Raw genomic sequence first — 141,802 nt, 5'->3', positions numbered from 1 at the left:
TGAGCACAACATCACATCCAAATAACATTTCAGTTTCCCAGAGCAACATAACAACCTCTTCAAGTCCCCCAAAATCCAAGGGCATTCACCACACGGGCCACCACGGGAGTGGGATCGTGCTCTGAAGATGGCAAATTCTGTGTTTTATTAAAAATTCCTGTGCAACTGTTTGTTGCAGTATCTCTCCTGCCTTTTTAGCTTTTCTCAAGCTGACGTCTGCACGATTGACGTTGCTCCGTGAGCAGCAGAACTGATAAAGCCTGGCTTCACGTGGATTCACCTCCCTACTTGAGCCATTCTGCAGACTTCCTAGAGGGTCCGTGCCAGGGTGCGAGGCAGACGCCGATATGGTGCTTTCCTCCAGAGCGAGCCTGTGCGGGATACTGAGCTTTGTTCACGGGATTTTTTTTTTTCCCTTAGAAATATTTCACAACTGTGAAAGGGGGAAAAATCGCTCATGCCATCAATTCTGTCTGCAAACTCTCTCCCACTTCTTGGCAGTGGAATTTATTAGTGGTGCTTTGGCACCATCATGCACTCCCAGGATGAAAAGATCAGTTGTTTTAGTTGTTTCTAATTAATATACAATTTTAAATAAGTTTTCCACATAAATTAGACTCTTACACTCTTCAGAGTGCCAGATGGACAGAGCCATCTGTCAGAGATTAACATTCATTAAAGGACTACTTAGTATTAAAAAAAAATAACAATAATGTAGCATTCCAAAAAAATTTTTGCTTTGTACATTGGTGGAACTAAACAATTGCATGTGAAGCTGCTCTTGTTTTCAAAGATCAGCATTTATGACTGCTTGTATAATACTTTGCTGAATTGGAAATAAGAGGCTGTTGGATGATTAACCCATTTTTACAGCCTGGGGACATTTCTGAGGGTCTCTGATCTGGGATGATGCTGCAAACGCTGCAAAAAAAAAAAAAAAAAAAATTGTGAGAGCGAGAGACAGCATCGCCATCCACGGACAAGTCACAAAAGAATCAGGGGTCATTGCAGGAGAGGGCGAAGCCCTGAATTAAGTGTCTTACCCCTTGAACGGAGAACAAGAATCTGTATAAAAGTTAGCAATAACCCTGTTTAGCTGGTGAGCGTTGCCGTTATCCTGCAGGCTCCCTCCCGGAGAGCTCATTTGTATTTTCCACCATCAGCCCAAAGCCTGGCGCCTCTCCCCCCTCGCACCAAGGGCTGGGGGAAGAGGCCCTTTGGCCGCGACGGCCCACGCTGGGGGGTCACTCCTCAGGCCACCAAAGCCACCTCCAGCCTGGGGGACTGTGTGTCCCCCCCCCCGGCCTCCCTTTCCAGCCGTGGCCCCTGTGGCGCCTGGAGGCGTGTCGGTGAGTAGGAGCACGGTCCTGGGTCACAACGGCGGGCAGAAGGTCTCCAAAAGCTCAGCCTGTTTCCGTGTTAGCAGTGCAGGGCAACAGCTTCCTGGTGGGAACACGTTACGGGGGGTTTGGCTTGTTAGGTGGAAAGATTTGCCTGGTCTCCGCGTCATGTTCTGCTTGACGGCCACTGGAGATGGGGCTTACTGAACCAGGTAGTCCCTTCCCTTCTTGCGCTTCTGTCACTTAAATCTATCAATGCCAATAATGACAGTGTTTAATGTATCTTTTTCTGTTTCCACTGAAAGGATCGAGTGTGATCAGAGAGCTGACAGAACTGCCATCAAAAGACTAAGATTTTAGGGTACTAAAAGAAAAAAAAAAAAAAAGAGAAAGCTATCAAAATTGATCTAAAAAGGCAGTTTAGGTAAATATTTGCTAACGAAGTTCCCTCGTAGGTATTTCCACCACTGGCAGAAGTTGTCTCAGAGCTGGCTGAGGTCACCTGAGAACGCGGGGAGGGTGACCAAGGTCACGCAAGACTCACCAAGGGCAAATGGAGTCCCTGGCTTCACAGAGAGGGGATAGACGGGCAAGACAACGGGAGACCAGCTGGCTTAACTTCAGTGCCCAGAAAAACATCCTAAGAACAAACCAGGCTACTTGCAAATACATGAAAGCTGCCAAGCAGATGAGTGATGACAAAGGCAGATTAACGAGGAACCAATATGAAACCCATTTCAGGTTCCTCCTGTGAGATGATAAAGGTGGAAGCCCTCACTCCACGTAAGCAGCAGATGTGCTTTGGCTACAGTAAAGCCATGGCATTTTCTTACGTGGCGTGTTTATTAGCGGAGGTGACTTGAGTCAGTGTGACCCTGTTGTAAGGGAAGTGAGAATTGGTTAGAAAACTTGTTTCAAAGAATCATTGTCAGTAAATCCCTGGTCAAACTGGAAGGGTGCATCAAGCATGGATTTCACTGAAGCCAGCCTGTGGTACTATACCATATCTTCATTAATGCTTTGGATACCCAGAGCCTGGAGTCCGATTATTAAATTTGCAGATGACAACTAGCGTGAAAGGAATTCCAGTACACAGGAGACAGCCTCGAAATTCAAAGCAATCTAGCCAAACTGGAGAAACTATCTAAAAACCAGAAGACAGTTTGATAAGGACAAGAGAAAGTGCAAACCTGGCATGGGTTTCTGGCTGAGCAGACCTTTGACGAGGCAACACCTGGCCACACAGCTGCTCTGCTGAATTTAGGCGTCGGCGTGTGTCACAGCCCCTTGCTGCTGCAGGGGAGGTTGAGCATCACAGCGGGTCACACCGTGCAGTGGGGAGATGTGTGAAAACACGAAGTGATACTTCCCACCGTTTGGCACCGGCCTGGCCTCAGCAGAAATGAGTCATTTGGGATGCTGCAGTTTGAGGAAGTGTTGACCGGCAACCTGGAGGAAAGCAGCAAGAACAACTAGTCGTAGCAGAGGAAAGGATGGAGAGAATTAGGGCTGCTCCTGCCAGGGAAAACTGAGAAGAGACGCTGTAAGGTTTTCACAATAAAAACCAGTATCTGTGAAGGAGATGGGAGAGTTTAACATGACTGCTGGGGACAGGAAGAGAAATAGGATTGAATTGCAGAGAGGAAATCCCAAGCCAAGTGCCCCCCAGGAAGGGCAGCAAAGCCCTGGCAGGACCACGCTGGGGGGCTGTGGGTCACGACACCAGATGTTTTTTGTGGACACATGGGGGAAACATCTGCCAAGGGCAATTTAAGTGTGTGTGCTCTGAACGAGAGACAGCGTGGCCGGCCTCCCAAGGGTCACACGATGCAACACTGCTATCTCTCCAAATGCCTGCACGCAAGAAAAAGATCCTGGTAGCTGTGGTGGAGGTCACTAACGTTTCTCTCTTGCTGCTACCAAAAGAAAGGCGAGTACCATGGCTGCTGTTTTAAACATGAGGAAACTGAGGCACAGATCGCTGCTCGGATGAAAGTTTGGCATTTGGTCAAGCACAGAGCTGGGCAAGAAGGCCACTGCTCTCTCCTCCAGAAGGTACAACCCTTGTCACCAGGGATCTGGTAGAGCAGTTGCCCAGCTGGAATATGGTTTTTGATAAAACTACCAAGATTAGAGCCAGGGCTCATTTTTCTGCCTATGTTGTGTTGCTGAGAGAGATAGTTAAGCAAAAACATTGCATTTCATTTATAGAAGAGGTTAGAAAAAGTTTAATCCCTTTCACGAGGTGTATTCATAAGAGAAACCTGAAGATTTCATGGCATTTCATTTATCTGTAAAATTGATGCCTCCCCCTTACTCTCCTAGGGGGTCTTTTCTCCTCTGTAAATTTCTTTCTAGAGTTGCTCATTGCAGAAGGTAAGGTATTTGTCTGTTATGCCAAAAGGAAGAAGGCAGTTAAAATAATAGACAGTTTTTCTGATCTCTACATGGAAGGGCTGAAGAAGCTTTGACCTCCTTTGAAAAATCTCAGGAGGGCTGAAACTGACAGCTATTCCTAAAACATCCTTACAAAGCACTTTGAAATCCCTTTATGAAAAATACCCCCTGGCAGTGACTATATCAGTACCTGTGCTGTATCAGCAAGATTGAAGCCAGCAGATCAGGGGATGCAACTATCCCACATCACACCTGGGCGCCGTGTTTGGTTTTAGTCCCCCCCAAGGTCAAGAGGGACATTGAAAAACTGGGGAGAGCCCAGCAGGGCTGGGGAGGATGGTTGTAGGGTTAAAGACCTTGCCACATGAAGAAAGGCTGAAGGGGTTGGGTTCATTCAGCCTAGAGAAGCAAGGGCTCAGGAGGATTTCATCCCAGTCGTTCAGTGCTGGAAATATAGAAATGGTGAAGGCACCCTCTTCATGAGGATGCGCTGTGGACAGTCAGGTCGCTTCAGGCCAAACTTTGTCTCCAGACCCAAGTAAAACTTCTCCACTGTGAGACCAACTAAAGGCTCGGATCGGCTGCCTGGAGGCGTTGCAAAATTTCCCTAGATGGAAATACGCAGGACTTGGCTTGGCAACGCCCTAGATCACCTCAGGTCCTGCGTCCAACATGCCTCAGCCTAGCTGCTCTTTCTGGCCCAGGCCAAGCTGGGCTTTACCCCAGTTTTTGTTTCTCTCAGTAGAGCAAGTTGCTGGAGAGTCAGAGAGGCAGCATCTTCACAAGACTGTCTCCGACCTCTGCCACATCTTTCCTCCTACGCAGATACTGCTCCGCGGCAGCAGCAGCCAGCAGCAAAAGGGCACCTTTAGCATCCCGTCAGCTACGCCCATACAAAGCAGCTGTATACAACACAGACACAGCAGTTACACCACCCCCTTCAGCTCACATCTCCCTGCTGCTGGAGGTAGAGCTACACCAGTGCTAGGTCTGCAGTGGCATGTCCCTGGAAAGGACTAGTGATGGCACACAACAGCCAAAGAAGGTGCCAGGGCCTGGCCCCTGGATGCTTGCCGGTGGCAAGAGCAACTCAGCAACGGGAAGTGAAGAATATGAATTTCAAAATGTCTTTACAATGGCCCAACTCTGTTCCAGCTGGTATCAGTCAGAAAAAAAAAAAAAAAGTGGGAAGTAGATATTGTCTTTTTTTTTTTTTTTTTTTTTGGTCTTCTCCAGCCTGACTTTTTAGTCCTTCACCTTCTGACTTCATTTTGGAACACTGCTTAGTTATAAAATAAGCTGGATCCAGCCTGAGATTTCTCTCTCAGATAAGATGAGTTCAGCTAAAAGAAACTCTAGTCATGGAAAAGCTCATATGTCAAGAAAAGGGAATCTAGCAGTATTTAAGAAGAAAAAAAGGGGGGCGGGGAAAGCAGCAGCCTGGCTCCTATTCCTTTTTTAGTGAACAAAATAACCTTGTAAATTCAACTGGCAGATCAGATAAAGGAAACTTCTGCTTGGAGTTAGAAAGCATGGACATTTGTCTCCAGATACAATTGGAGAGCATCTTCTTCATCTCTAGTTTTGTTCCACTGCACGAGCTGCCAGCAGCATCCTTCCATAGCCTCTCCCTCCCGGTTACAATGGCTGAGATCTGGCTCCCTCTCTGCCTTCTTGAGCGGCTCCATACCTCCTTAAGAATGTCAAGTTTGATCCATCTCTTACTGACTTCAGTGAGAGCTCGGATAGATGCCAAGGTAATTTTTGAAGCTTTGAAAATGTCGGTATCTGTGCAGAAGTAGGACGCCCCGGCATGCACGGCCCACTGGGTGCCCCCTGGGGTGGCCACTCTCCACTTGCCAGCCCAAACCAAAGCGGATGGACCGCAGGACCGTCCCGTCCCTGGGTGGGAGATGCCACGGAGGATGCTCACACCCATCCTGCCGCCCTCAACGTGGGCAGGGCGATGGCTCCAGCCGCGGTCTCGGGCCCACCCTGCTGAAACCCCTTGGACCTTCGCCACCAACTTTTACACAAGCGGGAACGCATCCTGAACAGCTTACCTGCAACGTCGCTTGGGAAAAACCTTTCTCTTTCCTCACGCAACTCGTAGCCCAAGCTCCTACCTCACCCCCTAACTGAAAAACAGCCTTCTCGAAATCCCAAGCAAACCTTGTGAAGTCATTTTCGCACAACTTGCGAAACGCAGAGAGATTACAAGAGAGCAAGATGGTCCATGTCTGGAGACCCAGCTGGAAGTACCCCATCGCTTTACTTTGAATGTTTGCTTGTGAGCTCTGTCAACAAAAATATTAGTATGTAGCAGATGCTGTTGATATTTTTTACTGCAGCTTGTGACAGAGACCACTTAGTAGGTGATCTCCGATGTAATTTTTTCTTAAGGATTTTTTTTTTTTTTTTTTTTTAAAGAGAGTATTGGAAAAGAGGCTTTTGAATACATCCACAAAGCTCAGGATAAACTGGAAAACGAAAGGCTCTAACGGGTATTTTAAAAACAACAGCAACTTAGTGCTTGGAGCTAGGAGGACTGGGGCCTCCCGCCGGGTCCCGGGGCGGGCTGCGGGCAGGCCTGTGCTCCGCGGGCCAGGCGGGAGCCGAGGGAAGCCCGACACTGACACCTAGTGTCGGCCAGCCCTCCCCCTCCCCGAAACACCTCGGTTCAGAAACAAACAAACAAAAAAAAAAATCCCTGAGGTAAAACAAAACCTCTCCTTTCCGGAGCACCTGGCGCCGGGCGCTGCTGAAAAGGGCGGTCGGAGGCCGCCGAGGTCGGCAGGCCGAGGGCAGGCCTGCCCCGCTCGCTCCCACAAGGCTGGCCGCGGGTGAGGGCCGCGCCTGGCCGACGGTCGCAGCCATGGCGGAGGTACACCCGGCCTACATGGCAGAGGTACACCCGGCCTACATGGCGGAGGTACACCCAGCCTACCTGAGGAGGTGACGGCGGCAGGGAACTCCCATTTTTCCAGTCAACTCCTGGGCAGCGATGGGAAGGCGCCCCTCGCCCCCTGCGCCTTCACCCGTACAAGGCCGCTGGCAGGAAAGCGGACCCTTCAAGAGGCTCTCGCTAAAGTCCCTTCTCTAGAAGGAGCAAAGGCAGTTTTGCGAAAGGCTTGATGATGGGAAGAGATTTCACCTGTGTTTAGCCCAAAAGGCCCTTCCCTCTGAATCAGGAACCCCGAGCCCGCCTGCTCCAGCGAGCCCCACCGAGGGCACCCACCTCTGCTGCAGAGGCGGCACAGGCAGCCTCCCAGCCCAGGCCTGTCCCAGCCCTCACAAAGAGGTTAATCTCCTGGTTAAAGCTTGCCCTACTCCTTCTACAAATACACTTACGTATTTTTTGAGTTTTAGGGGGTTGTTTGGTTTCTTGGGGTTTGGTTTTGTTTTTGGTTTTTTGTTTTTTTTTTTTTTTTTTAAAGTGAACATGAGAATACTCGGGTAGTTTCCATGAAGTACAGGTTTACACCTGCCACGGCGTACCTGCTATCCACTTTGCTGGAATTATTTTCCCACACAACCCCAGTGCTTTGGAGTTGGCTTGGAAAGACGTGGGGCACGCATCAGGAATGTATCCCATCGCCCTGACACCCAGGCAACTTCTCTGATGGATGAAATGCTGAGTACATACCGGAGCTAAGTGCTTACATACAATAATCAAGGCAGTTTATTTCAGAATGGCGTGAAAGCAGCATTTGGTTACATCTAAGCCCTGCAAACAGGAAACCATTTCTTACAGTGCAGAAAATGTGATTTCTCCCTGAAAGTAGTTGTGACACCAGTCAGCATTTCCAGACCAGCCATTTATAGCAGGCATCTTACTGCCAGGTTGTTTGTAAAACTGGCTCTTTGGACTGTGATCGTAAAGGAAAATAGATTTTTATCATAAAAAGAATATGCATGAGCTCAACAGTGATTGGTCACAGATGAGCTTAAAGGCTCACTCTTCAAATCTTTGTAACAGGTCTTGGAGACAAACGGAAAGTCATTGAAGCATATAAGTATCAGCCGACACATCCCAGGGGACGCCTTTCCCCCCCTGCCCCACACAGCCCAGCAGCTCAGTCAAGCCTCTGCAGCCCAGGCACTAAGATGCTAATATTCCACTTTGTGCTCCAGGTGTTGAGCAGAAAAATACAAAACCACCTTTTACCAAACAAGGGACTTCACCCAAGAGCACTGCTGTTTTCAGTCTTGTGAAGCTGCAGTCACAGGGCTCAGGAAAGTCACTTCTCATTGTTTTAAAATTCACTAGAGGAAAAAAAGAAATCCAAGAAGTTTAGGTTCAAGAGAGTTCCTAAGTTTAATGCTTAACACAATGCTTTATTCCCCTTGTCATTTAAGTCTTTGTTATATACAGAGCAGATACTATATCACTTAAGTCTAAAGTTTCATTACCAGCTTCACTCACAGCGGATTTGAGGCCCTGGATAATTCTTTAATGTGATTTAAATACACCTACTAGAATCAGGATATGTTTTTGTTTGAAAACAGTAATTAAATAACTTTGGTTTCACTAGCTTTAAAAAAGGTATACAGAAGTGTTTGTGGGGAACACATCTTTACTTGTATGTGCCAATGAAGATCACAGGGCTGAGATAATTATTTACTTCTCTTAAATCCACCGAGAACCAAACACATCACCTTAGAAACCTTGGGGTGTACGGGGGTCCATCTGTCACCTTTGCGTAAAGGCCAAGGCACCTTTATTTACCTGTAACTTAAAGATATCAGCAAATTCTTACCCTTAAGCTTCAACAAATTGAGCTACACTTGACAAAATACCTCCAATATTTCTTCCCTCTGATGTAGCAGTTAACAGGCTGCTCACCATCGCATCCAGTCCACAGCTTCACCGGGCATTATTTTGCAGCACGTCAGCTTGCAAACAGGATACCTTAACAGTTGCTGACATTGAACTGGAAAAGCAATCACTTTCTTCCCCACCTATGCCCAATCTCCTCATTTTCTGCCCTTTCCAAAAAGATCCAAGCCTCAACCAAACCCACAAAAACACAAGCAAACAAACTGACATAATCTCTTTCTTAATTGAGAGATATCATTACCACAGCATGCTTGTTTCTGGGGTATAAGCAATGGGAGAGACGTTTCAGACCCTGGCACATACACTAAATAGGTACCAGACAAGATAGGAAGAAGGCAATGCTGAGTTTCCAGCCAATGCTGGAAATAAGATAACCCCCCAGACGACACCAGGCATCTGGAAGTTGTCTGCAGTATGCATGGACAAATTGTTGCCAGTATTAGACAAAAATCAAATAAGAAAAAAAAAAAAAAAAAGAGATTAAAAAAAAAGCTCTAGAGACAATTAGAATAGAGGCAATAGATTTTGCGTTACGGAAAGAATAAAGTCAGTTCATCCCTACAGACCAATTCCAAATCATGCTTTGCAACCATCTATTGAAAAGGCCATCTGGCTGCACTGTGCGCCCCAAACCAAAACATCGATCTTTGGGGTGCACTAAACTGGATCTTGAAATTCAGTTTTTCTTCATGCTGAAGATTTTTTCGTAGGCTATCATCAAGGATTAATTTCAGAAAGTTTCTCACGGTAGGAATGCAAAAGGTCACCTGTCCAAGGGACTTTAAACATTTCTCAATGAACGTAATAGTTTAGGGGATTTTTGAGAGTGGATCGGATGCTAGTTAGCATGCTGAACTGAGCCCAAGGAAATAACAACTGAAAATCATGGTGGCTGATGTCGTTTGAAAGCAAAGCCTCATTTGATGCAGAGGAGAGCGTTTTTCCTGAGGGAACATGGGGAAAAGGACAAGCATGAAATGGAAAAACTCCACACCAACCACTGAAACAACATGCTAAAGTAGCAGGAGACTCCCTGGTGCAGGCATCAAATGGAAAAAACAAACAAACAAACAAACATTTCAGCACTTGAAATGTCAATTTGAAATTCCCGAGTAAAGCCTACAGCAACATCCAGCACCCCGGGGACACAGCAACGGGCCCCTAACTGCGAAACAGCAAAAGCACAAGTGAGGCCTAAAAATGCCCGGGCAAACTCAGCATTTCCCAAGGGTCCAAGGAAGGAGACCGCACCGGTGTGAGTCCAGATCCAATAACCACGTTGGCTCAACGCCACTCAACTCGTGATTTTTCAAATAAAGCCGAACAGTCGCTATGACCTGGCGAAGGCCGAGGCCCCCGGCGCGGGATGTGGCTCACGCCTGCACAGTCTCCTCCCGCCGATCTCAGCCCGAGGCAGTGGCACACCTACTGCTCCGTGTCACAAATGCTAAGCTGAAGAATTAAGAATTCAGTAGACGGTACTTTAAAAAAGCGCCTTTTTTTTTTTTTTACTCCCTTTAAAAAGAAAAAAAAACAACCCATAAAACTCTTTTGTGAACAACTCGAGAACAGAAAAACAAAGGTAGATTTTAATCAGCACTTTCACACATTGAACATTTCTTTAAAATGCCAAAATTTAAACATGAGAATCACATCCCTATCTGGATTTATTGCACTAGTAGAGTGGTCAAAGCTCAGTCATCCTACGCACGTAAGAAACCTCCACAAAAGTGAACAGGACTGTGAATATTCAATATTGTCTAAATCAGGCACTCTTTGTCCCAAAATGCTGTAGTCAAATGTATATTTAAGCGTGAATAAAACGTGTGATAAAGGTAAAATAATTAAACTATAGTCTTGAGCGAAGATCTTTTCAGGACATTATTTGCTTTTCCTTCTGACACATTTTAAACTGACACAACAGGAAACTGAGCACTGAAGTCAACTCCCTCCAATCCCACCAAAAGAGGAAAAAAATTTGAGTTCTCTCAAGTCAGGTATTTTCTGCTTTCAACAAACAGGGTATGTACAACAAATCCTTCTAAGTTAGAGCAGATTTCAGAAAGCTTTAAATTTCTCTGAGTGGGCTTCTGAACTGTCATTGCTGGTTATTATTAGTAGGCACAGAAATTCCCATTTTAATTAGAAACTTTATTTTGAAATACATTACATGGTTTACATGTGAAGTGCTTTCACTGTAAGATATTTCATAACATTGTGCAGAGCAAAATGGCTGACCAATTTCCTTGAAGCTCTTCCAGTTATGTTTTGTTTTTATTAAAACTGTCTTACAGAACTAGGATGCAACTTAGGCATTTGTATTCAAAAGCTACTTATTATGTTTACCTTAGGGAGAAAGTATATACTTAACAGTTCCAATTAACTATGTGTTTCAATAATGAAGTTAAGCATTTGGCATAAGACTGAAAGAAACCCGAGTCCTAATTAAACTTGTATTCACCAAAATTTTTTTTTTAATTAATTTTCATGATCAAACTACTTTTTTATTAAGGCACAGTCAGACAAGAATTTATAACGACTGGTTACCAATGCAGTTTTACCTGCACAGCCTTCCTGCTGGTCTGCCAAAAGTAATCTGGAAGTTGTTTTCCCTGTCTGCTGCTGAGACTGTTCAAGAACAAGGCAGAGGAATAAGGCAACTAAAAGAACAAATATGCAAAGGAGTTCGGCATTTGGGATGGATTCTGAACATCTGCAAAGTAGTTCATTTTGTAAATGGAGCATTCACTTACTCAAATGGTGGCCATCTGTGATAAGGAAAATAGAAGTGGTACGAGCATTAACTGCTTGCAAAAGGATATTTTACCAGGAATAACCAAGATGTCTGGTATGCTTTCAGGTGAAGACTCTGCATGCAGCAACTCCCACAACTTTCAGAGATAATCTAAATTGAATTCTGAAATTCCCCTCTGCCACTCAGAAAAGCCGAATGTACCAGGAGGCTGCTTGACAGCAGGTGAAATATTGGGGAATGAAATCTCCATTTAGATAATGAGCCAGGACTGCCATCCTACTTTGCATTTCTTATTAGAATGAAAGGAAGTCTTCAGGAATGATAACTCAAATAATTACACCATTATTTTGGCTGGAAGAAAGTTTAAGAACTCCTAAGATGTAATGATGTTTGAAGAACATGAAACAATTCTACCCATAGTCAAAGACTAAAGAGAAATAAACATTAAAAAGAGAGAAGCCTTACCCTCCCCTCCCAATTAAATCTTTGAGGAATAATTGCTCGAGCTTAGCACTGTATGGCTTCTGTGGCCTGTGAATGCTCGACAGATACTCTTAAGAATTATAATTTTCAAGCTACTGTTTGTTTTCAGTTTTAAGTAATATCAAATAAAAATACTGCATCTATTTCACTTTAATAACCAAACTGAGCATAAAAATCATTAAAAGTGTATTTCTGATACAAATTTGTATCACATACCAAAAGATACTATTTTATAGATAATTGTAAAACAAAAAATTAGAATATACAAAAGGTTTTTTAAATTCTTTTGCATGGCTGAACTCATAGTGCAGGTTTAAGATAAAAAAAAAATCTGTAAATGAAGTAGTCATAACAAATGTTGAATATAAAATACATTCTAAAGTATTTTACAGAATGGCTGAATTATCAAGCATAAGAACAGAAGATAAAAGATGTTAATGACAAGCAGCCACATACAGAACACAAAGCAAGAAGTTTAAATCAGACTATTTTGGTTTGTGTAGCCCTTTATTAGCAACTAAAATAGAAGATATCTGTTGTACATCACGGGTAGTAACTGACTATACTGGAGTTTTATTATATTCTAATACAGGATCATTTATAAATGCATTGTTTTCCTTTTTTTTTTTTCTTTTATTAAAAAGCTTCCACCCCTTTTTCCATTTACAACTTGCAAAACTATTCTGAAAGCTGAGTACATGTGCACAGGTCTGCAAAGAGTGCAAATTTAGGATACGGTAAATGCTTTACATGTTGTATTTGTAAGGACTGTCTGCCATCATGCCTTCACAGCCATTATCTTTTCAAAAAAAATAAAAAAAAAATAAAAAAAAAAAAAAGAAGTCACAAAGTGTTTCAATACCAGCCTTCCTTCCATTGTCCTAAACAAGAAAGCATTTTTAAATGAGTTGAAACTAAGGAAGGACTACACCTACTAGAAAAGAAGAGAGTTCTATTAGTTTGAGGTTTCAGTATACCCAAAGACCAGGGACTGTATCTTTGTAAGGGCTAGGCTGGGACCCCGTGTACAGAGTGTGTGCAGGTGCCATCCCTGAGCATTCAGCAGTTCAGTGGACCATAAGTGCTCCAGCTGCATAACTCACTGAGCTGTCTTGCCAGTTTCGACACTGGCTTGACTGAGCATAATTCAAAAATGAAAAGCTCATATTCATTCCATTCTTCTGGAGCTCGTTGATAGCCTGAAGAAATAAAAAAAAAAAAAAAAAAAAAAAAAAAAGCTGTTTAAAAAAGGGTACCAGTGGAATTCTGACATTTTCTAGAGCTCAGTCCTCTCCCCTCACCCCAGGGGTCTCTGCACCATCTCTTGTTAAAATATAAGCACCTCTAAGTATTGGGGACCTAACCCATTTCTGTGCTCTTTCATTCACTGACGCTCCCCGCACTGCACTATGCACATCTGTACAATTCTATAAAGCAATACGGAACAACCTTTCAAAATAGATCCTTTAGAAACAATGCTTTTAGTTCCATCGGGAATTTATACAGAAACACAGGTGTGACAGAAAAAAAACCCCAACACTATTAACGCTTTTTAGACTGTGTTTCTTCCATTACAGAAAAAGAACGTACCAAGATAATCTATTAAATGTGACAACTGGCAAAAGTGAAGGAACAGAATTTAGCTCAGATTCACTGCAAAATTAATCATTATCGGAGGTTAAGAGGTGGGTATTTTTACATTGTCATAGTGCTGACTTTTACCACACGTATCCCCAACATTGATATCGCTCACACAAACTTCTATAGACTCCACTTTAAAAGGTTCCTCTGTATGTTCTCCATACAGACTATATTTCAAGTGAATTAAGTTTTCCCTTTTAAAAAGATTAACAGGCTTCCTGTTTCAGCTTTGAATTACAGTAAAAATACAGTGATTCACTCAAGCAATATGACAAATCCGCAGCACTCCAGCAGTGCTGTAAAGCAGCTGTGACCCAATTTAGACAACTAAGTTAAGCCAGGTTTATGTCTCCACTGCATCACCAAAGCATAATACAGTAACTAGAAAGTACCTGTTAATCTAATTGCCATTAATTTATGAGTTAACGGTGCACTGCACTAATACTTAGAGGCAATCTCTCACCGTATTTGCAAGGCTTGGAAATGCTGCCAGACGTCACAAGGCACTGACAATAGCTAGCTAATAGCAATACAGAAAAAAATATACACGTTTGTCAGTACCGATTCGAAAGGAGTAAGTATGTAGTTATTCAAGGAGATTGACTTCTTTGTTTGTTCATTTAGGGCCAAGAGAAAGTGAATGATTGAATTTCATTGCAATTCAAAAGAAACATGGTACCTCATCTCCCTTAAGAAACTGAAAACCCTCAGGCCCTCTAAGAGCTTACATTTGTCTATATGCAAGACACAGAAATTGGAGACCAAATTGAGAACACTTGGAAAAATAAATTAATTCAAGACTCGCCATTTTAGAACTACGGAATATTCCAACAATACCGTGTTTAAAACAAAGGTAAGCAGTTTGCTGAAAGTTACATTTTTCAACAAATCAGAAGTTACTTACGTTTAATAATACACCAATAGGATGTCTTCCACATATTGTATTATGGTATTTCTTCAAGTAATTGCTAAAAGATACAGGATCTAGCTGCTCTATAATGCTCATACCCTGAAAAAGAATTGATAGCAATGATTACTTCACACATTCCTATGCGTTTATACATCACCTATTTATGACAACACAGGATACTTCGGGAGGAAAAAACCTCTCCTATGCATCAAGGGTATCAAGGGAATCTCAGCATGTCAGCTCTAGCTCGTAGTCATCTTGTTGCCATCCCTTGCCAAACTAAAAGTGCAGGAGCTCTTCCAAAGCTGTCAGTGATCCACAGATCTGTGAAGCTATCTTTGCAGATACCAGTGAAGCTCAAGTTAGAAAAGCTCCTCCTGCAGACTAGCTGACCCCCACCTCCAAGGGTGCCCTACTTCCATAGGATTTTGTACAGCAATAACGAGACAAGTTTACTAAAAGGCCAAAGCAGGAAGAAGTTTTGCCTCCAGCACCTCTCCTTGGTAACAGAGCTCAGGGCTGAGCACTTGCCTGGGACTTCTGCACGTCCAAAAACCCTAGACAAATCATCAGTATACACACATGCATTTCGAGCGTGTAGCGAGTGCAGTGTATCCTAGACCCATCAGGCATGCAAGGCAGTTGATCTGGGCACAGGCTGGCCATCTGCTCAGAGCATAAAAAGCAGATCCAGAACATCTCTAAAGCACTAGAAAGTTTGGGGCATGACAGAAGCGTAAATGCCAGGAGATGATGCTTCCACTTCACGCGAGGCAGTCACATATATACGTCCTTTCCTCCATCCACAGTGAGACCCACGATCCTATGGAGTCATACCCTGAAAACCAGCACATGTATGGAAAACAAAACCTTCCACATATACAAACATTTGCATTCTTAAAAGCAAAGAGAGTCCTGCAACTCCAGGTAACAGCCTACTCTCGCCCCATCCCACAGAGCAGATCAAATACCATGAAAGTAGTTTAAACAAATTATTGCCTGGATTTTATCACGGCTTAGCTATTTTGCCTGTATTAGACCCCATCCCCTTGTGTTTTTCCTTCCTCTGAAAATGATTAATTCCCTTCACCAGGTAAATGAGCTCCAGGCACTCGCTAATTAAGTAAGACACATAGCTGTGCTTCTTACATGGAGCTGATGAAACAGGAAGGTTTTCCTTAGAGACTGGAAAAAAACATACGCTTTGCATGGGAACAATGAGGGGTTGATATTGGAAAGGGAGAAAATTTCTCCTAAGGTCTCTGCAATTGTTCCAGACCCTTCCCCTGCTCTGGGGAAAGTGTGGGTGATAAAAGGAGAAATCATGATGCAGGAAGCAGTCTGTCTGAAGCCTCCACCTCAAGAGTGAAACCTCTCGAATAGTCTGCAAGGGCGCTGGCTGATCTGGCAGATACGCTAATTATTCAGCCTGGATCACAGCTTACAGTGGAGGAGCTGGAGATTCCCAAGAGAGTCAGAGAGGATTAGAAAACAGCAACCATAACCACCACCTTTGTGTACTTTTAATTAAAAACAGATGTAAGATGAATTCATAGAGAGATAAATTTTATGGAAAAATAAAACCAAACTATGCTGACCAATTGCTGGCAAGAGCTCAGTTCTTCCAGGGTCACGGAGAGGGTGTTTGGACCCCTGGCCGGTAATTACATCTGTTACTCACTCCAGATCTACAGAACCTAAATGAGTGCCAAAAAAATAAAGGTAGCTATTCTCTAACTAGCAGTGATTACATAGATACCATTGCATTTCTAAAGTTTAAGCAGTGTGTCTCTGAACCATCCATTTACTTGTAAATTGTACGTGTCAATACACAGCTAAAGAAAGCAGAATCAAACTTAACTATATACTCAAGTGAAACTAAACATGCATACAGCACTTACTCAGATACTGAACAGCTCATAAGAATGTATTTTATCCATTTATAAACCCTTTCATGACTTCTTAAAAAATGAAAATGGCTCCTTAATTGGGAGACTCATTTTATAGCTGTAAGTCACTGGAACATACTGGGCAGAGGCATTTGAGCATTTGTCTCAAATGAATGGACATGGATTTATTAGAATGCCTAGTAAGCGTATTCAAATGCATAGTTCAGCACTGCAAAACATTTAGAGCTACGCAGTTCATCCCAGCAAATGCTAACAGAGCTCCATACATCACAGATTGGAGAAAATCCATAGGCAATGGTTATTAACACATATCCTACAAGCATTCAGCTGTACTGAACTTTTCAGTCTTTTGGATTTAAAAATCATTGTGGCAGAGGAGCAAAGACTATCAAGCTTGCTTCTCAGTCTAAAATGGTGTTGAGGAATAAAGGAAACATTTTTCTCAGGTTGTATTTTATTTTTCTAAAGAGCAGAAGTATGAAGCTAATAATTCTCAGCATTCAAAATCACTCAGCCAGGCATGGTTTGGAATAGAATTAAAATACACGACAAAACCCACATGATAAAAATGCAAACCATCACATAGTTCTGCAGTTTATCACATGGTTATTATGGCAACACACAGAAATTGCATATCTCAGTTTACTAGACACTGTAAATGGCATCTGCAATATCCTGGCACAATGCACTTAATATGATTAAAAGCAGTTACATTCTTAAATATCATCCCCTACAGGATCAAGTATCTACAACCTTACAGGAAAACAAAACCAAAACAACCCACAGGATCATTTCATACTATACTCCTAGAATCCTTTGGCCCTTCAGGTTGAAATTTGCAATCAGTTACTCCAGCTGCTTCTTCACGCTTTAAAAAAGAGATACCAACTGGGAGCGTGTTTATGAAAGTAGAAAGAAACCGGGTCTTAGCACTGGCCAGTCCAACTATCTTTGCAGGTGTGAGTCACTCGGGCTAGAAGATAAACAACGAACAGGGAAATTACTGATGGAGCAGAGCAGGGCAGGGCAGGGCACCCGGGCAGAGCACCGTGGTCTCGCAGGGTGCCCACGCGAACCGAGCCGCTGTCCCCGGCTGGAGCACGGCGGGCCGGCGGCACGCCGCAGCGGCACTGCAGAAGCCACCGGCACTTCACCCAGCCACCCGTGCCCTGCACGGCTCCTGCACAACTCTAACTCTCCTCAGCGCCTGCGTTCTCCTCCCCCCTTCAGCATTCGGGGTAACAGAATCCTCCTATCCACTCAAGCGAGGCATACCGTTTCACAAATAGATATAAAAATGAGCAATCTGGCAGGGAAGATCGAAGCAAGCAGTCTGCGTTTTCTGGCTGGCCGTAATCAAAAAAATAATTACTCTTCAAGAACGTCTTACAGAATACTCCCCCACTTTTGTTTGAAAAGATGGCAGTCGGCAGGTTAGGAGATACAAAGAAGTTATCGCACATCAGCTGCTCAGCTGTAGCCCTCCACTCGAGGATTCTCCCCTACGGCATCCCCGTTAACCGTGGGGCTGTTCACCCCTTCCACTGCCACTTCACAGGGCGCGCTGTGGTACCCCCGGTTCCCCTGGAGAACCCCATGTCTGCCCAGCAAGATTTACTACTCTGCAATTTTTATGCTGGAATCTAAGGGCTCTAACTTAAAAATCACCGCAAATGAGATTTCTCGCAGCCGTTACCAGGTCAGTAAATCTTCAATGCCTGAAGCATTTAGCGTCGTTTGTGCACTCGCCAGGAAAACCATCAGGCATCTGTACTTAAGGTCCAGCCTAAATAATGAAGAGACCCTTGTCCTCCCACGAGGGCATTTTTAAGGAAAAGTAATTTCATCTTAACGCAGAATATCTTCCTGCTTACAAAGTGCTCAGTGCTTTCCTAGTTAGGTCCAATAAAATTATTGGGCCAGTAATAGCAGAGGTTAAAACCCCTGATGGTTTTAGTACAGTTTTGTTTCCATCTTAATGCTGTTTCCTCTGTGGAGAGGCCTAGTGGTTACAACAATACCAAGTTTCTTTTAGCATGCCAAATGACATTAAAAAAAATACAATACTTATCTAAGGAAACAAGAAGTAGCTGAGTGAGGCATACAAAATTGAATAAACTCCTTCCAAAAGCTGGAGAAACGTGACAAGGAGATCTTTGTGGCATTGTGGATAGCGTCCCAAGAGTACCCACAGTGCTGCTAAAAAGAAATTTCTGAAATTCACTGAAAGCAAAACCTACTCTGTACAGAGTTTGAATACGGAGTCATGTCTTCACATATGGCATGATATAAACAGGCAAAAAATAACCACAGTATACTGCTACACAGCATGTTTAATTCTCCAGTTAAATTTAAGATTGAAAAAAGTGTTTTCATGGTTATTAAACGGTAGGCATCATTTTCAACGTTACAAGAAATGTCATTTAATTTTGGCTATGTAACTACCAAAAGAAAGAGTTGGTGCAGCAACGCATTCACTAAAAGTAATTGAATGACAAAGTCCAGTCTTTCTGCAAGCTTTCACCACAGAAATTAGCAAGGGGAAACTACTGTTTGCTAATGCACCTTAATCTGCTCTCTGGCAAAAACACCCCAAGCTGCAAATTCTGGGACTCTGTAGAAAAACATCTGCCTCCATTCTATTTATCCCATTTTTAATAATTCTTGTTGTCGGTTGAGAGATTTCTCTATAATGACAAATTATTTACTGTTTCCATTCCACTGATGAATTGTGGAAAAACAAAGAGGTTTATATGGATACACAAGGAAAAAAAATCAAGAGATCTCTCCAGCAGATTGGATTTATTTCTTCAAGACAAGGGAAAAAAAAAAAAAAAAAAAAAAACGACGTGCCCCAAATAACACGAGTTTTCTCTTCTAACAGATCTTACAGAAGTTACATAAATGATCCAAACAGCTTTAAAACAAATTTTAAGGTTACATATTTCCAGAATTACTTCTATTCTGTGCCTTAAGTATAGCCTTAAATGTTAATGCAATTTTTCGTTTAAAAAGAAATACTTGGCTCCTGTGACTGCAAAGAAAATGCAACATAATTGGCATCATGATCTTTATGTATTTAGCACTCCTTTCAGCCTTTTGCCAAACCCAGAATGAAGTACAGTCTACTGTTTTTCCCCACCACCTACTACAGAATCCGGGGCAGTGGGAAGACTACCCCCAAGGAAACGGTGACTTTCGTTTTCCTAACCAGCACAATCCCTCACAGCCTTTTCTCCTCAAAATGGATGTTGCTGAAACCATTAGCATAATCACAATGCTGTTTCCATATGCAGATACCACAGCTATCAAGCCTGAACTACCACAATACTCTATTGGTAATTCTTATTGCTTCTCGAAAACATAAGAGGGTATGTGGACAAGAATTACATTACACTAGGGCATTTTAGGTAGGTGAACATGCATTTATTCTCATAAATTATGCTTACTAGATTATACCCACAATATATTGTGCGCAGTCAGTAAAATGGAGGATACTAGCTAAAAACAACAGCTAAGTTCTTATTGTGGTAAACAAAGGAAAAGGATACATTCAATAAAATAGCTAATCTATAATATTTTGTTAGAGATATTTCTAAAGTGTTCAAAGAAATGTAATGTACAGGAGAAATTTGTTAGTTAGTTCCACCAAATCTGAAAACTTACCATTTTATCTAGGTGCTCAATGGATCTATAAATTTCTCCTTGGGATTCATCATAGTAACTGTAACGGAACCTCTGACCTTGAAACAAAAATCATGTATAAAATAAAAAAGGGAAAAATTGTAGCTAAAACACTCCCTAGTACTTACTAAATAACTGAAATTATTATATTCGTAAAGTAGTAATCTTCACTTATTCTATATTGTTAGCTCCAGTGAGGAAATTCTAGGGCAATCAAAGTAGCAGCCCTGAAGCAAAGTAAAAAAATACACGATGGGCAGCTATATTCCTAAAGAAAAACCTACTATGTAGAACTGACACTGTAGTATCACTTATTAATTGCCTGTTATTGCCTTGGAATCCAATTCTATAAATTAAAAAGTAAAGCAACATTTCATTTCGCTATCCCTCTTGACAAAGTCAACCCTGGAGTCAGGCTACTTCTGCTTGCACAGCAATACCCACAGTAAATGAAAGTTAAAAGAAAAAAAGTTCATGGTAATTCTATGAACAGTTCCAGATGGTTCATTAGCCACAACAGAACCCAGGTCATTCTTATATATCTCCACCTATTCCACAATTCAAAGACAAATAAAATATGCACTTAATTATGTAAGTTGACCAAAGATGACAATGAAAAAAGGGAAGAAGGTCTGTTGTGTAACATAAAACATATCTTTCTGAAGCAGTCCCTTTCCAGCTATCATCACACTTAAAAGAAAAATAATGTGTTAAAGCAGGACAGAAGTCAAGGCTTCTGGAGTCTTTATAGCTCTGCCACCAAGATGAACTGGGATAGCTCTGGCAAATTGGCATAAATACTCCATCTGCTATCTTACCCAGCAGTAAAATGTACAAAATTTATTTCCATCAGAGGGATGTTGCCATGTCCAGTGTATTTTTAGCTAATTAGTTTTGAAGTGCTTAAAAGAAGAGTAAAAAAAAAAGCAAGAGACTTCAGACACTTATTTCACTGCAACAGTAAAGAGATGCATATAAACCCATACACCTTCACCATTTATTTCCTCCACTACACTGAAAACACATACCACATTAATAATTTTCTTTTGTCTATTGTTCCAGATCAAAAAAAAAATAATAATTTTTTAGCTTTACAAAGGCATTTAAGTTTCAAAGATACATTTAACAGAAGTTAAACTGTTCAACGTTTAATAAAATACGTTATTTGAAAATCACTACAAAATATTCAAACTGCTATAAGGAAGAGATGTGAAACTTACCCCAATGGCAAAAGTCAGAAGAAACCACAAAGAGGTTACTAGGATCAGCTAGGTATTTACTGAAGAGTTTTCCAAATTCCTGCTCTTTTGACTCACTCAGTGCTCCGACCAACACAGGAATAATAGTAAACTCATCCTTATGGCTTATAAGCAAAAGAAAAGAGGTTGTAATTCAAGTAACATCTGAAGTTTTTTTCAGGGCTTGCTAACTGAAATTGCAGAGTGTTTTAAAAGGGCACTATTGAATTGAAGATACAGTTAATTTGTTAAGGTTTTACTAGGAGGCTGTTTTAGAACCTGAAACTACTTCAATTTCAGAAAATAAATCTCCCCACAAAACAGTATTTAGCTTTCCTGCAAAGTGAAAACACCAGGCAAACGAAAAGACACAATACAACTAGCAATAAAGTAAGAATTACATTCTCCCTGTATAGATGCTGCACAAATATTGGGTAATTTTCCAATGTGTATAAAAATGCTCATGATACCACCCAGATGTATACGGATACTCCAGAGAAAATTACAAATACTATGGAAGTTAAAAAAAAAAAAAGATGGGGGGGTGGAAACCACCACAAATTGACAAAAATTATTGTCTTTATAAAGAAAAATTATTCAAAGTACCCATCTGAAATAGAAGGCGTAAACAGAACCCGGATTTCAAAATTAGTATTAAGGCTCCAAACAAACTTAAAATCCCACAGAAAACACCTATTAGTATTTGAATTTCTTCCAGAGATATCTTGCAAAAATGAAAACAAGAAAAAAAAAAAAAATCAGCTGTTGAGAAAGATTTATGAAAGCATGTCTAATATTAACTCTATTAAGTCAATATAAATATATAAACTTGTTTATAAGGGCTATTCCAATTTCATCATTCAGGTGTTCGCTCCACTCATGGTTTCTATTTCAGCAACTAATCCTAGTCTCTGACCTTCTCCTCCCCAAACTTTTTATTGGGTGGGTGGGCGAGTGCGAGTATTATACACCATATAGGGCATTATATCCCATAAAGGGCATTATTACTTCCTGCTGCACTTCACAGGCAGTTCAAACATTTAATACACATAAAATGTTCATTCTTGTAGAAGGAATTAGCCCTAGTACCTTTCCATGGCTTTAGCAGTGTAAGGCAAATGCATTTCAATACTGTGTTCATCTTCATCTGTCTGTAGGGACATACGCTCAAACATTCCAGTCTTCCACAATTCTCCATAAACTGAAATGAAGATTAATTTTTATTACTTTTTTTTTTTTCATAAAAAAAAAAAGAAAAAACAAACAAAACACCATAAAACAAGCTACAGTGCATCTTTATTAAACAAGCCCACTGTAACAAATTAATTGCCTCCAGGGGCTGTTACCATAAACCCCTTGTTTTTAAATAAATTCAGGATTAAAATTATGTTCAAGTCATTAAGATACAAACGTAATTGGTTCAGTTTACAAAATAAGTGTGAAATCAGTGACCTTGTTAGTATATTAAGAAAGATTTTCAGTTGTTACACAAAATTTAAGTAACACAAATAAAACACATTTGAAAGTATGCATGCATTTGCCCAGTCACTGAATTCTTATTTTCACAAACTACACCACAATATGTTTTAAAGGGAAAAAAAAAAAAAAAAATTGCTGATCAGCTGAGCCACTGGTGGATGTTCTACTATTTAATACAATTTATTATTAACCAAATTGTGAATTCTAGAGACAGTGAAAGCTGATTAAGTAATCCAGATTTATAAATTATCTTTTCTACTCTCGGGTGCGCTTGGTGGCACGCAGAGCCACCTCTACATTTTGAAAACTCTCCACTGAATGAAGAATTTGATGTAGGGCTGTGCCTCCTTCTCCACTCCATAAAGGAGTTCTACAGAAAGCGAAGTATTTGTTACCTAAGGAAATTTCTGCAGGCATTATGGAGAAAGTCTGAACTAACTTGCTTAATCACAGTCATGATGAAGTAGCAATACATCTGTGCTAATTAACCTTTCTGAAAAAGATACTGTATTATTTATGTTTACCTCAAAACACATGGAAGTCAAAATATCAAATTTATCTTCATCACACCTTTAAGCTTAGTCTGAAAGACTGGTACTTTATGGACAAACAGTTTTTAAATCCTGTACGTACTCTGCCAGTTAAAAAAAAACTCACATGCAATAATGCATCCAAATAAAAGCAGCGTTTTGTTCCTCTGTTATTCCTCTATGAGAAATAAACTCAAACCAACTAAAGCACTATCTTTTTTTTGCAGAGAGAATACTTCACAGACTAATGAGGCAGTTGTGTAATGAGCTATTATTCAAATGCAACGTTTTTTCATTTTGAGATTCCTTTTAAAGATCGCTTGTCAAGAGGCACACACTCGTAATGGGAAAGATAAACAAAAATTGAGAATTTGTTACTTGCAGGAGCAAGGGAGACATTAAGGTTATAATATAGCAATATCTACAACCGCCAGGATCTTTCAGAAGCTAGCTTTCATTGCAGTAAAAACCAATTTATTCTTGTATGCTGCTTAAAAGCAACGAAGTGCCCAGCAAGAGAGTCCTCAGCACTGCAGTACCACAGTTAATACTCAAGCCTCAGTAATCTTCAAGATGTAAGCTTTATCATGCACTTACTCTTTTGGTCAATTCGGAGATCATACAGAGGTGTTCTATAAATGTCCACACTGGAAAGTGCACATCGGGAAAGGGGCACGTGATGGGAAGGCCCAAGAATGAAAATTTTTCGGCTACAACAATTAACACAAAAGCCCACAATTTAGGTAACTGCAATTGTACAGAGACTTGGTTTAGAGTAACAAGTTTCATAAAAACGTACAAAGTGATACTTTCTGGAGGTTACCAAGAGAGTTTTAGTCTGCTGTATGTAAGAGCACAGGTCAATCCATGGCCTAGGCTTGTTCGGTATCTCAGAAACGATCATGAGATCGGTTCCGTAGTGCTTCCCCCACAGCTTCAGACCTCTTAAGCCGGTTACGTATCAGAGGGCACTCATCAGCTAGCAATCTGTCTGACTGGACTCATTTGAAGGCTGAATGATGTGTTACAGCCCCTTCGAACAGATTTTGGGATTCTCTCCTTGGACCAACACAGCCTTCAGTCACACACCACCTTCAACAACTAGAGGTATGTGCCCTCAAATGAGAATTCTGGATTTATCATCTGTTCGGAGTTTTTCACTTATTTTCTACATTAGCCTTACTTCAGATTTCACCAAATTCAAATTTAAGTCATTCTCAAAAGCTGTTTTTATCCAGCTGTTGCATCAACAACAGGGACTTGGACGGCACATTCGTAGCTTTAGCTGATACTAGAAGCTTTCACACGTCATCATGATGTTATTTCATCAAGTCCTCAGTTCCTGGCTCTTGATTAGATGTTAAGGTTCTCCTGCCACAAGACTTCAAGAAAAAAAAAAAAAACAAACAAAACAAACAAACAAACAAACAAACAAAAAAAACCACTACAGGAAATTCAGCTTTTCAGATTCAGGATTATATGATCTTGTTTCGGGCACTGAACTAAAGAGGGAGGAGATGTAAACATTTTTTTTGTATTATTTTTCCCCTTACATATGGAGTGCTATAGTAAGCTATACTAAAACTTTTACAGAGCTCATAAAAACAAAATATCCAGATGTGCAATAGTGCAGCTGAAAGACAAATTCTAAACATCCCATGCAGTAAAATAGCAAATGATCCAGAAAGTTCCATCAACTCCATGTCACTGAACATGGGGAATGCAACTCGTTCTAGAAATTTCAGAGAAACTAGTTATCTTTCACACCATAAGTTATCTTCACTTTGTTTACAATAGTTTAGAAAGAATCAAAACCAAGGTCTTTGGAGAACATTACAACATGTTTTCTCATAAGCAAGTGATAGACATAGCCAGTTTTTATATTAACACTGCAAGATACATTCTTTGAGTAAATACTGGAGATATTTTAAATTTTTTCATTAAAAAAAATGTTGCAGTCAGCAGAATACATAAGAATTACATTCCTTTAACCTAGAATAACGGGATTCATATTTTCAGAGACATGCACAGACTACAGTAGCATGTTGGGGTTTTTTAATTTTTCTTATTTTAAACTGTTGTGCTGTTGGAAACACAAGCCCATTTAAAATTATCACAACAAGTAACTTTCACTGACTTCAAATATTATATACACACATAGGTCACTTTCTCCACAGCAGAAGAGAATCCTGGTAGCATTCAGCCCATAATCCTGCACTGAAAAACCAATGCAGAATCATGATCAAATATTTTAATATACTTTAAAAACAAACAAAACCTACCAACAAAACCAAAACAAAACAAGAAACAAAGACACCCTGTGACCGGGGGAAAAAAAAAAACAAAACCAAAACCAAAAACCAAACAACTCAGCTTGGGCTTTTATAAAAGCAACAGAACGTCAAGCAATAAAGTAAATTAAATGTTATTACCTGCGAAAAGAACACCTTTAACCCCTCCCTCCTAAGAAGTCAGTTACCAGTAATTCTCAGTTTTTGAAAATACTGCTTTACATTTTCAAATTCAACAATACTACATTAATTTTCTCTTTTGTAACATCCACACAATTTGAACATTTATTACGTTAAAACAGAAGAGATGCATAAAAGACTAAAAAGATTACAAAGTGCAGTACTTCCAAAGTGTAAGAACGTAAAAAGAATATTCAACGTCCCAGAGAATTGCAATGGCATTTTCTTACGCTTTGTAAAGAAAAACTTTAATACTTTAATACTTACGTAATATTAGGATCCACTTGTTTGTAAGCATGGGCTGCACAAGATCCACAGTAGGTATACCCTGCATGGCTGCAAATCAAGGTGCACAAGATGTTAACATGTTAAATATTGTTTAACATCTTAAATATGTTGATACTGCTATTAAGTGTTAATGTCTTGATTATTATTTGTCCCTAATGATCTAGAAATAGTAAGAGTCATCCAAAAATCAACTCCTGAAAGAGCTGGAGAGCACTGTTGCAGAGCTGAATGTATGAGAGACACGTTTGTAAATGTCAGTGACCATTTACTTAAAAGTTAGTAAGCAAGCCTCCAGATCAGAGCACTTCTCGTTACTTGTAAAAGATACTAGTAGACAGACAACACAACTGCGTATTATCTGAAGCTCATGAGAACGCTGAGTGCAGCCAGGGGACAAGGGAATTGCAAGTTGCTGGAGAAAGCTCTTCTAACTGCACTCGGCTAACTGAATACCATGACAGTAGAGGGGTCTGGCAGAGAGAGACCACACGTTACAGCAGATCAACAGAGACTAGAAATGCTCTGTCATCGAAGAATAGCTCAGCTAGAGAACGAATGGGTACAGGGAAAGGAGCGGAACGCAGCCTGGTAGATTTTACCTCAGAGAATGCAATACGTGCTTTATCATTTCCTATCGCTCTGGCCTGGAGCCTTTCTCAGCCTGTGCTCCTGTGTGCACTCCAAAAACATTCATAATTATTCTGTCTACTTGTTTCAAGAATCACATCCAAATCCTAAGACCCATTCCCTTCGGGATTGTTAAAAACAGGAGAAGATTCTGTTTATACTGCTAAAAGCATTAATTCCAGAAAACGTTCATTCAAGCCGGGTGCCAGGCCAAGTGGCGGAGAGCAGCTCACGGCCAGGCCGCAGCACGTCCACAGCAGAAGGCCATGCTCACGTTGCACAACACTTGGGCCACATCAGCTCTGGAGATCATCTGGAGTACCCGTGACCCTAGGTCAACAGTTATCTTTTATTCCGAGTCATGTATGTGCAACAACACACCTACAGCTTTCCAGATGGTCTTTTAACACAACGGTACCGAGAATGATACGTGCTGCAAATCCTGGGACATACAGAATGCTTGAAGAGACAAGTTCCCACTGACAACACGGGAGGATTATGTATTTATTTATACATATGTATGTTCGCATGCATGTATATTCATCCACAGAGTGGTACTCGGAGCAAATTATCCTCAGAATTACCCTGGGGTTTCACTTCACTGTCACTTACTTCACTCATTCTAAAGAGCTCAGAAAGGTACTAACATACACGTTAAGGGGAGAAACAGGAGACTGAGACCTAGTGAACCAGCAAGATACGTTATTTGACAACGTCAAAAAAGCCTTCTGCAAGGTTCCCTCTGCTATAGGTTTCTTCAGCCTTTCAGAAGAATATTATTAGCCATATCCCACTTTACAGATGGGAAAACAAAGGCACAGTTAATGAAACAATTTGGTGAGGCCACGGGAAGACCTCCAGAAATTTTGCAAAACAGAACCTACGTTATCTAATCTGCAGCTGCAAGGCCTCTTTCCTGACATTCCTGCGAGAAAAACTAAGGCGGACTTGGGACAATATTATTATAGAATACTTCAAACATTATGTCAATGCTACGTTAGCACAGGAAAAACATCGTATTTAAGGTGCTTTTTCTAGTGTTTCCTTCCAACTCATAATAAATTGGAATGAGCAATATACTTATTATATCTCTCAGCTATCTTCAGGAAATTGAATTCCACCTAAATAGTTTAGATGATCCCTATTTCTGCTGTGGACAAAAAAAAAAAAAAACCAAACAAAACCAAACTAAAATAACAAAAGTAAATTATTTTGGATAGATAAATAGTGTTTCATTACTTTTTGTTTTGAGCTTTGATAAGATTTGGGGGGGGGGGGCAGGGAAGGGGAACGCTGGATTTTTGCTTTGTGTGTTTTGTTTTGTTTGTTCAAACAGGTGCAGCTGTTCTGTACTAGAAGTGCATTGAAAGAGCTGTCACCTTAGACTACCACTCCACTAATAAACCTCTTATCTGTCCTACTGGATAACAAGTGAATGTTAAGTCTGCAGTCCATCAGCAAAAGGAGATTAATCATACACCAAAACGTGCACAGATTTCTTCCATTCTATGGCATATCCAAAATACTTATTTAAAAACCACACGACATTCCTTTCAGCTAAATACTAGCTTTCACCAGTTTTCAAAATCACTCCAAGTAAAGATGCATTTAACCAATCAAGTATTATATATACTAAAAACAGATTTCAAACTTACGGTGCAATAATGGCTCTAGCAGGTCTTTTTGTGGACTGTACTTGGGAAAGCCAACCTTCTAGTTGTGCATTCAGCTGGGGTCCTAGGAAGAGACAAGGAAATACTGAAGCCATAAAAGATACCTCAAGAGTTAACAAATAAAGGCCACAAGTCCAACAGATTTTAAAACATCTTAAACACCAAAGCCTGTGTTTACATCTCAGAAAAAAAGTCAACCCAACACAGCGGTAATGTTGAAGGTTACAGTAGGAAAGTTTTAATCTCCTAGTAGAGGAAGGTCACTTATTGCACATCCAAACACACACGTAGTGTTTCTTACTCTGTGGACTGATGCACGTACCATTTCATCATTAGAATCGATGGCTGCTGATCTCAAAAGAGAGGCTAACGGATGACTGATTCCTCTAGTAGTCGTATTTGCAGCATTCAGAAGTAAAAAGTTAAGATGACCTACACCAAGAGAGTCTGATATGGGAAGATGATATAATACAAAGACCTTACATACTGACGCGATAGCCAATGGCTATGGTATTGAGTCCTCTATTATTATCAAGCAAGCATAAGAGCAGAACACAAAGCACACTGTAACCTGGAAAAATTGTAAATACGGAGGAAAAAGCTAAAAGTGAGAAGACACCATGCTTATACCAATGCCTTAACAACTTCTGATCAATCAACATATATTAAAAGTACATAGATTTCTTGGCAACATTTAACTTTGATAATTGGTCAATCCAATATTTAACTTATTTTTTTAAAACTAGATTCTTTATCTCATGAAATGGCAAATATTCTCAATCCAATTAGCTGACTAATTTTATCAATTAGTGCTAAAAATGCCTTCTAGAAATACATTAAAAACACCCACGTGTTTTGGTTCTTTCCCATCACAAAGAAAACTTTTGATGTAAAGCTATTCCTGAAGAAGCAGGTCTGGCAAATACAGTGCAACATTCTTTATCTTAAAGAACACAAAACAAACTTTCGAGTAAAACTGATTCAGCTGCTATTGTTACAAGTAACATATCATTAGCAAAGAGAAAAATAGATGTACTTTTTTCAGTTGACACTATGTTTTTGGCAGAAAACTCTGCTTCAGCAGAGTTTATCTGTAAAGTATGGTGCAGTAAGCTGCTTTTCTTCTACTATTCACTTTGTAGATTTTTGTACCTTTCCCAATCAGGTGTAAAACCACCAACTGCCAGGAAAAGTCAAAACCAAATTAAATACCTTAAAACTATTTCACAGCTATGTTCCAAACAGCCCAGATGTCAAGCTGACAGCTCTCCAAAAAGCTGACAAGAGCTACAGAGAACTGGAGCAAAGATGTCAACTTTTGCAGAATCCAGTCAGTCACTCACCAGTGATAGCCAAAAAGCTCTCCCTAGAAAACCTGGAGGGTAAGGGTGTCAGAGCCATGTTTTTTTATACAATATTTAAATTCATGTGTTTCATGAAAAAAAGGATGACTTCTGTGGTTGTAAAGAACCCTGCCTTCTCACACAAAGAAAGTGAACTAGTGCAACACCATTTCCCCAAGTCTACAATCACCTTGAATGCCTTAGTTGCTGCCTACAGCTCTAACAAGGCAAAAGAGTGACACTGATTAGCCACTGTCACTCGTGCAATACAGACTTTGTGAAATGATGAAATTGTAAAAAAAGAAAACCAAACAAAACAAAACACACCAACAACACAAAAACCCACACCAATTTTGCTGTGCTGCTTCTGTTGCTTGGGGAAATTACAAGCAGCAGAGACATGCCGTAGAGATAAAGATAATAACTTCTTAGAAAATGGAGGCTGTTGGGGAAGCTAAGGAAAAATAAATAGATCTCTATTTCCATCCTCTTTCTAAGCTAGTAGGAGACTAACAAAACAGTATTCTATTACAGTCTTACCACTTATTTTTTATATACTTAAGAGTGAAGACACAAATCACTTAAAAAAACTTGACTTCCTAATTCTCCCAAAGTATGCAGAAGGATAAAGTACTTACTGAATGAAGCTCCTCAGGAGGATAGAATTTTCTTTTTTTCCAAACACACCTACTACCCAGAGAGTGAAATAAAACATGACTCCGACCCCTTCTCAATAAGATCCACAGGCTGCACAACAGCAGAAGGGCCGGAACCTCTCAAGCACAGCGAGACAGCCTTGGGACTCTTCCCCAACAAGGCACAGTGCTTGGCCTTCCCCCATCTCTTCCTTAGCCAGGGATTTCGATTAAGAAGGTGGTTAAGGCAATTCATCTCTGCTTAAGACAAATCAGGTAACTTGCTGAACAGTTTAAGACAAAGTTCAGAATCTCTGCTAATTTTCTAAAATTCCATATGACTGTTCAAATCTGGCCAAAACTTCCTATCTTACAGTGTAGTAGCAGAGTAAGACACCCAAGCTTGCTTAGGCTGCTATTACAGACACACACTCTGACAAAGTAGCAAATGTTTTTTTCCTAGAGGCAGTAAAATAACAGATCTGTATGACCCAAGGGATGAAACTGCTGTCAGTGTTTACTTAAGGACCAAGTAACACAACTGCTTTCAGATTTTTTTTCCCTTTAATGCAACCACAAGGTGCCTTTTTAAATCATTAACCCCGACCTAATGTAAGTTTTCGTTTCAACTGATACTTATTTGTACTATTTTAATAAAACACGTAATCAAATCTGTCTCTCCAAAGGACTAACAGAAACAGAGAATGGAGAGTACAGCATATCCACCTGACCTTTTAGCTAAAGAAAAAAAATAATCCAACAGTACCTACATGAACTGGCAGGAGTATCACCTGCCTGCAGCTTCCTAGGCTCACAAATACTTTAAGGGGGATATTCTAAAACTGCCATTCTCTTGTTACCAAGTCAGCATCAACTTTTTGTTGAAGTGTTTAGAGAAGTTTTTCTTCCAGTTTCTCAGACATGACAATGCTTGAGGCTAAAGTCAAAATGTTTCAATTGGAGATACAAAATATAAATAAACCCACATTATCACAGTAGATATGCTCTGCCATATGGAATTGTATTATAGAAGATGAGTAGCTTCTTCACGAAGAGCTCTGTAAGTAAGTTCTGTTTATATGTAAGTGAAGCTAAACTGGAAGAAAGTCTTTGCAAATAGTCACTGAGATAACCGCGATAAATATCCACCTTCTAAGCTGACAAGCACAGGAGAGGAATAGCGCTGCTGCCTGTGCATCCTCCTCCTCCAGCAGTGGGAAGTAGGAGAGGTCCCCGCTCCTGAGCTGCGGGTGGGAAGCCCAGCTTGAGAAAGCTGGCAGGAGGAGCGCAGCGGGATTTTTAAGGCTAACCCAGACAGAAGGACAGAAAGCTTTATGGTTGCAACTTCTAGATACAACAATCAATACAGTTTAACGTTAATACTCTAAGATCAGACCTGTTATTGATTAAAGGAAGATTAGGCGGCAAAATACGAGCTTCACTGAAGCACGTAACATTAAGATCTGCATTTCAACCCTGTGAAGTAAGGTATAAATATAGGTATGTAACTAAAGAATGCTGACAATATCTCTGGATATTTCACATCCTGTTTTGTTTTGGAAACCAGGAGAAGCTGTGCCAATTTAAAAATAATTGCAAGCACAGTCCAAGTCTCCATCAGACAAATTTATGGGTACAGCTACAGGCAGCATTTATTCAAATATCTTGCCTAAAGGGATAAATTATTTTTACAGTCAACATTATCCCCTCACAAAGCACTAGAGTAAGTAAGAAGGAATCCTTCTGCGTTAAATACACGCCAGCATCACACAATGAATAGTAACAAAGACATCTGGGAGTTGCATGCTTAGGTTCATCACCTCAATTTACAGCTACCATGGTCCAGGCTTTGCGGGTTGAGCCAAACCGGCACATTCTTTCTACAGCCGAGGCGTGAGGCTGAACTGCTTACATGCCAAGCGTCAACACAATCCAGTGGGGACTTGCTCCTGCCCCAGCAGCCACCATTACTAGTGCAAACCCCACTTTTCCCATTGGTAGGGAAGTCTCAGTGAATGGTTTCTTTGCTGGAAGAGCATAAGCCTCAACGCAAATTCGGAGCAGCACCAGGGAAAACTGCTCAGCTCTCGCTTGGTTCCACGTGTACAACGCTTGCAGCAACGCAAGTAATGCTGGAGCACAATGACAGTAACGATGCATTCACCAGCTTCTGAACTTCTGCTTGACATCTTTCACTTGTCTAAGCAAGTCTGCTAGCCTACAGGAGCCAACTATTTGTTTTCTGAGCCTTACTCCTTTTATCTTTTAACTGTCTTTACCCATTGATGAAAAAGTCTACACCTCGAAAATACTTGTAATAAATATTACAGCATATGTACTAAGAAGTAAGGAAGACTTTATTCTTGCAGCATGTTAGAAAAATCATGGTAAGCGACAGTGAAACTCCAATCTGAAACATGACAAAGGACTAAATAGTTTCTCTTCTTAGTTAAAACTGCAGAAAGCATAAGGATTGTTTTAAAGAACACACACCCCACTTGAAAAAAAAATCCGTTTCTCACTGCAACAAAAGCCAAATCCTTGAATAAAGAACAAGTTTTATCTATGCAAAGACTAGAATTTGCCAGGAGTAGAAGGTGATTTTCAACAACTCATGTTGATGGGCACATTCTCTACTGCTAGCATATACTCCTTTCCTATACTGAATATTGATGAAACGGTGAAATCAGCCTTATAGGCAAGGCAGGAATTTATTTATGCAAACTATAGGACTGGCGAAAGAAAAAGTCATGTACAAGTTAAGATTACACTGATGCTACATAAACTCCTATTATACACATTGTAAAATGGACATAAAACAGCAGGTAATGCTTTAATGGGGGAAAATAAAACTGAAGCCACAAAGAAACATTGAAATCTGCTTTGGTGGCAGTTCTCACTTGCATGTCCCAGTTTTACAGTATCCCACTAGCTCTTTAATTTCCTTTACTGAAAGTTATTAGAAAATAAATAATCAATCTGTACACCACTCTTTAAGAATATCAACCAACGTGCACCTACCTAGCTTTATAAAATACTTTAGCAGTTAGATCATTCAGAGATCCAAACAAATGACCTTCTGTTTTATAGCTCTAAGAAAGTGATTTTGGCTCTAATACATGCTAAATGTAACCTGAATTTGTGAAAGTATTCACTAAGTGGTACTTGCAGGCCTATTTTAATAATACCAGGACCGCACCAAATATAAAGCTCTTTTTCAATTCCAAATGTGCAGTAAAAGTTGAATCGGCATTCTTTAGTTGGAGTATCTTGATTGTGACTGTGTTTAAGTGATTCAGCTACAATAATAGCCTGGAAATTGTATTTTAATTTATTCCAGTATACTTTTGCAGTATACAATGTTAAATAATACTGCCTGCATATTAATACTGTGTTCCATGATTAATTCATAAATGAGCCAGCAATGACACATCCACTTTCCCTCTAAAAAGGCTAAAAAAGATAGAAGACTGAAGGGAGAGAAACATTACATTCACTATTTAACAGTGCAAAGCAAATACTTTATGAATTTGCAAGACACTATGATTAGTTGTTCACAGATTGCAAAGTAGGAATTTAACTTAATAGCTGTATTTGCAATGCTCCAGCTAATGTCACAACATTAAGATTTCATGATCAGTACATTAATTATCCTGCTACTGCAGGAAGTTCCTTTCACTACAAGAGATCAGGCCAAAGCTCTCCTTCATTTGAGTGACCCTCACACACTTTTTGCACTTTGTTTTCCCGGACTCATTTGTCCATGACCGTCTACAAACAACATGGTGATTCATTACTTCTACACTACATTTATGAATGAGCTGTGATGAGTTATTCCAACTTTGGAGAACGTGCCAGGGTTCTTGGCACACCAGAGTTAAACACTTTCATAAAAAGACTCTTTTATTGTATAGCAACCATATTCCCCAACCCCTCGCCTGCATTCACAGTCCAACAACACACAAGATTGCGCACGTTATTTCCTTCTAGCCACTTCAGCTGATGCAGAGACTCAGATCCAACACGCTACGGGGAAGGGTTTCTGCTCTCAGTCAAGGTAGGATGCAGCTGCTCTGAGGGCCGGTGAAAGACATCCCAGCAGCAGCGACTGCCCTCAGAAACCTGGTGAGCAGATCACACAGATTCAAAAATATCACAGCAGAGCACAAACAGCTGTAACTGATGTACGCACTTTTTCTGATGCTGATGAAAATTCCAGCTAGTGCCAAACACACACACAAATCCTGTGAATACATCACTATTCATTAAAATGAACACTTTCACGTCACTCTCCGGGGCCCCCAAGCCCCAGAAAGTGCAAGTGAGAAAAGCTGCACTATCTCAGAATCACACTGCTATTGCAGGTTGAAGCTGGCTACCTCAAAGAGCTATTAACAGAGAGGAGGTTTTGGCATCAGAAAGATCAGTATTTGGTATAAAGGCAGTAAAAAAACATTAATGTGATTCTTATTAAGGATTACAGAGGAGTAGAAGGGACTGCAAGCATGCTAAAACAGTGGCCAACTGAGAGAAACATCTTTTTGAAACAGATCATTCATGGCACACAACTGCCCTTTCATTTATTTTCTGATCTGCAGGAGTTCTTTGAAGTACTACTCCTTCCAGCTGACCTAGACATCATCATGCAGACCCCAGGCCGAAAGACAAGGTCTGAACATCCCTCGTCGCATGACAGCCAGTTACTTGGAAGTTTTGGCATCTGTTGTCCAAACAAATTAGAAGCTTAATCCTTACAAACGCTAGCAACAAGATGGCAGTGCCTACCTCCTTTGGGGTTCTTTTACTTACAAGCCAGGGCAGCAGAAAACCAACTCTCAACAAAGGAGTGCCATAAAACTTAAAGTCTCTTCAAACATTTACGTGGAGACAGACCATTTACTTGGCCTATCACAAAAAATAGCTCTGAAGACAATTAAGCGCAGTGCCCTTTCAAGTCGACCTAACGATTACTCTGCCAACCCACCTTTGCCTCAGTAAGCATATGGAAATTAAGGTGGTTCCAGCTCAAACAACTTGATACAGACTACCAGAAAGCCCACCTCTGATCACTGTGGCTTGGTTGAGTAAAACAGAGAAATAAGCCATACCTAATAAGATGACAAAGTGATGTTGCAGGGCAAGTTTCAGATCATGTAGTATTGCTATTCACACACACTCTCAATTTCATTTTACTCCTGTGATTTGGAATAGCTTAATAAAAACCTTTGAGTTTTGTCTGTAGCAGCATGCCACTGACTGGGGAAAAGTTGAGACAAGAAGTCTTACCAAATGCATTAATAAAAAGAGTGCTACAGTATTCAATTAGCACTTCCAGAAGCCAGGCAAGGCAGGCCAGCTGCCAGTGAATAAGCCATGTTAAGCGCCCTAATGCGTGACATCTCACTTGTAATGGCATGCTATACAGCAAAAAAAGCTGCACATAAGCTAATGTTTATTTTAATTTCAGCAACGTATGGATTGATTCCTCACAGAACTGCCCAGCACTTCCAGAATGTACTCACATGGAAGAGTAAATCGGGAGAGAGTATCCACACCCTCCAGACTGCAAATAGCCTGTGCTTGGGATAGTGTGCCATTGCCGTTGTATTTCAGCTGCTCCTTTTGTATCTAGGAGTGTATCTGTCCTGCATTCAAAATCATGGAAAATTACGCCATTTTTATTTCAAGTTGTCCTTAATCTTCCTCTTCCCCCTGCTGGCCAAAATCAATCTCTCAAGAGGTCTGGATGCTAGGTGGTTGAATTAGCCCAGCAGGAGTGGGACTTTCTTCCAAAAATAAATCAGGGTGTAATATTTTTCACCACATAACAGTGATTTTTTTTTTTTTTTTAAGCAATCTACATGACAGTAGTGAAACAAGGCAATGCTTTTATGTACATGGTATGCCTTTATCTCATTTTTGCAAGTTTTTAGCAGCTACCATGCACCAGGCTGCTAGTCCACAAAAGCAATGGCATGCCACATACCATTTTTAACTTTTTCAAAAGCAGACACAGCGATTAAGGTCTGCGAGTGAAAACACAGGTTATTCAGACCAGTGGCTTATTATCAGCAATGGTCATGGTGTTATTTCAGTTTGGGAGCTCAGCTGTAAAGCTTCCCATATTCAGCGCTGCTGCTAAGTAGGACGAGGAACAACTGACCAAACTGACTTCATTGTTAGTTTGCTGCCAGACAAATGCTCCACAGGTCCACATCTGAAGTCCACTGAGATGCTACATGGACTCATGTGGAATGAACATGAACTTCCCCACACCAAGAATTCTAGAGAAGAATATACGATGATAATTTTGGTCTAATTTTTTATATTCAGCTCAGCTGCAGAAACTTCCTAAAGAACTTGCTTTTAAATTTTTTCTTCACAACAGCACGTTATGGATGAAGAACACATAGGAAGTTAAATATTAACATCACCACGAAGCCCATCTTCTCCTCCCTGCCCCGCTTCTCAGCTTCAGGTAGAAAGCACTGAGCTCACTTTCCCTCCAATAACAACAAAGTTGTTTACTTATAGTTAGATGTGATATTCTAACATGTGAACATGCCTGGATACGCATAATTGCACAGCCAGTCTCACCTGCTTTAAAACATTAATTAGCATCATACAATTAGGTGATGTGTTCACACCAGAATGTAGTGCATGCTTGTATTTTCCAAGGCAGAACCTAAGCAGTGCATATGCGGTAGCTGGAGAAAATAGAGGAATGAGGGTCTCCTTTCAGCTGAAGCAACTGCTGCCCCACAGAAATGAGCAGTCTCTAAAGACAGCAAGTGGTATTTCTTCTAAGCCCTCCCACATACATTACACACTGACCCTCCATGAAGAGTAGTAGCTCCCTCTTACTTGGTTGTGGCTTCACCTCTGATATTGCTTCCACTCCTGGAGTGCAGAGAAGCTAGCTAATCCAGTTTAAGGATATCCTCTGGCCACAAAAGCTGGTTTGCATTCTGGATCGATCCTTTGTCCCTCAGCTGGCTTCGGCCCTTCTTTCCCAGGGCTGACTTCTACAGCCAGATCTTGCAAATACCCCTTTTTTTTTTTTTTTTTTTTTTTTTAAGCATAGCAATGGGTGCTCTACTTTTGTAGTCAACCCTGCACCCTCACCCTCCGCCCAGTCCAGGATGCCATGCATCATCCTGGATGCTTTGTTGATGTTTTACCCTCAGGTACCAGGCATCTCGGGATAAACTTCCACTTAAAATCCTCATCCTCACACAGCCTCTTTAGCATGCTTTCAGACATAACGATTTTGAACACATCCTTCAAAAATCACATTTCTCATTACCCTTTCAGACAGGGTCATCTTAGCTACAGAGCAGGATGAGAGTTTCCAGTGCATCTGCTTGCCCCATGTAATCAAACTCAGCTCTGTAGGAAGAGCGCAGTTTTCAGGAAATGGGAAACTTAAATGCTAACCAGTTTATATATAACCCAGCAAATCGCTTCTGGGCCGAGACAGTAAGCACGAAGAGAGTAGGTAGGAGGACTTAACACAATCCCCGGAGAATCACGGGAACGTGCTGAAGAACTATCACAATTCAAACTCCAATCCCTGCCTCAGCTCCATCTTTGAGGCTACGCAGGTTGAAACCACGTGGTAAAAATCCAGACTTTCTTCAAGTGGTATGGTTGAGGAAATGAGCCCACGTTACAAGTTTGAAATAGCAGCCGACAGGTGAGCGTGGCCTAAAATACAGGAAGACTTTAAGTCTATGATGAACACACACCCTCTCGGTCCCCACTTGCTTCCTCTTGAGTTTTGATGGACCCTCCTAAGTGGCACACAAAAATTAGCTTCTGAACAACAAATAACAGGTAATCCCTGTCTTGCTGAACAGGGATAATGCCTACTCTCACATGCCCTACATAAACAGCACAAGATAGTTCTATAGGGAAGGACATAAATAATGCTCTTTTCTCGTTGAAGGAAAATCCTACAAAGGAAAACAAAACACACTTCCCAAAACTCCAGCCTATGCAACACCAATCACTTCCCCCCAGCATACACACTGTAACAGTTACACTTTAAGTTGTCAGAAGTATAGTCACCATAACTTGTTACAACACATTCAGTTTTTATTTATTCATGCAGTGTAAGTGTCTGGGCAACCATCCCACACCTCCTCAATAAGCAATAACCAGAGGGCTGCCCAACAGCAAGGGGAGCAACATGTGTTTGGATGTCTTATTACAGACAAGTAGTACTGGCTGAACTAGTCACACAAACTTAGCAGGGTGTAGTCTAACAAAATTATGCATTTAATTTTTATAGAAAAGAAAACAGCCAAACACAGCATCTAGGCCTCTTAATTAAAAAAAAAAAAAATAAAATAAAAAAAAAAACACACACAAAAATTCTCATTTGGAAGTATCCAGCAGTAACTTGGTATGATGTCCAAAATCAAACTACAGAATTTATGTGTAAGGTTGCCTAGCCATTCCACATTGTAAATCCATTTTCTGTCTTATTCATAAAGTATAAATAGCACAAATGAGCTGGGAAGTGTTACCACAAAGCTTCAAGATTTTGATGCCTTTGCATGTGTTTAAATCTATACCTTTGACATGATTTTGTTTGCTTTCTGTAAACAGAGTACTACCTACCTTTCTAGACAGTTGGAAAAAACTGTAATTGCAAGCTATTGACACAGAATGAAGATTTGAGACCAGTTTTGTAATGGACAAACCAATTATGTTTGGAATATTAAACTCAGAAGGAAAACAATCATCCCCTATTGTTGTCTCGGAACTGCCTACCCACCATTTAAAGCCCAGCTACTCATCCCACAATCTGCTTCTTCCTCTGCTACACTCCACGCTGTATTTCTTTTCTTCCCTTTGCATTTTTGCCTCAAACCTTGTTCAGTAATTTGTGGAGGAGAGGGGAAACCGCACCTATTATAGTCAAGACAAGTGGATGACTTTTCACATCTATTTTTTCTTAAATGTCAGTTTAGGATCCTGAATGCATTTTTTTGTTTTAACTGTATCCCTCCCCTCCCTCTGAACTATTCTTTATGACAGCCTCTTGTTCACCTAAGTGGGTTCACCTGCAGTTTTGTAATTATCTTTACTCCTGAGGCCAGTAAGACCATCCCTTACAAATCTCCTTGTTGACAGCTCTGAAAATACAAACATGTATCCTACCCACAACAGCAGAGTTCTGCCCCCAGAGCCAGTAAAACTTATTTCTGAACATATGTGCTATCAAGCCACTGTCTTTTTTTTCTGTCTTTTTCTGAGAGGGCAAGGGGAGCAGTAGCCCTTCCTCCATTGCACCATGTCTTCCGTCTATTCTTTTTCTGCAAATACTACATTTTTAAATGGACTGAGCCCATTCTGTACTGCTGCTTTGTAACTTTCCGTTGCTACTAGGGAAAACGCTCTGGAAGAAAAGACAGAAGCTCGTCTTGGACTACATGAAGTGAAATAAACCTTATTTCCCCACCACCTCCACCACTCCATCACCTGCCTCCTAACCCTACAAAACACACCTGACATCCCAAATTCTCTCAGGAGGAAAAAACAAAACGAAACAAAACAAAAGAAAAAAAAAAAAAAAAACAAACAAAGCAAACCACGAGTGTAATCCAAAATACCGGCATCTGTTCGTGCGCTCCCACACCGAGCGAGTGCCACGTTGGGTGCGAGGCACAGGGCCCGGGCTGGCGCTGCCGTGGGACGGGACGCCGCGGCCAGACCCCGGCTTTGCGGCCCGGCCCGGAGGGGCCCGCGGCGGCAGGTGGGTGTGCTCGGTTTCCCCGGGGCCACGCTGCGGCCACCGGCTGCGACCCCGCCCCGGCTCTACCGGCCCCCCCGGGCCCGGCAGACCCTCACCGGGCCCGCGAAGGGCCGCGGTTCCCGGTCCTCAGCCCCCCGCCCCCTCTCCCTCCCTCAGCCCGCCATGTGCCGGCTGCGCCGGCGGGGGCGGGGCCGGCTGCCCCTCCCCGCACCCGGTACCGGCCCCGGCCGCGGCCCCGGCGGCGGAAAGTGCTGATTCAGCCCCCGCCCCCCGCCCCCGGCGGCGCTGCGGGCCGCGGCGCCGGTACCTGAGGCTGTGTACCAGCTGCCGGCGTGGCTGGCCTCCCGGCAGAGTACCCGGTTGGACATCTTGGTGCCGGAGCCGCCTATGGTGTTCGGGGGAGGCGGTGGGGGACGGGCCCGGCCGCGGCGGCGGCGCTGCTCCCCCTCCTCCCCCGGCACGGCCCGGGCCCCGCGGGCGGAGGCGGCGCTGCCGGCGGCGCCTCCGGGCGGGCGGGCGGGCGGCGAGCGGGAGGGGGGCGCGCGGGGGCGGCGGGCGGGGCGGCGCGGGCCGGGGGCGCGGGGCCGGGCTGGGCCGCAGGCGGTCGCCCCGCGGGGAGCGGGGACAAAGCCCGAGGCCGCCGCCGCCGCCAACTCCGCGCTGGCAGGTGGGGGGGCGCGAAGAGAAGGAGGCCGCGGCGGCAGCTGGGTTTGGCCCGGCTCGGCTCCCGTGGACTAGGGGCCGCGCGGGCGCCGCTCCCCCATTGGGCACGAAAGCAAAAGCCTCGCCGCCATTGGCCGCCCTCTCTCGCCGTGCCCGCCCACCGCTTTGACAAGCCCGGAATGGAGCGGCGCCGCCTCGTGGGGGGAAGCGCGGGGGGGGGGGGGGGGGGGGGGGGGGAGGGAAAGAAGGCGGGGCTCAGGAGGGAGAGCGCCCCTCGGATTGGCCGGCCGCGTTGCCGTGGCGATCGCTTCTGGCCTCGCTGATTGGCGGGGCTGTGTCTCCGTGGTGGAAGGGAAGATTACGAGCGCAGGTCAGATGAGGGGAGGCCGGTTGGGGCGGGAGGGGGGGGAACGACGTGACACGAGTAGGGGCCGAGGGGGAGCTCCGCCCAGCGCCCCCCCCCTCCCGCCGGGTCACGGTGGGCGGTTCCCCTCACGCGGTGCCGCCGTTGGGGGCGCGCGGCCGCCGGGCCCCTTCGTTCCGCGCCGCCTCGGCGGGTCCGGCAACGGCTGAGGGGCGCGGCTGGCGGCAGCAGCCCCGTCCCCTCCCTCCGGACAGGGCGAGGCCTGAGGGGGAGGCCGGGCGGTGTGTTCCCGGGAGCGCAGCGGCTTACTTCGGTGCCCGGGGGGTCGCCCTCTCGCTGTGAGGAGAACACGCAGTGGCGCCGCCTCTGTGTGTGTGTCCGTCCGTCCGTTCCCCCCCCCCCCACCCCCCCCCCCCCCCCTTCCCCGCGACGGGCTGTGGGAGCGGTTCGGGGGTTTGAGGGGCTCGTTTCGCAAAGGCGGGGGCTGAGGGCACGGGGAGTTTGCTGGGCCGAAGCTCCTTGTTTCTGAGCTAGCAAATTCCCTTTCCTACGCCTCCTTCCCCGAGCCGTTACGTCTTTGGTACCGCGGCCCGCCGCGAGGGCTGCTGCGGGAATACATTGTGTAGAAGTCTCCTCAGCTCCATCCTTCCCCACCCCTCTTAATTTTTTTTATTAGCATGGTGAATGGGCTGCTGCTGTGGAGATGCCAAGCGTAGCTCAAAACGACTAACAAGGCAGAACTGCGAAGGGGAGTGTGGCCAGTACAAAAGGGGGGGAAGGGAAAAAGCGGTTCTGGCCACTGACGTCTGAGATGCAACCAGGAGAGAGGGAAGCCACGACGGGAGAGATGAGGGGCTGCAGCCATTAAGGTGTTAAGGCAGAGTGGTGCTTGGTGAGGTGGAAAATGTATGGGCCAGGGCGGGAAACACATTCTTTTTCTATCCCTTATGTAATTTTATTCTTCAAAAAGACCTTGCAGCCAGTTATAAATGCATGCAAAATACAGAGCTTTGGTGGTTTGTGGGTGTTTGGTTTTGTGTCTTTTTTTTTTTTAAGTAAAATGGAATGGGGGGACACATAGGCATTGTTTGCTGTATATCTTGATCAAAAAGGCTTGTGCTGCAGAGATATGGCTGATGGCATTTTTATTAATGAGGATCCTCCTCTGCACCCATAACACTGGCCACCCAATGCTGCTGAGGGGCAGGAAGGACTGGAATCTCCAATGAATAATATTTGTAATAGGTTGCCTTGAGGAAATGGGGCCTGACTATGCCAGAAGATGTCTAACGTTTTATGTAGTCTTCACTGCTCTATCTATCCTTCTAGTATTCCATTATTATTTTACAAACAGTGCGTTGAAAAAGGTTAACGTGAATTATAACTGCTGCCTTGACTGGAAGACCTATCCTGCCTGACTGGTTTAACATAAAGCTATATTGGCAGTTGCCATACCCGCTTACATCTCCCAAATCTTTTACATAAACTGCAATACTGGCAATAGTTCCTGAACTGACTACTAATCCCTCAATAAAGTTAACTAGATGCAGCAGAAGATAAATTTGACTCCATGGGGAAAAATAAATGTTGTGATTATATACTTAGAAAAAAGGTCATGCCAGCATATAAAGTTTTTGATGCATCATTGTTCCACAGTCCACCAAGAACAGTGAGAGGAGGCTTCTAGGAGAAACATCTTAGGGGAACTGGAGGTTAAAATAATTTTTAATTATCTGTTAGTCCTTTCTACCGTTTAGAGGATGACCTTTCATCTCCTCTAAGCACATCCTCTCCAATGAAAATAGAATGTAAGAACTTCCATGTGGTAATCTAGATGGTTTAATGAGTAAAAACATAAGTAATTTTTTCTGGGTTTACTACTTTATGTAGTGGTTTTTTCCTCTTCAGCTGGCCTTTTAAAATTTCTTAAATATATTTCGTTTGTTGTTGCTGCATACCTCTTGGGCTGAATCCCTTTTCTCCTTGTGCTTCCTTTTTAAGTTTCCTCCTCCCTTGCTCTCCTCATTAACCTTCCTTTCCTTGCGTGTATTTTTTTCTCCCCTATATTAGGTGTAGATTAGGATGAAATTTCTACTGTACGTAATGTGAACATAGTGTCTGTATAAATGCAGAGGAACAGCTGCAGCTCATTGTTAGCAGGTCATAGAAAGCACAGTCATTTTTGCTAATCCATAGATTGTGGCACATGCCACAAACACCGTGGCAGCCCTTTTTCTGGTGAATCTCTGCCCTTCTCTGTTAGCAATTAGCACTCTCAATCCAGAGCCCAGTGAAGCTGAACAACATCCTCTTCAGTTTCTGCCTGTTCCTGACAAAGCTTGTCGTCCATAGTACTCCAGGAGGAATTTCTGCTCTTTCCACTGGCAAGGATGATGGTAGGATTTTTATTTTGTTCCCTATCACAGCTGGACATACTACCACTGAGCAGCATTTAGTGATTTGTGGGTTCCTTTTTTTAAACTTCTCACTGTCACCTCCTGATCACAGGTTGTTTTCTTTGTTTAAGGGCTGGTGATGCACTCCATTAGCACCACAGAACATAAATGAAAGAGACAGAAACAGAAGAGCAGGCAGCTCTTCAGTTAAATAGAAGATGGTGGTGCTGGGCTTGCTGGTGCTCAGGATGTGGAGGTATGGCAAGGTTCTAGCCACAGGCTGAGGGAATGGCCTGAGCTTTTGGTTGAATACTGTGAAATATGGGTTAGGCTGGGAGATCCTCCTGCTTTGTCCATCATTCTTAGAGCACTTTATACAGGGAGAAGTATCAGGAGCACTTACCTGTTCAGAGCTATTATTTCAGTCATTTTTCTCTGATGTGCAGGGGAGAGTTGACACAATGCGGGGACAGTCCCCCAAGTCAGCATGCCCTTGAAGCACAGACCGCTGCAACACATGTGTGTCTGTCGGCAGTTTGTTTCTTACCTGGAAGCATGAAGGCAGATTGTGGCAAGAGTGATTTGCCAGTTAGTGTGCCCTTAGTAGGCAGGGTCTTCCTTGAGTAACATCCTGTGCCCAGCCTGGGTGGCACACGTCTTCAGCTGGCCCAGCTTTCAAGGTCTGTTGCTTTCTTGCTTTTTGTTCTCATTGTCCTCTTGCACGTGGTTTATTTTGTCTTTTTGTCTATCATGTTTTTTCACCTTGTCCACTTCCTGTCTCCTCCCTTCTCAGGAAGCTGTTCACTGTTACTCTGGGTTTTTCTCTTTACAGTCATTTTGCATCTAAGGAACCTGCTGTTCCTAGCAGTCCTTCCTTCTACTATTAAAAGCAGGTTCCTGCAAACTTCATAGCCCTTACAAGGGAAATATCTCCACTTCCTCTATAACGTAATAGCATCTGAGATAGTATCAGTGGGTAATTATCCATCTTGTAAATAACTCAATATACACCAGAGAAAAAAGAAGGCCATACGCTTTCCAGGAGAGCGCAACCATCCAGCAGCCTTTTATCAATTTAGGCTCCTCTCAGAAATCTGGTTTATTATGCACAGTTGCAAAGCAAACTTTGAGAGATAAAAGCACATTGGGAAGAGGAATATGACACATTCCTAGTCAGTGCTGCACTAGCACTGCTGTAAACTGCTCCACAATTATTCACAAGCATTTACATTTTAAGTCCTCACTTAAAACTGTGTATTTGAATAGGGGGACATTAGCAGAAGTGGTGCTGATACTTTTTTTCGTCATGGTAAAATGCCTCTTTCTGTAACAGCTGGCATTCTGTACTTCTGTGATCTAGGCTATGGAGTCACTCTTCAAATGAATTCTGACTGTGAAATAGAATAGGGAACACAAGCTAAGGCTTGGCTAAGAATAATGTGTTATGTAATTTGTACAATCTTAAGAATAAATCAAAACCTGTATTCCATCAAGCATGGTAGGCATAGGAAGTCTTCTTGTGTTTCCTTTCCAACCTACTGGTTTCAACTGCTTGTATCTTTCAGAATTTTTCAGATTTTTCATCTCTTTGAAAGCAGCTGTTTTATTTCTAGAAAGTCTGGTGGGGAGAGAGTTCTTTTGATCAGACTGCATTTACAATAGTGACAGCACTTCAGAAAATGAAATGGATAGCTCAAAGACCTGTGCTGATTTTGGAGTAAGTCCTTGATAAACCAGAGATGCAGAAAAAAGATGGGGCAAGTCAAACTGTATTTTTAGGTGGTAACAGGCTTCAGAATATGAGGATTTAGAACCCTTTGATCAGAATTGCTTTTAGTGGGAAATCCTTTCTTCTGTCACTGTCCCCTTCAAGGTGAAAGATAATGTTCTCAGTAGAAGCATTTAAAAAGGCAGACTTCAAAATACTGTGTATGAGTCATAGATCGTTCTTTCACTGTTACTGAATGGTAACTTCTGGATATTGGATCTAAAAAAGTCATCGTGGAAGATGTGCTGTGGTGTTAGCCAGGTATTCTGTTTCATTTTCTGCTTAATTTTACTGCCCTTCAGAGCAAATGCTCAGTTACCTAGGGCAGTGTGGAGAAAACTGAAAAATAATTGTTTGAGAATCAAGAGATAATGGCTTGCAGTTACTTCACAGTGGCCTGTCATACATCTAAAGTTGCCATTTTCAATTCAAGCTTTTATTCTACATCTATTCATAACTTGTAGCCCCTTACATCTGTTCCCCACTGCATTGATGAGTTCTTCATTTTTATAAATGTAAAATAACTTAATTTGTACTTCAGGATTAAATACGTTTATCCTGAAGCCCTCAAAACTGGTGTTTCCCATGGAAAAACAGGATTTATTTCTTTCTGGATTAAATTAGGATAGCAAGCGCCTGTCAAGTCTCTTAACAGAATTTTCATTGTTTTGTAGTAGGGAGAGTTTAAAAGAAGTAAACGCTCTGAAAATTTACTTCACTACCTTTGAGAACTGGATTATTCAGATCGTAATTTGCCATCTTCTTCCCATTACAGTGTATTTTTTTATGCAGCAGATTGTGATTGGTGAAGCCAATTTAACAAGTAAAGCAATATGGTTGCACTTTTTCTTCTTGACTTGTCATACCCTTGCAAGAATTACTAAAATACATTTCTTGGAGCTGGTGAGTTCACTGCCGCTAGTAACATTTCAACTTATTTTCTTGGAGGGAGCTGCCTAGAAAAGCTGCTCTAGCACATCTTCTGACATCATCACCCTGTGAGCATGGCTTTTTCATTCTCTTGACCTAGCCTAGATGGGAAGACGACAGCGGGTGCCACCACATACCAAACAGTGGCACCAACAGCTGAGTACGTGGCGTGCTGCTGGCAAGCACAGCTCACCTTAAGGCTGCTACTCGTACTTTTGAGATGCTAGGTTGATGCAAGAGCTGTCAGAAACTCAGTGTGTTTACAAGCTTTTGTGCAGCTGCTTGGAGGGTGTTACTGAAAGCTGAGAAATCTGATTGTATTCTGAATTCAGGCACGGTGATAGATTACAGGAAAATTGCTCTCTCTAGGGAAGATTAATAATTGAGCTGCTTCTTTTTGTACAAATTCTCAACACAGAAGCTGGGCATCAGCATAGATCTTTTTTTTTTCCACGTGCAACAATTCTTAACGATCTTGTGATGTTATCACCTCTGGATGAAACCTTGGAATGCCACTTCAGCAATAAAAATAGCCGTACCAAGTCTTTATGTTGTCTCCTTGTTTTCACGTAACTGTTATTATGAATTCTGGAAAGTCTGTAAAAGCCTTTCAGTGTCTTTTTAAAGATTTTGATGGAGACTGCGTTCACCACAATGCAGTAGAATTAGTAATCTCATTCCACAGTTTCTGTACATTTTCCAAAATAGAGCTTTTTAGGCTTGGTTTTGGGTTGGCAAGTTTGTTTCAATTTTTTTGTTTCCCAATCTTACTGCTCTTGGACTACAGTAATTCAATGTTTCCCTCTTAGCATATTATGAAACATGTAAAATATTGAAAGCCTTCCTACTAGGGATAACAGCCAGATCTCATTCCAGCCCCTGCAAGTTAGCAGACAATTGAAAAGTTGTTTTTCCTCTGAAGGATCTATATTCTGGTCATTCTTGCACCCATGTATCTAAGCTACTAAAGAAGAAAAGCTATGTTTAAAACAAGTTAAAACAAACAAAAAAATGTCTTCAGATTACCATAGGAAAGTCATCTAGATGTCAGAGAACTAAGGGCAAATATTTGGGGCAAATCATGAAAGTCCTCTAGATGTCAGAAAGAAGGGCAAATAGACACCTAACAGTGTGTATGTTTAAGTCATGGCCCAAACAAGCCGAACAAGAGTCCTAAGTCTCTTTTTTTGTGAATTTAGGCATAATTACCAAAAAAATTATGCAGTATTTAATGTCACACAAAAAACCTCCAACCCTTGGTGCAGGAAATAATTTAATTTACAAGGTTTTAACTGCTTGCCATAGCAATTAGCTAAGAAACACAGAATGGAGGTGGGAATTGTAAGATGACAATATTGCAAGTTTATTTCAATAAAAAAGTAGGATTTTGATTAGTTGAGCAACTGTTGGAAACCAAGTGTCCCGTTTCTGTGACTGTCCAACAAATAATGGTCATTCTCCTGGTCTGTTAAAAACTGGGCTGGGCTTAATCTGGATTCCGGTATCGAGTGCTAGTGAGTAACTTCAGTTATGCTGTTACAACTTTCAGAAAACAAAAATAGGAGTTCTGAGGGCTGTGTCTAGTCCCTGTAGCCATTGCCAATGACCTAGCAAGCCAGTGCTCTCATTTCTGTATTTTCAGAGCTTTGGTAGTATTTTTTTACAACATACCATTTAATTCTATCTTTTTCTTCTGATCGCCAGTCTTCTGTTGCAGCTTCTTATATTGTACCCTGAGGTCTGTGGCCTTTACCCCTACTGAGATTACAGGAAAAATAAAGAATGGGTCAGAAAAAGGTGTTGAGGATGGGGAAAAAAAACAAACCAAACCAAAAAAGGTGTTAGTAAACTCAAGGGGGGAAAAAAAAACAAAACAAAACCAAGCAACAAACCAGAAACAGAATACTTGGTATTTTACTGGGTAGATTAGGATTGTCTTGGACATTAGGAAAAGGTTCTTCAGTGACAGGGTGGTCAGGCACTGGGACAGGCTCCCCAGAAAAGCAGGCACAGCACCAAGCCTGTCAGAGTTCAGGGAGTGTCTGGATGACTCTTAAGTCCTATGGTTTCCTTTCAGGTGGTCCTGCAAGCAGCAGGGAATTAGACTCGATGATCCTTATGAGTCTCTTCCAAATTAAGATATTCTATGATTCTATCTTTAACAGGGATAGAACTCTCCAACTAAGGGGAGCAGTACAGAGAATTGGATTACAGAACCTCTGCAAGTCCGTTCAAGCTGTGTTCTGTGGTTCAGTTAAATCCGGTCCCAGCAGATCGAGCAGAAATGCTAAACAGCACACCCTGTTAATGTAAATATCTGAAATGTTGTTAATGATACCGGCTGCAGGTCATCTATTCAGCTGCTGAATCTACCTGTTTTAACTAAACCCAGTTCCTGGGGTTCTCAAGCAAGTTCTTTCCTCTCTACTTAATCAATACTTCCGTCAAGTAAATTCTAACTGCTCTTAATTTGTTTGCTTTCTGTTGGGGCATGTTGCATGTGGAAGGTGCTATATAAAATCAAATTAAGTTACATACATTATCACCCCTGTGACTCCCATAATAAATTGTTCCCCTTGTTTCATGCTTTCAGGTGATGTAGCCCCATGGAATTATTCAGACTTTCATCCAGTAGTGCAGTTTCAGTACTTTATTGTGAAAGTCTCTTAACAGCTAGTTTAAAACAAGTGAGCAAATTAAATGTAAAGTCTTCTTTATTAAATAACTCAAAAGGTAAAGCAAATTGTGCGATTAAGAAAGACATCGTGATTCCAAAGGATTTTTACAGCAGAAACAAATCGTGACAAATGAGCATCTCGGTCTAGCAGCCAAATTGTCCTCATTTTTATGGAGTTAATTTCGGTCCTCAAATTGTGACTTGTTTTTTAAAAGATATGCTGCTAGGAATTCAATGGGATTTGGCGGTCTGTAAAGAAAAAAAGTAAATTGAAAGCAATTATTTTTTGCTATATGAAATTAAGTAGCTGAAGAACTTGTCATCTGCCCTTGAAAGCAACACAACTCCTCCCAAACACACTCAGAAGCATTGAGATAGAGGGTGACCAACTGCCTAGAGCTACCCTGTAAATTTCCAGTTTATTAGAAAGTTTTTAATAAGGAGTCTTGGCCACCGTTGGTTCAATGTTACTAAATTGCTAGAGCAGCTACATACCTAGAACTAGGGTACAGTCCACGAGCTAAACAGGGTATGTACATCACTGGGAGTGACATGCATTTGCCTGTCTTTATAGAGCATGAATTAAAGTTAAGCTGTCAGTGCTTTCCTGTTTTATTTTCCTCAAATCGTTATTGTGCCTTAGAGCTGTTGTCACGGTTTCTGGCAACTGAAATGAACACAACAAAATGTCAACAACAACTTGCAAGTTACAGGCCTTCTCAAACTTGAAGTAGTCAGTAATAAACATTTGGCATCACTGGTGTTACTCTGTAAGTGTCTTTTAAAAAGCTCCTCCAGCTACAGTGCCTGAATCCTGCTAGTCTGGATTCTGTCTGCAAAATAAATGACAAATTTACTTATTCCACACTGGGTCGGACCAGAGGTCTGACAGTGAACAAATATGCCTATAAATAGTATTTAAAAGGAAAAAAAAAAAAAAAAAAAAAAAAAAGGAAGTGTGCAGAGATACTTCTCTGGACTATCCTTTTGGCTTCCAAGCATGTACCAGCTTTCTGAGCTAGCACCTTTAATAGTCCTGGGTGGATTCCTATACAGCTTTGAGCAGTTGCCCCTTGAGCCCAAATAAAATGTTAGTGTCCTCAACCTGAGGCAAAAAATTACATGGCTTAATTATGTGACCTGTGAAGGATCACCTCCTTTTGTTCATCATGAATTTGCTGCCTGCTTCACTTAATTTGATTACGGTATCAGAAGAGATAATAAACAATCCATGCCAATTCATCATCTCTATGCTATTTGTGATTTAATATATCCTCTCACAGAAATATTTTCTAGGTATCTGTTCGGTCACTCTCTGTACTGACAGCATTCCATACTTCCGACCACCTTGTCACTCTTAACTTTTTCACATTCTACCAGAATACAGGATTTGGAATTATACCCAATATTAAAAATACAACAACATTATAAATTTACATCTGTCATTATGCTTGGTTTTACCCCTTCAATCTCTAAATCCTACCATTCAGAATGTATTTTTGATTGAGCAATGCACCAACATACACATTTAACAGTTTAAAGGTATTTTTTCACAAGGGTAATTGTCAACTCAGAATCTATCATTTTGTCACTACCATTAGGGTATTGATTACCCTTCTAGGTGCATCATTTTCTATTTATTTGTATTCAGTCTTTCACTTTTGGCATAGTTTCAGTTTTTCATAGCAGCCTTCCATAGTTTCACATCAAGTTTATGAAGTTCCTGTGCAATTATTTGCAATTGATCAAGTTTAAAAAAAAAAACCAAAAAACCAAAAAACAGTACAAACATACAACAAAATAGAAATCCCCCCCCCCACCTATTCTGTAAAACTCAGTATCGTTAACAAATCTTGTCAGCCACTTCAACTTGTTATAAATGATCCTTTCCAGGATTCTAGCGCTGAGCTCATTTCACCATGAAAAATCACCATTTACTTCTACTTTGTCTCCTATCTTCCAATCAGTTCTTCGTCCATATAAAGGCTTTTCCTTTAATCCCACAGCAACTAACTCTCTTTAAAAGCTTTTAGTGAATGACTGACAGAAACCTTTTAGAAATTTAAACAAACTTTATCATCTGGACTCCTGTTTGTGTGCTCACTGACTCCTTCGGTGAACTCCAAGAGACAAAACCTGACAAAAGTTGTGTTGACTCACTCCTCCCAAATATGTAATTTACCCATATGCTCACTATCCTGGATGAAATTTTCTGCTGAATTCCAGGCATACTCATCAGACATACTGGGCTGTTCCCTGAACATCTCTATATTCCTTAGAAACAGAAATTGCCATCCATTGGGTACTTTCCAGGTCAGTTTTAGGTAGAAGATTATACAGGAGAGCTGGTAGTTCAGCTTTTTCATCCCTGAGGTTTTAATCCACTCAACTGAATAGCGCGATTGACCTTGGCGGTTTGATACTGTTAGTTTGCCTGTACGTTCTCCAACATCTTCTATCAATGTTCCAGTTTCACTCCTGTGATGAGTCCCCACAAAGAACAGCTCCTTCCATAGTGAACAAAGGTTTTCAAAAACAACAACAGCAACAAAAAGTTTCTCAAGAACACAAGTATCCAGGCAGCTAAGCGTGGGGCATCCACCTCAGGCTGTGTTTTACATTCAGTCTGCAGCAGAATTCCCACAGAAGCCAGCTGAAGATCCGCACGCTGCCCAGGTGTACACACAGGAGGCACCTTCTGAGGTGCTCTTGCGCCTAATTAGCTCTCTGTACAATCCAGTTCAAATTCACAACTCCTGTGCTTAAGACACTGTTGATGGTTGTTCTGGCTGTAATATGTTCTGACCATAATTCACGCAATTACGGTCATCTACACCAGCTTTTGATAACGTTATTTTGGCAAAATTGAGAAATGGTTACATGCAGTATCACTCACCAATAGTCTGGACATACCAAAAGGTTGGAAATTAATTCGGGTAAGATGAACAACTGTTTGCTATTACTGAAGAATACACTTCTACATTGACTGATAAGAAATTTGGGGCACCTTGACAACATAATCTTTACTCAAAGAATAAACTATCAGTTTGCTTCCTACTATGTTGGCAGTGCAGGGTCAGCCTCATCCTTTACAAACTGTTTTAATTTCCAGCAAAGATGCGTATCAGGCTCGATTTGTCTTTCTCTTTCTTTTAAACAGCCAGCAGAACTTTGTAATTTCACGCTACAAAAACCTTGTTCCAAACTAGAACAACTTCTTGCTTTGCTTCTGTAAGGTGAATTATGTAATAAAATTAAAAAAAACCAAAACAAAACATTTTTCCCTCCAAAACCTTTGCAGTAGCATGTCTCAGTGGGAGATCACAAATTCAATAAATAGGTGCATATGGTGTGATAAGAGGTAAGTGAGGAACACGTCCTGCATGGTCAATCATAGTAATTCACAGGTTCATTAACCTGTTGTAATGACTTGCTTACAACTAGCAAAACCATGTCTGGTGTGTGAGGACTGAAAAAGGGATGTACCACTTTTCCCCGAGAACAGAAGGAACACTGAGGCATCTTACCTCTCTTTTGCAAGAACAGCAAGTCCCTGTAGCAAGATAGGTACAACCGTCTGATCCAGGTAGGCGCGTGTGGGTAACGACTGAAGATCCACCTTCTGCTTTGATGTTTTCTCTGCATTTATTTTCTCGTTTTCTACTATCCTCTGAAGTAGGAAAAAAGAAAAAAAAAAAAAGTGAATGAACACTGGTAGTAGCAGCCACATCTACTTTGAAGTGTGAGTGCAAACAAAGTACCTACTCTGTGATTCACTGTCAGTAACTTCTTTACATCTTTTACAGAAATTTAGATACATATTTTTACTTCCACAAAAACCTCATAGAGAGGAGCCTTCTGTTACATTCTTATGTTTTGGGGAAACAATGTTATAAAGTCGTTAAGTTTTCTAAAACAGGAGACACCCAATCTCTCTCATTTTTCTTTCTCCTTTTGCATTCACAGATTTAAACTCCACACCCCTGAGACAGGAGTGACTACTAACAAGAGGGGTCTCAATTAAATGGTTCCTGTATGCACACACTTGTAACACAAAATGCTAAAAGCACAAGAAATTCCAGTTGAAGACTCTGTTCTATTAAAGTGTAGGTGGACACTCTATAGAAACCATATGCAAAATGCCTTTTGATCAAAAAGTGCTGAATCATCTTACACCATTAACTGTAGTTAAAAAACAATACCCTACCACTGCCAGTAAACCAAATGTATCTAACATAACATACACAAGTCTACTGATATGGGACCAATGTATCCAGTGTGTTATGGGTCTGTAGTGGAAGCTGAGGCATACAGGCAAGCAGTTAGCAGGAGATGAGTCACCAAGGACGTTTCAGAAAAGTTCCTGCAAAAGCTTAGTGTAGAGTAGGAGCTTATAATGGAGGGAGACTGCAGGCATTTCTTTAATAAGGAATAGTAAATAAATGTCATAGAGTTCTTATTCTAACCCACACTGTCACCAACAGCAGAGAAAATGGATCACGTCTACTCTTTCTCAGCATAAGAAATTAAAGATAGCTTGGATTATTCCAATCCAATATTTCTACTGTCAAGAATATGAAAAGAATTCCTCCCTTTGATGCTTCTATACAAATGCCATCATCTCCTCCTACTCCCCTCCCTGTAACAGAAGTCTGTCTGGCTTTTTGTGGCATAATATAATAGAGAGCTGTAGAACAGGTAACAATCATAGGATACTTCCAAAAAACCCCCACCTCATTAAAAGGTTCATTATTTACTCCAGCACCATTTAGGATAATGGAAGCAATACGACAGAAAATGCATTAAGCAGTTATGCAAGGGACTAGTATTTGTTGGTTCAGTTTCCATTGAACTTTCTTGGGAATGTTACATTTCCTGAAGTTAGACTCAAGACTCAACATTTTTCCCCTTGATCATGAATGCGACTTCCACCGTACTTTACAGCAACAAAATCTTTGTTACCTCTACATTTTCAGTGAGACCATATTCAGAATGGGGATTTTCAGGAACCTGTAAAATAACACATGGTCAGCAAAGTGAAAATGCTCCTTTCATACACACAGCATTATGCACCTAAAACATTTCTTGCAATACCTGCGGCTGTCCCTCCATAATTTGTTCCGCCTCCATGATGTGAAAACTGGAATTTGCTGGATGTACAGTAATCTTGGAAAGCAATTAAAAAAAAAAAAAAAATCGGTCAGCAAGCTGAGATGAAGCCCAGTGTAAACTGACTGACACTGCATCGCTTGGTTACCAAGGCTGCTAGAGAGCGAACGGAGCTGCCCTGGGCTCCCCCCCCCCCCGCCAAACGCGTGCCTGTTTTTTCCCGCACACAAAACTGTGAAGTGCCTTAAGGTTCGCGTTACGTCCGCTGAAAACGAAACAAAAAAAAAAAAAAAACCAACCGGTACCGGTATTAGAAAATACGTCATTCACCGTTTAGAACATGAGTCGCCAGCGACGGCCCGCTCCCCTGCCCGGCCGGGAGCGCCCGCGGGAAGGCGGAGAGACACCTCCCTCTTTCCCTCCCTCTTTCCCTCCCCACGCCACGCCGCGGGCAACGTGCGGACGCCGCCGGAACCGCCCCGCGGGGAAAAACGCGACACCCTCCCCCCCCGCGGCGCTCTCACCCGCCCGTGGGTCCGGGGCTTGGCGAGACACCGAGAGCCTCCCCCACAGCAACCAGAGCCGCCGGCGATGCCGTAAATTGTTTTGACGTCAATGAAACGGTCGCACTGCTGTCGCCACCCCCCGGGCCCCGGCAAACTGCGCCTGCGCGGCGCCGAGCCCCCGCCTATCCCCGGGCGCCGGCCTGCGCGGGGCGGGAACAGCCGGGATCGTCGTGAATGATGTCATGCCTGGGCGGGGCCTTCGCCCCTCTCAGCCCCGTTCCCATTGGCTGGTGGGCGCGTGGAGGCGGGTCTCCGGGCGGGGGCGGGTCGCACGGCGGTTCTTCAACCGCCGGAGCGCGGCTGAGGGGAGCGTGGCGGCGGGGCTGCCCGGCCCCGGCTTGGACGAGGTGGTTGTTATGGCGTCATTACGCCAAGCGGCTCTGACTGAGGATTTTTTATTTTAAGGTAATTTATTTTTACCAAAGCAGCTGCTCGCTCTTAATCCCTGTTAACCGTTGCGGGGCGTAGCCCGAGGAGGCCTGAAGCAGGCAGGCGCTTCCACCTGCGGGTGCCCTGTCAGGACGTTTCTGTTCCCCGAACAGAAACCCTGGCCCATGGAGGTTTTGTGGAGCAGCTAGTCCGCTAATAATCGATGCAGTTTGACGTCTGAGGAGCTCACTGTGATGCTTGTGCAAAATAATTTTGCTGAAGCTGATTTTGAACTGAAAAGGGGACTTTGCTAGTGAAAAAACCTTTCAGACCTGTGCAGAATATGGTTTACAGAACAATGATTGTTGGCCGTTTATTTTTCCCAGTTGTCTCTGTTCAGAAAAATGCAGCTTTTTAGCTTTCTGCAGTTATTGGCTTTAATCATCCTGTCTTGACTTGAAGCTGTCAAGAAAGGGAAAGGCTATTGCTTCTTTAGTGGTTGTACTGTTAGAAATTGTACCAGTGTTTAAGCACCTATGCCTGATTTCTTTGTTTTGTTTTCACTAGGAATTAAATTCTGTGTCTGATAACATGGTTTGTGCTAGTAGATTAAAAAGTCTTTCAGAATCTTTTTATTTTTGACTTGAGAAAGTAGTCACATTCCTGTAGTCTATTTGTTTTTTCTTTTTAGAATATAAATGTTGTTTTACAAAAATAAGTCTATACCTTTTTCTGTCTTCTTGCTGCAGTGGTGACAGTGCATATGAATGATCTAGTTGATGCTCTTAAAAGATCAACGATACGAAGAAATAACAGAAAATGCCATTTTTTCATTAGATGTTCTCTTGTGCTCTTATGTAATCATCAGATACTTCATTACATGCATTTACATCAGTGAATTTGAAATAATGTTTACAGAACTGACACTGCTATCAGTGTGATAAACAGGATTAAAAACTGTGTTACAGACTTGATATTCAACAGATGGACTTGAAGCTGTAGCAGAACCACATACTGTCTGTCAATTTGAGTGTGTAGTACTGGCAACCTTAGCTGGTGTCAGTGAGGCTAGATGAAAACGGAAGGTAAAATCATGAGATTTTGTTCTAAAACAAAGCGGGACTTACAAATAAATGCTTAATGTGAACAGGTGAAGGTGAAGAGGTGTAAGCTGTTCTTTCTGTTTTGAGGCTCTGATTTTTCACCATGTTCTAGCAATGGCATTGTAGAGAATTACACTTAGAATGCCTGAATTAGCAATGGCTATCAATGAAAAAGAAAATATATCCTTTTAGCTCTAGCCACCTACTTCCCCACTTATGCATTCTCTGTTGCATTAAATTTTTGCAATGACATTGTGATGGGAATAAGAAAAGGTTTCCTAACAGGACCTTTGGTGTAATAGTAAGTTGTGGTGTTGGGGTAGTTGCACCTTTCTAACTCCTATGATTGTATTGATTGCCTGCTCTGATTCCAAAACCTTTTGCTGAGATGCCATGCTGAACTTCCTGTATGAGTCCTTAATCTTCAGGGTGAAGTCAAATCAGGTGGATGAGGTGATCTAACCGTTGCCCACTCCAGAAAACCTGAGGTTTCACTACTTCCCCCACCCTTTTCTGGTGTTTATCAGAACCCTTTCGGAGCCAGGATATCTCAGCTGGCAAGAATAAAGCCATCCATTGCTCGGATTTGTTTTGTGTTTTTGTTTTGTTTTTTAAGGCTTTTCTTTTTCTTATTACATTAATTTTATGCCACATTATTAATTATAATAATTCACAGACAATCTCAATGACTACTAGAGCCAACTTAATATAGGAGGGTAGGGAGATTCAATTTGCAGATCAATAAATATTGAATAGTGAATGGATCCTGTAGGTTCTCACTTAAAGCTTTATCATTTGCTCACAGTTCCTGACTGTTGTCTACTTCCAAACTTGTGTTCTGACTGAACAAGTTGTTATTCCCCTAACAGGTCCTCTGTTTATTACTTCATCAGTCTGTATTTTATTGCCATGATACAGTCACATGACTTACACAGGTGTCATTCTACACTTTTTAAAAAGTAAAAATACCTGATTGAGTAGTCAGGATTGTTTGATACTCATTGTCATCCTATTGTTACTCAATCTGTCCTTCAATTTATTAATAACTTATTCCTTCACCAGCTTTTATACTATTTTGCTCAGGAACAGAATGATACTTTAGATAATAGACAGATAATAGAGACTGTAGATCTGTTGACATGTGGCTTATTTCACTTGACATTTTAAAATGCTACATAGTATTAACATAGCTTGATATTTCTGGAATTTCTTTGGTATTCCGAAATTTGTTAAATTTTATGTCAGGAAATAAGATTTTTGTTAAAAAAAAAAAACCAGGTGTATTGGAAAAGAAAAAGAAAAGATACTGGACTTTCTCCAGTTATAAGTGGACTAGAAAATATTAATGGTATTTTCTCAATAGAAGTATATCGTCCTTCTTACAAAATACAGAAGAAAAATACTTAATGAACCTTGCTGCAGTTTTTTCAGCACTGATAGGCTTACCGTCTCTGTCTAATAATGGTTCTAGGTCATGAATGGTTATTTTATGTTATTTATATGTTAATAAAATTCTCTATTTTATACAGTTAAAAAAGGAATACTCAGTTCTGTCATTAAAAGAAAAATACTCTCCTCAGTCATTTAAGAATAATACATATTGCTGGGGGAACTTTCTGCCCTAGAAGTAACTATATATGTTGTAAGCAAACATCAAAAAACCCCAGTACTTCTACAGTAATTTAGGAAAAGCAATTTTCAATTTGCTGTATCCTTTTAACTAACATGCCCCAGCACCCCCAATTTCTTGCTAGAAACTGGGGAATCTGGTATTTCTACACTTGGGGTAGTCTAGGCTACTGTCTGCAGGTCTGGGCTGTAGGAGGGAGACGATCTGTCACTGAGTAACATCGGTAGCCCTCCGTATTTTATTTGTAGAAGAGTGTGTGAAAAAGCAAAACAAACAACAACCCAACAAAACAACCAACAAGAAAAGGGTGGGGGAGGACTAAAGCCCAGAGCAAGGTGTTCCAAAACCAGAAACCTAAGGGAGGAATGCTGATGCGTGGGTGCCTCCCCTTGTTTGCTTGACCAAATGTACTGAAGCATTTTAAGATTTGGAGCAGCCAAAAGAGTAGGGAGCTGGAGGACCTGTCTCGTCAGGGAAGACCCAAATAAATATTACAGTTGGGCAAGTAATTGGTAACAGTGGCTGGGACAACAGTGTATTCGTACTTATATTGAGCATGGAAAAATAATTGGGATTTTTTTCCTTGAGATGATCTGTGCTCATTTACATTAGTTTCCCCCGAGTGAGGAGGCAGCCTGTTATTTCAGTTACAGAAATGTGGAGCAGACAAAGCGCTGGAGAATACTCTCTCGGGGGCAATCCTACAGTGGCGGGAGGAGGGACACAATAAATTACCGGCTGTTACCCATCGCTAAGCGAGGCGCCTCTGCCTTTGGGAGAAGAGGACGTTCCCCCGGCCCCTCCTCATCTGCCTCTGCAAACGGTGCGAGGTACCCACACTGCGTTTTGCCCGCAGGGCGGTTCACGCCTCCAGCCAGAATAATTAATTTTATTCAATTATTCATCGTCTTTCCGCTCGGCGTGTTTCAGGGCGCCGAGAGCTACCGGGGCGGCTCAGGGCGGGAGCAGTCTGAAGCGCCTCAGGCCCCGCGCTGATCGCCTTCCCCCCCCCCCCCCCCGGACTACATTTCCCAGCAGGCGCCTCCCCGGCCGCGCGTCGCGAAGCGTCGCGGCCGCCGCCGCGGGGCACGCCGGGAGCTGTAGGCGCCCCGCGGCGCCATCCCCGCCTCCCATTGTCGCTCCCCTCAGCCGCGGCGCTCGCCGAGGGCCGCCGCGCGCTCCTCCCCCCGGGGCCGGGCGAAAGGGGCGTCGCCGCCGCCGCCGCCATGGCCGGTTGTTGTCAGTCCCTGGCAGCGGGTTATGGCGACGGCGGTGAATGAATTCTCCGGGCGGCAGAGGGAAGAAGAAGGGCTCAGCCGGCTGCAGCTCCGCGCCCCCGGCCGCCGGGGCCTCACCCTCCTCGCCGCCCGGGCCGGCCCCCCCCGTGCCGCCGGCGGGGGCGGCGGCCGCGGCGTCCCCTCACAAGCGGAACCTGTACTACTTCTCCTACCCGCTCTTCGCCGCCTTCGCCCTGCTCCGCTTCGTCGCTTTCCAGCTCGGGCTGCTCTTCGCCTGGCTCTGCGAACGCCTCTCCCGCGGCGCCCTCATGGCCGCCAAGGGCAGCAGGGCCGGGGCCGGCGACGCGCCCGAGCCCGGCGGGGCGCCCGAGACGGTGCGGGCCTGTCACAAGCGGGCCTTCGAGTGCATCTCCATGGCGCTGCGCATCGACGAGGACGAGAGAGGTAGGGGAGCGCCGAACGCCCAGCCGGGGGGCCGCCGCTTGGAGCGGAAAACGAGCCAAACCCACTGGTGTGGGCAACGCGGGTGGCGAGGGACGTGGGCGGGAGGGCGAGCTCCGCGCCGGTGCCGCTCCCCGGCGGGGTCCGGCCTTGCCCCGCCGCAGCCGCCCGGGGCGGCGCGGGTGGGAAAAGCTGCGGCGCCGGCTTGTTCCCCGCGCGAAGCGGGTCTCTGCGTGTCACTCGATAACTTCAAATTAAAGTTTTTTGATGCGGGGGGGTCTGGGCGAGGCGAGTGAAAACCGAGGGGGTGTGTGTGTGTGTGTGTGACTGGAACTAGCTTTCGGTTTAACCGAGCTTGCCGGACAACAAAAGCGCCGGGGACAATAATACGGGGGCATCCTTTGACGTACTGCCTGACAAACGGTGGGAGTAGCGTTGCAGTATTCAAGAAACTTGGCCTCCAAACTGCCCATTTGGAGTCGCCTGCCTTTTCAAGAAAGAAATATTCCTGTTTTGGCAGGTTTTAAAAACCGGGTTTTTTAAGCTCTTTGACATGCTTACTCTTAAAACACCTATCACTGTGTGACTAGGAGGCCTTAAGCAAGACGTTTAGGGTTCGATTAAATGAAACACAGGAGTGAGGAATTTTTTTTTTTTTTTTTTTTTTTTTTTTTTTTGTCTGGAGGATTAAAAAAAGACAGTTGCTACTTCATTTGACTTGGATGTTTAGTCCAAACGTAGCAGCAAAAGTCAGTCAGCATCCAAAAGGTAGTCCTTAGGGACATGATGTGCTGGGTTTCAAAATTCTCTGGGAACATCAGATTAATTTATTATATTCTTTCTGTTGAGCTTTGGTGAAACTGCTATCCTAGAGGCGGAGGCTAAAGGTATAGGAATAGGCCTTCAATGGAAGCTACGTGCTGTGAGCACCATAAAAGCGAGGGATGTGTCTTGCTTTGCATCGACAATTTGGGAGTGGCAGTCGTCAGCTCTGGGAGGAAAGAACACGCCATGTGCGTGCAGCAAGGTTAGTTCAGAACAGACGTACAGTGTAAGAGCATTGAGGGTCACAGGAGCAAAGCGTGGAAGAAGGTGAGGTAGTTTAAGTCTTCACTGTAGTTGATGTTTGCTGTGTGAAGAGTAGCTAAGTCTTAAATTATCAGGTGCCTGTTCCGCTCTTGTGGCTTGTAACTGTTGATGGTCTGAAGGGTAAGCCTTCAAATACTGATTTTAATCCTGCACTTTCTTTATAGGTATTTTTCGAGTTGTCATGTATGAATTATCTGCACAGGTTGTCCATTTAGTAAGAAGGAAAAAAATCATTGCTGGTAACGCAAGGAGTTGCAAAGCTGCTACAATCCTACAAATGCAATATTCATTTCACTTGAGAAAGAACTCACTTTGCTTTAATACATAGATTTGTTATTTGCTTGTCTGTTCTTACTGGAACACATGCATACCTTTGAATTCATTTGATATGTAAATGAGTTTTTTATAACTTCCAACAGGAAACAATGTATTGGGTATAGTATGGGAAATGGTTAGGATTTCTGGATTGTCTTAATATCCTGTTAATTATGTGCCATTTTTGCTGTTTTGGAAGCTATGTGCACTTCGGTAATTATAATAGCACTTGTGGTAGTTTTATGCTTCTGAATTATCAGGGAAATGAATATTCTTGTTTTGGTATTTTCAAAATCAAGCTTAACTTCTTTTCCTGGGACTGGGAAGGTATGTGTGGTGGGTTGAGCCTGGCCAGCAACTAAACACCCCCATAGCTGCTTGTTTACTCCCCTCAGTGGGACAGGGAAGAGAATAGTAAGAGCAAAAGTGAGAAAACTTGTGGTTCAGCATAAAGACGTGTTAATAAGTGAAGAGGTGGGGGGAAGACGAGTGATGCAAAGGCAATTGCTTACCGATGCCCAGCCAGTTTCTGAGCAATGGCTGCCTTGGAAGACAGCCCCCCACCCCGTTCTTCCTCTACCCAAGTTGTTATTGCTGAGCGTGATGTGAGGTGACACGGAATATCCCTTTGGCCAATTTGAGTCAGTCGTCCTGCCGGTGCCCCCTCCCAACTCTTTGTGCGCTACCAGCCTACTCCCTGGGGATCCAAAGTGGGAAAAAGAAAACCTTGAATCCGTGGAAGCTGTTCAGCCCAAACATTAGTGTGTTTAACACTTAGTCACAAATCCAAAACAAAGCACCATAGGGGCAGCTATGAAGAAAATTTAACTCCATCCCAGCCAGACCCAGTACAGCAAATCAATGACTTCTAACGAATGTGACTTTTTACTTTTAATGTCTTAATCGCTGACAGCTAGTAAATCACTCTGTGGGGATTCAGAATACTACCTTTACAAACAGCGTGGTGTGGTATATTGCTTCTAAAACTTCTCTAGTTAAAGGTAGAAGTGAGATTTTAGTAGTGACCTTGGCATGTTTGCAGCTGCTCTTTGGAATAGCAAAGCAATTCAGGCAGTAGCAGAGATGGCTGGGATCATCTCAAATTTGGTTTCTAATAACCATAATCAGCTTTAGATTTACACTGCAGTCAAAACTGTTTCTATAGGCAATGTGGAGAAGCTTAAAGTAAAAAAGGCTACTGAGAGGATCAAAGTCACTCAGCTTCAGTGATCTAATTTATCTAGATTTGTCCTTAACAGTCAGGCTATCTGAGGCTGACAGAGAAAGGGCAGTAATAAAGTGATTCCCGAGGTGTGTGATATACACGACTGTAGGAAGATGCTGCTTCTACGGTTTGTATCAGTAGGAAACTCAAAACATGGAATTACCTGCATAGGGTAACTTGCCAAACATTATTAAAAGATTTTGCATCTGGAGAGGAGCATGAGAAAGCCTTTAAGAGGATTCTAGAAATGTACTGAAATACTTTTACTGGCACTAAAATTTGCTGGAAAATAGGTTTGGGACTGGCGTTATCTTCTGATAACTTCAGAAGCAGCACAATCACTGGTAACTGGCACTTAGGAATAGTTTTGTGAAATGTTTTATCTTCTGAAACTGAGATAATGATATCAGAAGGTTTCGTTCTAGGCATTCTTCTTTTTTCTAGCACTAGCAGTTTGTTAACACTAATCAGGTTTAAATTGTAATACTGAATGTGCTGTATTCCTGTGTGGAAAGGCACGCTTAGTGTGACATAGCTACCTTGCAGAAGTACGTTTCCATATGCAGGCAAGTATCTTTCTAATGCAGAGTATTTATAGAAGGGGAGCAACGTGAAGTAGCTAAGAATATCTCCTCAATGGCTTATTTGCTGTCACGGTGTCAGATAGTATAGGTTAGGCATAGGCTTGTTCATGGTTGTATAATTCTATGTGTATTGCACTTCATATGAAAGTGCCATAAACGTGCGATACAGTCGTTCCATGATAGGATGAGAATGAAGGAATAGTCCCATGACAAATGCTCTGTACAAAAGTAAACCAGAGGAAAAGTGTCTCTTGTCTCGCTCATGTAATACGTGAGATGCGTTGCTTTTATTCTAGAAGCACAGAAACTCAAGTGTTACTTTAGTATTGGCCCTCACTGGAAGATTAAGAGGCATGTCTCAATGGGATGTTCCAGAAAGAAAACCTGTTCATTTTGCCACTTCTGTTGTGAATGAATATGTGCGGGCTAGCTTTTTTACCTTTTTGTATTTTTGTTTGTTTTTGCTTGTTTGTTTGTGTTGTGTTTTGTTTTTGTTATTTGTTTTTTGTTTTTGTTTTTTTTAGGGGATCGATCTTTTTAAGGTGGGTGGAGAAATATTCTTAAAACAGGCAAAAGTGATTTGAGGCTGGTGTAGTACCTGTTTTTAGCTTATTTGAAGCTTATTTGAAACTAAGTAGATACAAAGTTGACAGTGTCCCTTTAAGTGTTTCTTTAAATCATAGGGTTTTGTTCAAATATCTCTTAATTCCTCTTACTTGTTTTACACAGCATTATATGGAACCATTCCTAAGCTTTTAATTCATTACAGAAAATAATGGGTTCACTTCCTTTTTAAGCAGGACAAAAGGAACAAGCTGTTGAATGGTATAAGAAAGGAATTGAAGAACTGGAAAAAGGAATAGCTGTCTTAGTAATTGGTCAAGGTAAGCCAGTTTCGAGTTTTGTGGAAAAGATTTTGGTTTATGGCTTCTTAAAAGTGAGGAATTTATATTGCTAAAGATGGTAGGTATTAGGAATGGTCTGCTATGTGAATTCATTTGTAAGAGTGTTTCTTATTCCTCTTTTAGGTGTAGGTGAACACTGGTTCATTTCTCTGTTCTACCTTAATGTTCTGGTCTATAACACTTGCAAATCTTGCTCCAAATATTTTCAGACTGTGCAAAATCATAAACAGTTAATGAAAGTTCTAAAGCAAAATACTTGATTTCTTATATAATGGAAGAGCCAAAATAATGAGTTCTGATTTGATTTGCCAAAGTTAACAGTTCACGTTCTCACTTATGCAGAATTTTCCCTTAAGTATAATTCAAAAAGAGACAACTCAATTGGGAATGATTTAGCATTGTGTTTCTGAATAACTTAGGCCAAAATAGCAGGACATTTCCAACAAAGGAAGAAAGCCATCTGTGTATATGGAAACATTTTGAGCTGTAGTGTAGAAACAGGTACGTACCATAGAAAAATAGGTGTAGTGAAGGACTTGTCAAGAATTTCTGTCATAATAATAATAAACCTTTAACTGCTTTTGCAGACTGCTGTTTTGGTCCTCAGTTATGTTTAGAAATGCTTGTGAACAATATATGGTGACATGTTACTTATGCCGCTGATACAACCTGTCTAAATTTCATAGTTGAAAAAAAAAAAAAAAAAGGCAACAAAACCAAACTTGACTTGAACAGACATTATTTTTTAGGAAGTGGTGATATTAATGTCTGTAACTATATGTGTTTTGAAAAGTAAAGGGACACAGTCAACTGAATTTAAATCTGTTAATTTTGCCAAAGTGAATTATTTCAAGTTGTACTTGCCTCTCAGTCACTTTTCAAGCTTTAAAAAAAAAAAAAAAAACCAACAACTTTATTTGACTTCTGTTTAGAAAAATGCAGTGACAAAGAACATACATTAGGTCACCATGAAATGTGAGAGAGTATGCAAAGCAATGATCGGGTTCCCACCGCTCTATAAGCAGTATTGTAATGCAGATAGTGTCAACTAACTTTTAAATTCTTGATTAAATAGAAGGCTTGAGGATTTTTTTCATTAGTTTTGCAGTAATGTTTCTAGGGGAGGGGGTAGATAAGGGGTGGGAGGAAGAGGAGGGTGTCAGTATTTTAGCACTTAAAAAAGTTAATTTGCCAAATTGTGTTTTAACATTGATTTTTCTTTGTAAGGTGATCAGTGTGAACGGGCTCGACGTCTGCAATCTAAAATGATGACAAATTTGGCAATGGCCAAGGATCGCTTGCAGCTTTTAGGTACCAGTTACTATTCATGACTTTGGAAAGTTTGTTGTTATTTGAACAACTTCATGTAATGCGTTCTTCTAAAATACTACGGTAATTTTTCAAATGGAGTCGTTATCTGTGTAGGGTCTCTTAAGCTTAGCTTTTAGTTGAGAGCAAGTAGTATCTTTTCAATGCTGTTGATGGATTTTGAAATTAGAATCTCATGACACACTTCCCTGTGCCTTAAGAAGTAGGTATAAAAGTAACCGAGAAGTCTTTATATCATAGCACGCTTGACTCATCAGCTGAGGAAGTCTTGACTAACTCTTGGAGTTACGCTAGGATTTCTGTGTTAGAACTATAGTAAAACTTAATATATTGCTGAGCATGAGTGCTAAGTGTGCCTTCTGTGAGTTTAACTACTTCATGTTCTGTTAATTCTGCTGTCACTTATATAAGAAGTTTCCTGGTTATTGGTATGTACTGTAATAATAATTCTTTAGCATTATGTAGACCATAAGGTCGTGAAATCCTCTCATAATTTTTATCTAGTAGTGTTCTATTTTAAGACTAGCAGATAAGATCGCTTCTTTTCAGAAGTATAGTGTTGTATGGTTTTCTCTTTAGCAAAATTAAGTGCTTTACTCTGTCCATTAAGAGCTTATAAAACAGGCAGAATTGGAAATGACATTTTACTGTGCATGATAAACAGAGATCCCCCCAATCAAGCAACAAACCCACAGCTTCCTGTAGTGCATCCTCTAAATTGAGAACTTTGGAAGTGCTTTCAGTTCAGGCAGTGAAATGAAAATAAAGATTAAGTTGCTCTTGAAGGGAGAACTAACAAATGTACTTGAGTTTAACTTGCGTATCTGCAGCTTTAATCTTGCACTGTGTTGTCTTGAGTTCTACTAACTCCCTCTCCTAGGAGTGCCTAGAGCAGACTGAAAAACTCATGTTTGTTTCTCCTCTTAGGCTTTGTGATTCTGTGGTCCTAACTGTTGATTGACAGGGAAGTTGTGACAACCACAAGAAAGCAAATCCCTTTTGTTTCCCTTGAATTCCTGGTGTCAGTTCTTTTTGGTGGAAAAAAAGTGAAGGGAACAGCTGGAAGAGACTTCCCGCTTCTATACCTTATTACAGGTGTTTATCAGTAGAACCTTAGCGCATGCAGAAAAGATGTTTTCTACTCTGTAGAGTTAAAGGCTGACTTCTGGGGGTGTTATAAACTAGGGAACAAAAGAGTGAAAGTGATTGCACGCTAACGGTCTTCGATAAGGTATGGCTTGTTGCTGACATCCTAATTGCGAGTAACTAGGATTTCTTTAAAAAATTTGCTGTTCTTTGAACCTTGAAGTAGCAATGCCTGTATTTTGTGGGCAGCGCTTCATCCTTGCTTGAGTTATTGTAGTAGCACTTGGGATGTTGATAAAGTTGCTTACTTGCTGTGCTCTGATTGAAAAGTTAAAAAGGGTAAACACAGAAAAAAAAAAACCTAAAGTTGAAGTCAAGCTGGTACATTCATCTTTACTACCAGAATGTGTGATCACATGCTGTTTGTATTCTTTATTCAGAGTGCAGATAGAAGGATAAATAAATGGAATAGTGTTTATTGCATAAGTTGATGTCAAATATGATTTTATTTTATTTTTACTTTGAAATTATCAGAAGCTTAGCACTTTGTTCTACTTAGGGTCTTGTTCAGTTTGCACTGAGGGCCTGCCTCAAACAATGTACCTGAGAGCAAAATTTGGGTAGAGAGCAGCAAGTAAAGTCATCTGCCCTTTAGGAAGGAAAAAGATGTTGTGTAGAGAGATATTGCAGTGGATTTAAATCCCTGCAAGCTTAATAATTATGGATCTGTTTGAGTAATACTTCCTATACTATTTAACCAACTTTCTGATATTGACAGCATCTGTTTTTATTACTTTATATGTTACTTTACATGGATTTTGTTGAAATTTAAGGCAATCTAGAGCTGAATTGCATCTGCAATTCTAAACATAGCTTTTAGCTTGTTACTTTTCGTAACAGGTACTTGGAAGTTTTTAAGTGGTGTAGAGATCCGTTTTTAGTTGAACTAAACCTGAGGCTCTTAAGGTTCAATAAAGTGATTTTTCCTATGAATCCAACTCTTAAGATCAAAGAGTGTTTTCCTCTAGCCCTGTGGAATTTCTCCATTTCTTAAGGGAGAATAGGCAAGCCCGTTATTACATTAACTAGCAGAATAAAACAGACTTAAAGTAGACAATAATACCAAACATTTCATCCTGCTTGCTAGACAGAGATGTGATTGCAGACTGCCTAACTGAAATGCCAGGCAGTCAAGCAAGTTACATTGGTAACATGGAGAAAGTGAAAATGAAATCATATGGATTATAACTATCCTCTAGAAGTGGTCAGTGCTTTGATTTTTTTTTTTTTTTTTTTTTTTTTTTAAATGTGTTGAATCATCAATGCAAGCTTAAGTTGCATGACACCACTGGTGGGGGTGTTGGACACCACTAATGGGAGTGCGGTGTCTGATCACACCTTTGTGTTATCACCAGCTGTCATCACACCACTGGTGCCTTTTAACTTTCAACCAAGAGGATGTAGCTGCTTACCTTGGGTGTTGGCTTCACTATTTTGAGCCGTGTTTTCATCTTGAGGCTAAATTACCGTTATTGTATTCTGTTTCAAGCTGTATTATGATACAGCCTGAAAGCTGAAGTTACTCCAGGTATGTTTCAGAGCACCTCAAGGTGACTCAATCACTTTGGCAGCCCAGGGCCAATATTGAGTTGTGCTAGCTGTCAGGGGACTTCAAAATTCTCCCATTTGAATTGGTGGCAGCCCGTGTTTTTGACGTGGTTTAGGGTGTGTTAGCTGAGCAGTTACTTACACGAGTGGATAAATCTTGCTCTGATGGGCTTCATAGACCCGATCTCTCCTGGATGGCTGATCACCTATGTTAGGAACATTGCATTTTATATTTTTAGATGCACAGGAGGATATTTGTTTTCTACAATTGATACATAACATTCAGCAGTTTGCTGTTGCTAAAGATAGATAACCACCACCGTCTAGTGAAACAGTATTCAATTCTAACACCATACATGGGTTGTAACAATCTGTGTTGTCCCATTTCAGACTTTCTGTAGGGGGACAGATTTCTGTCAGCACTAGGGCCTTTCTGTGTCCTATGTGTAGCTTCAGGATTTTGATTGAAGGATGCACGTGGCACATAATTAAAATGACTTACGTAATTTTCATCTTCAGTTATAATTCTGCCCGTGTTACAGATATGAGCTTCAGTGGACATTTTTTGTGATTATTCCACTTTCACAGAGGTCATAGTATTTTTGCTTCAGTCTTGTGTTATAGGATGTTTTTGGTTTGTTTTTTTGTTATAAATCAGTTACCTTGAACTCAAGGTCTAGTATTGCCTAAAATAAGACAACAGCTGTAGTGCTAGTTATTTGGTAGGTTTCTGTCAACATTGTATCATCAAGGAGAAAAAAATGAATGAGATTCTGTAAACTGTTTTTTTTTCCCCAGTGTTTGGAGACACAGGGAGAAAGCATTTAAATGGAAGGTGATAGGGTGTCCTGTTAATTCCCTCGAGTAATATTTAGCTCAGTTGATTTTCATTATTCCAGGGGGCTCTACAGCTACACTGTCCCTCAAGAAAAGTGACATATTTGCTTTATGTAGTTTTATGTGCAATACTAAAGTTACATGTTAATATGTAATGTGATATGAAGACACTGTGTGAATTAAAACTGGACAACAGTTGGCTTATGGCTTTTTTGCTGCAATTTTGGAGTGCCTGGATATGTGGGACTTGCTAAGCTGTTGATAATTGTGGTAAAACTCCAGTCTTAAACAGCAGTGTTGGAGCAAATAGGATTTCCTGAACTTCTGCTCAAGACAATTGATTTTATTATGGTCACTCACTAGAACGTTTTTTTTTTTTTGTAAAGTTCTGAAATGTTCTCCAAAACTTCACTGCTTATCTGATATCTTTACAAAGTCTATTAATACTAATTTTGTTTCCTAAGCTTCTCTATACACTTTCCATTTGGATTGCATGCACTGAGCAGGGAGTAGACTACTCTGCTCTCGCCTTCAATAATGCTGCACCCACTGAAATAATACACTGTGTTTGCGGTCAGTCACACTCAAAGGACTTTTCTTAGACTTCTTTAGAGGGAGGTTTCTTAAAGTAACTTCCTGCAAGTTATAAAGCTTGTGGTTGGTTGTAAGCTGTTCTTGTGTGACTAACATTTTTTTGTTTTACTGCACCTGACTCTTCAATGCTTTCAATTTAAATCAAAGTAAACCCTGGGTGCACATACCAATCTTGAACTTTAGTTTTTCATACTTGACTGTAGTTACTAAGTTTTCACTTGAAGATGCATCTTGCTCAGTCTGGATATTGTTATTAAACCATTACTTAAACTGTTGGGTCTAAAGATACTTCTCAGGGAAGCTAAAAGGTGAGTGATCAGGAGCAGGCAGAAGAAGGAAGGAATGAAGCAGGAAAACTGGAAAAAGATGTGTAATGGGCAAAGAAGCAGAAGCAAGGAAGTGTTTATGCTTGTTGGTTGTATGATCTGCAAGCTCTGAATGGCGATTCTTCCTCCAGTTAGGGCATTTACGATCTTGGGTGTGCACCTTTTCAGTTCAATTTGTCGTCTTCTGCAATATGTGCTTTCATGTTGCCAGAGGATATCGCTCCTCTACTTTTCCACCTCTTTTTTTTTTTTTTCCCTGCAGCTTTCTGGTACCGTTATCTCCTGGGAACGGGGGGCGGGGGGGGGGGGAGAGGAGGAAAAAAAAAAAAAAAACAGATGGGGAGGAGGACTGTGACAATGTTTGCCTTGCATCCTTACAAACTGTGTTTTGTTTTTACAAAAAAGGGGATGTGTGTCTTTGAAAAAAGGTGGGAGAGGCTGTAAAGTGCCCCAAAAGTAACCCCTAAAAGTAGAAGTTTTTAACTGCAGTGGGAAATCAGGGGGGTGTAGCTGATCTGCAGGGAACAAATAGTCCTGAGACTTAATTCTTGTTTTGTTGCTTGCAGCCTTAAACCTATTTGACTTATGCTTTGGCTAGTTTATCATGTCTTCTTAGAGTTAATTTATTTTACCTTAATCTTTAACCTTACAAATCTTGTATTTAGATGTTTCAGAAGTTAATACTCTTAAAGAGCATAGCTTGCATGAGAATTTTATTGACTTAATTTCAAGGCAATTATATTTCTAAATAGAGATCTTGAAAGACATCATTGTAATGTATATAAGGTGTTTTGCTTGAACAGTTGAGGTTTCTGTAAAATGTTGACTGACTGATACTACTGAAGTGAAACATTTAATTTGGAGGCAAGTGATGACTCCTTGCAGTTGGTCAAAAGTAGCACCTTGGGGAGGACTTTCAGAAATGGGTTATCAACACAAATAATTAGTAAATGGAGTTGAATTAATCCTGACCATTGATTTTTTTTGGAAGTAACTACAATCACTAGTTTGGAAAGATTGTTGTAATTAACTCCGCTGTAAATGGCTAGTTTTAAAGCTATTTTCAGCCATGCTCATACTGACAGAATTTCCTGACAAATTTGCTAAACATATAGAATAGATAGAAATATTCCTTTTACCTTTAACCGTGTATCAAGTGTAACAAAGCCAAACTTGACATTTGTGTGTTCAGCATACATAAATTTTCTTGGTTCATTTTTATTTTTTGTTTGTTTATTTTGTCCTTTTTCCTCCCTCCCCCTCTGTCTACTATGTAGAGAAGCTGCAGGCAGTTTTGCAAATTTCCAAGCCGCAAATGGAGGTCTGTAATGACAGTACTAACCTGGCATGCCGCAATGGACATCTCCAGTCAGGTGGGTTTGGTTTTACCAGTGCCTATTGAGGGGATGTCTCGCAGTTTCTGGTGTGTTACAGGGAAAAATATGCAATGCTGTGTTCTGGCCCCACCAACTTTTTAAAAAAATTGTTTCATATTTCTGTTTTTAAAGGCTTTATACAAAATACATTCCATCCTTTCTATGACTTTGATGACACTGTTTTATTTTGTAGTATTCAGTTTTCTCTTACGATGACTGTCCTAGAATCCAAAACTTTTTACTAAGACAACATTTTAGAATATATTTCTCATATTCTTAAAGGAATGAAATTAAACTCGTTTTAGAAAGTGTCAAAGTCAAGTTGGGATATGTAGGTTATATATTGTGCCTACATAAGTAGTTCATCCTTTATGATACTGCGAGAGTGAATGTGCGTTTGCATTAAGCTGCTTTAAATTTCAGGGTTTTTTGCTCTTAGAAAGTAATACATGATTAAAAGAAGGGGGCAGAAAAGCCCAGCTTTTGTTTTTTTGTCAAAGAAGCTTTTTATCCTTTCCCAGAAGACTGTACCAGGGATACTAAAATACAACAAGTAAACTTGTTTATCCATACATGAGGAGTAAAGTTACTGTGTGGTTTGTGAATTGTCTTCAGGGAATGTTTTAAGCCAGCAGTAACTGATAATTTGTATAGTAAACTGTAATGAGATTAAATAAAATGGAGAGCTAACAAGGAATGGAATTCATAAAGCTTGTCTGCTGAACAATATTCGGTTTTTAAAGTAACTAAACTTGAACCAGTATAAACCACATGCTTTTTTTTTTTTTTTTTTTTAAGCTCCCTTTCTAGTTCTTAAGTCATCTTACTGTTTGGTTTTAGTCTTTCTAATGTATGAGAAGTTAAAATAGTAGAACTACATCATGTTAGGAACCTTTAGATTACTGTATGTGTGGTATTTTTTGACATTTGTCAAAATGATATAGTTAAAAGGGCTCTGCTGTATAAGTTTCTATGCAGATTGAGCTTGGGAACTCTTTACCTTAGATGACCCAGTACAACTCTTGTCTTTTTACCTTGTTGGCTGGAGATTGAGTGAACAAATACATACGTATACACACCGAAGTTGATAAAATGCTCCATCTGATGCAATATGAACAGCTTTTTCTTTAAACTCCTTCCTTCATATGTTTTTGCACCTTTTTCCTCAACCTATCTCAAAATTGGATGCTGAAGGAGAAGGTTAGACTGAACTTTCACTCCTAAAACTGTTAATTTAGTTATTTAAATCTGTCAGTAACAAAGCATAGAATATCCATGGGTATCTGCTGGAAATGAAGAAACATTTTGCCAGTACTGCAGCAGGTGTTTTTGTTGACAAATTCCTGTAGCAGGAGGTGGTCGCTGTTGGTAAGGTTGTGGAAATTGGTATCAGTCAGTTTACCCATTTGGATTCCTATTCCTGGTGACATATAAAAGATGGATGACTGAACCACTTCTGCAAAACTGTGGAGGAAGGGATAGCGAAACAACTGCAAAGGGCCATGGTCTTCTGGGAATGCGTTTTTCTGGGAGTGTCTTCTGACTTTCTGAAGAGGAATGTGGACTAACAGAGAAGCCTTCATTTGCCAGGCACAGCGGGACCTGAGAAGAGACAGAAAGACTAAAGGGCAGCTCATAAAGAGTAAGGTACCAGGCATCTACTGATCACTTTGAACAAGACTTCAGGAGGCTTGTTCCATTTCCATCTGCGTTTACATTGCCAGGGGTAAACGTAAGATTAATAACTTGTGCAAGTTAGAGGTTTACCTGAAGTACTGAACTTCTCCCGCATCTGTGGGATCCCTGATAGCACCAATAAAGTCAGCCTGTTAAGTCATCTGTATTTCTCAAGTGGCTGGTGCCAACGCTCGCATGCTCACTCTCTCTGTCTTTTTTTTGGGGGGGCTGTAAGGGGAAACATTCTTGTTTGTAAGATGTGCTACACTTTGAAGAAAAAAGTACTTCCTTTATACATGTTGTAATAAAGATGGTATTTTTCAGACGGACGGGAGCAATCATTTGAGAACACAAAGTAGAAAACTATAAAATCAGCTTGTAGGCTGAGGGCTGCTGTTACTGAGGAAGTAGAGGTGCTGCAGAGGTACTGAACCACAGGGCTCTGGCATAAGCTCCATTTTTCCATCTACATAAAGCATTACCTGCGCTGTTGCCTAATCAGGCTGGATTTTTTAAAAGTCCAGAATTTTATGAAATGTGAAACATGTTCAGTCATTGTTTTAACAGCAAGAAAGTGCCTTTTTGCTCCTTCTTCGGTCAAAAAGTGCTTTGCTTTCTTTCATTTGCCCTTAAAGGCCAAAGTCTTTAAAGATGTTTTAGCTTCTTAATTCTGTCGGATATTCTGTTGTCACAGTTACACTACGCATTTTTTATATTTCCAAAATGTTACTGATTTGAGATTCTTCCTTCTTCCAAGATACTATGTGTCAGCCTTTCAGACCAATTGACTTGATTCAAGCACAAATGGCTACCTATCCCCGTCTTCCTCATTCATAGTTTCCTATCCTACCCGAATAGCTAGAGGTTTTTCTTAAAAATTTATCTGATACCTTTACAGTGAGGTTTCACAGGACCTCATTACAGCAATATCACCTGCCCTTCAGTTCCAGAAATCTATGTAGTAACTTGTGTAAAGAGTAATGACCAGCAGCCTTGACCCAAACCTTTATGTTGAAATACATATTTATTGTTTAATCTCTATCAGTCTTGTTTGCATAGCAGTCTTAAATTAGATGTAAAACAATTTAACTGTGGCTTGTTTGTTTGGTTTGTTGTTTTTTTGGGGTTTTTTTTGTTTTTTTTTCCCCCCCTCAGACATGCATGTTTTACTTTGCATCATGGGTTGTTGTTTTTTAAACTAGCTTGGGAGCAAGATTATGCCAGTTTTGCCAAAGGCAGTGTTTATGAGTTTTATGAACTTATTTACTGGGCATACAATACTGGTAGTATTACAGTACTTCCAGTGTACCATTTTATATTTAACATGTAAATCCCAGCATGACATACAATCAGAGAAGGCATTAAATTTCTCTTTCTTACCACAACATTATCACTGTGCAAGTAGCTAGTTTTTATCTCAGTTTTCACTTGGAAAGACTTGCTGGCATATCTTCACTAGTGGGCATATATTAGCAATGTTGATTTCAAGTTGCAAAAAATACACTCTTAATACTGTAGTTTTTTAAGGAGTTTCCCAAGTAGAAGAAGGAGTAGCAGTAAGATCATTTTTAACACCATCATTTGGCAACAGTGATTTGACACAGCTCTGTCAGTTCAGGAGGAGAACAGCTGTGTCCCTGATCTGTGTAGCTGTGCTACCATTTGAAATGTGGAACGGGTCCTTGTTAGTTGCTGAAGTTTTCTGTTAGATAGTTGTTAAAAAATATTAATATAATCTTTCAAGGAATTACTATTTTGGGGGCTATTGCGAATGCTGATTCTGAATATCTAGTCTTGTAATTGCTTCATGTATTTTGCTATGCAGTATTTACAGAAAATGTATACCTAAGCAGTTTAAAGTTGTTTGGTGATTTTTTTTTTTTTTTTTTTTTTCCCCCCCCCAACTGGGGTCCACAGACCACATATAATAACTTCTCTTAATCACTTTATATCAGTTATCAATAGGTATACGTAAGGAATTTGAGGAATATTCCCTGATGACTTTTAAGGTTTCACAACAGAAGGCTGGAAACTGTTCTGCAATATGGGTATTGCTGCTGCTAATTTTAATTTAAGATGTTTTTTGGGTGCTTAAGAAGTTATAAAACAGCAAAAACTTGTTTATTGATGTGCCTTAATCTGTTTTAGATGCACAAAAGAAATTATAATTGGTTTGCTTTTTAGAAATACAAAGCATGCTCTTATTGTTATTAAATAAAAATGCTAGAGATGCATTTTTTCCCAGATTGTTTCTGTGTGTTCATGTGTGTAGTACAATGAAGCTTCTCTTAAAGTTGTTCAAAGATATCCTTCACTTTACCTTTAAAAACAGTTAAATATAATAAATGCATTTTAATATTTCTGTAAGGAGTCTGGAATGAGGCACCTGTGTCTGGAGCTTATCCCAATTGAACCAATAGAAAAACTCAGACAAAATTTTGTTCCTTGCTTGTTTGTATTTTTTTTGTTGTTGTGTATATATTTGGATGACATTAAAATTGCAAGGATGCTTTCAGGAGCATATAGTTACTATTTCTGTGTGATCTAGTGGAGTTAGCTGGGAACTTTGAAGTAAATTATTCTGTCCAGTCAAGAATTAGGGAGTAAGCCCCTATTACTACCCTATAAGTATATATGAAGTAGACAATTGAATTGTTCACTGTTTCAAATACACTTGAAAAAATACCATGATCTGTCTGTGTGATTAGAACATATTTTAGGCACTTCCTTACTGTTTTATACAGAACAGTGGAACATTTGGCAAAAGCCTGCTGGAGATACTACAAACATTTTAAGGCCATTTGCAGCATGTTTTCTGTCTTTCAGCAGATGACAAATACAAACGGATAGGAAATGTGTTTTGGGGGTTTTGCATTTGTTACTGAAAAATATATATTTTACATAATGAAATAAGAGGGGCTATCAGTCTGATGAGACGTACGTGTGTTCCTAACCACCCTTTAGAAATAGGTAAACTTTAGATAAACTGTAATTCTGAAAAGTTTCGTTGCATTTCTATTTGCTTCTTCAAATAAAATTTGTATATAAAATGAAGTTTTCCTCTGGAGTTGGCACTGAACAACTATGTTGAGGAGCAGCTCGTCAGTGCTTCTTCCTGTGCTACCCATCAGGACCGACTGTAGTTTATAAACCAAACCACATATGTAAACTTAGTGGTCTTGATTCCTGGAGGTATAGCTAGGGTAAATCATAATTTGTATTTAAGCCTTCTTTTTTGTGTGGTTTGTTTTTTTTTTTTTTTTTTTTTCCTCTTGCCCTCCCTGTATTTCCAGCTTCCTGAAATACTTACGCAATTTTATGATACTCAAAATCACAATGTGTGTGCGTTGTTCTCAATAGATGGGGGTCGTTCTGGGCAAGTGTGATAACTGAGTAACATGTTAGGATGAAAGAGATAGAGAAAAACTACTTCAGCTTTTTGAAGCCTTCTCATGTTAACTTTAAGCCAGCTGTGCAAATGAGGCTGAAGGAAAAAAACACCCAAGAAACCGAGTGCCACCTTTTGATTAAATTGGACCAGTCAAAGTGTTGAGTAGCTAGGTTTTTTAATATATTAATATACTGCTCTTTGAACTGTAAAGTTACTGAGTATGCCTGATTTTGAAGAGGTTTTGATTTGGAAATTCTTGTGCAGTAATGACCAATTAAATTTAATGAGCTCTGGATCTGTGTGTGACTTAGTAGCCAGTTTGGGGTTGTTTGTTTTTTTTTTTTTTACAAAAAAATATCTTACAAGTGAAGGTAACTAGTCATATTCTTCAAGTTCCCTTGTTTTTTTTCATGTTGACACATCTGCATTATATATGATGACATCTGCAGAGTTTCTGTAACTCTTAAAAGGGGTAGATCTGTGACTGAAGAAGGGCTTTAGAAGCTTTTTAGCCAAGTAGTTCAACCCATGAATAACTGCAAGTTAGGTAAAGATTTGCTTCTGGTAGTATGCAAGACTTCTCTGGTGAAAGCAGCTGAGAACATGGTAGTAATTAATTGATCTTTCCATGATACTGTTTCACTGAGGTATTCTTATTTGAATTTTTTAAACACAACTTTCAAAATTATGAGGCTTTCTACTTAGGTTTCACTGAACTGCAATATTATAAATTAAAAATTCTTTGTCAAGTCATTGACTTCCTTAAAAATCAGAATTCTTTGGCCCATTACTTAAGACTAACAAGTCAAACCGAGTTGCAGATTTCTAAAATCTTAGTGAAGGAACTTGTTGCTGAAATCCATCTTGAGATTCCTTGCCTCTGACACCATAGTCCTCTTAACTAAACAAAAGGCTCCTTAATCCTTTTAAAGGGATATAAAATAAGGCAATATTTACAGTTTCCATCACAGACAATAGTACTGTGCTAGACAGCTTCCAATACTATATTCCCACCACAAAACCCTCCCCGATCTGATGCTGTGCTCTCATCATTACCCAGCCTGACCAAATGGTGTGCTTGCTGTAGCACGTTCTTACCTCTTGGTGTCTGTTGTGATGTTTTACACTTGCCATTTCTGTGTCACGGAACCTTATTTTATTGTATATCCCCTATGGAGAATGTAGAAATCGAGTGCTATTTCACTTTGGACCAAAATGGCCTTTTGTAATTTAATCACCTGCGGCCAGTATGTTAAGTTTTATCTATCACCAAACTTGAGACCTTCTTGCTCCGTCATGGAGGTGAATTAGAGTAAGTAAGCGTGAATGGGATGTGTGGTGGTGTCTGAACTCAGTGGTGTGATAGAGTATTTTAAGACTTAATTTTAAATATAGGAAGGTAAGTTGCTTCAGAGCTGTCTGTTCAGAAATTACTTACACCTTGAGATTCCTTAGGTGAAATAAGGTTGCAAGAAAAAAGCTCCTGGTAGTTGCTTGCAGGTATAACTATTTTAATTTTCCCAAGTTGAAGTGCCTTGGTGAAGCTTCTGCGTGGAAGGTGTTAGTGTTAGATGGCGTTAGCTAGCATCCAAAGTAACTAGCCTGCTAACCACTTAAGGAATGAATCCTCTGAACCTAAAAGCTTGAAATTTGGGGATTACAATAACGATTAGTTTTAGGAGTTCTTGGGAAGGAAAATCTGGCTGGTTCTTTGTATTCTTCTGTCTTAAGGAATCGATGGTGTTCTTCCCTTGTTACAGGACTTAACCATCTCCAGCTTTTCTAAGATGGCTAACTAGTGTAGGCCTTGAGAGCTCATAAAAATGCAGAACTTAACTTTAGGAGAAAGCTACGGTTAATATCCCCTTAAAAGTACTAAACTTCTCTAAAACTTGTATTATTCTGCTGTAATACTGTATTGTTGGCACATATAATACTATCTTCAGGTTAGCATTGATGGTAAAAGTATGACTGCTGAAAATGTTCTCATAACATTGGTTTTCTTTATAGAAAGTGGAGCGGTTCCAAAAAAGAAGGATCCCTTAACACACACAAGTAATTCCCTTCCTCGTTCAAAAACTGTTGCAAAAACTGGATCCACAGGCCTTTCAGGTCACCATAGAACACCTAGCTACAGTGGGATATCAACTTCTGTGTCTAGACCAGCACCGAATCCTGCAGCTTCAACTCATAAGGTATGGTAAAGATAAATATAGCAGTATATACTTGGAAAGTCCATGTAAATTCCAGAACAAGCTTGGGATTTACTGCATTTATGACAGACTTGTAGTAGCAGAAAGTTTTTTTGGGGAAAAAAGCTAGAACCCTCTAAATTTTGGCTAAGTCTCTTGAGTTAGGCTGCAGAGTGGATTTTACAAATTGAGAGGTATTGGGTGGCTGCATGGGCAAATGGATTTTAATTGTGATCGCAGTTATAAATGATAATCCTTGTTTTGAAAATTGCATGGGAAACTGAGAGAAGATTATCTAGGAGAAGAATAAATGTTACTCCCAGTATGTAAAAGATGGAGAAAAAAAAAACCTCTTACTCCAGAACTACAGATTTCCCCCCCTCCACCTTCCTTCTCTTCCAAAGCATGTATGCACAGGTTGTCTTGCAACCACATTGGAAAAGCAAATTATGGTTAGATTGTGACTGAAATACAAAAGTAAGTCCTGTACTAACAAGACACAAAAAATGTTGCATTTCTTTTGACCCGCCTCTTTCCCTCCCATCCTTACCTCCCCCCTGCTACTCCCACAGTAAAGTAGAATAGAGAGCAGAATGGACAGAACTTAAATGTGGTTGAGCTTTATTGCTGCTATAATATGAAGGCTTTTAAGTGGCCTGTTAGCAAAGTATGAGAGCAGTAGAAATCCTTGCTTATAGGTATTGAGAACCTGAAACAGTCTGTTATGCTCTGTTTCTAGAGAATGCCAGGGGAAAATACTCTAGTTAAATACAGTGAACTATCTTTTAAAACAAACAAACAAAAAATAATCCTCAAGCCAAAAACTCCCTCTCCACTGGAGCTGAAGATGCTCTACCTGTGCCTGAATATGATAGTATGATCTGTAGCAAAATACAGTGTCAGAATATCTGGTATGTGTTAGCGTATTCGGTTTTATGGGAGCATATGAAATGTAAAAGTAATTTTGTAAAAATATGCTTTGACAGTATTAATGTTTGTTTGTTTGTTTGGGGTTTTTTTCCTTGCCCCTCTCTGCTCCAGGCTGTGCCTAAAAACAGCAGAACAAATAAGCCTTCTACTCCTACCACTGCTCCTCGAAAAAAGAAAGACTTGAAGATATTTAGAAATGTGGACAGTAATCTTGCTAATCTTATCTTGAATGAAATTGTTGATAGGTAAGTCTGAAGAAAAGTAGGCTTTTCAATGCAGAAAACCAGTTTTTTGTTTGGTACACTCTTGGTCCACTTGGAATGAAAATTAATACTGTTGTGGGTTTTTCTGGGGTGGTTTTGGGTTTTTTTTTGTTGTTTGTGATACTTCGGCAAAAGGATGAAAATTCAAATCAAAGATGCTTATCTTTTTAAATGCTTAGCGATATAAGTTGTAGATTTCCTCAAAAGGGTTCTGTATAAATACTCCAATGCATTAAATTAGTCAGCTGCAGCTGAAAAAGAGTATCTCATTGTTAGACTAATTAGTATTCCATTTCTTTGTTAGTGGGCCAGCTGTCAAATTTGATGATATCGCAGGGCAGGAACTGGCTAAACAAGCTTTGCAAGAAATTGTTATCCTACCTTCTCTTAGACCTGAGGTAAGCAACTGGGTTTTGTTTTCATTGTCAGAGAATCAGAGAAGTCTGTTGTGCTTCACACTTGAAGTGTGAATCTTGAATCCTGTCTTTACTGGTTATGATTGCTATCAATAGCTGTGTGGTGATAGGTGTCTTGGAAAAGGAAAATGAAGGATTTTTGTGTTAAAATACTACTATGAAATTCCTCGTCTTATGGTTAGTGTTGGAGAAAGTGACTGAGGCAATAGTTAAAAAAAAAAAAAAAAAAAAAGGAACAAAACCTAACAACCCCCCCCAAAAAATAAACAACGTAGGAAACCCCCCAGTCCCCTAAAAAAATCAAGCCAAAGGAACAACAACAAAAAAAATCCTGAAAATTTGTGAGGCTGACTGTTCCAGATAGCTATACCTGTGTGTCCAACCCTGTATGGACATGTAAAGGACAAAACCGTAATTGGAAGAGTGACAAAGATGAGATTTGTATAGGTAAATTAAGTGACGACAATATCTGATTTGAAAAATATTAAATTGGTATTGTGGTCATGTTCTCTGTGTGAATGTTGATTAGACATTCTGAATAGTCTGTTCACAGCAGGAAGGGATTCAAAGAAGTGTAATAGTGAAGCAAGTACACTGGGGTGAATAACATTTGAGGGTAGATTCCCTCTTGACTGGGCTGAGTAGAAATTGGTCATTTAGTCTTTTATTCTATTTATTGTAGGTGGTACCTCAGCTAGTGTGACTTGCTAGATTCATGTCTGGCTTATATACTGCTGGTATTTTCTGAGTCACTTTTTAAAAAAATTAAATCGGTCATTTTCTAAAGCTGGACTTGCTAAAAGTTGCTGGGCGCTTGCAAAAATTACATGCAATTCCTGCAGTGATGATTATTCGGGCAAAATTATTGTTTGTTCTTTGTTTTCTTATGTGTCTCTCTTGTCATGTTGACGTATGATGGGAGTTGCTCTGTGGTCTTCCTCTTTTCTTTAATGCAGTTTCTGCTTTTGAAGCATCATGGGGAAGAAATCCTAAACCTGGCATAGCATCATAGGAGGAGTAGGCCTGAGGAAAATAAAGCTTTGGCATCAAATATGCATGCTCTGTTATTCTTAATGCAGAAGGAAAATGTCATTGTACTGTCTCTGTCACTACAGTCCTTTAGTGTGTCAAGTTTGTTCAGTAACACTAATACAATGAGCTGGGTAAAAAGGACTTTGAGATGTGAGGCTTGGCATAGTTATGTCTCTTTTCTAATAACAATTGATATTTTCAGTAAGAATTTCTTCGTATTACTGTAGCTAACAATGGGCCTGACCTTGGTGTAGGTTGAGATATAACAAGGACAGAGAATCCTCCAAGTTTTTAAACATTTATTGGAAGAAAAGAGGTGTGGTTTTTTGTTTTTTTTTTTTTTCTTCTTGAATGGTGGTGGTAGATGTGGCAACTATAGGGGAATATTTAGTAAGTTAAATACTACTATGATTTTACCCTTAATGAGTTTTGAGTTCAAATTCCTATTTAAACAAGCCAATTAATGGTATTTTTGTAGGAGAGCAATAGTTGAGGTGAATAAACAGAAAACACTGTCTGCAACCATTTCAGCAGTAAGATGCTAATAAAACACTAGCAATTAGTTCAGGCCGTGTTTAGTATGATTAGTCTGTTAACAAAAACTTTAAAAGCTTAGTGTGTCTCATTGATAAATGGCAGTTGAGCTGAAGTGTGTAGGTGATGATCAAGGTGAGGGAGAGCTGTAGATTTGGTCTGGAATATATAAAAATAGTGAAATTGCCAGAGAATAATTCCAGACAGGAGGAGTCGGGCAGGAGATGCACATTCTGGTCGGCAGCATGGAAAGCAGAAACACTTGAGGAATGTAGCTGTTCAGGTTAAAACGCTGCAGTACATTTGCAATATAGGTGGTATGTATTAGTGAACAGAATTGTGCTGGATAACTGGTTTTAGTGATCAAAGTCAAGCACAAAGAAAGTGCCGTGAATGATAAAATAACGGAGAAAATGCACGTTGGCCAGTCATTTTAGAAACACTCCAGTGGTAATGGAGCCATTTGTTATCACGGATATTGTGGAAAGGAATGCCTGCCGTGGTATTTAGACATGGTGTGTGCATCGAAGGGACTCCCTGCTATTCCTTTTGGTTTATTGTTGGAATTACTGGGAGCTGCAACGGAGGGATGAGTGTTGAGACCGAAAAAGGAACTCCAGAGCTCTTGAGGAAAGTGGTAAAGACAAAGCGCTGGGGAAAACAGGCTGCAGGAATAACTAAAAGGGATGTACTCTCTGAGAATTTGTAGATTTGCTTGCTGTGATGCTGCATTTGATGGGTGCAGTTTTATAGTACAGGAAAGATGAATCCGATGTAAAGTGAGAGGGAGGAGATCATTATCAGTACATTTAGAGAGAGTGGGTGGTTTTAAGTAATATTTTAAATAGTTTCAGCCAAAGCTTGTGTTCTCAGGTTTCATTTAATAAAAAAAAAAAAAATAAAAAATTAAGGAGTTCCTCCATGTGGAGTTAGTAGGAACATTGCTTCAACTCTCCTACTGCACATCTGCATTCCCCTCTTTTTAAATGGAATTGATGTTTTGAACTTGTTAAGCTAGTTAGTTAACACTGGAAAGTGTTACTGCCTTTTGGACTGTTTTCACAGTGCGCCTGTGCACGGAACGATCATAATGTAATTTAACTGTTGCGTGGGAAACGATAATGATGTGCATTAGGTCAAGTTAGTAATAGAACGTAAATTCTCCCAAACCCTGTACTGTTGTATCACTGCTACTGTTGCTACCACTGCTAGCCAGTGAGCTATTCCTCAATCTTAATTTTTTTTCTTATGGAGGTAGACCAACATTTTCTTTAAGTCTTTGAAGGTGACATACAATGATGTACTTTTCAGTTATTTACAGGACTCAGAGCTCCTGCACGTGGATTGTTGCTGTTTGGCCCACCAGGAAACGGGAAAACAATGTTGGTGAGAAAATTACTTCACTCGTGAGCTGGTGGGCTTAAAATGTAGCTGCAAAGGGTGGCTTTCAGTTTGGGTGTTGTAGTAATAAAACTGTATAGTCTTCCTGGATATGTGTTATGGTGTCAGTTTAATGCAAAAATCAAAGTTTTTCTTAACTGTGAATTTTATGGGGGAGGGAATTGCTAAACTGTTCTCTATTTAATTCTCTTCAATATCACAAGTAATAAATTTCAAAGTTAAACTAGCGAGTCCAAGTCTCATTTTCAGGGAGAGTAAAAGTAACGTGGTTAATTGTTTCTCTACAGAAGCGATCATCACAAATGGTTTGCTTGCCACTGAAATATGCTAGAAGTGCAGTTTGGAAGTAGGGGAGGAGCACAGTAGCAAGAAAAAAGGGGGGTGTCTGACTTCCACGTGGCTATCCAAGGAGCATAAGCGCTGTGGAACTTTCTGGCTGCTACTTGTTTTCTTAGCCTGACGTGCTGGGTTCAGGGAGCAGGAGGGAAATGGCTGTGCATCGCTCGGGGAGCGTCGCGTGGCCTGATGCAGCTGAAGCGGGCCAGCAGGCCTGCAGCACGTGGCGAGGCTGCAGCTGCACGTTCCCTGGCTGGTACTGAGGCTGGGTCAGCTCTGAAGCGCAGGGGTGTGAACGATGAGCAGTTCACTTTGCCTCGTCTGTTGTGTTACACATACCGGAACATAATAGCTAGTCTCTAAAATTAAAATGTATAACCAGGGAATCGTAACTTCTTGAATATGGTGAAACTGTTAAAGAAGAGGGTACTCCGTGTGAGCACTCTGGCTGAACTGATTATTTTTCCTAGCTTTCTTCTGAAAACAGTTTTTGTACAGATAGGGTGAGGGGGAAAAAACCCAAACGTAATTTTTGAAGTGATTTGATCCAACTGCTACGCTAAATTATCACTCTAAATTAGTTAAAATTGTTTGAGATGTCTTCTCAGGATACATTGAAAGGAGCAAGAGACTTGTATTCTTCAGTAAGCAAGCTTTAGTTGCCTATGGAGATGATGTGATTAGAGAAGTCAAAGGGAGTCTGGAAGTTTCTCTTAAGGGCTCAAGCACTTATCTGTTCCTATTTGTAAGTGGCCTGTACAGAAGTTATCTGTAGCATCTGCAAGGTGTTCCCTTTGAAAGAATAGGGCTTTTCAAAATCGTCCATCAGGACATGAGTGCTAGCTACAGAAGCAGAGAGATATCTTCAGTGTGATGTTTTAAAAAGTACTTTTTTTTCCCCTCTCCTAGGCCAAAGCAGTTGCTGCAGAATCAAATGCTACTTTCTTTAATATAAGTGCCGCAAGCCTAACTTCAAAATATGTAAGTAACAGCTGTAAGTTGCATTGATCTGAAAACACACATGCCATAACTGGGGCTTAAGAAGGCCAGACGCTTCTGATGAGTCCTTGGTGAACTGTTAGCCTACAGTGAACATAAAGCTTTTAAAAAGTAACTTGTGAAATAAAAAAAAATTGGTTTGTGCTGTTGATAACTCAGTGTCAAAGGCTTTTGCTGTTCGGGATGACCCTGGTTGTCAGATAGATGAGTGGTCGTAGGCTTTTTGTTCTTCAAAACGTTAAGTGGGGCCTCGTCTCCCTTTCACGCTGATCATTTAGGCACCAAAATCTCTTGACAACTCAGTTGTGATCATAAGTGAAGTTGTAATGTTTCTTTTAAGACATAAACAATGATGTTGTAGGTAATACCAAACCAGAGATAACCTGAGTGTGTATGAATGGGCTGAGTGTGGCTGTTTATCAGCAAGATTTTCTGTAGATCCTTATGTTCGTTCTCCTGTGATAAACACTTTCTAAACCCCCTCCAAAACCAGCTTCTTGTTCTTTTAGGTTGGCGAAGGGGAGAAACTGGTGCGTGCTCTATTTGCAGTAGCCAGAGAACTTCAGCCTTCTATAATTTTTATTGGTAAGACCTTAAATGTTGTTGACTTCTGTGTATTTCCTCAAAGTATTTTGACTTACTAAATTGGAATCATCGGGTAAACTACTCTGGGTAATTCTGCAGTGTAGAGCAAGTGTCTTGGATATGACCTGCTGCCTAATCAGTAGTTCCATAGAGAGCATGTTAGATTACTGTTATGTTATTTAATTTGTGTTAATAGGGGGAAGAAACGCCCTCAAAAACACAAATGGACTGACTCTATAAAGGTAGTACAGTATTTATGTATTAAACTTCAAACACGTAAATAGGTTTGGCTTGTCCTGGGTTGCAGTTTATTATCAGCAGGACTTTTTCTCCCCTCTGTGGTTGGTGTAATGTATCCAAAGGACAACACATCATACAAGCTTTTAAACTTTAAGCTCTGTCTGTCTCCTAAGGAATCAAGATCTGATCTCTTTTGTTGGAGCCCTATATTAGCAACACAACTTAAGCAAATATGAAGACTTTGATGTTGTATGCCTAATTAAGATGTATTTCTTTGTTTTTTAGATGAAGTTGATAGCCTTTTGTGTGAAAGACGAGAAGGTGAACATGATGCCAGTAGGCGTCTAAAAACAGAATTTTTAATAGAATTTGATGGTGTAAGTATTTAGTCTTGGGTATTGTTTAATTTAGCTGAATTGGCTGATGGAGTGGGTGCCGGTACAAGCTAGAGATGAAGCACAAATCAGAGTTGGCTGCTGGAGCTTGGATCTGTCCCCTTCCCTCCCCCTCCCCCCCACCTTGGTTAGCAAACAGCTTTTTCCTACTGCTGTTACTTTTTTACCTGCTTACTGTATTATTCAGTAAAATTCAGTCTGAGGTGAAAGGTAGTAATCTGGAGATGAGCTGAAATAATGGGTTGAAAGACTATGGACAGAGAAGAAAGGATAACAAATGGCAATAATAAAGGAACTGTGAAAACAAATGTCCTCACAGGGCAAGGGGGACACTTGAGGGTTAGACAGAGTTGAATCCTTGTTTGCAGCTGGATGTTTTTGGTGAACATTTCTTCATTCTGGTAAAGGAAGATAAATGGCTTTCAAGTAGTATCTTTTTGCTTTTAAAGGGATATGTGTCACAAAGGCATGCACTGTGAAAGGGGTAAGGTGAGACTTGAGGGATGAGGATTTCAAACAGACTCGCTCAGATCATGCATATATGCAGCTCTGACACAGCAGAAGGATTAATTTCTATGCTAGTAGGCTTTTTATTGAGCTGTAAATTCCTTCTTGGCATCATGACCTAGAGATGACAGGATACAGTAAGAATATATTTAATAGCACGTATGTAATACCCAGGAAAAGCAACTGGGTTTTATATTTTGGGGGGGGTAAGAAATGAGTATCAGAATATTTTTCTGTCACACAGCACCGTGTTTGGTATTGAACAATTGTAGTTTATATTCCACTAGAACAGTGGAATATTGCTACAGTGGTGAAGCAATAGTAATGAGGTATAGGAAGAGAAGATAACTATGTAGAGAGACAACAAGATCAGGAAAAACTTCTCCAATAAATCTCCATGTTCTTGAGCATAAAATCAAGTCTCGCCATAGAGTGAATGAGGGGAAAATGACTGTCTCTGTGTACATAGCTTCCCATTTTGATGATGAGCTTCTTGTGAGACCCATGTTAGATGAACCTGATCTGATTTAGTGGCTCTGGCTGTACCTTAGTCTCAAATTTTGATTCTTTCAATCTCTGTAGGCTTCAAAACAATGTTGGGTGATAAAACCCACAACAGCAGAAAGTCTCTGGCTTTTTAAACATAATTATCTCTGGATGACTAAACTTCTAAGTGCCTTTTGTAGTCTCAGTTTTCTCCAGCATTGTAACATGCAGTTCCACAGCAACATTTGTGCTCTTGCAAGACTCTTTTCAAGCAACGTAACTTGGGCATAGTGTCCTGTGTTTACATTTCTTTTTTTTTTTTCTTTTGACTTTTTCCTAGTTTGACTTTACAGTTACCTAAAGAATGTTTTAAAGCTAACTGCATGGAAAAAAGAAAAAAAAGAAAAAAAAAAAAAAAAAGCAGGCATGTACAGTACAATCCCATCAGTGTGCTGAATATACGGCAAGTCTCTAACTGGTTTTGTTGTGTTACTGCTTGATGTAAACGGCAAGCTGCCTTCCCTTCCTGCATTATATAGGTACAGTCTTCTGGAGAGGACAGAATACTTGTGATGGGAGCAACAAACAGGCCACAGGAACTTGATGATGCTGTTCTCAGGTATCAGAATGTCTCTCCCTTTGTTTGAATACAAGAACATGATGTTCATTATGAAGAGCAGGTTTTGCTACTTAGTGTCTCGGTTTTAAGTTTTGGAGTAAGTAGCAGAAGCTGTTGGGTAAGGTTAACCTCTCAGAGGTGCCCGTCCTCTCTTTGGGGATACGACTGTACCATTACGATGGCCTTGAAATTGTCTAAACCAGCAGTACCTGCTGAGAGCAAGTCAGCATTTTATAGCCCTCTTGCATCTTACATATTGCCTTTTTTTATTAATTGTCTCTTCGTAGCAGGACGAAGGAAGGAATCTGACCAGTGAAATCCAGTATTTCTTCCCTGTGAATACTGGACTTATGATAGCCCACACAATTCCAGATTTTGCTGTAGATATGCCTCAGGATTTTTTTGCTACAAGTTCTCATACTTTCTTCTCTTTTAATTCTTGATTGAGGAAAATAGGCACGTCAGCACTGTCTGAACAAATAAAACACATTTTTAATGATTTCAAAGACTTTTTGTGTACAATGAAGAGATGCTTCATTTTGTTTCTGGTAGTGAGTGGTGTTTCTACATTTAGTGTTTCCTTTCTGGGAGAAGTCTCGTAACTTCAAGTAAGAGTAAGGTGACATCAGTGGCTCACGTATATTGTTTGTTTGGTGGTTGGTTGGTTTTTTGTTTGCTATTGTTAAATCTGTAGTTCTGCTTCCTAGAATTTGATCGTATAAGCGAACTTTTGACATGTGTCAAACCAAATGTTAGAGCTGTATGCGCTAAACCATTATAAAAGAGTGTGTATATGTGATTTTTTTTCTAGACGATTCACCAAACGGGTATATGTGTCTTTACCAAATGAGGAAGTAAGTATTGTTTTCCATGCATTTTCTTCATTTTAAGATCAATTTTATTAAAAAAGAGTATAAAATATATTTCATATGCTATTCTTAGCTTGCCCTAGTAGATGGTTACAATTCTGTGATTAAACTTCTGGCCCAGATTGGCCATATACGCTGTGTTTTAATTCTGGCAACTGTCTTAAGTTATTGCATTTTTCTTACATGTTCTAGTAGCAAAACTGGTAGTAGCTGCTCAGTATTTCTTTGCTAGTGGGGTGCTGCTTACACACTGTCAGGCATGGACAAGTCTAAAGTAGGGCTTGCAGGAGCACATTTGGCTAGAGAAGAGTGTTTATTGCAAAAGATGAAAGTGGCTTTCTTAATGTTTTTCAAAGTAACAGCAGATTACAGCTTTTAATGAGGATTCTAATGTATTATTCTTGAAGCAGTTTGACCCTTGATCTCATAACCCCATACTAGCTACTATGAAGAAAATTAACTCTATCTCAGCCAAAACCACCACATTACCAAATCCCTGTCTCTTCCCCTGAAGAGATGATAGTGCACAGTCTAATCACAAAAGCATTACAGGCAAGTTTAAACTAGTGAAGCACAAAAACTAACCTGACAAACACGTTTTATTGTTGCAACAGAATTTTAAGTGTACTACGAGAGTTAGTTTTACATCTGATAAATTTATCTTCTTTTCAGACAAGATTGATTTTGCTAAAAAATCTTCTGAGCAAGCAAGGAAGTCCATTGACCCAAAAAGAGTTGGCACAGCTAGCTAGGTAAGTATTTGGTAATTATACTAAATAAATATATTCATCTACTTCATTAATTCAGATTGTTTTGTTATGTTGGCGATATGTATTGGTGGCTTCCTGGTTCCGTGGAGACCTTTAATCTGCAAAGTATTTCATTGTTAATTTGAAAATTAAGTCTAAATCTGAAAAAGCTCCCAAAGAGAGATTGGGTCCTTCGTTTGTTGTTTGTTTTGTTGTTTTTTGTGTTTTTTTTTTTTTGTGTGTTTTTTTTGTTGTTGTTGTTGTTGTTGTTGTTGTTTCTTTTTTTTTTTTTACTTTTTTTTTTTTCTTGTGGTTCTGAGGATTTGGATGACAGCTGAGTGTTTGGTTTTATAGTCGTCTGTGACAAATGAGGACAAATTAGTGGTAGGGCCTTCTTGTCAGAGAAATAGTTGAACGTGCTTGAGATTAGTTTTCATCTACAAATCCTAGTTGCTTACTATCTTTTTGATTTTCCTAGCATGTTATTTGGGACTCGAGTATCTGCACTTAAGTGTAATCTGGAAAAGACTTCAATATAGATCACTTACGTTGAATGTACTTCTGTTTTATTAAACTTGCAAAAAAACATCAAAATAATACTACTTCTGATTAAGTAAGATTTTCATAATCTGCAATTAAAATGAAATGGTTTGAAGCAGGTTTGTGGGGTTTTTTTAACCTTCTTTACTCTACTTTTTCCTTTGACAAAGAATGACAGATGGGTACTCTGGAAGTGATTTAACTGCATTAGCAAAGGATGCAGCTCTGGGTCCTATTCGAGGTAAGATGCATGGCTTTTTATTTAAGTTTTGAAAAAAACTCAGTGCTCTTGATATCAGAAATACTACATTGCCCCACACCTTTGTAATTCTCAAACCTCTGAAATTAAGGTTTTTAGACTGGATTTTGGCTTGTTCTTCATAATAGCATCTTTATAAGATTTACCTTACGCAAAACCCTTCAGCAGCTCACCATGTGAAACGGATAATTTTTGCATCTTGAGAGGAGAGCAGGGTATGAAGTGTTTTTCACAGATTCATGGGATTTTTAACTAGTGCATCTTGCCTATGCTTGCATCAGTTCTGCTGCATCTAAATTATTACTTGAACAGCAGTCTCTGACTGCATTACTTGTCTTACAAAGTGGGCAGGTCTCCCTCAAGTTTAAAGGAAGGAAATATTGAAACAGAAGCAATTTTTGTGATTTGGGGGATTTTTAGATATGGTTTGAATGGCATCACCTTTTCAATTTTTAAATATTTTTAATGTTGAATTGTGATCCAGATGTCAACTGGGACTCAAGCCGAGTTTCACCTATATTTGTTCTTTCTCTGACATTTCCAACTTTGAAAAAATACTGTTTTAATGCAAAGCGAATACTTTTTTTTATCAAAAAAAAACCCAAAACCCTAACAAAACCCCAACCCTAACACTCCTCCACCCCCCCAGCTTTACTAGCTAGTTATTATGGGGACAGTTTTCTTTAGTGGACATCAGTAGCGGGCATTTGTGAAGAACAGATTGTGATGATCTGATGGGTAGTTTTCTCTTTGCCAATATATCGTCCTGCCTGACAGAAAGGCAGCCAGAGCAGAAGTGTTCTGTAATATCAAGCTATTATGTGTAAATAAAAGTTGTGGCAACTTTTATGATTTATGGGGAAGAGAGGTCTGTGCATGTTTTGTGGATTTGTATGGTTTTTTGTGGTTTTTTTTTTTTTGAGTCAAAAATCCTATAGTATGCAGTTGTGCCACTGCACTATCTCTTTGAAAGCAGCTGCTGGAAAGTAATGTTTTTTACCCACTTCTTTCAGCTGTTGAGATTGTAAGGTACATCTTCCAAAATCCTGCATAACTGGGAAACAGAATTGCACTAAATAGCTCTCACAAGAGACATGGTGTCTTCTAAGACTTATATTTATTTCGAGTGGTTGAATGAATAATGTATGCATTTAGGTATGCAGGCGTTACTTGGCTGGCAAATCACTTCACATGCAAGTGCTTTTTGAGAAGAGACTGGGAAATGTTGTGCAACCTATTTCTTCTACCTGCTCCTGTCTTCCGAGAAAACAAGTTAATTTCTAAAATGCTTTGTAATGTCAGCCTTGCCAATCCTGCCTTGATTTTTTTTTTTTTTTTTTCTTGCACCCTCAGAGCAAGAAGTTTGCTGTAACATGTTGATACCATAACAGTACTGCAAGTAAAGAAACTGTAAAATGGTGGAGGAAATGGAAATTACTAGATCCCACCAGTACCTGCATGGGCAAAAAGCACTCCTGTGTCCCCTGCCTGATTTTATTTTTGTGTTCTTGGCTGATGGCACCTTTCTGTTTCCTGAAAAGGGTGCAGGGGGGTTGTACGTACCGGGAATAATGTGGGGGACAGCAGCTCGGTTATGCTTGTGTGCTGTTCCCCATACTTTAGGGAGAAGGAAGTAGTTCTGCTACCACTTTGTACTGTATCTGCAATGATTGAGTGTGGGAGCAGCCTGGCTGAGGAGCTGATAAATGGGGAAGAAGGAGGTAAAAACTATGTACCTTTCTGTACAGCAGATGGTGTTGAGGCAGAGAGGTGTAATTTTTAGCTGTGTTTTTTTTCAGAATAAAAGTACTTTTAACGTGCTTTAGTTGTCAGAAGTGATTAAAGTTTTCTTATGAAATTCACTGATCTTCCTTTATTTTCACAGAATTAAAACCTGAACAGGTGAAGAACATGTCTGCCAGTGAGGTATGCTGTTCTAGCAGTTGTATTTTCCCCTTTGAACAGAATGCATGCTCAGCAGAATCTTTCCAGATACCTTTATTTATAAATACTGTCATACAAAATACCTAGCATAATGTTGGGAGGTTATTACCCTTTTTGATTACTTCTTCACTGAAGAAAATCCTTTGTAAATAGTGATTGAGAAAAAAAATCTGTCCTCAGATGTCTGAGGTTCTTTGTGTAGTTTGTTGGTTATGAGGCTTAAGAGCACCTCTTTTTCCAGTAGTAAGTCCCTGCTGCTCTTAGTTTCAGCTGACTGTCCTGTCTTTTCCTTACCACTTAACTGCAACTTGATCTGTGACTTATCAGATGAAGTCAGGGGCCTGGGTTTTATTTTCTCACAGTGTTACTCCTCCAGAACATTCCCAGAAGTATTATGTCAAATGATTTATTTTATTTCCACCCCACACACACACACTTACACACCCACCCTGTGTTTGCATAAAGCAAGTCATCTTAGGGAGAACCTTTGAGGGATTTTATAACAGATTTATTTGTGTGTATGTGTAGTACTTTCATTCACATGGACCGTCATAAAGAAAAAAAAAAAAAAAATTAAGTTCCTCACCACAAATTGCATCTTTAAACATCAAAAGAAAAGGAAGAAGTTGGTCCTGCCTATGAAATTTTCTGTTCAAATGTGTGTACATATCACAGTTATGTCAAAATGAAGCAAAACTTAATGTTGCTTTCTGTGTTTAGCCTTAGATCAAGGCTAAGGCTACGATAAGCTGAAAGGATTTGTTGCAGGAAGATGAGAGGGTCTGTGATAATTTGTTGTGAATGCAAGTCTGCCTCCAAACACTAGTCCCAAAGAAACGTGGGGAATCTTCTCCAATTGTAATGCTAATACTCCTTTAATAATGAGACTGATTGTTCCACACACTTTGGTTATCTCCCATCATGTCTGGGCATTTCTCTCTGTGGGAAATGTCTGTTTATAATCATGTCCTCAGCAAACAGCTGAAAGGCATGTGTTGAATCAGAGAGGTGAGATAATCGGGATTACTTGGCTGACAGCATACTATGGTCTGAATACAGTTGTGGTAAAGGCAGGAACTTTCAGTGCCTTACTCTGCTGGGATGCAGAGGTATGCCATAAATGTGTTTAAAAAATCCCATGCCTTACTCTTTCCTCAGTTCTGTGCCCTCATATGCACCATCTTGCACCACCTAGTGAAAGAGGAAGCTAAGACATGGTCTCCCGGTCTATTAAATAATGAGGCAGACATTACGATTAGCAAATGTTAGTTTAATAAAAATGGTCAATATGGGTAGTCTTAAATTACAAGGCTCTTGCATCGGGCCACAGAATCGTAGAACAGCCCAGGTTAGAAGGGACCTTGAAAGATCGTCTGGTCCAACCTTTCATGGGAAAGGGAGCCTAGGTGCGATTGGGCTGGATGTTGGATAATCTCATCCTGAAAACCTCCAGCGATGGGAACTCTACCATATCCCTGGGGAGGTTCTTCCAGTGAATGACTGTTCTCACTGTGAAAAATTTCTTTCTTATATCAAGATGAAGCACTCGTAGAATACGCTTTGTTTCAAGTGGATACTGAAGAAGTACTCGAATAAACTGAAGTACATAAAAACCACTTGTGATCCTGATACCTTTCACTTTTTGTTTAGATGAGAAATATCAAGCTGTCAGATTTCACTGAGTCTTTGAAGAAAATAAAGCGCAGTTTGAGCCCTCAGACCCTGGAAGCGTATATTCGCTGGAACAAGGACTTTGGAGACACCACAGTGTGAAACGCTACTTGAAGTCAAAGTGCTGCCTAAGGAGCAATTGGTACAGACTACTGGAAAGCAGCCAGAGTTTACAGGACTTTACAGATCTTCAAGTATCTGCATTAAAACTTGAGATTAAGAAAAAAATTATACAATGTGAAATGTGTTCATCAAAGCCTCCTTGCCGTTTAGTGAGGATTTACACACTGTAAGTAAGAGCACAATAGGACTTGAGATAAGATTCCTAGCAATCCGATTATGGTTTGAACAATAACGTATGTATTTTGGTTCAGCTAGAAGATTCTGATATTGATCACTGGAAAACCTTTTCCCTATGTTGTGCGTGTGTTTTTTTGTTTTTAATTTTGCCACGACCTCGATGTCTGGCTTTCTTCCTTATAATTACTAACTTACAATTGGAGGTTTGTAATCTTTGGTTCAGTTTTCAACTTTTTTATCCTTAACGTGCCAAATAAAACAATTTCCCTATGCAGAGAGGAAGAAGAGCATTGGGGAATTCTGTTTATTAAAATGTAAAAAGCAGCTGGTCTGTTATTATTTGTCTTTTTGTTTAGTTGTAATGTGACTCTGTTGTTCACAGAACAGTTTTAAAGAAGACCTTTGATAGCAGAACAGCAAAAAAATCCCGCCCTATAAAACCGATTCAAACTGTCTTAAAAAAAATAAAATTACTAAATAAAAAAATAGGCTAAGACATTCATTTACTGGCAGTATTTTCTCTTAACACATTTTGTAATGCTTCCATTTGTAGTGTGTTAGCTTACGCTTATGGTGGACGACTTGAAGCCCAGCTGATGTTTGAGAGAGTAAGTGATGCTAATTGTCAAGTTTCAGAAATGACGTGTTTCTACTCTGTATGTTGGTCTGTTTAAGATAATTGAAAGTAAAATTTCCATTCATTATGATAATTTTTTTAATCTACACATGTAAGCATTAAAATACGAGGCTACATGTTTAATACTTGGCACACATTAATGTTTTTATAGCTTTCATATGTTTTGGTTTATATATTAAAGTATGAAACGCTCAACTGATCTGCTTTTTTAAAAAGAAATTGCATCTTTGTACAGATACTTGTTTTTATTATATAAATGACAAGCTATTAAAAAAAACCAACACTTAAATGATAGCCTTTAAATACTGTAATAAAGGAACACATTTTTGCCTTTACTTCTAAAGGCCTGACATCTTGTTTACAAATTCTATGTGGATTAAACACAGCTGTTTGCAAGGCAGAACACTAATTCCTTGTTAGAGCAGGTTTGTGGGGGTTTTCTTGTTTTTTTCTATTTATTTTTTTTTTAAAGACAACTTTCCCATTTTAGTGATATTACAAAAATGCATATTGTTTACAGTTGTTTAAATTAAGTTATAAGCTTTATCTGCTTTTGGTCTTAACAGAAAATTTTGTTCTTTACTTTTCATTTAACTTATTTTTTTTTTATTGGTAGGAGTAAGTAAAATATTTCTGGGACTACTCACCCAAAAGTTGACTATAAATAATATATTAAATATATATATATATATATATATATATGAAAAAACCCCATAGCTGATAGATGCAGTGTAAGTATAGTAATACCTGGAGGGGACTCTTACTGTGCAGTATTGGGTACGAAATAGCAGAAGCTCTGTCAAACGTTTGAGATACACAGATGCAATATGTTTGGGATTCTGGTTTTTTGAAAGAGATGCTTTTAACTGATGTTAAAAATGAAAGCGATTAAATAAGAGACGATTGTGTTACACTAGTATGCCTTGTGAAATAGTCTAACCAGCCACTTGTAGCCTTCTGAGGGTATGACTCTTTCAGATGTGTCTGATGTAAATGAAACATGTGACTTCTGTTCCTGATTCACTTTGCTGGAGAAGTGAGAAATGCTAAAAGATTTCAGTTTCTTAAATCTCACGTATTGCTTGCTTTGCCTTAGTTCTGCCTTCAGTAGACCATGTCTGTTGTTGGAGATTCCTGGCTGACTTGATCCGTGTTTCTCATAGACTTCACAGTGCTAAGCATGAATATTTACTGTTTTATTAGCATCTGCCAGATAGCTAAACAGCTAGGAAAGGCCCTTGGTTTTCCTGATCATAAAGTTGTAAGCTTTCCTTGAGATCCTTTGCAAATGAGAACTTTGAAGGTAACACTACTGCTTTTGAGTGTTCCTAAATATTTGTTTTCAAACTGTTTTCCTCCACTTAATTTTGAGGAATATACTTGTATTTATTTCAATAGTATGTGATAGATACCTGAAACATAAAGGTAGAAATCCTCATCTGCTAAAACACCACCACTACGCAGCACAAAGGGACAGAAGCCTGAGCTGCTGCTTCAGAAAGAAAAGGGACTTGCCCTTTCGCTTTGTACAACCAGTTCTGGTCAAGAGACTCTGTGTGACTGGTGCCACTGCTTTTTGGTTATCTATTCTGCCCTGATTGTTTTCTGTGTAATGGATGAACTACGGCTCTATAAATTATTTCTAGAACATAGTAGTGAAAACTTAATTTTGTTCTGCAACAGCTGCTGGTTTTTCAGCCCATGACCAAGTGCCGTTTGGTTCATAAATCGCCTTTTAAATATCTTTCTTACACTACTTTGTGAATAGTGTCTTTTAAGAATAATTCTGTTCCCCTTAAGGCATCGTCTCGCATCTTCTGGTTTCTTGTTTGACATGTACTAAGTCCCAGCTCAGTGATTTTCATCTATGTGTCGGATTAACTGTGTATAACAGCAGATCTGGAGGGGAAAAAAGCCAACAACAAAAAAACACAAAAACCCCAACCAACATTTCTCCCAACCCCCCTCTACAAAAAAAACAGAACACCTGTATTTCCCAAATCTGTGGCATTTTCTATAGAACTTTGCAACTGTATTTACCATAAAATCAGATTATGTTCTAATACAGTATCTTGAAGTAAGTTAGGATAAGCAGGACGGCAGCTTGGAAGCTTTTAACCTGTGCAAAGATTGGCATTACAGCAGTGCTCTATACTACCTTTTTTTTTTTTTTTTCCCCTCCTTCCCTTGAATCTGCCCACCGCTAATGAATGAGTGACTTGACCCGCTTTTTTGAGCTGATCATGAAGCAGTTTGGCCCTCTGCAAGTGTGTTTTATTTAGTGTAACAGTTACTGGAGGGAGGGGGGAAAAAAAAAGAAAACAAAACAAAAACAAAAACAAGACATGCCCCTGTTTTTTTTTTAACAACCTTCTTCATACATCTTTGCCTCTTTTAATTAAGCAGGAAACACTTTTTATCTTTCTACGTGTTGGAAGAACAATGTCTTCTCAGGCAGTGGGTTGCTGCTTCTGGTGGCATAACAGGAAGGAAAAACTCAAGCACTGTGATGCTTTTTCTCCTTAAAATGAGAATTTGCCACGTGTTACGATGTTCCCTTTACTAGTGTTGACTTTTCTGCGGAGTACACCAAACCTGTACAGGTTTTCTCCTTGCAGCTAAGATAAAAATACCACCGAATAGTAAAGATAAGCCTTAAACTAGGATATTTATGCCCATGTAAGTCTTTGTCCTGTTAGTTTCCTAGACTTTATGGTGTTCAGTGTATTAGAAATAGGTATTCTGCCCCTGAGACATCTTGCTGACTCTACTTCAGGAAGTTGCTAGTACGGTTCTGTTGAATACGGCCCTGCGACTTTATGTAGATAATAAATGTGGTAGCAACACTTTAAAATGGAGAAGAATGGAATCTCTGAACTGAGAAGGAATTTGTTGTCACTGCACTAATTGGAGGCCATTGCTGATTTCACTGTTAGATTCTCTCAAATGTTTTTAAAATTAGAGTTTCTGTATGTGTAACGTACTCGGTTAACCTTACCTTCTGGTGTAGAACAAATAGCATTTTTTCTATTCCAAACAAGCTGGTTTTAGCACTGGTTGGCCCCTGCTACCAGGTCCATCTTGTGAAATTTAAGTACTTTTTACTGGGAATACGGAAGTCAGAGGTGCTGGCAAATTTAACTGAGATGCCTGTTCTGCACCCAGTTTGGAAAGCAGCGTTCTGCTTAGGGCTTCCTTAACCACCTATGGTGAAACCTTGTGCCCTAAATTCTTACAGTGCTTTCCTACCCAGGACATGGATAATGCATAGCTCTTATCTAGCTACTCTGGTGCTTCAGTGATGCTTTTGCATGTGGCAGCTTTGGGAGGGGGCAGGTGCTGTTGTAGGTTACAGATCTTCGTTTGCTGTCTGTGGCGGTCTCAAGCTTTTGTGATTTTTTTAGTGCCGGGGACTTCTACCAGATAGCAAAAATGGAATGAAAAGTAGCAAGCAGGTAGTGAATGCAACTAGTTATCTCAGTCATTGTGCTAATTAGAGGCAGTTGCTGATTTCATTGCTAGGTTCTCTTGAGCTGCTATTTAGTGTTGAAGGATGCTTTACTTGCCTACATGAATTTTCATGCTTAGGATGATCCGATGGTCATCCTAAGAGCTTATTTTCTTTTAGAATTTCAAATTTTTTCCTTTTTGATATTTTTTCCTTTAAATATCGTAACTAGAATTCCACAAGATGAGGAAAGTAAACCATTGTTTCCTGCAAATACAAAATCATCTTCTGAAGTACGGAGAAATGTGTATTGTGGTTTTCCTGCTTCTCATGTAAATCATCAACTGTCTTAGAGTGGAAACTGTTTACTTTGTCAATAACTACCTCCTGAGTTTGGCAATAATTGGCAAGGTATACACTCCTCCAGTGGATTAAATATATTGGCTGAACACTGTGGGTTTTTCAGAGTTTGATCTTTTGATTTGCAAAATTCTTGACTTCATGTCTGGAAACTAGGGCCTTGTTTTGCTGTAAGATTTTCCTTGCTTTTGTAAGACACACTTCTTAAAATCCTGTTTCAGAGAAGTGGCTTTGAGGAAAAAAGTGAGCTATTCGTTGTGGTTGGTTAACAGAAGTGTAGTCTTCCAAGATGCTGGGGGTGTAGCCTCTCAGTTCTGAAAGGTTTTTTACCATTAGAAGTGGGGAAGAAAGTACTTTAATACTCGCATGCCTATCAAAGGGACTGAAAATACAGAAGCTGGTTTTGCCACATGATTCAAATTTTTATTCATGTGAAGGGCTAGTCAGTATTTTTCAGAAATCTGGATTAAAGTGACAAAAACCAAAGGTGGAGACAAAACACTATACCCCAGCCCCATTAAATATATTGGACAGCTCCAGTCTGGGATGGGGTTAATTCTTGTATTTTTGTTGTTTTGAATCATTTTTGTTTCACTGTTCTTTTACGAATGTTTTATGAAATGTTAAACATCGTTTCATTAATAAGCAATGTAAAAAAGCATGATGAGCAGTCACATAGCTTTAGCTTCACAATAAAATGTTGCATTTGTTCTGTTCTTACGGTTTTCTTGTCTGTTTATCAGATAAAATGTCCAAAACTAAGAGTCTTTTCATTAAACCTGAAGCTTGTTTAAGTGCTGCTGGTTTAAAAAAAAAAAAAAAAAAAGTATCGGGTGTTGTATACCAGATGATGGAACAATAAATATGTAAATACCTCATTTAGTTTCTAAAGGACATAATTCAAGTTTTTAATGTAAACAGAAGTGCTACTTCCTAAATAAATGTGCTGAAACCTGAAGCGTGTGCCTATCCTCCTATCCTAGTCTTGCTAAATCACAGCGAAAACGAAGAGGTTTCACGTGACTATTTCTGGTTGTCATGGTGAAGTCCTGAAAATAGCTATGTGGAGCCAATTGATACCAAAATGGCATCTTCTCTTTTGCTGGGGGGAGAGTCCAGCTCCTGTCTTTGAGGTAACAATCTCAATTCTTCACTTACCCCGCAGCCGTGATCACTGCCTTCAACATGCCGTTGTATCCATTGTGGTTAAAGCAAGTAAATCAAATGAAAATTAATACAGCATTGGGGGAAAAATCCCAATGTTTTGAGCTGAATCGTAAGAGCTATTACTGCTTCTGTCGAGCATTAATTCCTTGGGATAGGCAGACACCCCTGTTGTCCGGGGCATAATTATCCAGTATCTCTCTTTGGCTGAAAAGCTACTACTTGCAGGTAGATTCTGAACCACTGAAATTTTCAATTAGCAATTTTGTGTACGGGTTACAGATATCCAAGCAGACTTTTCTTCTTGTAGAAGAGATGTTCAGTTAAATCTAGTGAAGCAAGAGCCTGAAAACAATATCCCAGCACTTGCTGTGTTGAAATCTACACAGACTATGGACTTGACAGCACAGCCCAGTCCCAAGTATGTTAGACTAATTAAGATTAATCTTTTCCCAGTCCAGCCAAGATGGTGTGAGACAAGGCTCTATGCCTAGTGTCAGATACAGGAATATTTCACGTGAAATCTGGTTATTTCTGTATTTTAATGTTTTAAGTTTGTCAGAGAAAGAAAAATTAGTTTCAAGTTTTGCGCGATTTGTTGTTTTTGTTGCATTTGTTTTGGTCACTCAAGCCAACTTACTGCAAATTTCCAAATACTTTGCAAACTTGTGAAATCCAACCCTTTTCCTACAATGGTGTGTATGGCTCTGGAACAGACAAGAGTCACACAAACTTCTCTAAATCATTTTTTAATTCTGTGTGTAATGATAATACAGAAAATATTATGTAATGGTGAAGGCAGAAAGATGTAATTTAACTAGAATCCAAAGGCAGAAAGATATAATGTAACTAGAATCCATCTCTCAACACGAGTGATTAATTGGTGATGTGGTGTAGCAGAAACTAAAAAAAAAAAAGGTGGTAATTTCAGAAGCATACAACCAACCTAATGACCACAGTATGTTGTTTTTACCAAATGCTTTTGAAGATACTTTTTTTTTTTTTCAAATATATACTGTAAGCACAGTATGTTCTAATACTTGTAGTATTTTCAAATCTAATTTTAGTAATCTCTAAAAGGCTTCAAACTTGACTCAGTTGTAAGACGTCCTTGAAGACTGTTAGTTTTGTCAGCAGTGCTATTAGTTGCTGTATTTCTCTTCTGTGAATTGCTTAAGTGCAATTTCTTACAACTCTCTTCCTCTTCTGGGAGGAAATATGCTAAAACATGAGATAATCAAAAAGCCTGATAATGTGTCAATAACAAACGACTCTGTACTTATGGAACATACGGTGCAGATAAAATGTTAGCCCTGTAGTTCACCTGACCACTGAATTACTGGTTAGAGTGGAGGCAACAGCTGCAACCTGTGGAGAGTTTGTATACCCCAACCTTGCAGTTAGGATTTTCTTACCTGTAGTACAAATGGACTTTTTTTTTTTTAATTGCTCCCAAAACTACTTCGTACACTGGAGAAAACATCTTCATTACAGCCCACAGCTTAGACTGACCTCTTCTTATGGACTAATACTACCTGTCCAGTCACTCCCAAGCAGAGTCGGGTAAGTCTTTAGATGTATTTCACAGAGCAGATTAGATGCAAATAACATTTTTAATGACTTTAATGATGGTCACTGGACAAATGAGCAGACCATTAAAAGACCCAAGACAGGACAGTGTTACAGAAGGTTGTTTCAACGATCTTCCTAGGCACAATCCTCTGTCTTAATAAAAGATCTAGCTTCAATTTTTATCCATACCTCCTTCCACTTACTGCCTTTGGGAATAAGCAGCAAGCTGTTTTGTGATTAAATCTTTCTGTGCATTAAATCCCACGCAGGTGTTCCGTAACACAGTCTTCCTTAACGCAGTTATCTTCAACTCTACAAAAAATTCAGTTCTGTATTTTGTTCCTTCCGACAGAAACTATGAGGCCCCCTTGAGTGGTCCGCTACTCAGGTTACACAAGGAGATTGCTGTCACCTCGCCGTCCCCTTGTCCCCCTCTCCTGGAGCCTCAGTAGGAGCGGTCACAGCGCTTTAAACGCGGCTGTTTCTCTTCCCTCGGTCTCTGCGCGGCTTCATACCGCACCAGCCTGACTCCAGACCTCTCTGCAGACTCGGAACGCTTCCAGTATTTTCCACACGTTCAGAGCGCTGGGTGCCCTGCTCCGAGCTTCAGCGCGGGCAGGAGCGACGGCTTTTCCAGCAGCAGCGTTGCGGTGCCGCTGAGAGGTAGTGTCCTGCTGGAAAGAAAAAAAACAAAACAAAACAAAACCACTCCGCCAGCTGCGTACTTACTGCCGTTAATGCAGCGGGCGGGGAGGGCTGGCGGTAGTGATGTCAGCGTGATTTTTAGGCGTATTTTTGTACGGAGGAAGCGGGGAGACAAAGCCGCCCTTGCCGCTGGGAGGATCCTGACACCCCATTTCCCCCCGGCGGGAGCCCGTTCTTTGCGTTCCTGCAGCTAAAACCCCGCGCCGGGGTTTCACGCCTGAGGCGGCGAGGGGGGGGGAAGCACAGGCCTCACGGCCCGGGCCGGCCGGCCTTTTCCTTATACGTCACGTCCGCTGCCGCGCGCGGCCTCACGTGGCCCGGTCGTTACCGTAGCGACGGCAGGCCTCCTCCGCCTCTTCCGGTTTCGCATGGCGCCGTCTCTTCCGGTGCGGGGAATAATATGGTGAGTGGCCCCCGCTTGGGGGGGGAGGGGACGACGGGAGGGAAGTCGCGCGTGGGAGTGGGGCGAGGAGGCTGGTGGGGCGCCCGCTCCCGGGCCGGGATTAGCGGGGCGGCCCTGCCGCCGCGGCGGGGCCGCCTCGGGGGAGGGGAGCGCCCGAGGCTCGGACCCGCTGCCGGCTGCCTGGAGCGCGTCCGTCGTCCCGTGTTCCCCTCCCCAACCTCCCCCCCCCGCGGCTCCGCTCCTCGCGCGGGGCCCCGCCGGGCCGGCGGTGACGTGGCTGCGCGCGGGGGCGCGACCCGTTACCGTTAGGCGCGCGCCGCCGGCGGGGCGGGGCGCGGCGCTGGGGGACGCGCCCCTTCGCCGAGGAGGCAACCGGTACCGGCCCCGGGATCCCCGCAGGAGCGCGCGTTGTGGCTTCCCGTGGGGTACTTCTTCCCCCTCAGCGCTCCCCCGCCTCGGTGCGCGGTGTCACCGGCGGCTCTCCCGGGGCCGCCGGAGGGGCTCCCGGCCTCGGAGCGCGGCTGCGGCGTGAGACTCGGCCTCGGATTTTGCGTTCCACGCGGAATCGGGGAATGGAAATTCACACCCGGCCCGGCAGGTTGCGTGGTCCCGGCTCCCGCCCGGCCGCGGGAACACCGGGCTGGCCCTCCCGGTGCGTGTGGCTCACCGCCCCGAGAGGAGGAGAAGTTCTTCTGCGTATGCTTGGGCGCCTGGGTCTGGAAACTTGCCTTTTCCACGCTGAGCCCCCCAAAACTTGACGCCGGGTGTCCTTGACAGGTGCCCTCACCCGTTGGCACTGTTACAGCAGACGCGCTCGCTGTAGAAATCCTTGTACGGCCGGTCTGGCTGCCCTCCTGCTCAGCACAGGAGCGTTTCTCCTCGCCGTGCTGGCAGAAATGTAGAAGCTGGGGAACTTTTTAATAGCAAAGCGTGACATCTGGTGAATTAGAGCTCGCTTCCAAGGGGGGTGAAGCTGTGGCTGGGGTGGGTTTGCACGGGGTTCACTGTGGTACGGAACGCGCCGCTTTAACGCGGGACGTAGTGCTAAGAGCATGGGAGAGCAATGGGTGCGGAGGTGATAAGAGGAGCCTTCTTAAGCAGGCAGCCCCCTGCCTACTAGAAGAGCTTTTCACAGCGTTCTGTCATCCTGGATGTCTGTTGAGGGGAAGAAAAAAAAAAAAAACCAAAAAGATCGTGCAATGATTTGCTAGTAAAGAAAAGAGTAAGAGCCTGCCTTTTGCCCTAGCTGAGCTAAACTTGGGATCTGTAGTACTGCTTTTTTAATTCATGGCACCAAGGCATACGTGTGTTTCTACAGATAATATGAAATACAGCTGTGTTGACAAATGTATCTGTAAGTGAATTGAATCCGTTTTGGGTGACCAGCCCGTTATTATGTCTTTGTTTTCTGCTGGCAGTTACAGATGTGACAACTAACAATCAGACCTTATTTTATCCAGTGCCTAATTGTTGCAGTATGACAGACAACCTGTTACAAGTCTACGTATTTCTACTGCAAACGGGAAGGACTTTTCACGTGGAAAGCTTACTACTTTGTGGGGAGAGTAGAGTGGAGGATGGCTAACAAGAAGCCTGGGCCCTCAGGGGAGAGCAAACAAGTGGCACGGTTGATGAATTTTTATGGGAGTCTGTTCCCTGTCGCACTTTCAGGAGAGCCACGTAGCACCCCCTTGTTCCCATCCTGTATATATGTGCACATACGTTCTCTCTGCCCAGGAAAGAGCTTTTCCCTGGGTCTCTGGAGGTTAGGAGAGGGGGCACCTCCAGGGACCACAGCTACTGTGCGTGTTTCGGTTAAGCGATAAGTGAGCTTGTCTGTAGGTCTCATCATGTTACTGTCCTCGTGCCACCACGCTACAGATGATACCAGTATTGTTTTTCTTTATTTGATGGGGGTTATATATATATATATATATATATATATATATATATATATATATATATATATATATATATATATGTATATAAAATATATATATAAACAGACATATATATATATTTATATATATATATAAAACCAGACAATATTTTCCTGTTTAATAAACCAGCTGGCTTTGAGTGGGAAGTGTGCCTTGGTAAAGAAAAATATTTGTGTTTTCAGAACATCTGTAGTAGTTTTACTTAAATAAAAGTAAAAAACGCACTCTTTAAATGGCAGTTTGCCAGTAAACTTGAATTCTGGATTATATCTAGATGAAGTTTGATTCTAAGTCATTCATCATTTTCTAATACAATAAGCATGTAAAATGATTACCAATAGTATCGTCATACTTAATGTTTATGGGCTATCTCGAGCTAACAGAAACCTCATTCTGAGTTTTTGATATAATTATGAAAATAGTTGATAAATTAAGATTTCCGTTTTGCTAATTGAAGCTATGGTTTGAGTAAAATTTTTAATTAAACTATTTTTTTTTAAGGGGACAATACACCTGTTCCGCAAGTCACAGAGATCATTGGTTGGAAAGTTAACACATGAATTTAGGCTGGTTGCAGCAGATAGGAGGGTAAGTATTTCTGTTAAAAAATTAGCAATAATCAAAAAGACATAAGCTGTGCTAAGTTAAAATACATTATTAACTTCAGTGTATTGTGAGAATTTTTCTTCGAGATTTTTTAGCTGTACTTAAAAAAGAGTAAATCCAGCTGTGAAGCTGGAGTCCTTCATGCGCATTGTCCCTGTCAGTTAGTGTTCTCCAGAATTGTACTTCTATTTAATGCATTCAGTAGAACTGTACGCTGAATATGCATGGGTGTTTTTGGGACCTAAGTTCCAGCACAAAGAAAGGAACCCACTAATATAAAGTTGTATAAGTCTGTCTTCAAAAGTCCGGTGGTATGTGCTGTAATAAAATACAGATACTGTACAGGGGTGATTTTTTTTAGTCCAAAGAGGCATTTTAAGCATGGTGCCCGAGCGCTGTTTATAAAATGTTTTGAGACAGTGTGTAAAGTTAAAACTAGAATATGGGCTTGTTGTTCTGAAATGAGTTGTAAGTACTTGGGAGGGAGGAGAAGCCTGTTCTACTTGCAGGATGTAGTACTGCAATATTGTTTTTTTTAAACCCAGAATTATATATTTTTTTCTTGTAAATTTTGGAAGATGTAAAATACATATTTATTCTCATCAACAGTCCTGGAAGATCTTGCTGTTTGGTGCTATAAATTTAATATGTATTGGCTTCCTGCTAATGTGGTGCAGCTCTACAAACAGCATAGGTAGGTGGCTCTCCTATACTGAAACTACATCCAACTTCCATGTGTTTCTTAGCTTGTGATGTTCCAGCACACTAAAAAAACAAAGTTCAGCATGTAATGGAGTTGGGTGTCCACACAGCCGGGTTTGGAAAGTGATTCCTTTTGATTTGCCACAGTCAGTTTAGAGGAATTTCTCACTGGCGAGCCTGGATGGTGAAAGTCCTTCAAAGTTTGAAAGGTTTTCCAGATCTGCTGGTCATTTTGTTCCTGCAGTACCCTCTTTATCTTTTAAGACTGTAAAAAAAGTAAACTTTTAGGCTAGTCCTCAAACCTGTTCCTTATATAAATAGTACCAGTGACATAAAGAGACCCTCACTTGCAGTTGAATTAAGATTGTACTGCGACAAAAGGCTTCTCTGATTCCAGGAAACACCCCTTTTCAATATTGTGTATATATTCTGCTTTTGTATATGGGCTCTGAGATGCTTCCTGTCATCTGTACTGAAATTAGAATGCCTTACATTTTTAATTTGTGATACAACCTTTCTTGCAGTTTCAAGATGGGTCAGAAAAGCAAAAGAAGTGAAAAATCCTGTTGAACTACTTTTCACTGCAATAATGCACGTAAAAGATGTCTCGCTTTGGTGGATGGTGGGATACTGGAACATCTCCTGACTTTTCTGTATTTAAATTCTTAGTCACAGATTGGTCACAGGCTTAATACCTTTTGATTCTGGGCATTATTACATGCTTTATCAGAATTAGGACTTCTGTAATCAACCTGTTTATGAACTTAAATATATTGGTGTGTTTAGGACATTCGTATTGTATACACATACAGAAGTCAGAGAGGCTTGCTCTGTCAGCAGAGACAGTTTGTGTAGATAGAAGATGGAAGAGGGTTGCAAAGGAGACACTTGGAAGAAAACAAGTAATTTCTTCATTGAGAACTTATATTACATTTTAATATTTGCTTTCTTTACAGCTTTAACTGCGTACACATATTTGACAATCTTTGACCTTTTCAGGTGAGTTTTTTTTCCCATTTAGTCTCACTGTTCATTTGTGCCTGTCTTTGTATATTTCTGCGCGTATAAAATTTATTTACGTAGAGAAATACATGTTATTTAGAGTCATCAGTGTAGAAAAACTAACTGGTTTAAATATAGTTTAAAGGGGTATAAAATTGTACATCACAATAAAGGATGATGGGAAACATCACAGCCACATTGAGAATGACTAGTAACAAATGAGTGGAGTCACGGATTTCTCTGCGCAGATGCGCAACAACATAAAACAGAATCTAGCACCAAACTGTTACCGGGTGGTTCGCCCGGAACGTTTCCCTAATGCCACAGTCCCTGGTTCTGAAGTATCCTTCAGTTTCAGCATCAGGAAACAAAGAGTACGTAATCCTATTTCAAAATATTTCAAGAGCTAGATCCCATGCACTTTTCTAATAAGGTCATTAGATATTTTTAGTTTTTGATGTGTTTTCTAACAAAATTACATTAAAACTACTTTAAGTATGAAAGTTCTGAACACTTCCAATAATACAGACATGAAATACATTCGATTCTTATCTTGAGGTGCGGGTTGGTAGCAGTGGTTGGGAACTAAACTTCATAAAATACATGTATTTTTAAATTATTAACTGACGTTATCTTCCTCGCTAGCTCACTAGCTTATAAAAAGTAGGGATCAGCTATCTACAGTCTGTTTTACCCAGTACATAATACAGTTTATCTGACTGATGGTAAAACATTTACAAATAACAGCAGCAAACATGCAGAAAGGAAAATGAATGGTTGGTCTAGGCACAAAAATACTTAGCTCGATCTGTGACTGCATTAGAATTGTGATGCAACTTTAATCTTGTATTTCTCTTAGAATTTTCTATCCGCTGAATTTAGTCATCTTGACTCAAAATACCTTTTTCACCTTGGAGAAGGTGTTGATGTTGTATTTTGTATTTGTATAGAATCTTACTTTCAGTTCTAGAAGATGGAATACCCCTGGCACTCACATATTAGGTTAATTAGGGGATGGACTAGAAGATTATTCTAACTCGCAGTGATCTTTTTCAGGAGTTTTGGTTTGTTGTAAGGGAGAGCAATGCTTGGTAACTGTGCTGCAAAAATCAATTTCTGGTTCTTTCATTGTTGTCATCTTGGTCATTTGTAATAGTCTTACTGAGTGTATGAATTTACCATTTTGTGTATGAGCAGCATTATTTCCTCTGCTTTTGCTTTTATTCCACACAGCTGTGGATCAGTTTGTGAGGATGTGATTGTTCAGTAGCTGTGGGGATGCGTTCTTGATCCAGTCTGATTTAACACTGGCATTAATTAAGAAAGGGCTGCATAAAGGCACAGATGGCACTGAGTCCGGGTAGGTTCCAATAAAAAAAAAAATTGTCCAAAAGGGTCAACAGAGGAAAAATAGGCAAAGGAAATGAGGCTCATCCTAGAAAAATTCAGGTTAGTACCATGGGGATAAAATAATTGGAATTTCAGGCACTTCACATGAGAGAAAAAGTTGGAAAGAAAATATCAACAGAGACTTGTGGCTGCCAGTGAATGCCCAGTTAGATCAGAGTTTGTGTAAGTGAATGCAGCCAAAAAGAGGAAATGTGTTTCGGTTGTATATGTAGACAAATTATGCTGTGGAAAAGAAAGGCAAATCTTGGCATAGCCTGAGGCTTCATAGAATCACAGAACGGTTTGAGTTGGAAGGGACCTGAAGGATCGTCTAATTCCAGCCCCCCTGCCCCGGGCAGGGATACCCCCCACTAGATCAGGTTGCTCAAAGCCCTGTCCAGCCTGGCCACTTATTTTAGAGTGCTAACTCTAATTCATGCTATATCTCTAAAAGAAGCGTTTGGTGGAGAGTTTTCTTCACTTTTTCACTGAGATACAAAAGAAGTGACACTGTGACTTGCTTCTCATGTTCCTTCTCATTTAAATGGCCTTTCTTAGGTTACAGCATTCCTAGGCAAGTTCACAAAGCACATGGAAGAAGGGCATTTACTGGCTGCCTAGTTTGATGTTTTTGTAGGCTTTTGCTTTGTAGTTTTCATTACTATGTGTGACGTGACTATGCGATACCAGACAATCTTAAAAGGATTTCCTCAAACCACCTTTACCCATCAGTCAGATTCTGGAGGACCTGGTCTCACGTGTTCCAGGTCCCTTTCAGAAAAATTCATGGAGTGCGTGCAGATTAAACACTGGTCGTGCAGTTTGTGTGAGGACCTCTGTGGAAAAAATAAGTTGCATTTGGAGTTATGGTGAACTTGATTTAGGCAGAGTGATGGCCTCTACTGAAGAAGGTTGGTGGCAGCCTTCGTGAGCAGAGTGTGCCGCGAGTACGGCACTGGGCTCTCTCCCGGGGTAAGGAATTAGATCGACTACCATTCTGCTAAAATTATTTGCTGCCCTTTTCACGGGAACAGCTGAGACATCATCATTCAGTCTCCATTTTATTCCCAAGCAAAACCTTCTCTGGATTCACTAGAACTGTCATTGTGACAGTGATGGAGGTGTTGGGTTCATGGTAAGACATGTTTGTGTTCATTTACTCAGTTCTGGTGGCTGAAGCGTATATTTGTAGAGTACCCAGTTTCTAAATGCTGCAGATACTTACAGTCTAATTCTCCCCCTTTTTTTCAGTTTGGTAACATGTCTAATAAGCTACTGGGTAATGATGAAGAAACCCAGCCCAGCCTATTCATTTGGGTAAGTACCAAGAACAAGATCTAGTGTTTGATAATACAACGCTTGATACATTCCTGACTCTCACTGCCTGCGTCCCCTAACAGCTATGACTAATAATCTGTGTGTAAAAGACCCTAAAAATAAGGAGGCCTGAGACTGATGCTGTAAAGAACAGTTACAGAATAGGGGAGGAGAAGAGGAAAGGGGAAGGACAGAAAAAATAATTAAGAAATGCTGAATTTTAAGCTGTTTGTGATAAGCGGAGTGTTGGCTTACAAGAAACTTAAAATAATGCCTATTCCATAAAACTTCCAGTTTCTTCTCATCTATCTGCTCTTGAAAGAATTGGAAATAGCAGGTCTACCCTGCTGGTTCCTGCACAGACCAGAATGCATTTGATGCATTGTTCCATGTTCAGTGTTTCTAAACTTAATTCTCAAATTTCAGGTTTGAAAGGTTTGAAGTTCTAGCCGTATTTGCATCCACAGTTCTGGCACAACTTGGTGCTCTTTTTATACTGAAAGAAAGGTAGGGATATGTACCATTTTCTTGAATTTTTTGTTACTTATGAAGGTACTCTCGATTGAGCAAAAGCACACACCATCTACAAATGTTATCTGTAGAGAGATATTTTAGAAAAAACTTCAGATTTTTTAAAAAATGTTGCTGAACCTTACTGTTCACTTATGTTGATTACACTGCATGTAGGCTTTAGATGTAATGCTAGGAATTGATAAATGTAATTAAACAGCTTTCAAGGAACAGACTCAGTGTTCTTAACAATCATCTTTTCAAAAAAATTTGGTATTTCATTTAATGCATTTCCCTATGCATCTTCACTTTTAAAACTCATTAATAAATAAAACTTTTTTTACTTCAGTTACTTCATGAAGTAAAGCAACTTCATAATATATTAAGGAGCTGAATGTTTATCGACTTCATCAGTCTCTCAAAATTTGATCAAGTATTAATTTGACATACCATCTATGCTTGGAAGTATTTGTATTTCAGGAGGTCAGCCTAAAAAATTATTTTAGCTTTTAAAAACGAAGAGGCTTTTGTTAACATCTGAAATTTAAAACTGGGGTTCTGTTTTCTCTGTAAAGAGCTACGTTAACAACTTAGCAGTTTTATACCATAGGTTGATCTGTTGTACTGATGATACACTGGAATGAATTCTAATAATGACACACTGCCAAAGCCTCCCAGGTTTTGAACATCAATTTTAGGAAATTCCTGAAACTTACAGGTTTTTCTGTTACAGCTAAAGCTCACTTCTTATTTTACTGGTGGATAAAAAAAAAAGATTTGTATCTCCACCACAGTATCCAACATCTATTTTCTTTGGCCTTGCTCAGTGAGAGGCTGTAAGTCAGGGATTTCAGACTTAATTTGTTGTGTTTACCAACACCGATGGTGACAGTAGCACTATTTTTTTGGCATGTTCATTTACAAGCATCTTTACTGTGTAGACAGCCTTCATGGTAGCTAGCACCTATGTGGCATAGTTTGGAAATAGCTGGGAAACCGAAATTAGCACCCTGCTTCATTTCAGTGTAAAATGCTTTCATCATTTATAAAAACTGCTGTGCTTCTTTAAACAATACAGGGTTGGTTGGTTGTTTTGTTTTGTTTTGTTTTTTTTTTCAGAACTGTATCTGTCAGTTTTTGCTTATGAATGGCAGCTGATTCTTCATAACTGAAAATATATGCTTCAGGTATCAAGGTGCTATTGTATTGATATAACTCAAATTTTCAATTCTTTTTGTAGTGCAGAGCGGTTTCTGGAACAACCTGAAATACACACGTAAGAAATTATTTTGACATGTAAATTGATAGCTTTTTCAGTGTCCCTTTGTGTTTCTAATTCTTAATCTAGCATGGATTAGTTATGCAAGTGCATTCAATACCAAATTGGTTTTGGTACCTTGGCATTTGTTTCAAACTGTGTGCAAGCTATATTGCAAGCAGTTTATTCACGGTACAATTGAAATGTAATGCACATGCTCTCTAAAATAATGATTTAACTATATATATATTGCTGATTTTCTTAGTTTAGTTACTCTCATGTCTTACGGAGGCCTGGTGTGTGGGGGGGTAAGGTTGTGGTGGTCACTAGGGAACTGAAGCTGTTGCAGAGATGATGAAGACTACGAAGAACATGAAGAAAGGAAAAATATTATGGGGCAGAAGACTGGGACACGGGGTGTATGGTGAAGTTGTGTTCCTAGGAAAGGGATAGGGCATAATTCCATAGGAAACTGAGCTTCTTTAGCTCTGCTGCTGAGGGGACAATGTATTTATACCTCCAAAGGACAAACGTATGTGTGTGGGCATATATGCAATTAGCTAAGGGCTGTTGCTCAGCATTATGGACATTGTGTACGGCCTAATGTGGTAACGCTAACGTACGAAGGTCAGTGATCTCATATAACCCTTAAAATGATAATACACTGCCAGTTATTAAACATTTTACTAGTTTATCTGAATCCTGTTTTCAGTCTCAGTGAAAGATATCAAGCAAAGTATTTCGATATTGTTGCTAGTAATTACAGCTTGATTTCATGTTTTGTGATGATGTCCAATTAAGATACTCTTTTTTTTTTTTTTTTTTTTTCCCCTCCCTAGGGGGCGACTGCTGGTTGGTACTTTCGTGGCTCTCTTTTTCAACTTATTTACAATGCTTTCCGTTAGGAATAAGCCTTTTGCTTATGTCTCTGAAGGTATGTGGTAAATCTTTTCCCAAATCTTGTTATAGATTAATTTTAATCAGGGTATAACTTGTCTGGTAACTTTCTTAACTAGCAGGTCTCTGTTACTGTTACTTCCATTAATGTAACTTCATGCAGTTTAGAATTGCCAGCTGAATTTCAACTCCAGTTTGCTTGTAGGGCTCTCTGAGTAGTGTGTAGTCATTAATGTGATAAACTGAGTATCGTTTTCATGCTGAAGTACCCTTTATTTTCAATCTTTCGGATTCAACCAGTGCAGGTCATCTGACAGATCTCAGAACTTTGAAGACATTTTATAGATATATTAATGGATTAAAAATGTAATAGCTCTTCTTAATAGCTCTTTCACCTGGGACTTCTTCACTTGTGAAGTAGGCTTGCAATCATTCCCGCTAAGTGTAAATTGTTTATAGTTACAATTATACATACCATTATATAAAAGATAATTATTATGGTTATAATCTGCAATTATATTTGTATTTAATCAGTTCGTATTATTACAAGAGATGGGCATTTTACTTTCTGCCTGGAAAAGTCAGACTTCTTTTTAAATAACAGCGAATCTGTTGAGATACACTTATTTATTCATGGTATATTGGGCTCTTCCTTTAAAATAAAACATTAAGTGTACTTTAAAATGGATACTTTTACTAGCAGTAATTTTATTACCTTCTTTCTTTTGCAGCTGCCAGCACAAGTTGGCTTCAGGAGCATGTTGCAGATCTTAGTAGAAGGTAAGGCCTTACAATCTTTTTGCAAAGTTGTTAGCTTCTGGAAAGCAGTGTTGGGTTTTTTTGCGTATAATAATGATTTGGGTGGTTCTTAAGGCATGAACTGTTGTATATTAGCGTCACGTCCCGCTCAGACAAGGGAGACTACTGACTTGGATTTGTAAATCCTCGCAGGGTGGACAACAGCGAGACAAGTCCCAGAGTCCACGCACAAAGATTTATTAGTTTCCCACAATGTACTAATTGGATACACAGTAATTGGCTAAGTACAGAACAAGTTCTGGCAAGCGATACAGTATGCCTTGCGTTACCTAATGCTAATAAGGGAAAAGGGGAAAAAGAAAAGGAGAGAGATAGAATAGAGAAATAAAGATCACTGGTCCAGGGTCCTGCGTGGTCCCATCCAACTTTGTCAGGGATGCATCCACCTTCTTCACTTCTGGTCTTCTTTTTCAGTTCTGTCTATTGCTTGCTTGCTTTTACTCCTCCCCTCCCCTCAATTTATACACGCTTGCCTTGGGTCTGGCCCCTAGGTCAACCCAATACGTACGTATCACGTGTATGGGGAGGGGTAAGGTGCTTCATGGGATGGTGTCATTAGTATGATCTTGCTAATCTTCATTAGCATATTCAGGGCTGTCAACTTTAATATGTATTTTGTGGATAACGAAGCAAAGGTGGCTCACTCGACAGATGGCCCTGGAGACTTTACAGGATGCACCAGAGCAGAACCGTCCTGCCTTCACAGGGCTCCCTCCCCACTGCATCAGCCTTATCAGCTCCAGGCTCCCCATTATCCGCCCTGTGACTATAGTTTTGTTTCTTGTGAGTGTTTGGGGCGTTCCTCGGCTCGGAGGGCCTCCGCTCCCCCCCACCCCTTAGCTCTCTCAGGCTGGTTTTCTCGGTCCCTGTTTTGGGGAGTTACAAGTTGTCTCTCACAATTAGGGCTTTTAAAATAGCTTTACCTTCTGTAGGCCTAGTGTATGAAATCTAGAGCAAACATTGCCTCTCATGTTTCCCAGATGCATCAATCTAATAAAAAGATCTCTTTCTGCATAATTTTGCCTTTGAACGTGTTCAGGACATTGTATGTACTCCTCCGTGGATGAGGTGAGGTAAACTAGCTTTGTCTTGTGCAGCCTTGAACTGCGTTTCTCAACAATCATTACCTGAGTGATCTATTTCGTAGTAACTTGTGTTTGTTTACTCTGTGGGGTGGGCGAAGGACGAGGACCCTTGCAGTTTAAATGGGACGTATGAAACAGGTTACTGACTGAAACAGCTGTGGAAACTCCTCACCTGTCCAGCAGGAAACTGGAAAGTCTCTTGTCTTCCAGGGGCTGAAGCAGCATCGCTCATTCATCTCGGCAGTTAACTCTCTTGCTTGTATTGGATATCTGAATGCAAGATAACACTGTTTGCAAATAATTTTGTCAGATGTTAGAAATGTTTATTTTGAGCCGTACGTGTTCTTCCAAGTACTTATGCTGTCAGTATTAAAATAAGAATGTTAAACCATATTGTACACCATGTTAGGTATGCTGCAGGGCCCATCTGTTTCTGCATGTTGTGATTTTTGTATACAGTTGAGGAAAGCAAAGAACACTGGCTTGTTAAACAGAAGAATTGCTTTTATATGGGTATAAGGTGTTACATCATCAGACCCAAGTTCTGCAAAACAGCTCTGGAAGACTAACAGGAGGGTTGTCCAAGTCCCTGGAGGTTCAGTGTAAAAAAAAAAAAAACCACATGGATTGCAATCACAGACACTAGCAGAGTTTTTCTTTAATGATGTGGTAACACGGTGTTATGGTGAAGGACACAGATGGGTAACTTGAGGGGCTCCTGGATCAAGAGTCTAGAATTACTACTGGGTTTTGAGATAACCTGTAGACAATTATGCCAATAATTTTTTAAAAAAATATTAAATTTATTTAGTACATATACAGCTATTTTCGATGTGTTCTGTGAAGGAATGCTGATTACAAAATATCTGCACCTGTATATAATTATATGGATTAAAAATCTTACAGGAGCAGACTAGCACATGACGTCTTAACACGGGTTGGTTCTACACAGAGCAACAAAACATTTCGTGTTGCCTTTTCCTTTGAATTTCCAATACAGGACATGCACTTATGTTCACTGGGAAGTACAGAACCTTTTCCCTCTTCATGCTCCCGTCGATAGGAGATAACTAAATAACTAACTTTTCTCAGTGTTCACTGATGGGCTTTTCTATCTCCTCTTATTCAGCTAGCTGGTCTCCTCCCTCCTTTCAGACTAGGAATTAGTGAGCTTTGGCATTAGAACACTTTTGCACACCCGGGTGGCAGATGGATTGAAGACCACTGATATGCAACACCCCCCTCCCCAGGAGTTAGATATATCTAATTGCAGTATTTGAACTGGTAAAGTACTTGTGTTGCATACAGCTGACACAGCTGGCTATGTTACCAGAAGAAATAAAGTAGCACAGGGTATGTATTTTAACATGTACAAAAACTGTAACAATTAGCGTAGGGTAATGCTTTGTAGATGGGAAGGTGGACTTAAAGCAAATTTAAGATGCAAGAGGTAAGCGTTAGTTTCAGGTATCAGGAAGTGGTGTGGATCTCACCTGGATTGATTTTTGCTGCCGCCGGACTGTGACAAAGCTTTGAGCAGAATTAGAAGGGCCTTCTCAGTCCTCAGAGACATTATTTGCTGTGACTGCAAAGCGTATTTGAAGTCAAATGCTGAAATAGCAGGTGTAACCCTTTTGGGTTTGGAAATGATGATGAACAGCCAGCTGACAACTGCTTTTTCTGTTTTGTTACAGTATTTGTGGAATCATCCCAGGGTTGAGTAGCATCTTTCTGCCACGAATGAACCCTTTTGTCTTGATTGATATTGCTGGAGCTCTAGCTCTTTGCATTACATATATGCTCATCGAAATCAAGTACGTACAGTTGTTGAAAAGAAGTGACTTTTGTGTATCCACTCTATGGGAAATGGCATTTTTTACATGAAAGGAGTGATCTCATCAAAAGCTGTACTTTATATGAATGGGATTGCGACTTCATGAATATATTAATCTTTTTTTAAAGCTGTATAGTTCAGATGACATTAGTATGTGTAATATTCTTTAAGTGTATATAATTTAAGAGAATGAAGAAGAATCAAAATTCTTATGCCTTTCAAAAACATAAATATCTGTTTTTCTTTAAAATTGCTCTTTCTAGCAATTATTTTGCTGTAGACACAGCCTCTGCTATAGCAATCGCTTTGATGACGTTTGGTACCATGTATCCCATGAGTGTCTACAGTGGGAAGGTTCTACTCCAGGTAAGGCAGTGTCACAAAACAAGGGGGTTTTGTGGGTTTGGTTTTGTTAAATATCTTCATTTTTAAAAAAATCCATAAGATCTATTTAAAGCATTGGAATAGGAAGTGTTCCCGGGGGAATTTGTGATGTGTTAGAAGAATTTTAAGGGCAGTAGACAGACGCATCATGAAGTCCTAAGAATTTATTGTTTAATGCTATTGGTCTCGTGTAGGTAGACCAGACTTAAAGGCTCTCTTATTTAAGCAGTGCCAGTTAATCTTTATTATAACTTATTTTTTCTTCTTCTTTTTTTTTTTTTTTTTTCCTTAAAGACAACCCCACCTCATGTGATTGGTCAGTTAGATAAACTTCTTAGAGAGGTAAGTCAGTGAGTGTATAATACATAACACAGTGTGCACAGCTAACAGTAAATAAGCATTCAGGAACATGAAGAGGTTTTGTTAGTAGTCCAAGAAGATCGCTGAAGAATTTTTTTTTTTAACATTTTTTTTTAGCTGCATGTAGAAAATATCCATCTTGCTATCTAAGATGAATAGTGTCATTCAGGTACCTGGAACAAAACTGTTAAAGTAGTGCAGGCTGTTGGTTTTGTTAACTAAATTTGAGCTACCACTGAACTGGTTTACCAATGTGAGTTGGGGGAAGGAAAAGGAGTACAGGCAGCTGTTGACTTACAGCATATGAGGTTGAGAAAATAGTGCAGTTTGGCAGGAAGCTACTTGAAGTGAGTTACTTAAATCCACTTTTTGGATGGATTTGGATGTTTAAGGGTAGCAGAAGTACAGTAGATAAGCATTAATGGCATCATTAGCAGACATTGTCTATCCTGTGTATGGAAGTTTTTATTTTACCACTCAAAATGCTGTATTATTCAGCTCTGTGTAAAAGTACATTTCTAAAAGTGCTCGAAACATTATCTCTAATTTATTTTCATCTTTCTGGATGTTTATGTAAAATCAGGTTTCAACTCTGGATGGTGTCTTGGAAGTTCGAAATGAGCATTTCTGGACGTTAGGTTTTGGCACTTTGGTAAGTTATGTCTTTATTGTCTTTTTAGCCTTTAAAAATGAGTTGTCAGTTACTACTTTAAATTTTTTATTTAAATAAAGATATTTCTTCTGAAATCTTATATATAAAAACTTTTCATGGACTCAGTACTCAGTCCTTGTGATTTATTGCAAAACTTCTCTTCCCCTGTCCATTAATTTAATTTTTTTTTTTAAGCTTTGTTATTGGTTAATATTACTTATGCATATTGCAGCTCTGGATTAAAGCATACAGTTTGCAACTGTAGAGTTTATTTTATTCCTAAATTGACGCAGGTACGTTGAGACAGCTGGAAAATGAAGACTCTTAGAATTTTTCTCTACTTCTGAATTCTTCCAGTATGCTACCCTTCTTAAATAAAAAAAGAAAAAAAAAAAAAAAAAGAAAAAAAGAAAAAAAAAAAAGGCAGCAGCTCTGATTTGCTGATGTGAAAAGAGCTTTGTTTACTATTCTGCCATCCCAAATTCTGGATCACGGTGTTGTTGGACTGATCACAGATATTTAGGAAATGGTCGTGTGCATATTTACCTGTTGGCATCTTCCCGATTGTAGCAGAAATTTCCTGAGACCCGGATATGTTTGCAGCTGCACCGTCTGATGTAAAAATGGCTTATCTAGCCCACGCTGTGAGCCATGTCCTTTACTAAATAGGAACTGAAAATGCCTTTGGGGGGGGGGGGGGGGGGGGAGGTTCTGGTTTGTGTCCTGCTCCCTCCTGCACCGGTAGCTCCAGGTAGATGAGGTAGTGTTACTGGGAGGCTGAGGGGAACAGCCCGCAGTTGTGCACACATCCAGGAGAAGCCCTGGAGTTCCGCAGGGAGCTGTTGCCTCTCTTTTTGCTAAGGGTCCCCCTTTGAGCGTGTCTGCCACCCACGTGCCTGCTCCAGCAGCACAGCGATGACGCTTTTTCCTGAATTTGGCACATGGAGTTTATCTGCGCTTGGTTCTTCTTCGGGGCCAGTTGTTTGGTTTTTGTTTTTGTTTTTTTTTTTTTTTTCCTGCTGTTGCCTTTCCTTTCCTGCCGTCGCATTTTTGTAGTTTGGTTTGAAGACTCCCTTTTCATGAATGATTATCTTGATGTGCTCATAAGAGAGCAACGCGCTAGGAAAGATCAAAATGTATCCTAATTATGGAATTACTCAGTAAGCTTCTCAGTTTAGTCAGCAGTCTCCACTGTGAAAGGGCTTTGCGTAATTCTCTCTCTGCAGGATAATTTACCTCTTCTTGACTGCATATGGAGAGTCTTTATTGAAGTAACAGTTAACAGCCAACTTATTTTTATCACTTTCTAGGCTGGATCAGTACATGTCCGAATTCGGAGAGATGCAAATGAACAAATGGTACTTGCCCATGTCACTAACAGATTATACACATTGGTCTCTACCTTGACTGTTCAGATTTTCAAAGATGACTGGATCAGACCTACCTTATCATCTGTGCCTATTGCAAACAATATTCTGAACCTTTCGGATCATCACATTATTCCAATGCCATCTTTGAAAGCTGCTGAAAATTTGAACCCTGTTACATCCACTCCAGCTAAGCCCAGCAGCCCACCACCAGAATTTTCTTTTAATACACCAGGCAAAAATGTGAGTCCAGTCATCCTTTTAAACACTCAGACAAGGCCTTATGGATTGGGCTTTAATCATGGATCCACACCCTACAGCAGTGTGCTCAATCAAGGATTTGGAATACCGGGAACGGGAGCAGCCCAAGGATTCAGAACTGGTTTTACCAATGTCCCAAGCAGATCTGGAACAAACGCTCGTGGTCAACCCCGACCATAATAAACACCGTTATTTATTGTACTTAAGGGTATTGACTTAATTCTTTTATTACCCAATTTTTATAAACATTTGGGATGTCAGATCATTCTGAATGGCTGGGAGCAAGTGCATTGTTCATATTCATGAAATGGTTAAATTGCAGTTTTTTTCTTTGCATCACCAGTAACCTGTGTAAAGCCACAAATATTTTCCAGACTTACGATATTTTACAGGTAGTTTTTACAGAGCGTCTATTTCTAGTCAGCTTTTTATTCACTTGTCTTTATTTTCCCAAGAATGTATTGAGATATAGCACAACTCCGTGGGAGAGTAAAATTGTGACCAGGTAGCGTTTTTTTTTCTAATGAGAATTGCTTGCTGAATGCTGAATAGCTGAGGGAATAGGAAATTGCAGAAACGCAAGTCCCAGTTTTTAGAGATGTTTTGATTGCTCTATTAATCCATCTTTTGGCAAAGTCACAATCAGTTTTTGGCTGCTAAAACCCACTGATACTCATATTGTGGCCATTGTGAAGACAATCTGGCATTTCAGATTCTAGTTAATTTTGTGAGAACATGTTTTTACATTTTTATTGTTGCTTTTATAGAAATTCAGATGGTTCAGCAGCCATTTTCTATTGGTAAGTGTTCCATGTGCATCTCCGATACTTCTTACTTTTTGGTTTAACCGCAAAATTATTTAGCAATATGCTGGGAAATAAAATATTTCAAAGTTAAGATTTTACAAGCACCTCTTTTTTATGATTAACCCCATTTAAGATACAGAGCAGATGGCTGTATTGTTTCTGAAGCCAGTATTTAATTTTTGACTATGGAAAGTATTCTCTGATTCAATTGTGACTTTGTATTTTTTCCTCTTTGTATTTTTTCAGTAGCTTCAGAGGAAAAAGTATTTATATCCCTGGTTTATGTCCAGAGTGTACAGGTCAGTGATCACTGACAGTTCTTAAGTCATTGCTAGAGTGCTTAACCTTTGGGGCGTGCTTAGAACAAGACTGCCTGACTTGTCTCTGCTTTTGCATTATCATTCTACTGCACATCTCAAAGGCCGTATTTCTTCAGGGCCTTTCTCAGACAGCCTTTCCTTCTGACTACTGTCTCTTACTTCACTGCTCTGATAAGAGAGAAAGGCCCTTCAGAAAAATTTCTTTTTTTTTTTTTTTTTTCCTGGTCTTCTGTGCAGTGTGTATCTGATAATTAATTTCCTAGCCAATACCTCCTCTGCACTTTCTTCTGCATCTCTTGGCTGTTGAGGACTGGGTTGCCCATTCCTCTTGTTTCACTTGCAACTCAGGGTGCTATTTATTGACGTCCACCTTGTTAAACTGTATCCTAAGTAAGCGTTTCCATTTGTCCAAGGTGGTTAGATGGAGCTGTAGTATCTCAGGGACTCCAAAGATATTCTGCTACCTGAAGAATAATGGGTTTGACAGCAAAATCTTTCTCTTGTAGAACTGAGTTGAGAAAACAGCCTTCATTTGAATTTTAAAGATCCGTGGCCTCTTCACACTGGCTGAGGATTTCTTTTTCTGCGTAAGAATATTGCTTTCCTCCTTTTTTTTTATTTTATTTTATTTCCCCCCCCCCCCCCCTCCACTACCTGTGTTTCTTGCTGCAGTGCACAGAGGAGGGTGTCACTCTTGCAAACAAAGTAAGGTGATGTTCTGCACAATGTTGGCATCTTGCTGGGATGTTTTAGGCTGAGAGTAGTGTCCAGACCGCCGCGGGTGTACAGTCCGTGTAAGCTTCAAGTAGGGAATCTAGTTCTGTACTTCATTTGCAGCAAGAGTAACGGTTTCACGACTGTGTTAGAAGATGTAATGACCTGGAAAAACTTGCATTTAAAGATCCCAGTGAAGTTACAATGATTGGCTTTGTTTCTGTGAGGTCAGTATGAGCTCAGGAATCGCCTTTGTTTCATTACCCTCTTTATGTGTTGTAGTCTCTCACACGTGCCGTTGCTGCGTGGAAATTCACTGAAGTACAGAGCACTTGGACAGATTCTCTGTACCTCTGGGTGCTGAACTAGACTGTGCTCTCTACAGCATCTGCAACACCTTAGAGCCAGCAGAATGTTTACAAGATACTACTCTCGTGTGGCCTATTTGAGAATTGTTCCTTATTCAAGTTTCATAACCAAACACTTGCCCTTTTTCTGACATTTTAAATACGTTGTATTATATTGATTGCATGCCTCCTTGTTTTCAGCAGAAAATTAAAGCTCCATTTTACTGAAAAATTAAGCTGATCTTTGATTTAAACTGAGAAGGGAAAACGAGAATCCCAGAATTCTGAGTGCAATATAATCACTTTAACAAAATTATTTTTTGGAGTGATTGTTTACAATATATACATATGTGCAGATGATAAAGATTCTTTTAGAGATTAGAACAGCTTTCTAGCTGCTTTATTCTTATGAATATATTAAGAGTATTTGTTAAATCAGCACAGGGTAAAATGTCTCCTTTTATACGAGGAAAATAAAATCAGCGTCATCCTTAAATGACAAGGAAAAAAGTGGTAATTTGTGTACAAGATTTTTTAATTATCTTTTTATATATATTGATTGTTTAAGTGATGCTCTCGGGCGATACATCCGTTTCAATGAGCGTGAAACTTCAGAACTGTTCTGCTGGGTTTGCTCACAGCGTAGACTGGGTCCTTGTAAGAATTCAACGGGAAGCATTTTTACTGCATTTTGTCTTTTCTAATTGTATTTTGCTGGTAGGTGGTCACAATCTCAATGTTTATCTGAAATGTGGTGAATGGGCATTGCTACTTTATATCGTCTTCATTCCTAGTGATGGGGATGCTGCCCCCCCTAGAGAAAAAGAGAGGGCTGGTACTTGCTATTGTTTCTGTCTGCCAGAGGATTTGGCATTTTTCTTCCCTTAGCTTGTTCCAGCTGTGATTGCACAGGATCACATTCACTGGGAGGTAAATGCATCAAGCTGTGCAGAACTTGAGGGCATGTACCATTACTGAGGCTTAAGGCTCTTGTGAAAAACTGCTTTGTCCTGATAGAAAAGGAGCGAGAGCGCCTACTGCAATACAGATAACAAATGTAACGTGAGGGGTTTTTTGCAGCTTTAACTATTGAGTTCGTGCTGTTCTGCGTTCCCTTCACCCAGGTAATAACCACGTACACGTTTGGGAAGACTCTGACAAGCCTGTGACAGCCTCTCGTGGGTGGGAGATTGATTATTTTCATTTTTTTCCCCCTCGACTGAGATGTGACAAATCCTATTCAGGGAGAGAACCTGTGCAGCAATTCAGCTGATTTGTGTAATTATTAGACTTGTTGAAGTCCCTGGGTTGATTTCTGTCCCCTGCTGCCACCATCCAACAGGGACAGAGGAACTATCCAGTGGTAGGTTCTTCAGTGTAAAGCCTGTCTCTGAATCCTGGAGTGGCTATCTGTGCTGTGAGTGGCCGGATCCTGCGGAACTGGGTGCACAGTGATACTCAGTGTTGGAGCGGAGAGAGGAAGAGATGCCAGTCCTGACCTTTTCACTTGCATTTTTTGTTTTCTGGGTATTTTATCAAATGGCTAGACTTTCTCCTAACGTGCTTGTTGTCCTCTGCCTTTGTAGCAGTGAGAACCCACTTTGCACCATGTCTTTGCTTTACTGACTACTTTGACTTCTTGTGCTCTTGGGAGCTTGGATTCTTGGATTCACGTGGTTACTGGCCTGATGTGAGTTTTCCTTCCAGCGCTTATTTTTTTAATGAGTGATGGATCCCATAAATTGCTAAGATGATGAGCCCTTCTCTCTTCGAGTAAACCCTATCCAGGGCTCACATCCAGTTAAGAGATGGCCTGATTTTCCTGTACCAAACCGAACCCCAAAACCCAAAGGAAAATAAAAAAAGGAAGCCTCTTCGTGTTTCCTTCGTGATTTGAGAACCACTGAATCGTATTACACCCACATGTCTCTCAGTTCTCTGAACCGAGTAAACGTAACTCAAGGCAGAGAAATTGGAGACAAAATGGACATGCCAGAGGTTTGATGTACTACATGGTTAAATTATGGTTTCAACTAACTTGAGATTTCAAAAAATTAGGCTTTTCCCAGTTATGACACCTCTCTGGTCCCACATTTCATAACGAAGCCTGTTTTAAGCTTCAAATTCTTGAAGGAGCAGAGTAGCAGTGTGCACTGCAAACGCATACTGCATTTTTCAGAGGCCCTGCAGAGTATTAAGTACCACAAGAGTTCACCTGTAAAAATGGAACTAGCCACGCAAACTCATGTTTAATATTTCTGCATCTAGCCATTTTGTTACCTCTTTCCACCACTTAGGAGGGTGCAGTAGGTGCCTTATACTGCTCAGAGTATTCGAACTTCAACAGATCTAATTTGGTTGTTTAGAATGTTTTCTCACAGGCTGAAGTAGAGGAGAGGACGACAGAGTTCAAATAGCTTTTTGGTGTATTTACACAGATGTACAGTAATATCTGAAAATAAACACCTGTCCAATTTTCAGAAATTTCATTGTATTCTATTCCAGAATGTGCATGCAGAATAGAAGCGTTTCTTACAAATATTAAAGTGATGGCCAAACATAAAATGCTGTTGTTTCATCTTGAGCAACAAAACCAGGTTGAAATTCATTTTCAGACTCTCCTGGAATAGTAAAATTTTACACATTTGCATTGCTGTAAATACCTATTTCTGTTGTGACTTTAAAATATGTATGTAAATATTGTCTTAGGTTCAGAAATGTTTGCTTTAGGAAAAGGGTAGAATGCAGGGCAACTCTGGCATGCCGACAACTCCACAGCTTATTTCCTTTTTAAATCTCTTTGCCTACGATAGAACTTTCTAATGGAAGAAGCGTGGAGCCAGTAAAATACTGGCTTGGGTTTTCTCAGTTCATCCTCCACCAGCTTGATTTTTTTTATATTTTTATTTTTCAAATGCTCTCATCTTTTTCTTGCCAGTAGAAACTATAATTCTGTAGGTAGCTTTTGAATACTCTTCCAGCTTTTCCTTGATTTTGTTCCAGGCTAGATTTTTGCCAGAGTATTATACTACAATTTATTGAATACTTCCAGTAAGGAATGTAAAAACACAGGGCTGATAAACTGGTATCTTTTTCTGATACAGGCTATGGCTTGGCCATGCTTTTTGGTGCTTAAATTCCTTCCTTGTTTCTTACTCTGATACTTATTTTACTCTTGATAGGTAGCGCTTTGCCATTAAAATTATATATAACTACGGTTTCTAAAGCGATTGCTTCCCCAGTATGATTACTTCTGTTGTAATCTCTATTAAAGACAGCAGGTATCATTTTTCCCTTTTGGGCCAGACTGGATGATTCTCACCTGAATGAATGGTGTGCGCTGGGGCATTGCTCCCACACACCACCTCCTCTTCCCTTCACATTTTTCGCAGGGTGCTGCAGCGCTCCTCCAGCTACCAAACCAACAGGAACTCTGGTCCAGCCTGAACCAGGACACAGTCAAAGCATGGTGGAAACGCCCACATACCTACCTCCTACCATCACTCCCCACCACCCTTCTCTGTCCAAAAGTATCCAACAAACAACATGGAAAAAAATGGCATTTGGGTTCTTTTTCTTGTGTCCTGGTGGCCTGTTGTCTGCAGACACAGAGCCCTTACAGCCCTCCTTAAGGGGGGAGGAGGAGAAGGAGCAGAGAGGATTAAAAGTCCCTTCTGTGTGTCAGGAGTTCTGGCAGCTCGTTTTAGGGTGAGGTGGTACAGCTCAACCCAAAGCAGAAGTTTGGTTTAGTATGCCTTGTGCCGCTTTCAAGAATGTGGTACGAATTTCCATTGCTGAACACTGCAGAAGTTGCTCACCCCTTTGTAAAAGCCAACACTTAAATCGGGAGGCGTGCCCTCCTGGGATCTTAATGTGTGACATAAAACAGTGATGACAATCCGGAAGAATTCTGGGGTTTTTTTTTTTTATTCAGAGGTAAGACATGGAAAGATCAAATTCTTTCCAGGCTGAAGCTAATTCTTACTTAATGCTCTTATTTGGCTACATGGAACATTGGGTCAGGAACAGCTGAATCAATAATCAAGTCTGGCAAGAGCTATCCTTGTATTTTGCTTGCTTTAGTGCTTTCCAATGCAATTAAATAGTAAATGTGAAGGTGGGCAAGCAGCAATTAGAACGGAGTACGATTTGTTGCCATTTTGTCTATCACAGATTTAGATATTCCAGCACAAACACTTGCAGGATTTTGCTGAGGTTATCAATAGTGGTTTTGTCGAGGTTTTCTTCGCTGTCCTCCATGGTATGCCATACTGCAGGAAAAGGGGATGGAATCAGATGTAGGACCGGAACCCCTATAAGGAGGAAAGTGAAATTTGGAGAAAAAATATTGGAGAAGTTCTGTTAAGCCAGTTGATGTGCTGCCATTTAGCAACTGTCAGGTAACTACTCAATAAGCTTTTTAGAGGATTTTGTGTCACTGCAGCTTCTGTGTACTTTTTATGAAGCTTGTGACTGCAGCTCATCCATTTCACTCTCTTTCCTAAAACTGGCACCTTCCTTTCCTTTAAGTACTTTTCCCTCTTTTTTTTTTTTTTTTTTTTTAAGGCAGCTGTAGTTAGCAGTTTTACTGTGATACTTGCTTTTTTTCCCCCCGCCTTGTTTAGAGATCCTTTGCATCGTAGTTGTTGTTACTGGGTTTAGGAGCTACAGAAGGGCAGAGAAACCGCTGCAGCTCCACAAACTGAAAACTCGTGACCGTGTTCTTGTGACAGTGTTAAGACTGAGCGCTTTTTGAAGCATATTTTAGTCCTCTCCATAAATGGTAAAATAGGGTGTTTGTATTTTTAGTCCGTAAAATAGAACCAGCTATACTCAGATTAAAGAACTTCTACTTGAAAGAATCTGTATCGCCATACATATATATATATATATATATAAAAAAGTATCTCAAGCCACCTATATATATATGTATATAAATATATATATAAAATATATAAAGTATCTCAAGCCACCTATATATATGTATATAAATATATATATAAAATATATTAAAAAGTATCTCAAGCCACCTATATATGTATATAAATATATATATAAAAATATATTTAAAAGTATCTCAAGCCACCTATATATATGTATATAAATATATATATAAAAAATATATATAAAAGTACCTCAAGCCACCTATATATATATATGTATATAAATATATATATAAAAATATATATATATATATGTAAGTATCTCAAGCCACCCATATATACTGCAACTTTTAGGTAAAAGAGGAGTAAAACATCGCGAGATGTGTGTGCATTTTACGTTACTCAGTAGTTAATAGAGCATAAGCAGTGGTAAAATTAGGGGCTGGATATGAAGATACCTCCCTCCTTTCCTAGGTAGGTACCCTCTTCACTGGCCCAGTGTTACATTCCTTTTTGGTTAAGCCTTCTCTTGCAATATGACTCTTGTAGTCCTTGCTGTAGAGTGGAAAACTTCAATCAGAGGAATTTACTCTACCTACTACCCTTCTTTGGCCCACCTTAGTTTTGAAGATGCTCTGCTGAGTGTTTGAACCAAGAAGGACGTCAGATCCACATCTTGGACCTGGACAGGTGCTCTACTCACTGACCCGTGGCCTGACAAGGGGGCAGCAGTAGTACAACCGCTTTCCCTTTCTTTGATCGTGTCCCAGAGGAACAGAACAAACACGGAGTCGGAGGCGATGGCATAGGTGTCTGCCAGGATGAATGCTTAGGTAGGGAATCCCAGCTTCAGGCATGTGCCTAAGTCCAGGAGGGATTTCAGGCTTATTGTGGTTTTTGCTGTTTCTGCTGGCCTGTGCACCTTTCCCAGCCCTCGTGCTGACAGCTGTGAAACCTCCATTCTCTTTAGGGAGTGCGGATGTCTAATCTGAGCGTGTGGGTTACTGCAGGAGTCAGTGCCTTCAAATTTAAATAGGTGATAGTGAGCATTACTTGAGCTTTGACAACAGGTCTTGAGAGATTTTTGTAGTCTTTGACGATACAACCCTCGAGTGTTTCTCTGTTTCTAGAAATAGTAACTAGCTGGCTAGTGTGGTACGTAGAGATACCCCACTGGATCGGAATTGCTTATCTTTGTGGGACACCACTGGTGACAGAAGCTCCTGTTACCTCTGTGCCACTGGAGCTGTGCTCCTGCAAAATGATGATGGGTATGTTTTATCGCTGCCTTTGTTTGGGTATGTTTTTCAAAGCTGTGACTCTTGCCCTGCATAAAGTTGGATTTGGAAGCCTAAAGTCGGAGCAAAGAAGCTTGAAAAACAAAGTCACGTGCACTTGCTCCTTCACTAAATGATGCGTTTGCTATTGAACTTTAAAATATAAAAGTTTCTGGTACCTCTTAATAAAAATGGAACATGGTCATCTTCAACCAAGCCTCGATGTGCGGTAGTCTGGAAATACTGCCTTTCAACAAGGTGATTCTTCAGCAGATTCATGTTGTGTAGCTCTTGCTCTGGAATTCACAATGGAAGTGATTATTACAACTTTTGGACAATATGAGGCATGTTAACACATTTGAATTATTTTTGCTCTCGCATGGAAGATTTTTCCATCAAAGAATATTAAAAAAAAAAAAAAAAAAAGGAGTTGGTGACCGTCTTTTGCATTTGTTCAGTACTTAGAAGACCTCAAGATTGATGCTATTACTGTCATTATACAGAAGTGTGAACTCAGACACATTAGTGAGGCAGTTCCCAAGAGCTGCAGAGTGACAATCAGCAATAGAATCTGTTTCACGGCTTCCAAGTGTCTGGGAATCTTCCTGAGTTATTTTATTAATTAAATATTACAACCCTTGTATAGGTTTAAGACGCACCAAATCGAGCATTTACGTTATTAAATACTAGAACTGTAAAACAGAGAAGTAATCTAAAAATCTGATTTACAGGATTTAATACATCCAGAAACTACACACTGAATTTTCAAATTCATCGAAAGCCCATACCCCTCTCCTTACCAATTGCTTGAAGCCTCTGAAACCATCGAACAGTGTTGGGAAAATAATTGGGAAAGACTGGGTTTGGTGCCCCAATTAAATCCAGTAGTACAAGCAGGTCCTGCAGAAGAAAGAGTCTTTAATACCGAATTCTTTATTACAAAGCTACAAAACCATCAACAGCAGCAGCAGTGAAACCTTGTGGTTCCTGTATCGGTCACGACTAGCTCTGGCCAAAGGTCTGGCTTTTCGACCATGGTGCCTGAGAAGGACTCAGTAGCAAAACCTGGTTCTAATCGGATGCCTTGGTGCTGTCTTTTTCGAGAAGGAAGAAGGTGGGCCGTTTCTCTGCTCCTCGGGCTGAAGCAGACTGCCTCACTTTGTTTGCAGTTTGTGTGTTCTATCCCTTTAAAAGCAAAACTGCAGTAGGTGGGGAGAAAGAAGAGGAAATTGCTTCTTCCCCGGAGAACAACAAAGTCTGTCAAGGGAAAGACATTTTATGAGTCACAAGATACGGTGACAGAAGAAAAGCGTCTCAGCAGTGAGCAGGGAAACTAGAAGGCAGTAGGAAGGAGGGAGCAAACCACCAGAATGTTTGTAGGAATCAGAGGGTAACAGAGAGCTTAACACTGAGCTAGGAGACGTTTGTTCATTGATACCGTGTCTGTGCTCCTTCCTAATCACTTCGAATTACCTCTCTTGAAGAAGGTGGAGATCCTAGTGTATAGTCTACGAAATTTGTGTATTTTGATTTTTCTATGACAACTCTTCATACTTGCATGGAGAAGGTCTAAGCAGATTTACCTGAAAAGCTCTTGCCAACTCTCTGTTTAATCGCATCTCAACATTTCCACAAGCCTGGGTCTTCCCTTAACTTTGGTGGAGTTCATGGTTTCTTGGCAATTTGGCCAATTAAATATTTTTAAAATGCAACTTACTATTACTCGTTAGGGAGGTGAAAACCACTTACTATGCCCTGCAGCTGATTGGTGGTTGCTGAACCAGGTGGATGGGGAGTAGATACCATTTTTTGAGCTAAGTGTTGAGATCCATAGAGGGAATCAGAAGGGGACCACCGGACGAAGGCTTCTTCACCGTCAAAAAAAATGAGCTGAAGCGACAGGTCTGGTCTTGATGTTGAGCTGCTCTGTTGGAGGAAGTTAAAAGTAACATAACTGATTCTGGCCAGAACATTCAATAAAGCATAAGTAGTGTAGTCATATCAGCAACATCAGTAGGTATATTTTCAAGGTACCCTGTGCAAGCCTTCCTGTGGCTGTTAAAACACGTTATGGTGTAATAGCGGTAGCGGTCAGTCACTATTTTTTATTTAGCACAGTGACACGTTCTCCAGTCTGGTATCATTTTGCTGCTGGTTAAGTTTCATTTCTGCCCTCAGCGGGCACGCATTGAGTGTGTTGAGACAGGCCTGCAAAACCAGGTAGCAAAAACCTCTCAAGTGAGGAGGAGACATGTCAGGAACAACACCCGGTACGAGTGCTAGTACTGTTACTCGAGAGTGCCACAGGGAAGGAGTATCTCTGCGGCGGTTGTGCATCGATGGGGGTGAATTATGTATTTGTCAAGTTGATGGCTCTCTGAGGGACGAAGAGCAGTCAGGCACGAGAAGAATGACCATTCCTTTTCCTTCAGGGGGACTCGCAACCACCAAGGCAATTTTACCCTAAGGTCAAAGCACAGAGGGTGGAGTACCTGCACCCTTTCCTTTCAACAACCAAAAATATCACAGCAGTAGAAACTGAGAATAGGTATGCTTAATGTATTGAAGGTCAGAGAGGAGACATCTGTGTGAAATTTCTTCCGTGTAGAAGGAGCCTTTTCTCTCTCTCTGTTTACTGATCGAAGCCTTGTTTGCACTGGCAGCATTTTCTAATAACCTACAACACAGCTAAACCCAGTTTGGTTCTGCTACGGGAACGGTTTTGGGAACCGCAGTCTTGGCAGTTGCTATAAATATTTTAACCCCTCGATGAATTAATGCAACTTGAAGAGAAATTCCACGATGTGGTTAAAAAGGCGGGGTCGCTGGCACCGGTCGTGTCCTGTATGGGCTGCAACTCAACCGGCTGGAGCTGATCCAACACAAACAATAGTGGAAAACTTCTATAAAATGTCGCTCGCGCCGGCAAGACTGTATTGATTATGCTCACAGTGGTGTATGGATTTCTGCAGTGGCACTGCTTTGCTGACCTTTGTTCTTTGCACAGGACAGAGCTCTTCTGATAACAGTCATTTTCCATTACATTCCGGAGGAAACTGTTAATGCCATTTGAATTCTAAAAAGTAGTATTTGTATTATTATTGCTGTTCAGCACATTCCCAGGTCTGAATAATTTAGAGAGGTGTCTTTGCCCTTTAGTTCTAAACTTAGTCTATATACCTGGAGAAACATCAAGATAAAAATCACGGCTTCAAGTCAACAGTATAAATAGATTTGGCTGAAAACATAACGAAGTCTGTTACGCTACTACGAGCAGAGCAAAAAAGGGCATAGCTAATGTATTAAGCAGATGGATCCCAAGGTATATTTTGTTAACAGACTGTACAAATGGTAACCTGTGCAAAGTAATCAGATTGCCTTTTGTCAAATGCTGTAACCTTACATGATGCATAATTCTTTGATTAAATTGTTTTATTACTTGCAGAAAATTCCAGTCTTTAAGTTGGTGTCCAGGTTGTTCCATAAATTAACCACCGGGCAAATTTATTCTAAATGAAGCTCCTAAACGAAAGCGTGTGTATTACAGGAGCCCTTTGTTTTGTGATTAAAACCAGTGGTGTAGTCTTAATCTTCTAATTCTTAAATATTCTAATGTCAGAAGGCACTAAATCAGTTTCTGGGAAGAGTTTCTGCCAAGTGATCTTCATACCCAAGTTGAGTACATTCCCGACACTTCGTAAAGCATTTGGGAGACCTTTTCCCATGAAAGCTCTGTTAGTGTATGACAAGTATTCTCTAAATAGGAAATGCTGAACCACTAGATGGCATTCATGAATCTGTAATCCTGCAAGCTTTCGGTTTGTAGGATCCACAGATTTTTGTGCCTAGCAATGGCAGCAGCACTTTGAAGCAGATTTTCATAGCATAGGTAACACGGACTGATAGTATCCTACTATCACTTTACCGTTTTCCTGTGCTCAGCCATTACTTGTTTCATAAATAAACTAGTCAAACTGCTAAAGGAAAACAAGAAGAAAAGCTTGAAATCGTTATGGGATGGAGGGATGCGAGTGTAACTCTCCTGCAGAGCCATTAGTTCATCCGTCTCCCAAAACAGAATACAACTGGGAGATTTTAAAAATGTAGGATTCAGCAAGCAACAAAACTTTGTCAGTCACCCTGGATGTTTCTGGATACGATAGGGTTCTGTGCCTTTTAGATGGAAAGCAGGATTATATCTCACTGAGTCTATGAAACATGTATTATTCATACATAAATTGCTATTTTTAGATAGTATATTTTTATTGGATCATTTTTAGACGGCCACTCTTTGCATAAGAAGTTTTTATGTGGTAACGTACTCCGAAGCAGTAGATACAGCTCTCTGTTCTGTCCTTCTTGAAGTCAGTGGGCGTTTTACTACGGGCTCAGCGCTCGGAACCAGGCATGCAGGCTACGGGAAGGAACATGGAAGTGCCCAAAATGTTGCAAAAATAAATGAAAATGAAACAACCAAGCTACCTTGATTAACTGAAGCTTGTTATCCAGGGCACGTGCCAGCTCCAGTATCATAGCACAAGGCACGGCTGAATCAGTTGCTCCTACAAATACTCTCTCCTGCCATTGTTGTCCAAAGAATTTTGAGTCATAGTGGCAAGCAAGTACTAGGTGGCGTTTTGCAGAAGGGTCAAGAGTGCTGATAATATTTGAAAATGTTTGGTAGCCGTATGGTGTGTATCTCTGAAATGTATCTTCTTCAATTTCCCAACCAGCCTGTAATCTTTGAAGGCGGTGCTTGATATGCTGCAATTAAAAAAAAAAAAAAAAATCAGATTAATATTGTTTGCTTCATAAAGATGCTGCAGACGGATTGTCATTAGCTAATTAATAGTGGCACTTAAGCTTATTTCTGCAAGTTCATGGCATTTTTAAATGCCATGATAAATTTTATAGCAAAAAATGTAATGTCACTATATAAAATAAGAAACATCTTTGCTACCTTAGCCTTTGACTGGCTCACTTGCTTTTCATTCCTCACTTTTGCCTCTTGTCTTTGGAGTCTGAAGGTGATTTGAACGATTGCTCATTAACATGACATATTAAGATCTTGCTCTCTGAAGTTTCCAGGCCAATGTTTTTTTCAGGTGTAACCAGGACAGATTTAATGTTTACCTCTTCAAATCTAAACATAGTTGTGCCCTTAAATTAAATGTCAGAAGTGGCTGCAGGGAACACGGTGTGACTGTTTCCACACTTACCACACACAGATGCCATGGCAGTATAGAATAAATGCTGAGGTGTTTGTTTGTTTGGTGTGGGGTTTTTTTTAGCTTCTATGAGAAATCTGCCTTTTGAGTGATATAAGTTGTTTATAAGGCTGTAAGAGACAATCTGATTCCTGTAAATTAAAAGAATTAAACATCTCAGAACAATGTTTTAAAAATGAAATCCTGTAAGTGTAGCTCATGTAAAGATAAAAATTAAGATAGTGAATCTATAAACGAGATCATTCATTTTAGGCGTTTTCCTACCTAAAGGGAATACCTCTAACAGCCCCAGTTACACTTAGTACAGAGTTCTGGCTGGCTCCTACTAGAGGGCCATCTCTGTTGAGCAACTTATTTTTATGGGTCCCTAGAGTGCTGCTTCAAGGCAGATTCCTCTCTCTTTAAATAAACATTAGGAAAAGCCTCTAAGGGGAAAAAAGAAAATAGACTTTGAAGACTCGTCCTGCTCTTAGTGAAGTCAGTGGGAATACTGCCATAAATGTTTAGCGCTGGAACAAACTGCCATTTTGTTTGTGGTCACCCTCTGAAAGTTTTTATGGGGTTGTATGGTGTATCTGCTCTCTGTAGGCAGAGCAAAGGACGTCTGTTACGGATTAAGGGGAATATATAAACCTGGATGGAGTTCCCAGTGTGCGTTAGCCGTGACTGGCACTAACCTTCTCCGTCAAAGGAGTATGATGCTGCTTCTGTGTCTTAACAAGGAAATGTCCTCCATTTCAAACACCCATTGTGCTTTGACAGTGGAGGATTCTTCTTTCTTCTCTTTGGTGGGGGTCTACTTCAGTGCATGCTGTTACCTTGTAACAGGATGATCCTATTTTGAATGTGATTTGTTGTTTTCTAGCCTAGGCTCAGCTGTTTTTTTTGTTTGTTTGTTTGTTTGTTTTTCTTACTTTTTCCCCCTTTAATTTGGCTGCCTTCCAGGGTATCGCTAGAGAAACCACAAAACTAAATCTACAGACACATGCGCACGCACACAGCATAAAAAAAGCTGCATTTTTCCAGTCTACCAATTGCAGAGTGGCAAATAAACTTATTGTAGCTCGGGCCACCTTGGAGCTGCTGAGTCCCTGCCTGACGGGTAGATGAAGGCTAGTGAGCTGTTAGGAACGTCTCCCACCAAACTCAGCTCTACCACTGTTTCAGTGCTGCCCTTCATCATGTTGACCAGTTCACCTGCCTGCCTGTTCGTGCCCCTCTGATACCTTTTTTGTGTTGATGCACCCATCCGAGGCAACGCTACAGGGGAGTGTAACAGCACAGGACCTCTCCAGAAAAAGGCTGGGAGGGATGTGCGTGTAATTTATTTCATCCCCACGTATGGTCCCAGGGGGGTTTGAACCAATGACCAAAAACCTGCTCGTGTGAGGGAAAGCACAGCAGTCGTGTTGTATTTTAGGTACCAAACCTGAGGCGAGCTTTTTAAAACATACATTTAAAACCACATATTATTATTTTTTTTTTTATTTCATCATGCTATGCAGCCCTGGGAAATAATGTCAGCTACAGTGCAAGCTGTGTCACGCAGGCTCCATGCAGTCTAGACTTGACCAATGATAGAGTTCATCCTACCGAATGAAAGGAACGTGTCCGTCCCTTTAGCGGTCACTAAAGGCACTACCAGAATGTAAGTGGTAGATGTTCTTAGGGGTTTTCAGGAAATGTCGTCTTACCTGTCGTACAATATAATTTCCTGGTGATCCTGGGTATCTTTCTCTCAGGATAGGGCGCAAATCATTCTCCCACATTTCAGAAACATCTGTGTTTGTGGCAACTTTTTGAATAGCATCAGCATGTAAAATTCTTGGTTGGTGAGAATACTGCAGAAGGGAGAAAAAGGAAAGATAACTATTGCTAGACCTTTTTAATCATAGTTTTCTCCAGAATTACAGGAAATGTGATATATTGTGCTACTTTGATTTACTGACAACAAAAAGTAATTTTAAAAAAAGCTTTTCTCTCAAAAACGACATTTTGAAGTCCTGTGGCTTCTGTATCTTTGATTTCCGTGCAAAACATACTAGTATTAAAAACATGGGAGAAATTTTTACCTACCAGCTAGCTGTAAAAACTCAACCCATGATTGAGCTCTCTCTTTTCTAATATCATCATTCTGCATACATCCAGCCATGTCTGCAACCACGCCACCTTCAGATGAGGTTTCCATTGAGACAAACACCAGAAGCTTTCTTTTCAGTAGTGATAATGTTTCGCTTTGTGCTGGGTCTGCGTTAGGAAGCGCATCGCCGCGAAGAAATGGGTGAACCAGCTCAGTCCCAGCAAGAGCGAGGCTGCGTGACTGTGGCCTCTGCATCCACTGTGTGACACGCGGCTTAACCTCAGAATTGTCAGCTTGTCTGTCCTGCCAGCAGCTAGTGGTGCCAGCTCCCTGCCAAGTGGCTTCTTTCGTTGCCCAAGTACGGACCTTTAGAGCGATTTCAGGTGCCCTAGGCTACTTGAGACGTCCTCGCGGGGCTGGCAAATGCCTTGTGCTGTCCTGAATGCCAGGTGGGATCCCCAGGGACATCGCAAATGCCCCTTTGGGCACCTGATTTGAACCTATCCCATCTCCAGCAACTGTCTCCTCAGGAACTTCCTGAGCCACTCCTGGTTTTATAGATTCCTATTTTAGGCACTATCATAGGATGTCCCCACCGTTTCCATTCCTTATTTCTATCAGAATGTCTTCCCTCTACTCCTCTCGTTCTCCCACTGAAAAATCCTGCTCTGTTTATTTGTTCTCTGATCAGAACTGCCTTATATGATTGATCAGACTTGCTGTCCTTCAGCGTACCCTGTCTACCTCATCCTTTTTGAGATGCTGAAGGGGAGCAAAACTGGAACATGAGTGCACCATAGCTTTATAGTGTAGGAGAAGGGTGGTATTTATTTTATTCTTCTCCTTTCTTCCAGCTCTTTAACAGCTGACTTGCTTTTGGGCTGCTGCTGCATCAAACTGACGTTTTCATAGATGTATTTACTCTGTCTCCATCACTGTGTACGTTAACAACAAATAATCATTCCCCCTCCTTTCCCACTCATGCACTTCATTTCACATTTGTCTGGAATGGCTGCTCAAACTCACTACCTGGCCAGAAAGTGTACTGACCTTGAGATCTTCTGCAGCCCTGTACAATGACCTGTTATCTTAATTACCCTGACTGATCAATGTAGTTAAAAAATGCTTTGCCTCCCTGTTTGTCTTCTTTTCTACTTCATTGGTGCGTGTGCTGAGCAAAGCAGGCACAAGCACAGGAATTTTCTAGACTTCATTGTAAACATTTATTTCTGTCCTTCTCTCTTTTCCTAGCTGTTTGTCTATGTGCGGACCTTTCCTCTAATTCCACTTCAGTTGACTAGTGAAATTAAGTAGAGGTGAGACACAAACACACTGAATCCTACAATGCCGATTTTAATATAGTGTTTAAAGCTGAGTTTTAAGGCGATAGGGACACCAAATTGTAGGATGTGCAGTTAACAGTTTTAATGCTAGTGAATTTAGACATGGGTTAAAGAAAAAACACGTTTCATCTGATATAAAGAAGAACCTTTACAAGTTTGGGAATTGTATTGTAGAAGGTGCATAAACTGTCTTTTGAAAGACTAGAGGTTTAATATAGTGGAATTTACACCAGTGCAGAAAAGGCACAGACAAGAGAAAATGTTGCTGGGGGCCTGTTCTGTTTAGGAAGAACAGGCTCTAAGATGAGAGGGAAAAGCTGAGGTTATGCACTTCAGAACAGTGTAGGAGGACAATTTAATTAAGGAAGTTTGGAAGATTTGCCTTCAGCTGAACAAGTGAAGGGCTCAATTAGAATGTGGAATTGTCTTGCTTCTAACCATAGAGCGTGCTTGGTAATTGGAGGTCACTGAATCACTTTGCAAAGAAAACACATTATTAAAGTACAAATGTATGAAAATGCTCCAGAATAGAGGAATAAATTCCCATTTCTAATAATGGAGATATCTTCAAATTTGGGAAGTGAAAGGAATTACAAAAGTGGTCATGAAATAAATGAGAAGCAGAATGAGATCTGTAGGTGACTCATTCCTTACAGTGTTGGTCAATCCCCATTTTCTCCATGGCCACAGCAGGAAGGCAGACCCATGTATTTCTGACAGAGCTATCGCTAGACCTCTTGTACTAAGCTGCCTAAAACTGCAAGACTTCAACTTCTACAAGTAGCCCATGCTCACCTGCCAATTTTGATATATTTCAGCTCAGTGCCAGTGGGAGTTAGCTTCTAAGAACTCTTAAGTTTAGGACCTGACTCCTCCTCCTCGAAGAGAGAAGGAGGGGAAGACTACGTTGGAAGACTTGTGACTTCTTCCTTTTAGGGAGAAGGCACAAAAGTGGTGAAGGGACGAGAATTTGATGAGAAAGAGGAAGTGGTTCTTGGTTAGTATCTGCACAGAGAGAGGCATTCAGATGCTGTGGTTCCACGGTTAGATGATACTAGTTACATCACTGGCGAGTACGTTGACTAGTTGGAATGGAATGAGCTAAAGAGTGTATTGGCGTAGCTCAAGGGGGCTGAAAAAAGGAGCACGGAGGCTCAACGCTTGTATGTTGACTACACTGGCCCAGGGTGCCCAGAGCTGTGGCTGCCCCCTCCCTGGAAGGGTTCAAGGCCAGGTTGGACGGGGCTGGGAGCCCCCTGGGCTGGGGGAAGGGGCAGGGGGGTTGGAACTACATGGTCTTTAAGGTCCCTTCCAACCCAAACCATTCTATAATTTAGCCTCACATATTCTTATATATGTATTATATATTTACATATACATGTATTATGCATATTACAGATATGTGGTCTATACATGAGCTATATGTATAGTAAGATTCAATTAACAGAACAGAACGACAACGTTTCTCTTTTAAAAAAAAAAAAATACCAAAACAAACAGCACTTATTTGAATGGGAAGCGAATAAAATCAAGGAGAAAGGAATGACTAAGGGGAAGTGAGTAGAAAGATATGACGGAAGCTTCATCTTGCCAGTTTGTCCTGGACTCAGACCTGTTGGTGAAGGGTTCGCTGGATTAGGGAAGCTCAGGCAGTTCTGGCTGAACTGTGAGTTCAGCTCTTCCGCAGACACCTGGGGATGGGCCTTAGAAGTGTATTTTCCATTTGGAAATACCCGAACCCTTTAACTGACATACTGTGCAGCTGTACGCTCTACCATGTTCTATTTGGTTTAGTTCTTCACAAAGAAACTGTGTTAGCGTTTCTTAATCGACCACTCATGAGTTGCTATACAGAGAAAACAGAGGTTTACTGCTTATTACGGTTTCATTAAACATAAAATTAATATTTCGTTAAACGATAAAAGCTTTTTTCACTAGTTCACGCAACACCTTGAATTAAAAACAATACAGTATGGCTCTACGCCATGTTAGATATTTTATTTGTAGATCTTATTCTTTCGAAACAATTCTGCAGTAGCTGTCAACACCGTTCCTGCTTGTTTTGCCTAGCTAAATGTACATCACTGCTGGAAGAGCTATCTGTGTTCTCAGACTGTGTCCCCTCTGAATCACCGTCATCCCGTCGAGAAAGGGACCCACGCCAGGGTGTTTACACGGCTTGATCCCTCCTGGCCTGTTTGGGTTTGCCCTTAAATTCGCACCCCACACACTCCTGAAGTCTCCTTCCCCTCCGCAGCCGTGAGCTGGGGGCGAGCGGGGACCCACGTTTCCCCCCCCCCCCCCCCCCCACCTGCGCTTCCCCGCAGCGCGACCGGTGTGGGCCGGTGACCGACTCCTCTGGAGGTCCCGGGGGACCCCCACCCCCCCCCCCCGAGCCCCGGTGGCGGGTTTCCCGGCGGCGGGGCGGGGGGGGGGGGGCGCAGCGGCGCTCCGCCGGGGTGCCCGCCCTCACCTCCCGCCCGCGGATCCCTGCCTCCAAGCCCACGGCGGGGCGGAGAAGCGCGGGGGGGGGAGCCTCGGAACCGCGACCGCCAACCCACCTTCTCGAGGGTCCAGCCCGCTCCCGCGTCCCTCCCGCGCACCGGCTGGATGCCGGCGGCGAGGCACAGTGCCCCGAGCAGGCGGAGGGCGGCCGCCGCCCCCTCGCCCCCCGCCATCCCTCTCGGCTCCCTCAGCTTCTCCGAGGCCCGGGGGCGGCGGGGCGAGGGCCGGGGCCCTGCCAGCCTCTCCCAGCTCCTCTCCCCGCCGAAACGAGCCCCGGCCCTGGCACCACGTCAGCAGGGCCAGGAGCGGCTGCCGGTGACCAGCCCCGGGCCCGCCGCCGCCCCCCTCCTTCCTCCTTCCTCCTCCTCCTCCTCCTTCCCCCCCGCCACGGCCGTGGTGCTGGAGGAGGCTCGCAGGGGCTCCTCGTTTTCGCCGTGAGAAAAAAAAAAAAAAAAAACAAAACAAAAAACGGAGCCTTGCGGTTTCCGCTGAAAACTCGGGTCGCGTTTCTCGGGGCGGCTCTGAAAGGAGGCGAGGCTCCGTGTGACCTCTGCGCTTTCGAACACGGGTGGGCAGCTCCCCGCGCGTGAATGAGGGCTCTGTAGGGCGGCCCGAGGCTCCTGCTGAGCACTGGCCATCGCCCCTTGCTGGTGACCAGTCTGAAAGGCGTGTTCGTGAGGGGCCTAGAAAGGCAAAGACCTACAGAATCACAAAGGCGCTTAATCGATTCTTTTATAAGCTCTTCATATGATCTTTTTTTTTTTAGCCCTAAAACGACACTGCTTGTTAAAATGACAATCCCGTCTTAAAGCGTTTTAAATTCTGTAATTATACTACTAACGACCAATGAAGCAAAATATCTGGCGAGGCGATATTTTGGAGTAGACCGATTAAAATGATTAAGCCAAAGATGTAAGCTTCTGAACACACAAGCCCTTCTTTAGGTCATTCGACATCCTTGTTCTGCGATGTTGTAGAAAACATCTGGCTATTCTGCATCACAAATATTCCATTTAAAGCCTCCGATTTTTACATCATTCTTAAAGTTTGGACTTAATGCTAGAATAAATTGAAAGAAAGAAGTAAAGAAAGGAGGGCACGAGCCGTAGTGATCATCCTGCCGCTCTTCAGCCGTGTACTGGAAAGCTGCATCCTGGAAACTACAGCTTTGCAAGTATCCAAAGCGTCTGCGAGGGTAATATTAGAGAAACGGAACAATTTGTTGATTTGCAGATTCTTGACCCAGATTCCACAGATTTCCTAGAAAAGCTGGTGGATCTGTTGCCCAGCATACAGATGGGGTCTCTGGTAGTGAGAGTTTCACTGCAGATTCAGCATCCTTCTAGCCGATACTCAGAACGTGGCTGTGTCCAGATTTTTCATATATGGAGAAAAGAAGAGTTAATTTAAATGAATGCCATTTTTTTTTTTCCCCTATCCCAAAAGGTCCACATGCTGCTTTGTTAGGAAATTGTTCCAAATGCAAAGCCAAGTCACTGGTGAATAGGGAGAAACGGGCAATCGTTTGATTACCAAGGAAAATCAGCAGGGTTTACAGATTCCTAGGCAAAAGCCCCGGCATGTCAGCAGAGATCAAGTAATGGGAAATTAGTCTAAATCCACCTACTAAGATGACAGTGATCCCGACAGGACTATACAACAGAAGAAAAATCTGTTGCCCCTCTACCAGTTTTCCTGTGGTTGACTATATAATCCAGATGCTGGACAGAATTTCTGGCTGATGTGCCAGTGTTCTCATAAAATTTAGCAGAAAAAAAAAAAAACAAAAGCAAAACAAAACAAAACCACAAAAAACAATAGCTACAGGAGACATTTGCCAAGAAAGTAAGTTTGGTTCAGGATTAGCTAACACTGTTTTCCCCTAAGGGATTGTGGTCTCACCAAGGGCTACAATTCTTTGATAATTTATGAATTTGGCAAGTGTAACGTCAGTTTAAGACAGTGTTGATCTCACCTACGTGGGAAACACAGGTAAAAACGTAAGTGCCAGACCAGATGCATAGAGACATTGAACATGCTTTTTAAAAGGTGTTACTTTCAAAATTTGGAGGGGAGACCTTCCTGCCCTCCCCCTTATAACCATCCCAGAAAGTCCCTTGTCTAATGATATAAAGAAGACTGAGAATAGGAAAAAAAAAAAAAAAGAATCTACTGAAATGTAACAGAAATCAGAGCAGTTCACAGCTGAAAAGAGAATTATGTAACTATTAAAAAAAAAAAAAAAGTTAAAAAAAAAATAATAAAAGGTGATGAACATTTTGGTTTTCCAGGGATTTAGTCCTTCTCCATACTACCAAATTGAAAAGATGTCAACATATTGCTCAGTGGTCAGCTGTTCTATTGTATGTATTTTAAATAGTTGGTTTATTACCCTGAAGAATCAAATAGATGTAACCAGATATCATCTAGAGAAAAAAAAAAAAACAGGTAGATTGTTTGAAGAAAAGCATATATTATGTGTGAAAATATAATCTGTACATCGTTCCTTTCCTGTAACCCAGTTGATGTGACAGTGCCATCTACTGAAGTCCCGAAGGATAGAGGTTAGTTAGAGGCAGCACTGCCAAAAGCTTTTCCTTGTGCTGACCCTACAGCATATAAGCATTTCAGCCCAACCGGCCTCTCGGAAGCTGAGGCTGCGTGCTCTGTCATTACTTTGGTTATTAACTCTGGAGAAATGTGCTGTCAAATGCTGTGGGTTTTGTACACACCTGCTTTCTCAGGAAGGGGGACTCCTGCACCTTTCACCGTTTCAAATACAGTTTTGATGCACAGCTCTTTTCAAGCGGCAGGCCCAGGGTAGGGAGAGGAGATGAAGTGTGGTTTGTTGTGTTTTGAATCCGCCTAGCACAAGGCAATTTCGTGCCCGAGCTGTGGCTGATTTACCAGCAGTGGTAAGCCAGCAGTTAGAATGTACGGCCTGAGATTTCCAGCGCTTGGCGGCCCGGGCTGCTGCGTGTTCAGAAATCCGTTGGTAGCTCGGAGGGAAAAGGGTGGTGGGGCTGACGTTCACAAGGAAGCACATGGGCCTGCCGGTGCCCGGTGCTCACCTGCTTGCTGTGGGCTTGAGCTGCCGTTTCACCCCAGCCCACTCGCCCACCGTGGATCTCTGCGGGGTTTGGAACAAAGCCTTTGCCAGGCTGTGGAAGTACTGCGCTCGGTGATTCAGGTTTAAGAGATTCTTTTTTCCATGGGCCGATGTATTGCCAGACAAAGTTTCACTAAACGAAATGCACAGGTGAACCCTAAGCACTTATTTAGGGAGGTAACTTTATTTCAGAGTTGGTACTGTAAGATTATGTGAGATGAATGAGGCTGCCCGCTCGGCAGGCGCAAGGACTTGTGAAGCCATCATTTAAACTAATGGGGGGACAAGTGAATTCCAAAAGGTCAATTACATATAATTAATAATATAAATAGGTATTTTGTTTTCAGTGGATTTATACCAAGGTAAATTTTGATTCCATGCTTTTTAAGCTTATGCTAAACTCCTCACTGTTTTGTTGGAGGTAGATTTTAGGACAAAGTTCAGCTAAGGGCTCAAACCGAGACGATGAGGTAATTCAGAGACACATCCACATTTCAGGATTTTATCCAAACCAAACCTGAACTCCTAACTCTTTTTCAGTTCTCTTACAGAGGGGGAAGAAAGGGGACCATGAACTGCAACCAAAAAAAAAAACAAAAAAAAAAAAAAAAAAAAGAGGGAAAATACAAGCATTTTGACATTCTGTCCATAGAGATATTAGTTCCTCTTTTTATAAGTATTTCTTGCAGATCTTGCAAATCTTGAATGGGGGCATCTGCAGTGCAAGATCGGTGTTGAAAGCAGTGAAAAATAATCATGGCAGCACATGCTTATGGAATTTCTCAGACAAATGCACCAGTCAAGTCTCCCAGGACATTGCCTTCTTTGTAACCCAGTTAGATGATGCGAAAATATTCCAAACAGCAGACTGGTGAATAGAAATTAATATACTCTGTTTCCTTTTTCAGATACAAAATATCCAAATATTATCGGCATTAATTTCAAACTGGAAAAACTTTCCCTGTTTTTAGAGTTAGAAAGCAGTTGTTGCAAATGCACTTTGTCTATATAGATCTAGTGGTTCATATAGAATGAAACCCAGGGTTTTTATAAAAGTGAATACATACAGTAGAAGTTATCACTATTTCCTGGTATCTTGTAGCTGTAAGAGAGAGCAATTTGTGAAGTGCAGCTGACCAGGCGGGGAAGCTCTGAGCTGTGAAAGCAAGCTAACCATCTGAGGGAATGATGTGGGCTCGGAAACAAGATGAAGAACTTTGATGAAATCCACAGGAAATCACTGATTATGGTAGTCACAGAAATAACAAACCAGAGTGCTCACCCTGTCAGTTGGTGCAGAGGGCTGACGCTGTCATGATGCTGCGCTGTGTAGTCACACAAAGGCAGCTGGGCATGTTCACGGAGGTACGTGCTGCTCGGTACCAAGATGCTGAAATGCAGAGCTGCTCTCAGATGTGTTTTACTCGGAGATCTTTGCAAACAGAACGGGTTTTGGATGCTTCAGGAGTATTTCTTTAGTAGAAAGTACCGCTGCACAAATACTTAAAGCAGTTTGTTTTGTTTTGGCTGATGCTGTTCTGTGTTCTGTAATAAATTGATTTTAACTAATCCATCTTCTGTTCTAATTTATGAAAAAGCAGCTATGATGGCTTAGGGCAGCGAATTAAATGGCACCAACCCTACTGGA

At 40.8% G+C, this 141,802-nt stretch overlaps 5 protein-coding genes and 2 long non-coding RNA genes across 17 annotated transcripts in view; 3 read left to right on the top strand and 4 right to left on the bottom strand.

Annotated features, from left to right (window-relative positions):
- LOC116965848 overlaps positions 1 to 180 on the top strand; it is an 8,981-nt gene extending 8,801 nt beyond the window's left edge. Inside the window, exon 5 of the long non-coding RNA XR_004409710.2 lies at positions 1 to 180. This exon is cut by the window's left edge and continues 1,113 nt beyond it. This is a non-coding gene — a long non-coding RNA (uncharacterized LOC116965848).
- Positions 181 to 12,303: 12,123 nt separating this feature from the next.
- MEMO1 (mediator of cell motility 1) lies at positions 12,304 to 40,513 on the bottom strand. Of its 3 annotated transcripts, none has more exons than XM_042789524.1 (9): positions 40,315 to 40,513; positions 28,249 to 28,330; positions 25,946 to 26,014; positions 23,805 to 23,917; positions 22,288 to 22,399; positions 21,181 to 21,323; positions 19,943 to 20,019; positions 14,361 to 14,465; positions 12,304 to 13,014 (listed from the first exon to the last, which is right to left on the bottom strand). In XM_042789524.1, the coding sequence occupies exons 1-9, from the start codon at positions 40,373 to 40,375 to the stop codon at positions 12,883 to 12,885; spliced, it is 894 nt and encodes a 297-aa protein (XP_042645458.1). In that variant the 5' UTR covers positions 40,376 to 40,513; the 3' UTR covers positions 12,304 to 12,882. The 3 variants fall into 3 exon arrangements, with proteins under 3 accessions (XP_042645458.1, XP_032866954.1, XP_009970133.2); XM_033011063.2 differs by lacking the exon at positions 40,315 to 40,513 and adding an exon at positions 39,855 to 39,885; XM_009971831.3 differs by lacking the exons at positions 21,181 to 21,323; positions 28,249 to 28,330; positions 40,315 to 40,513 and having other exon boundaries at positions 25,946 to 26,012.
- Positions 40,514 to 48,763: 8,250 nt separating this feature from the next.
- On the bottom strand, positions 48,764 to 54,588 carry DPY30 (dpy-30 histone methyltransferase complex regulatory subunit). 3 transcript variants are annotated; one of them, XM_033011069.2, is made up of 5 exons: positions 54,439 to 54,588; positions 53,900 to 53,971; positions 53,768 to 53,815; positions 52,333 to 52,475; positions 48,764 to 49,054 (listed from the first exon to the last, which is right to left on the bottom strand). In XM_033011069.2, the coding sequence occupies exons 2-5, from the start codon at positions 53,933 to 53,935 to the stop codon at positions 48,982 to 48,984; spliced, it is 300 nt and encodes a 99-aa protein (XP_032866960.1). In that variant the 5' UTR covers positions 53,936 to 53,971; positions 54,439 to 54,588; the 3' UTR covers positions 48,764 to 48,981. The 3 variants fall into 3 exon arrangements, with proteins under 3 accessions (XP_032866960.1, XP_042645590.1, XP_032866961.1); XM_042789656.1 differs by having other exon boundaries at positions 54,443 to 54,508; XM_033011070.2 differs by lacking the exon at positions 54,439 to 54,588 and adding an exon at positions 54,245 to 54,398.
- Positions 54,589 to 58,713: 4,125 nt separating this feature from the next.
- Positions 58,714 to 98,273, top strand: SPAST (spastin). 4 transcript variants are annotated; one of them, XM_042789458.1, is made up of 17 exons: positions 58,715 to 59,264; positions 63,272 to 63,358; positions 64,607 to 64,690; positions 70,437 to 70,532; positions 77,614 to 77,798; positions 78,837 to 78,970; positions 79,293 to 79,386; positions 82,282 to 82,356; positions 83,617 to 83,688; positions 84,216 to 84,291; positions 84,817 to 84,908; positions 86,459 to 86,538; positions 87,350 to 87,392; positions 88,080 to 88,159; positions 88,867 to 88,937; positions 90,841 to 90,881; positions 92,550 to 98,273. In XM_042789458.1, the coding sequence occupies exons 1-17, from the start codon at positions 58,859 to 58,861 to the stop codon at positions 92,670 to 92,672; spliced, it is 1,839 nt and encodes a 612-aa protein (XP_042645392.1). In that variant the 5' UTR covers positions 58,715 to 58,858; the 3' UTR covers positions 92,673 to 98,273. The 4 variants fall into 4 exon arrangements, with proteins under 4 accessions (XP_042645395.1, XP_042645394.1, XP_042645392.1 ...); XM_042789459.1 differs by having other exon boundaries at positions 58,716 to 59,264; positions 63,275 to 63,358; XM_042789461.1 differs by lacking the exon at positions 70,437 to 70,532 and having other exon boundaries at positions 58,714 to 59,264; positions 63,275 to 63,358.
- A 1,811-nt stretch (positions 98,274 to 100,084) lies between these two features.
- LOC116965846 lies at positions 100,085 to 101,042 on the bottom strand. Its single transcript, XR_004409705.2, has 2 exons — positions 100,781 to 101,042; positions 100,085 to 100,722 (listed from the first exon to the last, which is right to left on the bottom strand). It is a non-coding gene; the product is annotated as an uncharacterized LOC116965846 (long non-coding RNA).
- Positions 101,043 to 101,068: 26 nt separating this feature from the next.
- On the top strand, positions 101,069 to 118,439 carry SLC30A6 (solute carrier family 30 member 6). 3 transcript variants are annotated; one of them, XM_033011016.2, is made up of 14 exons: positions 101,069 to 101,159; positions 103,601 to 103,687; positions 104,315 to 104,399; positions 105,364 to 105,406; positions 108,050 to 108,115; positions 108,542 to 108,622; positions 109,866 to 109,901; positions 110,723 to 110,817; positions 111,512 to 111,560; positions 114,379 to 114,498; positions 114,782 to 114,884; positions 115,197 to 115,244; positions 115,846 to 115,914; positions 117,225 to 118,439. In XM_033011016.2, the coding sequence occupies exons 1-14, from the start codon at positions 101,157 to 101,159 to the stop codon at positions 117,720 to 117,722; spliced, it is 1,383 nt and encodes a 460-aa protein (XP_032866907.1). In that variant the 5' UTR covers positions 101,069 to 101,156; the 3' UTR covers positions 117,723 to 118,439. The 3 variants fall into 3 exon arrangements, with proteins under 3 accessions (XP_032866907.1, XP_042645357.1, XP_032866908.1); XM_033011017.2 differs by lacking the exon at positions 101,069 to 101,159 and adding an exon at positions 101,715 to 101,811; XM_042789423.1 differs by lacking the exon at positions 108,542 to 108,622.
- Positions 118,440 to 123,637: 5,198 nt separating this feature from the next.
- QPCT (glutaminyl-peptide cyclotransferase) lies at positions 123,638 to 137,671 on the bottom strand. 2 transcript variants are annotated; one of them, XM_042789425.1, is made up of 7 exons: positions 137,102 to 137,671; positions 132,812 to 132,958; positions 130,372 to 130,653; positions 127,693 to 127,815; positions 126,690 to 126,789; positions 126,069 to 126,185; positions 123,638 to 124,042 (listed from the first exon to the last, which is right to left on the bottom strand). In XM_042789425.1, the coding sequence occupies exons 1-7, from the start codon at positions 137,216 to 137,218 to the stop codon at positions 123,897 to 123,899; spliced, it is 1,032 nt and encodes a 343-aa protein (XP_042645359.1). In that variant the 5' UTR covers positions 137,219 to 137,671; the 3' UTR covers positions 123,638 to 123,896. The 2 variants fall into 2 exon arrangements, with proteins under 2 accessions (XP_042645359.1, XP_042645358.1); XM_042789424.1 differs by having other exon boundaries at positions 127,639 to 127,815; positions 137,102 to 137,669.
- Between the last annotated feature and the right edge of the window lie 4,131 nt (positions 137,672 to 141,802).

Source organism: Tyto alba, unplaced genomic scaffold, assembly GCF_018691265.1.
Source record: "Tyto alba isolate M040663 unplaced genomic scaffold, T.alba_DEE_v4.0 Super-Scaffold_16, whole genome shotgun sequence".
Classification (NCBI taxonomy): Eukaryota; Metazoa; Chordata; class Aves; order Strigiformes; family Tytonidae; genus Tyto; species Tyto alba.
This window is presented reverse-complemented; position numbering and strand designations above follow the sequence as displayed.

Coding starts and splice junctions, on each gene's coding strand:
- SLC30A6 (XM_033011016.2), top strand. Junction 109,902..110,722: donor GAACAACCTGAAATACACAC/GTAAGAAATTAT, acceptor TCCCCTCCCTAG/GGGGCGACTGCTGGTTGGTA. Junction 111,561..114,378: donor GTTGCAGATCTTAGTAGAAG/GTAAGGCCTTAC, acceptor GTTTTGTTACAG/TATTTGTGGAATCATCCCAG.
- DPY30 (XM_033011069.2), bottom strand. CDS start 53,935: ATGGAGGCGGAACAAATTATGGAGGGACAGCCGCAG. Junction 53,816..53,899: donor TTATGGAGGGACAGCCGCAG/GTATTGCAAGAA, acceptor GTTATTTTACAG/GTTCCTGAAAATCCCCATTC. Junction 52,476..53,767: donor GTCTCACTGAAAATGTAGAG/GTAACAAAGATT, acceptor TTCCTACTTCAG/AGGATAGTAGAAAACGAGAA.
- SPAST (XM_042789458.1), top strand. CDS start 58,859: ATGAATTCTCCGGGCGGCAGAGGGAAGAAGAAGGGCTCAGCCGGCTGC. Junction 70,533..77,613: donor CAATGGACATCTCCAGTCAG/GTGGGTTTGGTT, acceptor TTTTCTTTATAG/AAAGTGGAGCGGTTCCAAAA. Junction 79,387..82,281: donor TACCTTCTCTTAGACCTGAG/GTAAGCAACTGG, acceptor TGTACTTTTCAG/TTATTTACAGGACTCAGAGC.
- QPCT (XM_042789424.1), bottom strand. CDS start 137,218: ATGGCGGGGGGCGAGGGGGCGGCGGCCGCCCTCCGCCTGCTCGGGGCA. Junction 127,816..130,371: donor ACAAGCTTCAGTTAATCAAG/GTAGCTTGGTTG, acceptor TTCCTCCAACAG/AGCAGCTCAACATCAAGACC. Junction 126,790..127,638: donor CCAATCAGCTGCAGGGCATA/GTAAGTGGTTTT, acceptor TTTCTTCTGCAG/GACCTGCTTGTACTACTGGA.
- MEMO1 (XM_042789524.1), bottom strand. CDS start 40,375: ATGTCCAACCGGGTACTCTGCCGGGAGGCCAGCCACGCCGGCAGCTGG. Junction 28,331..40,314: donor CAGCTGGTACACAGCCTCAG/GTACCGGCGCCG, acceptor GTCTCTTCCTAG/GACCCCAGCTGAATGCACAA. Junction 13,015..14,360: donor CTATTGGTGTATTATTAAAC/GTAAGTAACTTC, acceptor TTATTTCTTCAG/GCTATCAACGAGCTCCAGAA.